The following is a 130263-nucleotide window of genomic DNA, read 5'->3' as shown; positions in this document are numbered from 1 at the left end:
ACACATTTTCAGAGGTAAAATTACACATTTTTTCTGACATAAGAGATGTACCCCTTTCCAGATGAAATATTACCATGATTTTTTTTCTGTGTAAGTTCTTTCATGAATGCTCCTATACAATCGAAAAGTAAAATGCTTTGTTGGAAGAAATTGCTCTCCTAATTGTAATTTAATTACGAGAATTTAATTGCAAACTGGATAAAAACTTTGTCAAAATACTCGCATTTCCCACAATACTGCGGAAAGGATAATTATTTGCAATACTTTGCATACACGACTTAAATTTTATTGAGAAGTATTTTTGACCTCAGTTTAGCAACAATTCAACAACAACAATAGAATTCACCTCATAAGTGACCAGAAGATCAAGTTTAAGGTTTATACTCATGTATTGGGTTTGTGATTGGAGATAAAATATTAAAATTTAACAAGTACACACTTGGAATCAAATTCAACGTTACTTGTCTTGCTTTTTATAACAAACCCTAAGATGTTGCAAAAAGCCTCATAAAAAATCAGGAGCGTATGTCTCTCCCAAAAAATTATAAAAATCATTTATTAAAACTGTTTTTTAAGTGGTCTAGACGTCAAAATTTTCAAAAACCGATAGCGAAATTCATATCTATAGAGTTTTTTTTATTAGGTCCTATAAACATATGAAAGACAATAGTTTATTGGTCCTTTTCAAAAAAAAACTCTTTATATAGACCTTTGTCCTACTTCCAATCCTTGGGGGGAGATGGAATCCTTTGAAATATACAAATTGAAAATCACGAAACAATCTATTTGACACAAGATCGAGTATCGGGGCCGGCATTTACAATGTGGATTCAGTAGCAAATTTTATTCAACAAATTTTATAATATCGTCGTGCTCATGCATTCTTATCGCACGTGCATTTTGGGCCATATAATGTTAAGAACGCCATTTTTGCAGCTCTCAATGCATTACTTTCACAGAACTCTGAAATTCTCCAATCCTAGAATATTAAAAAAAAAACAAATGATTTGCTCTACAGATTCCTACTCGAAACCAGGTGTCCGAAGCCTTGATTGTTGAGGCAATTGCAAACCTCTTTTTACACCTCAGCTTCCATCCACCTCGGGATTCGAACTGACGACCTTTGGATTGTGAGTCCAACTGCCTACCAGCGACTCCACCGAGGACCCTGGGAGATGACTCCTACACCTGGACTGAGCTATCGACCTAATACCTCTAGATTAGACCGGGGCCAACATTTACTTCCCCATCCGAAGGAAGGCGTGATCAGACAAATCTCGTCTCGAAAAATGTCACTGGGACCTTCTGGGATCGAACTCAGGCCAACTAAGTGAGAGGCAATCACGTTTACCCCTACACCACCGGTTCCGGCCCTGTAACATTCAACAAACACAAAAAAAAACTCCGTGCACTGTTGTTATTCTTACCAATTGTGTTGGTCCGAACCGGGATTTGAACCCGATCTACCGCTTACAAGGCGGAGGCCAAGGTACACAAGATCAATCAACATTTATAGTAATATTTTATACACAAGGTGTTTTTTTTTAATAAATGCTTTTGAAAACTCCTGAAATTTTTAAAAATTGATTTCGAGAGTGCAATATTTATTAAACAAAATCATAGGAATAACGCACGTAAAAAGTCACTAATTAAGAAATGCTGCAAATCTACACAAATAATATTTACAATTTTCACATCCTTTCCACTCGATAAATGCTAGATCATTTCCATAAGGAGTCCCCAGTTCAATAATATGACCAGCAATAATATAGATAAACTATGGCCAAGCCAGTAAAACCACAACACAGTGATTTAAAAAAAATCCACTTTCCTTCCCAGTAAGCGCATAAAATCCCAATTGGATTACAGACACACAAAAAATGTATGCGCATTTACAGTATGTAAAAAAAGTATTTACACCCCTTGGGCACTATGCACATTTTGTGATGAAACATGTAAAAAATTTAAAGTTTGACAGGAACCTAGTACTACGTTTTGTTCAAAAACTCATGCCAAACATTTTGCTACAAAAGCTCATGAAAAGATGATTTATAAAAGTTATATAACAAATACTATTACGGAAATAAAAAAGGTGCAAAAAAAGTATGTACACCTTTCGAAAAATTAACATAAATAATGTTATTTGTTGACAAATCACCATAAATCCAGTCTCCCAACTCCAAATAGGCATCCTTGACTGATTAAAAAAAGAATTTGGATTGAATATAAAGTTTACTAACTACTTAGTATAAAAGTTCATATAACTCTGGAAATTCTATATAAAACTTATCTAAACTTAATTTTGCAAACTTTTAATTCAACTAAATGTCAATATATTACCATATAATTGCTAAATAAACATTTTGGAGTGGGTATAACACCGTTTTGGGGGTATTTGTATCGATAGAATAGATTTTTCGTTGGAATTTCGTACCAACCCGGAAATACGTCGTAGGAAAATCCGCCGGCATCCGAACCGGTCCACGATTCACAAGTCTACCTATGTGGAATCGGAAAGGGCATAAAATTTCCGATCTTTTGATACCCAAACATCTAGGTTTTCTTTAAAACCTACGTTTTTAAATACCTGGGCAAAAAGTAAGTTTGATCCACGAGAACAAAAATTACGAAATTCCATACATTTTTGGCAGGTTGCTCAAACAAAACCATAACAACGTTTTTGCTTAGGTATTTAAAAACGTGGGTTTTATAGAAAACCTGGATGTATGGGTATCAAAAGATCGGAAATTTTATGCCCTTTCTGATGCCACATAGGTTGACTTGTGAATTGAGGACCGGTTCAGATGCCGGCGGATTTTCCGACAACGTAATTCCGGGTTGGTACGAAATTCCAACGAAAAATCTATTCTATCGATACAAATACCCCCAAAACGGTGTTATACCCACTCCAAAATGTTTATTTAGCAATTCTATGGTAATATATTGACATTTATTTGAATTAAAAGTTTGCAAAATTAAGTTTAGATAAGTTTTATATAGAATTTCCAGAGTTATATAAACTTTTATACTAAGTAGTTAGTAAACTTTATATTCAATCCAAATTCTTTTTTTAATCAGTCAAGGATGCCTATTTGGAGTTGGGAGACTGGATTTATGGTGATTTGTCAACAAGTAACATTATTTATGTTAATTTTTCGAAAGGTGTACATACTTTTTTTGCACCTTTTTTATTTTTGTAATATTATTTGTTATATAACTTTTTATAGAAATCATCTTTTCATGAGCTTTTTGTAGCAAAATGTTTGGCATGAGTTTCTGAACAAAACGTAGTACTAGGTTCCTGTCAAACTTTAAAATTTTTACATGTTTCATCACAAAATGTGCATAGTGCCCAAGGGGTGTAAATACTTTTTTTACATACTGTATATTGGCAACATTAACTTATCCTCCTGTTTTTTCCTCAGCTTTTTTTTTTTGATTTTCTTTGTTTGCAGTGAATGAATAAACGCCAACCCTCGTTCGAGCAATTTTGTCTCCCTTTGGTTTCGAATTCCCGGCCCATTCCCCAGTCATATTCCATCCCACTGTAGTATTGTTGTTGCTGATCATGTTTTTCTTTTTTGCGTTTCCCACTTTTGTTGTGCTCATCTGTCTGGGATTTCCTCGCTCTGTGTGTGGGAGAACCCCAAACATTCACAAAGAGGGGGGATCCCGTTCTAGAGCTGAAGCTGGGAAAAATAAAACTCAACCCCTCAACCGCATTCGGCAATAACCATTAACAACAACAACAACATCAGCAGATGGGAGTACTTGAGAAGGGGGGAAGCCACCCAACTTGGGTCCACTCCCACGCACAAAATGAACAAAGGAAGAAGGAATGGGATTGAATTCAACATTGTAGGAGTTTTTGATTACCGTTCAGAATGAAAAACAACAAAAATTTCTTAAAAATCTTAAACACAATTATTTAAATTTGACTCATCTTAATATTACCAAAATTGTAACAAATTGACTGAACTAGTATAAAATGTTGAAAGTATTTTTTGTCGAATCGGGCTGTCGACATTTTTACAACATTCTTTGTACATAAAAAAGTCTGACTTGAAAACAAGTTTCAGGAATGAATTCATATAAAAAGAAAATAGATTTGGGTAATTCTCTACCAACTCACACGAAATCGGGAAAAGTTGCCCCGACCCCTATTCGAAAAAAGAGGTGTTTTTTAATAATTTTCAGCCTGAAACGGTGATGAGATAGAAATTTGGTGTCAAAGGGACTCTTATGTAAAATTAGACGCCCGATTTAATGGCGTACTCAGAGTTTCGAAAAAACGTATTTTTCATCGAAAAAAAAAACACTAAAAAAGTTTTGAAAATTCTTCCATTTTCCGTTACCCGACTGTAAATTTTTTTGGAACATGTCATTTTATGGGAAATTTGCTTTTCGAATCTACATTGATCAGAAGGGTCATTTTTTCATTTAGAACAAAATTTTTCATTTTTAATTTTCGTGTTTTTTCTAACTTTGCAGGGTTATTTTTTAAAGTGTATTAATGTTCTACAAAGTTATAGAGCAGACAATTACAAAAATTTTGATATATAAACATAAGAAGTTTGCTTATAAACATCACGAGTTATCGCGATTTTACGAAAAAAAAAGTTTTGACATTTATAATATCTACCTTCTGAGAATAAACTTAAACAAGTCAAAATCGAACCATCCAAGGAACCTTCCACCCCAGTGTTTGAACTGACGACCTTTGGATTGCGAGTCCAACCGCCGCCAGCGATTCCACCGGAGTAGGCTTGGTTTGGTGTGTTGTTTGTACTTATGGCATGGAGACGTCTCCTACAACTGGAATGACTTAACGGCCTAACAACCAAGGCCGGGACCGACATTTTACTTCCTCATCCGATGGAAGGTTGGAGCAGATGGGAATCGAACCCAGAATCATTCGCTTACAAAGCGGACAGCGTAACCATTCGGCCACGCACTGCCACAAGTATAAATATTAATTTCACGTGAACCCGAATGTCTTCATATAGGCTAACCAGATGTTTGATCTTCAAGTCTCATGTATAAATGTATAAAATTTTACTAAATCATATCAATACAAAGAATTGTAAAGTAAAAAATGAATTGCGACTTGCAGAATAACGCTATTCATTGAGTATAAAAAAGCCATTTTGCATCATTGGCTCTCCATTCAAATTTGAAGCGTGCTAGGCAAATATTCGAAAATTGTATCTTGAGAAGGAATTTTATTGATTAATTGATTTTAATGGTGTCATCGACAATGTTTTGGGATATTACAATTCAAAATAATAGGCACACAGGAAAAAAAAAACAGCGCTTTTTAATTAACTTTCAAATACACAAATTCGATTTTGACAAACTTTACCCTTTTCGATTTTTTTCATTTTTAAGTGTTATTTGTAAAAAATGCCATTTTTTGAGCTTTAGGATAAGATGGACATTTTGTTTTTTCAAGTCATGCCTTTTTTTATAAAATAGCATTTTTGAAAAGTATCGAAAACTCCTGCGAAAACTTTGGTATGTAAAATTAATCTTGAAATCAAAAAATGTTTATGATATTTTTGAAAAATGCTTAATTTTCGAGATGAACCCAAAAAACATCTTTTTAAATAATTGAATTGATAACTTGGCGAAAAACGAAACGTCCATCATACCCTATAGCTCAAAAATTGTCACTCTTTGTCCAATGAAAAAAAATCATTGCGTGTAAAAAAATCGAAAGAGGTAAAGTTTGTAAAAAAAAAATATTTGAAAAGTTCATTTAAAAAAAAAGTTCTTTGTGTAACTGTTTTCTTCGAATAGTACTAATCATAACCTACAAGTTCGCCCTCCAAATCCCAACCGCGCATTAAATCGATCAGAAAATCCCTTCTCATGATACAGATTTCAAATATTTGCATTGCACTTTTCTATGGACCGTTCCTAAATTTGTATGGAGAAAACAATGATGCAAAATGGCTTGTTTTGTTTGGCTGACCATTCGGTGCTTTGTCCCGAAGTTTGGTTAAATTTGGTTGCCGAAGTCCTAAGCTATAACTATAAATGTTTACGGTAGTCGGGAATGTACGTGTGTCAAACACGTTCTGACCTGAAATCCCTTCGGGTGTGTCAGGATAGCACGACAAAATTGAAATTTCTTTCATGTAAAGAGTGGTAACAATGCTCGGAGTTTTTATTGAATATCTCAGGATTGAAATCGAAATTTGGGGATCTGTGGAGGTCAAAATGTGTGGCATTATGAGCTGCTCAACATGGCGTTCTTAACTCAATATGGCCACAAAATGCACGTACGACAAGATAGCACGACAACGTCGATTTGTTGATTCGGAAACAAGATTGTTATAATCAATGAGAAATAATAAGCAAAATGTATTGCTTCTTTCAACTTGAAGTGCAGAACTTCAAAGTTTTAGTAGCCTTATGTAAAGAAGTAAAGAAAAATGTTCTACAGTCCAAACTCGATTATCTGAAGGGTTAGGAAAAAAAAAAATACTTCGAATAATCGGAACACATAAAAAACATATTTTTGGCTTATTTTTGATTGTCGAGCTTTTGTATGATCCTTTAACTATTCTAAAGTGATTTAGCATTCTTAAGTCCAAGATGGCGACCCAAAAATGTGATGAAATATTGAAAAAATGCATTTGGCATTTTAAAAGGTAATCAACCATACAAATAAAAGAAACTTCGGATAATCGAGTCTGGACTGTAATGTAAAAAATATAATCAAAGTGTCCACAAACGCATGCTTTGTAATCAACTTTAATAACAAAATCGTTGGTCGCTCAGCAGGGAATGTCCACACCGTCCACACAGTAACAGTGCAGTGTTTTCCCTTCCCCTTTCTCGACGCAATCAAAGCAATATGAGCAACAACAAAAAGCAAAATAACTGACTGACTTCAGTTTCCCAGTCAACTTGGATGCACATGAGGAGCCTGTCCGAGAGTGAGACAGCAATACTCTGTACAGCTGTCTCACTCTTGCTCCTTTAAACTTAGCTCCAGCCGGACTGTTGCTGGCCGAAACGAACAAAGAAAGAACGCTCGGAGGAAACCCGTTTGCAATCAACTTTGCCCACCCACGCAAAAGTGCCCCAGGGAGTGTTGCTACCGTTGTAGTTGTTTCTGTTGCTGGAAGATCTGTTGGATGGGGTGGAAATCCCCGGGAATGGGTCCAGGGTGGGGTTCAGAGAGGAAATCGGACGCCAGGAACAGCGTCGCCAGTTGGGACGAGTTGTGAGGGAAACTGAATTGATTGAAAGATATGGATTTTACAATCTTAAGCGATTTGAGAAGTAATTTAAAATAAATTTACCTTTTTATCCTTATTTTTTCGAAAATTTTAATATTAGGTACTAAGTAAAAAAATGATCAATACTTTTCCAATTTTTTTTACGATTTATCAAAAAGAATGTTTTTTTTTCCAATAGTTAGTTTAGTGACTAAGTAATCAAAAAACAATTAAATAATTTGAAATTAGAAAAAAAAACATTTTTTTCCAATTAAAGTTATTAATTATTTACAAATAGGTACAATAGAGATTAATGAAACCAATAAAACAATATTTTCAAAATAAACCCCCAAAAACTGGCAACCCCAGCGCGGTCATCCCGCGGAGCTCTCAAACCTCCGCTACCAGCACCACCCAACCGGAACCCCATTCCCTCGAAAATTTCTGTTTATGACAAGACTAATGATATTACCTTCCCTTCCGGGCCGGAGTGGCAGGGACCAGAGCCCAGAGGCAGGAGCGTCGTTCGGTCGTTTGTTTTCGCCCCGAAACGACCCCCAACATCCTGGCTGTCAGTTACGAGGGCCCGACACAAATACAGCCATAAAACGCACACCCACTCTGAGAGGAAGTGGAAAATTCTGGGCAAAAGTTTTGCCCTCACCCGGTCCGGGGGAGGAAAATGGAAAATCCCAAGGATTTTCGGTTCGCAAGTTTTTCGCATTCAGCTTCTTTTTTTGCGTTGTTGTTTTTCGACCTGAATATAGGCTTCTCTTTTTCGGGGGGAAACTTGAGATCCCAGGAAGAGTCTGGACGGACGGTTTTGGGGTGATGTAGAGAAGAGAGAGAGGGGAGACGGAAAAATTGAGAGCTTTTCGGGCAGAGCCTTTCCACTTGGGTTGAGATGAAATCCAAACAAAGGGATGGAAAGTTTTCCAAGGGTGAAATATAAATCGGGTGATTATATTTAAATTATTCATTTGTTTGGCGCTAGTTTCCGTACAAATGGGGCAAATATTTTGCCGGTTCGGCATCCATGTGTGTTTTGATTCAATGTTCATTGTATTGAGCGAAACAATCTTTAATTTTGGAGTCATTGGCAAATGGTCGTTCTTTAACATTCCAACGCCCAAGGCTCCAAAAAAGTTGGAACGGTAACTTCAACTCATTGGTTCTCGGGCACAACTCAACCAATCAAGATAATTCTTCTTTCCAGTGATTTGTTAGGATGTCTAGATGATTCTAGAACTTTGCAGAATTTAATTTGATCAAGTCTGTAATTTTTACGATCAAAAACATCGTTCCAACTTTTTTTTTTCGCGTGTAAAAAAAAATTCGCCAAAAATTCCCCGGAGGCAGTCTTTTTGAAAAAGTTGGAACGATGTTTTTGATCGCAAAAATTACAGACTTGATCAAATTAAGTTCTGCAAAGTTCTAGAATCATCTAGACATCCTAACAAATCACTGGAAAGAAGAATTATCTTGATTGGTTGAGTTGTGCCCGAGAACCAATGAGTTGAAGTTACCGTTCCAACTTTTTTGGGAGGCTTGGGCGTCCGTGTAAGTTGGACATGCGTTGGGCGTTCCAGTGTTAATACAGTTTTGAATCTTGGCGTAACCGTGATTTTTTTTTGTTTATATGTGCTTGATTTTATTATTGGACGGGGAAGTAAAAGTTAGCCTCGGTCTAACATAGAAGTTAGGTCGTTTGCTCAGTCCAGGTATACCTAGTCTCCTTGGGTCCGCTGGTAGGCAGTTGGACTAACAATAAAAAGATCGTCAGATCGAATCCCGGGGTCGATGGAAGCTTAGGTTTAAAATAAGGTTTGCAATAGCCTCAACTTGAAAAAAACTATCAAGCCTCCGGACAGCTAGTTTCGAGTAGGAATCTAGCAATCGAGAACGCCAAGGCAATGATGTAGAGCGAATAAGGGTAGTCCAAATCCGACCCCTGAAATTAAAGATTGGTCCATTACTTGGCTGAATTCCAAATCGCTTGAAGTTTGTATGGGAAAAATCGTCAAAATGTATGGAGAAAAGCTACTGTTTTACTTTTTTTTACCAGTGAAGGGCAGAATATTTATCCAATGTTTACCATTTCTCGAATGTAGAAAATCTAGTTAGAGCTATTTTGAAAAAATAAAAACTAAACAACTGTGCTTTTTCACAAATTCGTTACCATATCAGCTTGTTGCTTTTACACATAGGACACTTATGCAAAAATGGGCAGTATAGCTTGCTCAAACCTTAAAATATCTTGATAAAACTTTTAGAATTGATTGAGAGATCAGTTTTGATTCAAGTGAAATAACTTGAATTTTAACTGAACGCATTTTATTTTGTAAATTAAAAGCAAACTATTCATTTTAAAAGCTAGAAAGAAGAACAAAAAAGGCATAAAAACAAAATAGCACACACACACACACACACACACACACACACACACACACACACACGCGCGCACACATAGCCCATATCAAAATTAGGAATCAAATTAGAAAAGACTGTTTGATATTTATTTTTGTATACAAAAGCGTTAAAAAACATTTTTAATTTTTGATTTACAGTTGATCCATGTACTGATCAACGCAAAATAAAGATAATTTTCTCAGCTATTCAAAAATATTTTTTCAAGAGTTAGCACTAATTATAAAAAATGAGTTTTTATCGAACAATGTAGTTGAAAAATTGTTGCGACCAATATCTCGATTTTTTGAAAAAATCTTACCGTGTATCATTTTTTGTCAGTGTAGTCTTTATCCATACCTACAACTTTGCCGAAGACACCAAATCGATCAAAAAATTCCTTCCAAAGATGCAGATTTTCGAATTTTCATAAATCATTTTTGTATGGACAGCTGCCAAATTTGTATGGAAAATTATATGGACAAACTAATGATGCAAAATGGCTTCTTTGGGCAAACCGAAGGCACCAAAAAATTTTCAGCCGGATTAAAAAATACAAAATTAAAAATTTAAGAAAAAATACCGATTTTGTATATAATTGCTCTCCTGGTTTTCAAAATACTGAAGCATAATTGAGAGGCAGTTTTTGTAGATTTTCTTCGGTTTGTTTAGGGTCGTATTGAAGTACCTCGTTGTGGGTGAAACTTTTTGCGTTTGTTTGTATGAACACATGCCAAATTTGAGCCATCTACGGCAAAGGGAAGTGGGGTAAAACGGGCATTGAAGTTTAAGTTTCAAAAAACATTAAACATCTAAAAATTGCTGCCATTTGCGAAAAACTTGATGAAATCCGTTTATCTTGGTTGCATTTGAAAGGTCTTTAAAATTACTTCGAAATGTGATATAAAGATCCAGGATTGGTTTGACTTTTCCTCTTATCGTTTGCAAATTACTGTCAAAATAAATATTTTCAAAACTCCAATATCTTTTTGTAACAGCTTCCTACACCCTTACTTCCTTAGGTCAAAGGTTAGGGATTTTCGTGGCATGTATGTCTACGGTATTTCCTTTTTGTTCAATTGCAGTTTTTATCATAGTTTTACGATTTTGTGTATCTTTCAACGCCTTTAATTTTTAGCCTCTAAGCCACCCCATACGACACTTTGTGGGAAACTCTTCGTAAGTGTAAAGTGTTGGAGTTTTAAATTAGCTCAAATTTAAAGTAAAAGTAAAATTTGACAAGAGTTTTATGTTATTTTACGCTGAAAGTTTCATCCAAATAGAGGCACCTCGTTACGACCCGTGACACACTGTAGAAAAACTCGTATTTTATACAACATAAAATAAAAAAGAAACTAAATAACAATCAATATTTTTTATTCATCCAATTTATAAAAAGTTGGAACGGTAGCTTCAACTCGCTGGTTCTTGGGCATAACACAATGCCGAACTCGATTTGATCAAATCTGTTTGCGCGCGTATAAAAAATCGTCAAAAATTTCGCGGAGGCAGGCAATTAAGTGAAAAATTGAAGTCATTTAATGGTTTCAAATGTTTATGCACTCGTTTGAAGAGTTAGGTAAAGCAATATGTTTTTGAAACTTAGCACAAACTCTCTTATAGGATCGATTTGTGTAGTAAATTTTCCCTTTCTCAACTGTCTGAAGTAAACGCTCTGTTAAAATTTTCTCTTTATGTTTGCTCAAGTGGTTGTGTTGGATGAGTGTGTTATATACAGAGCAAGCACACACATTGAAGCCCACTGTTAGATCGAGCATGGATATGCAATGGAACTGGTGGGCTGAAATTCATATCCATGCAATGTAAACCTTACATGGATTTGATTAAATCAACGCTCTTCACAGTGCGCTGCAATCATCACCATTCCATTCCGTAAACGGCTCCCCTATCAGCATTTTCGTACATAAGAAGACCGTGCTTGAACGACTTTACTTCGCTGCTGCTCGTTGCCGGCCTGTCGATTCGAACGCGCGTAATCATCCTGGGCAAAAGTTTCGCGAGAAATAAATAAATAAAATATTAGCAATTACGCGCGCAGTTTAAAACGCTGCCGTTTGGCTCCTGGGTCCTGGGACTTCAACCCTGGGTGCCTGAGAAGAGAGGTTGAGGTGGAAAAAATAGTTAAGGGAAGTTGCTTCATTTTCGAGTTTTAAAGCCAAACCAGTACGGAGGAATTTGCGTGGAGCTGGCAAGTCGAAACACAGCACACGACCGCCGCTGCTGGAGCACTTGGCACATAAAAATCAAAAAGCACTTCAGGCATGTGTTTATTTTTATTGCATTTTCACAAGCAACATAAAATATAACTCAACACGGCCCCGCGCGGCGAGGCATTACAGCTTCTGCTGTTGGTGGCGGCGCCGCTGCTGGAGCAGTTTGTTTGGCTGAGGGGCCTCATCCACGTGTGAGCGGTGGAGTGGCGCTAAGGCCGAGACCGGGCCAGCAATTTGTAAACAAACTCTTTTTCTACAAGTGGAATACAGGTTTAGTGTTATTATTTTTTAATTCGGCAATCATGTTATATGATTCTGATGATATTTTACAGTATTTTTTCACTTTGTTTAAGTCAAATAAGCGTGGTAGGTTACCTATTAAGGGGTTGCATACATGTGAATCGTCAAAAATGTCAGAGGTTGGTATGAGAACACATTGAAACTTTTTTCAAATCTCTTTGCAGAGCATTAAAATATACATCTTGATCTATTAACAAAATAAATATGAAGACATTTTGGTGAAGACTCGTTAAACCAGTCCTGTGTGCATGACGAAGGCCGATTTTCAAAAAGTTTATTTTTAAAAAAGAAAAAAAATATTTTTATGTTTTTCATATAACAAATCGTCTGTTTTTGATTTTTGTATTTTTTTAATTGGCAAAATTTCAAAATCGGGCTTCGTCATGCACACGGGATATGTCTTGGGAGTCTTCACCTCAAATTTCAGCCAATTTGGTCCATCCCATCTCGAGATATCGTGGCACCCGTAAATCAACTTGGTGTTTAGAGAAAAACGTTCACAAAGTTTGACAGTTCGCTTTGCGTATGGCAATAATGTGGACTTGAATCGTCTCTTACTTAGTTCAGTCACGAAATATCTTCATAAAACTTCCAGGAGTGATTGAAAATCATCTTTTTAGTGAATTAGTGAATTCTTCAGAAATTTGAAATTTTGTGATTTTCTACATGTATGTAACCCTTTAATTACACAGTAAAAAATAATGTAAATTTGGAAGGTATAATCTTGGAAGGTTGAATATTACCTCTTTTATGGTGTAATTTTACCACAATTTAGACTGATAAAGTGACATTACTCCAGAAAAGTGGTAAAATTACACATTTTCAGAGGCAAAATTACCCATTTTTTCTGACATAAAAGATGTACCCCTTCCCAGATGTAATATTACCATGATTTTTTTGCTGTGTACAAAATGCGTTTATTCAATATTGCATCACCGCCTTTTGGCCGCCATCTTGTATTTCAAATTCAAAATCACTTAAAAGTAGTTTAGAGGTCATACTTGAGTTTGAAAATTAGAAACCAAAAAAAAACATTTATTTCTCGATTCGAAGATTCGATTATCCAAAGTGAAATTCTCTCAAGGCCTTCGGAAAATCAAGTCGTTCAAGAATTTGAACGCATTTGGACGAAAAATTTGAGCTGATTTTTTGTGATTTTCAAAGCCCTTCCTATCTCATCGTTGATCGGAAGGCATGGCGTCGGGTGGATTGTGTTTAAATTTTTCGAATAAGGTTTTATTTTTTGCGGTGAAAAAGCCATTTATATATAATGATGGAAAGACGCACTGACAATAGTGGAGCAAAATACCTGTGTGTGAGTGATTTTGTGTGTTAACCAGAAAGACCTTCCCATAGCATCGTTGCTCGGAAGGCTCGCCGACGGGTCTGTTATGAAAGTCCTCCCCATAGCGTCGTAGCTCGGGAGGCATCGAAAAGCCAATACCTTATCCTACTAACCCAAAAAATATTTATCACGTTTTTTAGGCTTAATTATTAATATGTTGCCAATTTTATTAAATAAATATTACAGTTGTATAACATTCACTTTATGAATCTTTTTCCTCACGCTTTTTTACTCGAAAAACTATTTCATGAAATCACAACTTAAAATTTTTCAAAAATGGGACTAATTTGTCAAATGTTATTAAACGAATTCATCGTGTGTTTGATTCGATTAGAACACTATTAAACATATTAATCTTGCACAACCCTCTTCGGTACATAAAATGATACCAATTCAATTTTCATTCAATTTGGTCATGGTAAACAAAAACTTCAAAAAATCTCAATTTGATCTTGGCCGGACATTGTATTTTTTTTGCTCTGAATTTGGTCTAGCCGAAACCACTCAAAAATATCAAAATTAACAGCCTGAACATCGCTAACCAGCTGTCCCAATTCGCCCCATGTGACCCGATTCGCCCCAGATGACTGTATCGATAAGTCAATAATTTTTAAGAATGCTTTCCAATTGGATTTGTTTTTGTAAATCTTAAATTAATTGATTATTGATTCATTCATTAATTGGGACTAAAAACTGTACTGAAATATTTTTTGTTTATTCAAAATTCTTACTGAATGATTTTGCCAGAGTTTTATAAATCTGTCTGTAGTAGTAAATAATCAACATGAACTGGCATCCCGATTCACCTTTTAGTACTTTTGATCAAGAAATTGTCGTTTGTCGCTTTTTGACGTTCCGAAAAAAACGCGTTTAAATGTTTGACCATGAATAAACAAAAAATAGAGCATAAAATGTTTACAATAAAAAAAAACTCTTTTGTTGGGCTGACCATTCTGTGCCTTTTCTCGAAGTTTGTTAGAATTCAGTAGCTGGATTCCCGAGTTACAATTAAAAAAAAGTAAACTGTTAAAAGCATGCCAGTGTGACAAAACTGCCTCCGACTAAATTCCCTCTGGCACGTTGTCGCACTTGCAAGATGGCACGCTTGATTGGAAATACATTTCATATTAAGAGTGACAACATTGCACGTGGTTTTTACGGCTATTGTTGAAAATTTAAGAAATGAACTTTGGGGAACTATGAAGGTCAAAATGTGAGGATTACTAACTGCAATACGGCGTCATTTTGACCCAAAATGCACGTGCGACAAGACAACGCGAGCACGATGAATTATGCATAAAAATCTGCCAATTAATTCATATATTTAATGTTATGATAATATCTGAAAAATATTTACTTATAAAACAGTCTTCAAAATACTCAAACAAAAGTTGTCTACGTAACGACCAAAAATGGCCACACAGTTCAACGTCCCTTATAGTCCAACGCGTCCAAATAGACACCGTCCGTCCGTCCGTCCGTTCAAAACCCCCCACGAGAGAGAGAGAGAGAAAGACACCGAGTCAGAGTGTGAGATAATGTGAAATGAGTACGACAGCGAGCCCGAGCCAGGGAAAGCAGCAAAAGAGGAGCAAAAAAAATCAGCGACTTTGATTTGTGGCCGTCTCGTGTCATGCTCCCCTTCCTCTCTCACCCTCTCTTTCACCCCGCTAACCCTTAGCTCGCTAGTGCCCACGATCACGATCACGAACGGTGGCAGAGTTACGATGTGAATGTGGCGTGGCTGGTTGGTGTAGTGTGGAGACAGCGCCAAATCTCCCCTTGTGGAGAATGAGAGAGGGATGTGTGTGGTGGAATTTTTTGGACCGTCAAGCACTGCACAGAAATTCTCTGAAAGAAATATAAATTTTTTATTCTGTTTTTCGTTCAAAAACATTCAGTATGAACCTTTAATACATAGATATGAGATATTCAATAAAAACCGAAAAAAATCCGTGCATTTTTGTCACTTTGCATATCAAAGTAGTTTCAATCTTATCGTGCTATCTTGGCGAAAGGGATTTCAGGTCAGAACGCGTTTGACACACCTACATGCCCGACTTCTGTAAACAATTGTAGTTATAACTCGGGACACCGGCAACCAAATTCAACCAAACTTCGGGACAATGCATAAAATGGTTAGCCAAACAAAATGTGTTTGTTATTGTTAACATTGCGTGCTCTAATTTCTCAAAAATTGAAACGCGTTTTTCTCGGATCGCCAACAAACGACGTGCGACAAGATAGCACGATAACGTCGATTTGATTTAAAAGACACGAAAAATACGTTTGTTCTGTTGGAATGTAAATTGCTTTTCAAAATTCCAGAGAAATGCTCCACTACAACCAAGCGCAGTGAGAGTAGTGGTGAGTGTAAACGAAAAAAATAAGCGAAAAAAAGACCTTATGTGACTTGAATTTGCACGAATGAAAATTGCACACCGTGCAGGCGTCGAACGAGCGCAAAAGGAGAGAAATCTGGTTTGACTTGACTTTTGGTGCGGGTCGAAAATTAATGACATTCGAAGGTGTTCGGTTATGTGACAGCACTGACCGGCTGGCAGCACAGAGCTTGAAAGGGGTCTTTAAGTTTTACTTATTGTTTGAATTTGAGGAAAAATTGAGCTTTGCGCTATGATTTGTACACAAAATTATCAAAGAAAATTAAAACTGAAAAAAATAAGCAAAACAAATCCAGTTAACTAAAAAACCAAATTCTACTTGCAGTGCTATGTATGAGTTCGTGTCATATTCAATCGTTTTTTTTATCAACCCCTCGCGGCACATACCCCCTTCTGCATACGCTGCTACCATGAATATGTAATGGCGAAGGTTGAAATTAGTATCGATTTTTATGTCCTCGGACCCGATTCAACCTGGACTTCGATAAAGTGGTGGTCGCGTTGCATGATGACGTCGACGGCACAAGGACAAACAGCCGGTAGAGTGAGAAAGGAGTGACAAAAAAATGCTAAGCAACGGAAGTGGATAGTGGCTAGGTGAAAAAGTGTCTTTTTCCTAAAAAAGGAAGAGTGATGGAAGTAGTCTGACGGGACGGTCACTTTTTTCTAGAAAAGACTAGATGATTTCTTCGCCATTGTGCTTACTTCGACGCTGTCGTGCTAACTTGTCGTACGTCGCTTTTTGACGTTTCGAGAAAAAATACATTTCAATGATTGACCTTGAATAAACAAAAACAAGAGCACGCAATGTAAACAATAAAAAACACGTTTTGTTTGGTTGACCATTCTGTGCATTGCCCCGAAGTTTGGATGAAGTTGGTTGCTGGAGTCCCGAGTTATATTTCAAAATGTTTAAGGTAGTCTAACTTGTAGATGCGTCAAACGCGTTCCGACCTGAAATCCCTTTGGCCAATTGTTGCCCTTACATCAATTTTTAGGCTGTGTCAAGATGCACGACAAGATTGAAATTTCTTTCATATGAAAAGTGACAAAAATTCGCGGAGGACCGGCCCGTGGCTTAATGGCTACGGCTTCCGCCTCATAAGCGGAAGGTTTAGGGTTCGATTCCCGACCGGTCTACTTGAAATTTTTCGACTGAAATTGAAATTTGATTATGAACAAAAAACGCATAGAATCAGGTGGGATTCGAACTCACACCTTTGGATTGGAAGTCGGATGCTCTAGCCATTCGGCCACCAAGGGATTATTACTCCTTGAGTGAATTAATCCGTAGTGGTGAAGTAATGTCACAAGGTCATTTACTATATAATACAACAATCCCTTCCCCAGCGATTCCCCTACACACCACACACCATTATAATCTAGAAATAACTCGAACCGGTTGGTACGGTATGTCCCCGGCTTCTTCTTCTTCCCCTGATGGTTCTATGAAATGTGGGATCCGTTCATAGAATTTGTCTCATGCGGTTAATGCAACGCAGTAGGCCGGGCCGCTTTAATGAGTGTAATACACTTCGGAGGTTCTCGAAAGTACTGCAATCATTAATAATGACAAGAAGGAACTTGAGGCGTAATCTAACCATAAGTTCCTCCCGGATGCTTTCTTCGGACTGGCTGCGCTTGTGTTCGATTAGATTAGATTAGATTAGAAAAGTGACAAAAATTCGCGGACCTTTTTTGGTTTTTAATGAATATCTCAGGATTGAAATCGAATTTTGGGGATCAAAAGGTGAGGCATTGTGAGCTGCACAAAATTGCGTTCTTAACTCAATTTGGCCCAAAATACACGTACGACAAGTTAGCACGACGGCGACGACTTGTCATACCGTCAACTGGGATTTTATTTGTCAGTCACAAACACAGAACACCTAAATTAGTACATCGGTTTCCTAATTTCTAGCTTTTAGGTGTTCTAAAAGCTGCTATTCAGCTTGTAGTCCCGATTCGCCCCAGTTGACGGCACTCGAAACGCCGGAAACCAAATTTAATCAAATACCTTTTTTGTTAATTAATGTGAAATTAAAAAATATCCTGTTTTAAGTTATGAGCAATATTTAGGCCAGACCATAAGTCCAATTGGAATGCGGTCAAAGGCAGTGAACAAATATGGAGCATTTATGTGAAATTGTCTGGAGAATCGTTTTCCGTGATCAGAGCCGTACCTTGGGTCCATGGTGCCCTTGGCGAAGCATCAGTTTTGATGTTATGATTGCAATTGGAGGGGTTAATATGGTTAAATTCAGAAATACAGTTATTTTATGTTTGATTTTTCAAATAATATGAGAGAGGTTGAATTAATTTATTGTAGGAATTAAGTTAGCTGAATATTTCTCAGATTTCATAAAATCGATAGTCATAGCAGAGTTTTGTTTTTATTTCAAATTTCTTTTCAGATAAATGCACAGAATTGAATGCTCAATCATGATACATTTTGCAATAACTTGTTAGCAAATTTAATATTTTCTAAGCCTGCATAATTTGAACTGATATAGTATTAATTTGATTGTAAACCCAAAAAACTTTCCCGGATTCGTAAAAAATAGCTGATTTGGCTATTACATCATTTTTTTTCAAAAGGAAAAAAATCCTTCTTCAAAATTTTAAAAATTATAGGTAGATGCTCGTGTGCCCCTTGTTCTATCTAGATAGGAATCCCAGCAAGCTTAGTACAAAAGAGCACACTGGCATCGACGTACAAAATCCCAATGCAATTCATTATAAAACCTTCTTTTAATGATAATAATAAGAGCATTATATTTGGTAAAAAAATATGAATTCCTATTAATTTTTAGTGATTCGCACATACGATGCTTTGTTTTTATCTGAACAAAAAGTTTGAATAGTTTCTCATTACCAAAGATTTTTAGACGATTAAAAAAGTAAACAACACCGGTTAAGCTAAAACTGAAAAAAATATGTTCAGAACATATAATACCTATGTGTCCTAAAACATTTTTTTCTTGAATGTTGGTCTTATTGATGAAAATTTACAGCAGTTTGCCTACTTCAAAACTCTATTATTTTGAAAAAGCGTTGACAAATTTCAATGCACGAAGTAGCTTATAAAAGAGGCAATCGTGCTGAAAAAATTTCAACAGTATTTTTTTTTTAAATCGAGAATGTCAATATTTCACGAGAAAGATAAATGGGTAATTCTCCGCCATCTCACACAGCAGTTGCCCCGACCCCTCTTCGATTTGCGTGAAACTTTGTTCTAAGGGGTATCTTTTGTCCCTGATCACGAATCCGAGGTCCGTTTTTTGATATCTCGTGACGGAGGGGCGGTACGACCCCTTCCATTTTTGAACATGTGAAAAAAGAGGTGTTTTTCAATAATTTGCAGCCTGAAACGGTGATGAGATAGAAATTTGGTGTCAAAGGGACTTTTGTGTAAAATTAGACGCCCGATTTGATGGCGTACTCAGAATTCCGAAAAAACGTATTTTTCATCGAAAAAAACACTAAAAAAGTTTTAAAACTTCTCCCATTTTCCGTTACTCGACTGTAAAAATTTTTGGAACATGCCATTTTATGGGAAATTTAATGTACTTTTCGAATCTACATTGTCCCAGAAGGGTCATTTTTTCATTTAGAACAAAATTTTTCATTTTAAAATATCGTGTTTTTTTAACTTTGCAGGGTTATTTTTAAGAGTGTAACAATGTTCTACAAAGTTGTAGAGCAGACAATTACAAAAATTTTGATATATAGGCATAAGGGGATTGCTTATAAACATCACGAGTTATCGTGATTTTACGAAAAAAAAGTTTTGAAAAAGTTGGTCGTCATCGATCATGGCCGTTCATAGTCACCCGCGACAGACACGGACGACGAAACAAAGAGAAACGCAAAAAGTAACTTTTTCAAAACTTTTTTTCGTAAAATCGCGATAACTCGTGATGTTTATAAGCAAACCCCTTATGTCTATATATCAAAATTTTTGTAATTGTCTGCTCTACAACTTTGTACAACATTGTTACACACTAAAAAATAACCCTGCAAAGTTAGAAAAAACACGAAATTTTAAAATGAAAAATTTTGTTCTAAATGAAAAAATGACCCTTCTGGGACAGTATAGATTCGAAAAGTACATTAAATTTCCCATAAAATGACATGTTCCAAATTTTTTTACAGTCGAGTAACGGAAAATGGGAGAATTTTTAAAAAAAATTTAGTTTTTTTTTTCGATGAAAAATACGTTTTTTCGGAATTCTGAGTACGCCATCAAATCGGGCGTCTAATTTTACACAAAAGTCCCTTTGACACCAAATTTCTATCTCATCACCGTTTCAGGCTGCAAATTATTGAAAAACACCTCTTTTTTCGCATGTTCAAAAATGGAAGGGGTCGTACCGCCCCTCCGTCATGAGATATCAAAAAACGGACCTCGGATTCGTGATCAGGGACAAAAGTTACCCCTTAGGACAAAGTTTCACGCAAATCGAAGAGGGGTCGGGGCAACTTTTCCCGATTTCGTGTGAGTTGGTAGAGAATTACCCAAATGTTTTATTGTTAAAATAATTCCTATTTCAAAGATGCTCAAAATATGACCATAATTTTTTCACAATTTGGCTGATTGTGATTCACAGCCAAATTAACGTGAACATAACATATAGTTGGACAGTTTTTTAGTCTGGAATTTACAACGGTTGAACTTTCTGCCACTTGAGCGCTCTTTCTTTGATAAAAAAAAATAAATTTACCATCAAATATGAATTTTCAAAAACACTTTGGTAGAAATATATTAATTCTATTAAGTTTGGTGCCCCTAAATCCTTTTTTCATATTTTAAAACAAATTATCTAGTTATTTGTAGTTCTACACTAAAACCCCGATGGTTTGACACCAACTGTTGTCAAAGGAACGGGGTCACTTTTTAGTTTGACACCCCTTTTACATGGAGTTCACACACACTACCAAACGTTTGATTTCATAGTGTGCGTGAGTGCCGTGTAAAAAGTGACAGTTCGTCACTTTTTAGTTTGACTTTGACCAACCAACGGGGTACAATCTAAAAAAGTGTCAAACGAAAAAGTGACCAACCACCGGGGGTTGAGTGTAATTTATAAAATGGCGCCATTTTTGCTTGAAACACATAATCTGGATGTTCTAATTAACATGGCCTTGGCAGTCGCCAACTGCGCCAACCCCTAGGTACGGCGCTGTCCGTGGTTTGTTTACTACAATGTTGTCGTTAAAACTACATTTTTAAATTTTGTTTCAATACATGATTTACGTAAAAGAGGTTTTGGGTGACTCACCACACATAACCTTCGGACGCCTAGAAATGAGTAGAAACTTTGCAACAGAGACCAGGGGGTCGTTAAAGTGGATTGCTTTGCTTTTACATGATTTTTATATTTTTAAAGATGAGACATGCAATGCTTAATTTTTGTGCGACTTTATTTTACATTTTATAAACCCTGAGAAAAAAAATCAACGAAAAAATTCGTGCGCTGTTTTTAAATTAAATAAAAAAAATCTCATTAAAACAGCATGTACTTTTAATTAATTGGACAGTTTGGTAAAATTTCTCGCAAATTTTTCTCTTACCATTTTTTATTACAATGCAATGGATCCGAGGTATAACATTATCGAAATAACGAAACACAACAACATTTCAATAACTAACGCCCTTCTAAAATGTCACACTTTAGAGCAACTGGCTCCATATGCACACCATAAAAAAACGTTAAACTTTGAATAGAATCAGTTTCTCCCAGCCTTAACTTATTTATTTAACCATACAGATCAATGCAATAAAGGCTCAGATTCAATGAGTGTGAAAATGAACTCGTGAGAATGCTCACAAAAATGACCAAGTGCTCATAAAGTGAAAAAAAAAATATCTTTTTACGGATTTAATCCAACCTAAAGCTTGATCAGCTTGGGCTAAAAACAACATAAATTTCCAACACTTGTTTAGACTCGAAACTGAACTGTCCTATTTAATTCATAAGAATTTTTTTTGAAAAATGAACTGTCTTTTTTTTACTTTTCATTAGAGGTGGGCAAAAAAAGAGTGAGCCACTCAAAGAGCCGGTTCATTAAAAAGAGCGAACGAACCACGGCTCACAAAAAAAGAACCGCGGTTCTTTTTTAAACTCCGGTCTTTTGAAAGAACCGTTCCGTTTGATTGAATTTTCAACAAATTGTAGTGTTAAATTTGTTTTTGAGTATTGAAAATATAATTTCAACTATTTCAATACTAATAAAAAGTATCGTAAACCGGGGTGACTTTGATAGGATTTCAATTTGTTTTTAGAATATTTTCCAACAAGTAAGGTTATTATCAAGATTATTATTTTTAAAACATGTACTGGGGTAGGCCACACAAAGTCCATGCACTATTTTGAAAAAAAACAAGTTGTTTCAATAGTGTTTAGAAAAATAGTAACGTTAAAAATTCTTAGTTTAAATTCAGGGGTGACTTTGATAGTCATAGTTTTTCTTGTTAAAATCATATTCAAGATGTTAAAACTTTATTTGTACGCTAAATGTACCATCACTAAAGAAGCTGATAAAGTTTTTAAGAAAAAAATCAATGTTTATATTTAGTTGACTAAGTGTATAAGCGAAAACGAAGTTGACTTTATAGCTGTCGGCCACCATTGCTAGTACCAACCACTAGTGTCTTCCTTTTATCTACAAGGACTTCGCCGCCCTGGGCTCCTAAGTGTATGAAAGTATGGCACGGAGCGACGGCGCCGAATACCCATATTTACACAAAGAATTTTAGAGCGCCCGCCGCGGGATTCGAACCGGCGACCTCTGGATTGTGAGTCCAGTGCGCGGTCCGATTGATCCACACGAGCGGGACAACGATGTGTATAAGCTTTTAAGCAAAATACTTATAAATTTTAGGTAAAATTGTTAAAAAGTCGGAATTTTGCCTGAAATTTGTTAAAACTAGTTTTATATTTTATACTGCATTTTATACTGAATTCAAAGCACTAATCACAAGTTTTCACATTTTACATGAAATTTGTTCAACTGAAATTGCCTATAAATTTGGAGATTATTTTTAATTGTGTTTCAAAAACACTTATCATTTATTATTTACAAACTTTTTTAACCTTCTCCTAGTGGAAAATTGTCCAAAGAATCCGAAAATGCATTCCGTTTTCCGATTAAAAATCATGTTCATTGAGAAAATTGTGACACTTTGAGAAGTTTAAAATAATTACTTTCATCAACATTTTCTTAACTATAGTTAACTAACTTTTTAAACTTGTCAACATTTTATGAAAAGTTCTGCTTGAGGTACTTTGAACACTTCTCTACCACAGTCAGTATGTTTCTAAACCATTCCTTTTAATTGTACTCTTCATTTTGCGGAAAAATCGCAAACCTATTAAAGTCACCCCGGCTATCAAAGTCACCCCGTTTTACGGTATCCCAACATTGTTCCTTGGTGTACTTTTTCGAGTACCGTCATCAGGGGTGACATTGGGTCTGGGGGTGCAATTGGGTCATACAAATTTCGACATTTTTGTATAACTCAATCTCACCCCCCAGACCCAATGTCACTCCGGATGACGGTACTTTAGGATAAAAATCGGCAGGTTAAAGAGGGGATATTTCTCGACATTCTCAGAGCTGAATCGTCATATTTCATCATAATTATTTGAACGTTTAGGCTTGAGGCTTGACATGTTGACAATGAGACCGCTAAGACCTATGGTTTTTAAGGGCATCTTCTCGTTTTTAGTTATTATTTTCCCAAATTATTTTTATTATTCCAATGTTAAATAGCTTGAAAATCGCACCATGCTTACAAATTATCATTTTTATCAATATTTTGAAAAAGAGCGAAAGAGCCGTTCAAAAGAGCGGTTCTTTTTAATGAGTGAACGAAAATGAGCGGCTCCTAAAAAAGAGCGGTTTTGCCCACCTCTACTTTTCATGCTATTTTCCAATTCGGGATTTTTTTTTTGTTTAACAGAACATATTTCGAAAGATGTTTTACAAACTAAAAAGGGTGACGAAATTCGCCAACAAACACTTCCTATATTGCGTAAGTTGTTTCTTGCCACTTTCCCTTCCAATAGATTTAGAATTGAAAGACAAACTAAATTAACCCTTCTCCCTCTACACAGAAAAAAAAATCATGGTAATATTACATCTGGGAAGGGGAACATCTTTTATGTCAGAAAAAAGGTGTAATTTTACCTCTGGAAATGTGTAATTTTACCACTTTTCTGATGTAATGTCACTTTTTCAGTCTAAATTGAGGTAAAATTACATCATAAAAGAGGTAATATTCAACCTTCCAAAATAACAGCTTCCAAATTTACATTATTTTTTTCTGTGTAGTATTATCCCCACCCAACTCGATGACCTAACAGTTTGTCAAATCCCAAGATAGTTAATACCAACCGCCAAGAGTAAAATCCCATTCTACATGACGTTACACTAAACACTGCCTCAACAAGGATCGTTTGTAAGCTATGTAAGTCCGATTTGTGTTTTGTTAGTTTAATGTTTACTAATTAAATAAATTATCCCCAGTTCCCCTTAAGAAGATACTAAGCGGTGTTGCTAAGTTGCTCAAACTGACCTCCTGAACAAGGGAAAAATAAAAATTCTTCAATTTTGTAATAAATATTTTAATGTAACAGAGGAGTGCTATCGACTGGTGGATCAATTCTCAAATTTAGTTTTCGGCTTATCAGTCCCAGCCACCCACTACACATGAAGACGAACATGGTGAGCAACTTCATCAGAAGGGTGAGAGAATTCAGCACGAATTTAACGAGAGAAGAGATCGACAAAGTCATCGAGACACACCTTAAGGTCAACCACTATCCAGCTACACTCAGACACCGATACATAAACCAAAGAAACACACCCACCAGGCCACTAACCCACCCAACCACCCCAACTACAACACCTGCCGTGTATAAACCTATGGTATTTGTGGATCAATTAACGTCCCGTTTGAGAAAAACGCTCCGGGATGACTTTCCACAAGTCACGTTGGCCACAAGGAATGAGCGCACGGTCAAGGCCGTCTTCAGTAACACCAAGGATGCCATCCCCAAAGAGATGCGGTCAAGGTCATCTACCGCATTCCCTGCCGGGACTGCAAATCCAGTTATGTAGGACTAACATCGAACTTCCTGAAGACACGGATGAGCGGACACCGCTCGGACGTTACGAAGCTGGACACCTTGACGGACGAAGCTGATCAGCAGGAATTGGCCGTCTACGAATTGGAGCGGCTAAAAGAGAAGACCGCTCTGATCACCCACTGCATGGAACAGCAACACCGCTTCAATCTGGAGGAGGTCAAGATCGTTGATCAACACCGGAGAGTACGTGCGCTGCCGATCTTGGAGGTTTGCCATATTGTCAACACGGAGATGACCGTAAACAAACGTTCTGACACGGACAAACTCAGTTCGATCTATGCAGGGTCTTACACACTTAAAAACTGTAATTTACTACATAACACACAAACACAACAACCCTCCACTAATGTCAATAGTAACCCCCAATAGTTTGTTGCCCAAAATAGTACCCACTGTCCATACCCCATACAGATATCCCAATCCAATGCATAAGATTTGACCGTTGTTCCGCCATAGTTGAACACGAATTCAGCGAAAGTGTTTTTAGAACTTTTTCGGTGCAAAAGTGTTCTATTACAGTTAGTTGTTTGTACTGCAACCGTTTCTCTTGGATAGTATTTAATTTAAATTTGTATTAATTACAGCCGATTGATGCTAGTTGTCCCTCAGGATGTGACTGTTTTTGCTGTATTACTAAAGCCACCTGACAAAAGACGAACCATTTTTTGTAAGATTTTTTTTTTTTTTTTTGTTTGTTCGCTTTATGTAATTCATGTATGTTTTTAATTTAATCATGTATTATGTCTTGTTTGTAGAACCCTTGAAAATGATATTATATATATCGAAACGTCGGGCATAAAAAACAAAATTTCGTTTTACTTGCTACTGGGACTGATAAGCCGAAAACTAAATTTGAGTATTTTAATGTATTTAAATCCCGGGAGTCTCGATAAAATTTCCCCTAAATTTCAAGCTAATTTTGTTTGCAATTTTTGTTGAGGAACTTCCATAGCAAACTCGGAAAACTGACACACAAATTGAAATTATTTCTACAGAATGCAAGCAGCTCAATTCGCAGCATTTCCCGCATGGCTACCGCTACCGGCACATCACAGTAAATTGCGCCCGCTTTTAAGTGTCCATAATATGCTGCTGCACTAATTTGCCATTCCAAAACGATAATGTCGACGACGACGACGACGAGAAAAGCAGAGATAACATACCTCGCTACCTTCACTGGCGAGCTGCACAACGAACCACGACAGCAAGGTAAGGTAACAAGCAGCATATAAAGTGAACGAACGAAACATGTTTTTCCCTCCCAAACGGCAGCAGCAGCATGCGACTACATCAAAGTGCTATTAAAGTTCATCATCATCGTCATATATGAAGAGACGACTCTGGGCTCTTGCTGCGGGAAGGTGTAGCAGTAGCAGTACGATTCGTAAAAGTAGCAGAAGCTTCAGTCAGCAGCAGTAGCAGAAAAAGCGCCAAAGTTCGATATCGGAGCATCCGAGAAAGCATAATAAAAAAAGGCACAAGCCCCACTTCAAGTTATCCCATGGGGACGGTGGTTCAATGGTGGAACTTTTTTGATTATTTTCTAACTGTTGATTTTTCTGTGTATTTTGGAAATTGTAAATACAGTTACAGTTTTTTGTTACGTTTTTCTTCTGAGAGCTTAAAATCTGGAGATTTTTTTAAAGGGTCCAATAAACTTTTTTTATGCTCCGGCCTCAGCAAAGTGTATAAATAACACTTAAGTACTTATAACTATTGATGGAGTTGTCAGATCTTCAATCTTTTGAACGCGTTGGAAAGGTCTTTCAAATACCTTTCTAACAATTTTCTTATAGAAACCACAATTTTAAACAATTTTCCAAAGTTTAGCTGAAATCGTTTTTTTAGCATAACTTTTGAAGTACTTTTCTAAACTTCATAATATTAACTTGGGTCTTATGGGACCCCAAGACGGATCGAATGAGACCAAAATGGTCCAAATCAGTTCAGCCAATCCAGAGATAATCGTGTGCATATTTTTCGGTGCACAGACTCACATCCAGACACACGCGAGTGATTTTATAGCCTTTCCTCATTGAGGTGAGGAAGGCAAAAAGGAAAGTAATTTCGATTGCACTTTAGGCTTCAATTTAGAAACTGATTCATAAAAAAAAAATGTTGGAATGCATTTTCAATACTTTTCAAAATCAAGTTTAACTATTTTTTCGGGTTATCCTCACCATCACCATTATCACACCCATCTAAAAATAATTCTCCAAAACAAAGGTTTAAAAAAAATACATTTCATTTTTGTATAGAGCTGCCAAAATTGTACGGAGATTAATATGGATTAGGCAATCTAAAATGTTTCAGTTTTTGGAAGAATTGTTCAGTTGCAATCGTGTATGTATGTACATCTAACATATTTTTAAAATGATTTTTCAATGCAATGGCTTGGTCATGGTATGGCTAATGCAAAATACATATTATAAATCAAGATGACACATGAGAGATTTATTCATAAACAGTTGTGTTTAACCTTTCTGATTATGAAAATGTTGTTCAAAAGAATATGAAATATTGTATCGATGAAAATTCCGTTTTTGTTTTTAAAAATATGTGTATTTCAATAAGATTAATTCTCTCCGCTTTCGCAAATCGACTGGTCAAGTTTTCATGAAACAAAATTGGACCGAAAATTAGGGGGCAAAAAATATGTTTTTTTTTTAACTTCAAAATTGTACTGTAATATAAGCCTAATTAACTGAAAACAACTATATTTACATTCAGCATGTTAGGGCTCGTTTAGAGATTTTTGTTTTTTTTTCAACTAGAATTCTGAATGAATTTTACGCTTTTTGGGTGGCATTTTATGTCAAACATCCATGTTTTAAAAAGTTTTTTTTTTCAGTGCTAAAAAGGTAGAACTTTACAGCACTGGTATCGAAAGGTATTAATTTTCTCTTCTGTATTTTTTGGTAGAGAAAAGTAGGCCGTTTCGTCACTCGAAAATGACAAGCAAATTTAGTAGTTCCATGACGGAGTTGCATAAAAATATTTTTTGCAATTCCGCTGTAAAACTGTCAACTTTTCCTGTCCTTCTGGAGAAACGAAACGGCCTACTTTTCCCTACAAAAATAACAGAAAGGAAAATTAATACCTTTCAATACCAGTGCTGAAAAGTTCAACTTTTCAGCACAGAAATGGGTGCTGAAAAGTTGAACTTTTCAATACTTTTATCGAAAAGTAACATTTTTAAATATTTTTTTGTTTTGAACGGTGAATTTACTAAACACATGAATGTTTTACATAAAATTCCATTCAAGAAGCGTTTTTCGGAATTGCACAAAATGTTGTAAGCAATTCGTTGCAAAACTTGATTTTTTCAGCACTCATCGTATTTATCCAACTCGGTAAACCTCGTTGGATAAATGTACGACTCGTGCTGAAAAAATCTTCTTTTTGCAACTTGTTGCATAAACTACTATTTTTTAACTCTTTGTTGTCGAATTTGTCAACATTGAAATGTTTCCAAAATCATCAACATTTTTTTCGATTAAATTTTAAATGTTTTCAAAATCGACAACATTGTTCTCAAAAACGAAAAAAAATGTTCACGATTTTGGAAACAATTCTATGTTGACAAGTCGACAACACTAATTACCGGATTTGCTTACAGGATTTTTATCCGTGAGCTCATAAGAGTGTAAATTTTGTGGAAAATTTGTTTTTATCAGTGTCATCTAATGAGCACTCATTTAAAAAAAAATGAAAAATATTTGATTTTCAATGAGAAAAAATAAATTAAATGCAAAACTTTTTGCTCTTTTAAAGAAAAAATATTTTAAAATTTCAGAATCAAAATTGATTTATTTGAAAAAAAATACATTTTAAATCGAACCAATAGAATTCGAGATAACGCGAAATGAAAAATGAAGGCTAATAGATGTCAATGAGAAAAACTAATTGTTTGTAAAATTTAAACACTAAGAAGCATTATCGCAGCAACAAACAGTACAAACAATAATGTCAAAAGTAAAAAACGTAAGAAAAAAATCAGCTTTTCAATAATATTTTTTCGCATCATAAAATATTTTTAAATTGAAAAAAAAAACTATTTTTGAAAAATTTCAGCTTTTGTTAAACTTTACGAACATAGGCCATGGGCAAATTTTATTTTGCATCTGAAATCGATTTTCATATTTTTTAAAACAATTATTTAGATTGTTTTTCAAAAATCACATTTTTTTAAAGATGTGTATTGTTGGAACTAGATTTTACATAATCCTTAAACTCTAGCGCTAAAAAAGGTTCTAAAAAAAAATAAAAAAATATTTTTTTAATTTGTAATTTTTGGAGCGTAAATGCGTTTTTCAAAATTTAGTATTTATTCTGTATTGTCCTTCACATTTCAAAAATCGATAAATGACTGTAAAATTATGAAATTCAGCAAATAGGTAAAATATACTGATTTGAATGGTTTTTAGAAAATTAAACTGCTTTAATTAAACACTGTAAAAGATTATTATTTATTTATTTTCAAATCAAATTTCCCAAAATTCTCCCAATCAAACACCGCTCCGTCATCTCCAACTGCACATCCCCCCTTCCTCCCCCTTCTTTTTCCTCAGAAAAACATGCTGCTGGGTGGTTTTCCAAGTCCAAGTCGTGGAAAAGGGGTAGAAGTGAGCAACGGGGCAGGCAGGCCGGCAAGCACTGCTGGTTCGGAAACGAGCGAGCTCAATCGAATCGCGATGGAATGAGAACATGACCAGCAGCGAGCTCGACGGAGAGCTCGGTGGGTGGGTGGTGGGTAAAGTAGTGAAACCCGCGCCACAAAGCAGAAGAGAGGGAGAACATAAAACTTTTATTACAGCAATTTTATTAATAATGATTCCCGGCCCGATCAATAATGCTCTACCGCGCAGTGCGCAGAGCCACCAGAGTCTTTTGGACTGTTTTTTTTTTTTTTTGGGGTTTGTTGAGTCTGGCAGCTTTTTTCGAGTTACCTTTTTTTGTGTGTTGAAGCTGAGCTTTTTATGTTGGTGGCGCCGCTTAGGGAGCGTGGAATTGTTATGCTGCAAAAGCTTTTTCAGCCGCCCTCCGCCACATAGCACTAACACCAACGAACTGAAAATGCCAAAGAAGCAGCATAAAACGAGGAAATCGTACTCCTGTTTGGTTGTATGTGTGACTGTATGTATGTGCTACAGACAGACTTGCACTGTATTTGTACTGTTGATGGTGTTAGTGTGTTGGCTTGTAGGATGGAGCTGCCAGCATAAAAAGGGAGCTCGAAAAATCGATATTTTGTGCTACGTGTGCGTTAACGTAACGACGACGACGACGACGACTGACGAAGGGGAGCGTCGGAAGGGATGATGCTCTAGCCTGCTGGGAAGTGGAAAACTTTGGGGAATTTTCTGGAACAAGCATCTCTTCCACGGGGTCTGGCTTGAATTGACGGGCGGAGGCTTTGGATGGGGTTGAATTACTTTGAGGGAGCGTAGTTACGCTGTGGAATTGAAAAGTGTATTGAATATGTCAATACAATTTGAAGTGGATTTTCTAAAACTACTTTTCAGCAATACGGTGTATTCTGCATGTTAAGTCGCTTACCAATAAATAAAAACCAAAAAATCATTAATTGCTACTAAGCTCAACATGAAAAGATCACTACGAACCACTACGTGGTTATCGTGGCCGCATTTTATTCACCAAACCTCTTTTTCGACCCTTTTCACTTGATCATGATTGGGTTGTTGTTTTATTTTGGATGGCTTTAACTACAAGAAATAACCTGCATCCTCCAAAACGCAGAGAGAAATCCCCTCTTCTGCCCACAACTTTTCTCCTTAGAAAATCTTCACGGCGGCGTCGCTTGGGTTTCAACCTTGGTCTGCCGGTGTGATGAGCAATAACGATTTACACGTCACTTCCGACTCCACTACATTCATTCGAAGATTTTAACAGCATTTTGGCCTTCAAAGCAGCTTTTTGTTGTTATTATTAATCAAAATTTGCATCAGTTAAATAATATTTAAAAACTAAACTTTTTTTTTGCAATTCCGTTGTGAAACTGTCAACTTTTCCTGTCCTTCTGGAGAAACGAAACGGCCTACTTTTCCCTACCAAAATAACAGAAAAAACGAAGTTGACTTTATAGCTGTCGGCCACCATTGCTAGTACCAACCACTAGTGTCTTCCTTTTTATCTACAAGGACTTCGCCGCCCTGGGCTCCTAAGTGTATGAAAGTATGGCACAGAGCAACGGCGCCGAATACCCATATTTACACAAAGAATTTTAGAGCGCCCGCCGCGGGATTCGAACCGGCGACCTCTGGATTGTGGGTCTAGTGCACGGTCCGATTGATCCACACGGGCGGGACAAATAACAGAATGGAAAATTAATACCTTTCAATACCAGTGCTGAAAAGTTCAACTTTTCAGCACTGAACTGGGTGCTGAAAAGTTGAACTTTTCATACTTGTATCGAAAAGTAAAATTTTTCAATATTTTTTTTTGTTTTGAACGGAGGATCTACGTAACACATGGATGATAGACATAAAATTCCATTCTAAAAAGCGTTATTCGGAATTGCAAAGATGTTGTAAGCAACTTGTTGCAAAATATGTTTTTTTCAGCACCCGTCGTATTTATGCACGACTCGTGCTGAAAAAATCTACTATTTGCCACTTGTTGCAGAAACTACTATTTCAATTAGTTACAAATGAATCGATGCGAAATTTACTACCAAACCCGTTTTTTTCAGCAAAAAATAATTTGTGTATGGAAGGAGAAGAAGAAGGCAAAAGAAACACTCGCCGTAAGACCGTAATTTTAACATTCTAGTATGAGGAATTTTTGCCAACAAAAAAAGTTACTGATTCTAACTCAAAATAGCCACCAAAATGACGTAAACGCCTCCAGATGCTGGTTTAAATGGTGTTTGTTCAAAACCTTCGTTTTTCTAATAAGGTTTGAAAAGCACAAAATAAGGCATAAAGTTTATTTTTCTAATCATTTTATCAAAAAAAAAATCTTAGATGTGAAAAACATGAACAGTTGAATACTTAGTAATCGATAAGAGAATCTATTCAGACTGTAGTCCCGATTATCCCCAGGCGGTAGTGACTTTTAAATTATTTTTTTTTTGTAAAACGTGAAATTCTAAAATTTTACTTTAACAGGTGTAGTTTTATTTTGACGATCCTTATTTCGTCACTTGTGTGCTATCTTGTGACACGTCCTATCTTTTTACAGCAGACGTGTCACAAGATACCACACAAGCGACGATTTTTTTGGAACAGATTAAAAGAAATTTTGTAAGCTTTTCTAGTCATGGCATATAAAAAAACGAAAGAAATATATTTATAAGTGCCTTATTTAATTTGCATCACATTGGATAAAAAATGTGTGGCTCATGTAAATTTAGCAACACAACGAAAAACAAAAAAACGTTATTAAATTATTTTAAGCTTTCTAAAAACTACTGTTCTTGGTTAGATTAAAGTGTAGACTATCACCAATTAATAGTACTAAGCTAATTCTATGATTTGAAACTTAAAAAACACATCAAATATAATGAACACATTGATTTTATGACTGTTTAAGAAAAACGGGAATTCCCAGGAATCTAAAAATATTTTCCCCGTTTCCCGGGAAATTCATAACACGTGAAAATTGGACGCGCTAGTTTATTCCAATGCACTCATTTTTGTTGGAATTCTACTGAGCTCGAATGTACTGCCGATGTACTACAATGTGACGTAAGTGCCAAATTGAGGTAAAACCATAATTGAGTATTGCTGAATACGGGAAAATTCCAATCCAGACAATGATTAATTTCATTGTTATTTTAAGCGCGAACAGCTGAAAACAATTTAAAGTGCCTTCCTCTGCGTTGATAATCATTTTTAACATGTTTGAGTCAATTCAAAAATATGTTGAGATTTTGCGAATTTTCGTTGAACTATATCGCAAAATATTTTCTTTAAAACATAGAATTTTGCTGCATAATGCGTTTTCTATGACATATGCATTGAAATGTTGAATTCTGGCATGCTCGACCTCGACCTCGGCCAGAGCCGGGGTATAATAACTTTGAAAAATATTTGCATCGGCCTTTTCCACCTTATCCCATACTATCCAATTATAATCTAATTGTTTGCTCTACAGCATTGCCTTGGCGTTGCGAGATTCCTACTAGAAACTAGGTGTCTGAAAGTTTGAAACGGTGCGACAACCCAAACCTCTTTTACACCTAAGCTCCCTTCCAAGCGGGATTAGAACTGAAGACCTTTGGATTGTGAGTCCAACTACCGACCAGCGACTCTAACGAGGTAGGACCCCATACTTAGTTTGTCATGAAATTCGTTGATTCATCAAAGGATTCCATCTCATCAAAAAAATAAACTGACCGATTTTATCAGATTGATACCCAATTTCTAATACGGATTCGTAATAAACGCCTGTGTTAAATTTCCTAAGAGTCGCGTGCCCTTATGCACGTTTATCGACAAAAATTATTAGGTTTAAGTGAAGTTTTGACAAACAGATTGTTTGTCCTTTTTCCCTTTGAAGCGCAAATAACTTATTTTATTTGTGAAACTTATTATTTGGAACTAGGGTATATGACCCTATTTTGAACCTAGTACCCACTTTGAAAAACTCGAGCCGAGCCAGGCTTCCCGTTTTACCTTAATACCACGAAAAACAGTACCCGCTCTGAACATAGTTTTTTTTTCTGATCCACGACTTCTATTACGCTGTATGAACTTTGCGGGACTCACAGCCGATGGTGTTTCGTTCGAGCATCGCGTAACAAATTCTAGCTAACTTTTACAAGACTGTGTATGAAAACAAAACTTGCTAGCAACACAGATAGTGAGTTTATTTTATTGCACATTGTAGATGTTTGGCTTTTTCATAAAATGGCTACAATTTTAAACTTCGCAGTACACTGCCGAGCGCGTAGAAACTAACTTTGCGGTACTCGTTTGTTTTCCCTAGACGCGGATGCGACGTGTCATTTAGAGTATTTTCGACTTTTTTTGTGATGTTATTCAAATCATTTTAAACATTTTTACTTGTACCTTGTCAATTAATTGCATTAAACAATTAGATAAATTCGAGTAGTTTAAAAATATCGATTTAAAAGGCCGAGGCGTTAAACTCGACGTTAAAAGAATTTTTGGAGGATTTTTTTTGCTTCATATCTTCAAATTTTCAGAAATATTAGATAAAGTTTAAACCACAGTTCAATAAACTTTTTATCGCTCTTCTAGCTTAGCATATCGATGCCTCTTTGCTCTCTTATGCTAACTAGATAGGAAAACCAGCAAGCTTAGTACAAGAAAGCATAGAGGCATCAATATGTTCTTAATTTTTTCAGTGAAAGATATTTAATTGTTTTCTTAATAATTTGCCATATAGAAAATCATTTTTTTTCCAAAGTGCGAATGATCCACCTGAGTCCTTTCGGGTGTAATAGATATGAAGAAAATTGGTTCATTTTACGCAAACAAAACTGAACAAAAGATTTTAGAGGGTAACTGTTGAAAACGCTTTATGGAATTAAAGTTTCATCATAAAACCATACTTGTTTAGTCAAATTAATAGAATATATTTAAAACTAAATTTGAAATGTTCAGTATATTGAAGTTTAAACATAGCTATTTGATACAGGACAGTCTTAAACTATACTTCACGCATAATTTTATGTTGTAATTCGAATCCCAAACAAAAAACTGTTTAAAAAATATCGTTTCAAGCTCAAAAATATGCCTCAACCGACATCATATCCCGTCCTCCATTTTCCAAAACCATGCCACGCGGCGTTTGTTCGTCGCCTTCAGCATACGACGCGTTACTGAAACGTGGTGCGGAGGGAAAAAAGTACAGCACCGTCAGACAGCAGAAGCTACGGCGTCGTAGATCTGGCGCGCATGCGTTCGAGGCCAGCCGCCGAGAGACCAACGAAGTCGATTCGACGACGACTTTTTCGTCGAATTCGTCGTCGGCGATGACGAGCGACATTGCCTATTCACGAACGGAGAGCAGCGTTCACACGGACGGACACAAATACAGCCGCGGCAGAAATTACGTCGTAAATTTAGCTTAGCGTGACTTGGAGACTACGCGTTGGACTTGGACCTGGGTGGAGTAGATCTGACCAAGGTGAACCCTGAAAGCTGGACCTGACCAAAAGTCACAAGTTCAGGTTTTTAGCAGCGAATCTCGCCACAGATCTACGCCAGTGATCAACGCGTAACAACTTTACGGAAAAGGAAAACCAGCAACAGCAGCACGAACACTGAAGCAAACTCTGATTTATGTGGCACTCTCACAAACACTTCCGGTTTGTGTCTCTTCACCACGTTGCGTTTGGGGGGCCGACCGCGGCACGAAGAGAGAAACGTGGAAACGCGCCAATATTGATTTATCGATTCTGGCGGAAGTCGACATCGTCGTCGGCGACCTCTGGCTGTCCTTGGTGGTTGTGGTTCGCGTGAGGAGGATCGGGTTTATGGTGAGCGTTGGTAGTTTCAACGGTTAGCTACAGACTGGGGCACAATGACCCAGATTGACCTGGTTGAGCAGAGAAAAATATCAAAAATCAGGAAACTGATTGTCATGTCTTGGCCACTCTGCGTACCTGGATTGGAGCCACCTTACCGTGTGCGCTGACAGCTGGACTCCCGTGCATACCAACAACATCTATTATTCCGATTATTCCACTATCAACGTGATTAGTGTTCGTGCTACAAAAAATCCTGGAATTAAAGTTTACGTTAGTTACTTGCTACCCCAGACAGAAACGGGGGGCGCCTGGCGGGCGTTTTGTCTTGGGCACTGCGCTTAGCTGCGCAAGACGTCTGGCAGATTTTTCCCCCGACTGGCCCAAGATTGTTGCCAGAATTCTGGCGAATATGCAACAAACCGGTCGTGCACGGTTCAACCGATTGAACCGGTTGGTTTTTGTGCCAGACAGCTGTGAGTTATCCCGCCAGATTTTCGCCAGATTCGTCGGGCGTCACGCAAAACCTGGCTAAAACTTAAAAAAATAGCTACGACCATTTTTATTAATAGCAATCAACAAAACAACAGCAATTTTAAACAATAGCAATTTTGACCAAACAAACCAAAATAAAAATAGATCAAAAAACACATTTTTTAAAGTTATCTTTGTTTTTCTTTCTTAGAATCCAGATTAATGAGTATTATTAGCAACACTTGTATTTTTACTTGTTCGTTATAGAATGATCTGATAAAATTAATGTTATGATTTTTTTGCATTTTTAACTTTTATTAAACATAAGTTCCGGCCCGCCACTGCTTCAGAAAAATCAGATCTGGCCTGCAGGCACCCATGATGTATGTACTCAGAATGTAGAAAAATAATCGCAATTTTTGGCAGAAATAAACGTTATATTGAGAATTATTTTCTCTAAAATCCTAGATTTAAGCTTGGGTGTCATTCAATTAATCGAACGTTTAGAAAATGTGCACGCATTTTCTCGTTTTATTTTTTTAAATAATTAAATATACGTCCAATAAAAAAATGGCATTTTTCGAGACGAGATTTGTCTGATCACGCCTTCCGTCGGACGGGAAGTAAATGTTGGCCCCGGACTAACCTAAAAAGGTCAGGTCGTTAGCTCACTCCAGGTGTAGGAGTCATCTCCCTGGGTCCTGCCTCGGTGGAGTCGCTGGTAGGCAATTGGACTAATAATCCAAAGGTCGTCAGTTCGAATCCCGGGGTGGATGGAAGCTAAGGTGTAAAAAGAGGCTTGCAATTGCCTCAACAATCAAGCCTTCGGACACTTAGTTTCGAGTAGGAATCTCGTAATCGAGAACGCCAAGGCAATGCTGTAGAGCGAATAATTTGATTTGGTTTTGAAAAAAATAAAAAAGAACTTAAAAAATTACACAATTCTTCAAAATAGCTTTTTTATCAAAATTTTGAAAAACAGCGAAAGAGTCATTCAAAAAAGCCGCTCTATTTAATGAGCGAAATAAAATGAGCGGCTCCTAAATAAGAGCTGTTTTGCCCACCTCTCTCATCGTATGTATTCAATTCAGTACAACTCGTGCTGAAATAATCATCATTTTACAACTAGTTGCAAAATCTTCTTATTTGGGACGTCAGGGCAGGATTTGGCCTGTGAGAACGTGATATTTTTAGCAAAGCTAATACAAAATGCCTCCAAGAATTCTTTTTAATTACCGTCAGTGGGGGTGACTATGGGTCAAAAAACGATACACCTCTCGTATTTTCTTAATAACAAAAACAATTTAAATAACATCGAAAATCTTTCAACGTAGATTTGTTCTTAGATAGTTTACTAACATTTACCCAAAATATGGTGGATTTTGATGAACACTACCTTAAATGCCTATTGTTTGAAAATTGACCCAATCTCACCCCTCAGAGGGGGTGACATTGGGTCAAATGAAACTAAAATGATGTTCAAATACAACGATATGGTAAAAACAAGTCATCCAACAGTGTTTCTTGTTCGAGGGAATCGTATTGACACGCTACAGTGTTTGAAGTGGATATTTTCAAAAATTTGGGTAGTTTTCGAGCAATTCTAACAAAAATATTAGAAAAATGATTTTTCGAGAGGTCGTTTTTGGCCAAAAACGTACCCCAACTTTAGACAGCTGCCAAAATAACAGGATTTGTTCTAGGAACGAGATTTTTTCAGCGAAGTCATCTTAAGATGTCCCCTACACAACCCTTTCAACAGAATTCATTTTCATTGAGAAGAACCTGAGAAATGGTAAAATCCGTCAAAAATCACTTTGACCCAATCTCACCCCCCAGACCCAATGTCACCCCCACTGACGGTATCGAAATTCTGAGATATTATGCAAGCCGCGAGTTATCACTTTAACTCAATGTCACCATTACTGACGGTATGGGCTGTAAAATCGACAAGCGTTTTGAGTTGGTTTTTTCTCTCTTTTCTTCAGATCGTTTGCGGACCAGACTCCAACACCGGCTAAGAAACTCTACACAAAACACATCAACAAAGAGCAAATGGCATATTCTGTGTTAACTCTGCACGAAATCCTCGCTCTGTTGATAGAAACTTTTGTTTTGTTTTAAAGTCATTTTTGTCTCTTCGTTTCTCAAATAGCAGCGAATTTTTAATCATGTCGTCCACAGTAATTGCACAACCCCCACCGCTGTACAACACGTGAGTATCGTAAATTATAGCTCATTTCCTTAACAAAATATCATAAACGTGTCTCTTCCACCACCTCCAGGTGTTTTAATTTCGTGACCCAACACTTGAAACAATACACCCACATTGACTGCACCGGGCTGAAGATGCCTTCGTTGATTAAAAATTCCATCATAGATTATGTGGTGAAAGTGCAGGGCGGCTTCGACGATGACGGACAGCTGGCAGTGCTGCTCAATCCAACGCTGAGCCAGCTTAACCTGACCGGTACAACCATCACGGATCGGCTCCTGCTGGTGGTGGTCGAGAAGTGTCCCAATCTGAAAAGGTTAACGTTGACGAAAGGCAACTACCGGTTTAGTCGGAAGGGATTGAAGGCACTCTTTGGAAGACTGCACCATTTGGAGGAAATTTCGGCGAAAAATTGCGCTCTGATCGATGACAGCTTGGTGGCGAAACTTGCGCTGAACTGTCCCAATTTGCACCTGTTGGACTTGGAGGCATGTGTCAACGTTTCGAACTGTTCGGCGGAATTCCTGAAACATCGCAGGATAACGCATCTTAATTTATCGCACACGAGCATCTCGGATAAGTTTTTCAAAGTGTTGGCTGATTCTCCGTGCGGCACGTCGCTGATTGACTTAAATGTAAGCTACTGCAACATAACATCAGCTGGACTGGAAGTTCTGCATTGGCAATCTTTGAAGTATTTGGGAATTGATGGGTGCGATCTAGACGGTGAGTTCAATAAACATTGGTGGAATTTTTGCGGTTTTAGTAACTTTTTGTGTTATTTCTAACAGATTTTGACTGTATTGATGTGGCCAATAATCTCGCGTTCGTTCATTGGACCATATAATGTGAATTAGTTGAAATGTTGTGTTAAGCTTTTGTCAATTTACTCTTAAAAAGGAAGAAAATAAATAAATTGTATGAAATTTTGTAGTGAGTTGAATGGTTTTCTTAAAGTTCCAATTTTATTTTGGTTTGAACTGGGATTTTTCATACATGGCATCGATTTAAATTCCAAAACAAAATCTCTGACTTTTCGCTAACTTCTCCAAACGACTAAAAAAATAATATCATGAAATACCACAACATTTTAATATTTTGACGAAGAACGTCTTAGGGCTCTATACGTGGTTGTAAACCCTAAATCTCGCGAGGCGAATTCTAACGCCTGAAGATGAAACACCCTTTCCCTTTTCGGGACCTGCTGTTCAAGTATTTAAAGTTCTTCGTCATGATATGCATCATAGCACATTTTTTGTTTCTGCAGATCAACAACAACGTTTTTTTCGGTTTAAAATAAGCTAGTGAAATCAAAAACAGTAACTTTAAATGACAAAAAGGACATTTTAAGAAAAAACGCAATTATAGCTTAAAAAACAGTACTTTTAGGGGTACAACAACAGTTCAGATGTGTTTTTTTGAGAAATAGCCAGAAATCTAATTAATACATATGGAAGTTTGGAAAATTCACTTTCATTTGCGGGGTGAACGAAAATCGTTCGTCGGAAAAATTTAAAGTTTTCCTCCCCAAATGTATTCGATTCAATGCAAAAATGTAAAACAATTTGAAATAAATAAATGAATGTGAACAGTTAATAAGAAAACGAAAAATATAACAAAGATGAAGAGCATGTAGCCATACCACTTAGAATGTAAATGAAATGTTATTATTATAAGAAAATTCAATAAAGACATATTTAATTTCAAAGAAAAAAAAAAGTTTTCCTCGTTTGAAGCTTTTGAACATTTTGAATTTTTTAATTTCAATTTGTATTGTTATAAGTCAATTTGGGCATGGATTATGGTTCAGATCATTGAATTTCTTGTGGAAACATTTTTCCTGAAGTGATTGGAAATAAGTGAAAAAGGTCTACGGTTTAATTGGAAATTTAGGAAATTTCTTGATATTGAAATCATTGTTTTGATGAATTCTCTTTGGAGACATGTTTCTGGGCAAATAGAGTGAATAAATTACTACAGGAAAGTGTAATTGGCTGGGTTTATACTCAACTGTAGGGGAGTTTGGGGTAATATGGACAGTGGGGGTAATTTGGACACCCCTTTAAAAATCACGTTTTCTTCGGATATAAAGTGAAAACGGCAATTTAAGTGATAAGGCTAGTGCTAGTAATGGCCTAGGAGTATGGACAAACCAAAAAAGTTGGAATAGGTTAAGTAGTTTTGGTATAATATGTAAAAGTTTCCAAAGGCCGGTTGGCACTGCCTTAAATTGTAATATTTGAAGGTTAGGAAATAAGGTTTTGCAGGGGTTATATGGCAAAAAAGTGGACATTTTTTGTTTAAGGGGGTTGCTTGGACGATGTCTGAGATATGTACGTATAAAAATTGTGCATTTTATCCATTTTTATCATCAAAAATCGCAATTTATGATAGAATATGCTATGGGGGTAATTTGGACATGGCTTGTGGGGTAATTTGGACATACCTGAAAGTCTACCTGTCAGGCAACAAAAAATTAACTTTCATGGTTGGATGAGTTTTTAAAGGGATTTAGATAAATTTAGAGGGATTTAATATGTCAAAACAATCAAAAATGAATGTGAGCAATGAGAACTTTTACAAAACCCCTATTTTTTAATTTAGATAAATTTATTCCAATATCGAATTGATTAAAATCTGATTACTGTACATTTGACGTTCAACAAGACTCTAATGTTGATTGCTTTTAATTAATTTCTTTGACATTTCTAATTTCTATGCTGGTTTACAATAATATTTAAATTTGAAGGGCTACAGACTGTAAAATTGAAAAAAATTGTATTTTCAGGCTAATAAATTCTATATAAAGATTGATTTATATAAACATAAACGATACCTTAATCACTAAAAACAAGTATAGTGTTCCTGATCCAGAATCAATGTTTAAATCATTTCAGTATTAATGATTAAATTATGTATACTACACTGAACTATTTGTTATCTTCCTATTGAATTATAGTTCTATCACAAAATCATTATTTAAACCTTTGATGAAATATTGTGAGCGAAAAAACACTTAAAAATATAAAGCTATTACAAAACCAGGTTGAAGGATAAAAAACATGCTCAAAAAATCAAATGTTAAACTAATTCTTCAACATGTGTCCAAATTACCCCACAAAAGGTGTTCATATTACCCCACAAGGTATGTCCATATTACCCCACAAGGCATGTCCAAATTACCCCACAAGGCATGTCCAAATTACCCCATAGGGGTGTTCATATTACCCCCACACAAAAATATGGGGGTAATTTGGACACCTTTTAATTTTTGCGATAAAAATGGGTTTTTCATCAAAATGTATCGAAATGAATGACATTTTTCCATCAAATATGGTCTCTATTATCCTCTGGTGTCATCCACATTCCTTTAAAATATCCATACAGCCCGTAACAGAGCAATTTCCTTAGGGTGTCCAAATTACCCCACACTCCCCTAAGTCACTTTTTTATTTGGATATGACCTGAATTAATAATTTTGTGTATGTTTTGGTTATAAAATGCTTCATTTTCATTATATTTTCACACATTTTTTGTGAGTACATAGTCCATATAATATTTTTTATTTGATTGAGATCTGTAGTTTAAATACCGTAAAACGGGGTGACTTTGATAGGTTTGAGATTTTTTCGCAAAATGAATAGTACAAATGAAATACGTATGGTAAACATCAAATTACCTTAGTGACGGAAAAATATGTTTTGAACATCTTTAGCCTGATTTTAACAACAAAAACTATGACTATCAAAGTCATCCCGGAATTTAAAATAAGAATTTTCAACGCAACTATTTTTTTAAACACTATTGAAAAAACCTTTTTTCAAAAATAGTACATGAACCTTGTGTGGCCACCCATGTTTAAAAAAATAGTTTTGAGAAAACCCTAACCAGTTGAAAAAAAAAAAACAAAAAAAAATAAAATCCTATCAATGTCACCCCGGTTTACGGTACACAGGGTTTCTATTTCAATGTGATTTGCAAATTTGTATGTCCATTTTGGTCCAAAATTGAAATTAATTAAACATTTATAACAGTTTTCCCTTATTTCCAATCTCTTTGCTAGCTTCAGAAAAAAATGATTCCTGCTTCATTTTCCTTAAGAAACGATAAGAACTGAACCATGGAGCAATTCCATCTCAAATCAGGGATTTTCTGGTACTTTTGTACCCGACCCTCTCCGATTTCAATGAAACTTTATAGACATGTTATCCTAGGCCTATATAAGCCATTTTTGTGTAGGGTAGAGTAGTCATCAATGAGACACGGGGAACAATGATAAAATGGCTCTCACAAGTCGTAGTTTCAACCAATCAGGCTCATATTTGGGGGAAAGGTGTGTCTACAGGATACACATCTGCCATAATAGTGGCTTTGGTTATGGACGCTCCCTTGAAAAGTTATTCATAAATGTTTGATTCTGGGGTGTAAAAGTAAATTATGGACAAACAATATTTTTTCGCTCGTAGGCTGCCATTTACACCAAAAGTAATATTTCTTCAAATTTCTTTCGACGTTCCATAGGGATTGAGTTGGGCTACAATGTCCTTTCATTAGGTTTGGCCAAAATTTAGAGTATACCCAGAATCCAGGGCTGTCTCATTGTTCCCCACTCATTTCAGCCCATGGGTAACAATGAGACACTTTGATTTTTCTTCATTAAACTTTTCAAAATCTATGGAATTCTTTCAAAACATGAATTAAAAGTGGTTTTTGGCATATTTGTAGAGTTTTAACTTCATTCAACCAAAAATACAAAGTTAGTTGGTAAAAATATATGGATTTTACAAAATTTAAATACTTATGAGTATAACTTTTGTTAATTAAAGTTTCAAGTTGGCAAAATTGCTCTAAAATATTCAAGGCAAGTCACCTGCAATGGAACAATACAAAAACATGATGTTTTACTCGAAAAATGTTGATTTTCGTAGAGTGTCTCATTGTTCCCCAGCTGTCTCATTGTTCCTGCCAAGTGCGTCTACAATGAGACAGTTGAATAACTCTGGCTGTAGATGTCGGATGGATCTCATATTTTGGTCAATGTTAGAACACATTAAAAGAAAGTAAATGCAACAAAAAGCTCATTGAAACATGCTGATGAAAAAATTAGAAAAAATCGTTGAAAGTTGAAAACCAAAAGTGTCTCATTGATGACTATCCTACCCTATGTGGAGCCAATTGTACTCGAAAATGACATTTGAGAAGGGCGTAAGTTATTTAGATATTGTTGTATTTTGTAAATTTAAAAATGACTGTATCTCGAAGGCGTTGCATCGTACCAAAAAGTGGTTAAAGACAAACTTGTAGGAAATTGGACGGGCTTACTGAAAAAAAAAATACATAACACTTCTATGGAATTTTTAATTTTTTATGTTCAAAATTTAAATTTTAAGGTGAAGCCACGATTTTTTTTCGCTCAAAATTTTTGAGGAAATAGCCTAAAATGTGACAAAAAGACTCACAAAAAATGCAGGATGGTATGTCTCTCCTAAAAAAATACAAATATCATTTACTAAAACTGTTTTTTTTTTTTGAAAAGTGGTCTAAACGTCAAAATTTTCTAAAACCTATAGTAACAATCGATTTTCCAGACAATTTTACATAAAAGTCTCCATATTGACCATTGTCGCAAGTCCAATCCTTGCGAAGTTACAGCGATTTTTAACAATAAAAATGTTGAAAAAACGGCTTTTTTGGTGGTTTTTGTCATTTTCTATATGACAGACTTGATTTTTCAGTCTCGAAAATATTTTTAGCTTGTCCCATTTCCCATAAGTTTGCTTTTGACAGCTTTTCAATTGGATGCATGGGCTTACAGATATAAGCTTAATTACATTGCTCATAACTGAAAACAGAATATTTTTTTCAGTGTGGTAGAAATCTGGATACTAAATCATCTTACGTAAATATTAAAACGAGTCAAATTGAAATGCTGTCAAAGGCAAACTTATGGGAAATTGGACGAGCTTTCCGGTAAAAATATTTTCGAGACTGAAAAATCAAGTCTGTCATATAGAAAATGACAAAAACCACCAAAAAAGCTGTTTTTCAACATTTTTATTTTTAAAACCACAACTTCGCAAGGATTTGACTTGAGACAATGGTCAATATGGAGACTTTTATGTGAAATTGTCTGGAAAATCAATTGTCACTATCGGTTTTTGAAAATTTTGACGTTTAGACCACTTTTCAAAAAAACAGTTTTAGAAAATGATTTTTGTATATTTTAAGGAGAGACATACCATCCTGCATTTTTCGTGAGTCTTTTTGTCACATTTTAGGCTATTTCCTCAAAAATTTTGAACGAAGAAAAATCGTGACTTCACCTTAAAATTTAACTTTTAAACATAAAAATTTAAAAATTCCATAGAAGTGGCGTGTATTTTTCTTTCAGTGTATTTTTTTCAGAAAGCCCGTCCAATTTCCTACAAGTTTGTCTTTGGACACTTTTTGGTACGATGCAACACCTTCGAGATACAGTCATTTTTAATTTACAAAATACAAAAATATCTAAATAATTTACGCCCTTCTCACATGTCATTTTCGAGTACAATTGGTTTCATATACACAAAAATGGCTTATATAGGCCTAGGATAACATGTCTACAAAGTTTCATTGAAATCACAGAGGGTCGGGTACAAAAGTACCAGAAAAATTCCTGATTTGATATGGAAATGCTCTTATAACAATAAAAAATTGATATAGGTGAATTTTCGTCCCATATGAAAAATGTTCAAAAGCTGCAAACGATGATAATTTTAATTTTTCCAAACTTTCATATCGACGTCGTCGTGCTATCATGTCGCACGCGCCATTTTGACGTTCCGAGAAAAACGCGTTTTAATGTTTGACCTTGAATAAACATAAACGAAAGCATGCAATGTAAACAATAACAAACACGTTTTGTTTGGTTGACCATTCTGTGCATTGTCCCGAAGTTTGATTGAAGTTGGTTGCTGGAGTCCTGAGTTATAATTACAAATATTTACGGTAGTCTAGTTTTTACGTGCGTCAAACGCATCCTGACATGAAATCCCTTTGGCCATTTGTCGCACTTACATCAATTTTCATGGAGTGACAAGATAGCACGACAAGATTGAAACTACTTTCATATGAAAAGTGACAAAAATTTTCGGAACTTTTTTGGTTTTCATTGAATATCTTAGGATTGAAATCGAATTTTGGGGATCTGTGAAGGTCAAAAGATGTGGGATTGTTAGCTGCACAAAATGGCGTACTTAACTCAATTTGGCCCAAAATGCACGTACGACAAGTTAGCACGACGGCGACGATATGTTGTTGTTGTTAATTCATTTATTTCTGGCAGCTTTAATCTTCTTGGTCATTCGCTACCCTAAACTTTCATTTGTATTACATAGTTTTCATGCTATTTCTAAAATTCTAAAATAATTACAAAACATATTTATCCAATTAAAGATATGCAGATTTTCTATAGCATGTGAAAACTTGTAAAAATTTAATTTAGCAAATGTTTTCGAAGACATACTCAGACCGATATTATTGGTAAATACTAATTTGACATTTCGTAAACTTTTAAACGTTTAACAAAAAAAGTGGAAAACCATAAAGATTTAATTAAGCAAATCTTGGTTTATTTTGTGAATGTTTTTAAACGTGCGAAAGTGAAATGTGTAAGCTGTAAATGCGTACTGTTATGCCATAGGGTCAGGAGCAGGGATGTCAAAATAGTAAGTAGTAAAAAGTAAAAGGTATTCGTTCTAAAATACGTCCCACGTTAGGATGATTGCTGCCAATACATTCCATATTCATGAGCTTCATCTGCTACGAGATTCTGCAAACCATCTCTGTTCTGCCCCAGCATCAGTGTATCGTCTAACCACCCTACCTCCCACTTCTAGATTTTACGCTGCTCATCCCAGCCAGCTAGTTTAAATTCCACGATAGAACGGCAAAGGCAAAGTTATTCACATTTCTGTGACACGGCATTACTTCATCGTGTTCATATAGCTTGTTTATATTACATTTTATTTTCATTTTTCATTCATTCTCCTTCTCTCCTTCAGCACTGCTGACTGGGGCTTCACCGGCCAGACTCGTCGACCAGACCACCGGCAGCTGCCGTCGTTGCGTTGTTCCTTCGACTGCCGCCTTTGGCTGTTTTGCCTTGGCCCGTTCTGTCTGCCTGTCTGTCATGAACAACGCGGAGAGGTAGGGCGGAGCTATAACGAACGGCTTGCCTGCCCAGGAACTGCAGCCAATATACGGAGTGAGGGCCCCTGAGCCCTGCTGCTGCTGCCTGGGTCCACATCCCCCGCCTTCCACGCGCTTGATTCACAGCCGTCAACCTCCACTTTGTTTTGCCGTGTGGTCAGGGGATAAAAAGGGATTATAAAGTGCGTTGTGGGATTGGAATGCGTCTTTTGAGGGATTTTGGGAAACGGGTTTTGATAATTTGGAACGAAATTTTGCAATTCTATGGACGAATAAAAACGAAATATTTCATTAAACTAACGATTTATTTTAAAAGTACAAATTGATAACCTAACTTAACGAGCATTACGAGCCTTATACAGAAAGTGGAGTTTATATTTCTTCTTCAAATACTTTTAGTTTCATTATTAGTGGATCTTTCAGCCGTTGTGGTCTCTCTGTTTCTCACTGGGGGTTGTTATCCCTTCTCAAGCGAATAGTTTCACCACGATGGCCAACAGGACGGTGGCCGCGGACAGGACAACGCTCGAGGCACCCCCGCACACGTCCGTGATGCAGGACGCGAACGTAATGGCGTGGGCGACAAAGTTCTGCTCGTACGCCCCGGACAGCATGAACGCCCACGGTCCACTCGCGTACACCATTGCGTCCTCACCCCCGTTGACTCCCGCCGTCATCGGGACCGAGGCCGAGCAGGTTCGTTCCTTGGCAGGGGTGGCCGCATTCTGCAGCACCGTCACCGGATCCAACCGACCCTCGGGGAGCTTGTAGTACGAGTCGAATCCCGGGCCGGTGGCATACGACACGCTGAGGTACGGCTTGGAGTCCTGGTCGCTAGTGCCGGCGGACACCAGAGCGTCGGTGTCACGTGCCTGAGCAAGACAATTTTTTCGAAAGGGGAAAAGAACAAAGCAAATTTGGCTGGATTAGAGATTGGGGTTGTGGTTTGGTATGAATTCTTTAACGAGAACAAAGCAAGGTGTCATGAAACTGTTTCAGGAAGAAAATAATCTCATGTAATCCAATTATATAATACAAGCTTAAAGTAAAACTCACCGGATATCCGGGCAGCGACAGTGTACTTCCAACGTCGTTCAACGAAACAACCAGCGAGTTTGTCTCCGAAACCATCATGTGGCCCATGTCAAAGGCCATCGAGTAGTGCGCCACCTGCTGGAACGCCTTGTTGGGTTTGTTTTCCTGGTGTGCCCTCAGAATGTTACCGTCCTCGACGAACAGCAGAAACCCGTTCGAATGTTCCTTCTTCTGGAGCATCTCCAGCGAGTAGTGCACCATGCGGACCAGTGGCGGGGTGTCCGGGTTCTGGCCGTTACCCACGTCGGCGGCGTACGGTAGCTGGTCGTAGTCGAACAGCCCCAGGAGGTGGTCAATTTTGGATGTGTCCAGCGCCGCAAGTTCTGCCTGAAAAATAAAAGAAAACAATAAATCTCCACCAACTCACATGAAATCAGAAAAAAATGCCCCGACTCCTCTTCGATTTGAGTGAAACTTTTTCCTCAGGAGTTACTTTTGTCCCTGATCATGAATCCGAGCTCCATTTTTCGATATCTCGTGACGGAGGGGCGGTACGACCCCTCCCATTTTTGACCATTCGAAAAATACGTGTTTTTCAATCATTTGCACCCTGAAATAGTGATGGTTTGGATTTTTTTTTTTTTTTTTTTGTATGAAACTCGTTGCAAAACTTATTTTTTTCAGCACTCTTCATATTTAAGAAACTCGGTGAACCTCTTGGATAAATGTACGACTCGTGCTGAAAAAATTGTCTTTTTGCAACTGGTTGTATAAACTACTATTTTAAAACATTTTTTGTAGAATCTCAGTAGGGGAAATATACTCATTTAAATCTATATTTCCCCTACCTAACTCGTGATGTTTACATGCAAACCCCTTGTGTTTAAGTCGATTGGGGAAGTGAAGGCACGCGGATGTGTGCAGGATTTTTCTTGATTTTAGCGTCATTTTTTTAGTGATTGGCCAAAACGGGTCGAAACGTCGGATGAAGAGAACATACAAGTGTTTTGATTCCCCAAACAGACCGAAAGCCAAACCTAACCAACTTGTTTAGTATAATCAAAGAAGTCCTTCCTATATCATCGTTGATCGAGAGGAACGACGTCGTGTGAATTATTGTATTAAAATATGAAATGATGTTTAAGTGTTTAAAGTAAAATAACTGTAAAAAAAAAAGTCCTTTCTATATCATCGTTGATCGAAGGGCACGCTGACGGTTTGAGTCCTCTGGATAATCGTGGTGCAAAATTACAACTATTTAGTACATAAATAACATTTCGTGAGTGTTTCGATGTGTAAATAAGAAAGACCTTCCCATAGCATCGTTTTTCGGAATGCACGTCGGCAGGACGATTATGAAAGTTCTCCCCATAGCATCGTCTTTCGTGAGGCATCGAAAGCCAATTCCATATCATACTAACCCAAACGGTCTCATGAGCTGCCAACAGGTATATAGCGAAAAGCTGTGTGCTCGATGAGTCGCCAACTTCAACTATCGAACTAACATTCCTCCCTTTTGTTGAACTGCAGGCTTCTTGGGAAAGGTATTGACTAATGAAGAAGGGATCTTCAGAGGTTAAACAGTGAACGATGATTGACTCCCACTGATCAATTTCGATTCATTGTTTAACTACAGCTGATCTGTCAATAACGGAGTAGCAGCTCATTGGCAGTCAACCATGCTCATGCTCATTAGGGTGCCCAGAATATGGGACTTTTTCTCAAAACCTCGTTCCACAAGCTGAATATTGTTCCTTGACCTATTTTAGGACTCTGGGCCAAATATGAGCAAAATCGGTCAACATTTACCCATTGATACTCGAAGGTGAAGTTTGTATGGAAAAAATCGAAAAAATTAAAACCCAATTTTCTCACGGTTTAGTATGCACTGTTCGCTACTTCCATCCAAATATTCCCAAAAGTGAGATTTTTATTGAAAATTTAAAGCTCTACAACTTTGTAGAACATACAAAAGCTGTAAAACTTGTTCCTGAAAAGTTATTAGCGATTTAAAAAAGCAAATTGTATGAAAAACATTTTTTTTCACCAACTTTAGGCTCGGGTATCAATGGGTTAATCTCAACAAATTTCGCTCAAAATAACTCAAAAAACCGATTTCCACTTGTGGAGCAGGGGGTCATTTTTTCTAGGCACCCTAATGATCATGCTCATGGTTACAAGCACTAGCGTGCCCAGCTCTTTGAGGAAGGTGGGGCAATAATTTGGACGTTTAGAAAAATACGTCATTTGTGGACACCCCCTGACCAAATTTAGAACAAATTTCTGTGGATGGTGGGGCAGTTGCCCCATGTTGCCCCACCCTGTGCACGCTAGTGGTTACAAGCAACCCCCCAGCACAATAAGGTCGAAATATTCTTACAGTGCCATCCGGTTGTTGGCATTATGAGGTGATTTTTTTATTGCCAAATTTATTGTTTGAGGACTAATCATAAATCACAAAATGTATGAAATTCAAGGAGCAAATATAAAACATTTCATAAGGGCACTAAACCAAAACGTAAACATTCGGGATTATCCCATCATTCCATTCAATAGTACAGTTCCTACATGCCCTCCAAGAATCAGATTTATAGCAAACAATTTCCTATCCAGATTTTCAAGCGAAGATGGCGTTCGAATGGTGAACGCCCGAAATGTCAAAATCACGCAGTGGTACCAACATTACGAAAAAGGTGTGCCATGGCATGACAGCCATACTTTTTTTCTAATGTTGGTGCTACTGCGTGATTTTGACAATTCAGGCGTTCGCCATTCGAACGCCATCTTCGCTTAAAAACCTGGATTGAAAAATAAAAAACACAAAAGGGCGCATAACAATGTTCACTCCAAGCCAACAAAAAATGATCAAATGTGCCCTTTTCTTTTTCGTTTTTTTTTTTATAGCTGAGAAACTTTTTGTGTTATAAAGTGAACTTTTCATGCATTCTTCACATTTATTCACTTCAAAGCAAAGTTTGGTTTACTTTTCACCAAAAAAATCTGCCGAAAAAACTTCGTCGAAATACAATATTTAAAACGGTCCCGTGGCTGCTGTTCAGTATGAAGATTGTTTTATGTTTCACATACCTTATCTACACCATTTAATCACAAAACTTCAGCAATCATCAAAATTTCCACTAAATTCATCATTATTTCTAACTAAACAAACGGGCCCATAAACATCATTCAGAACAGCAATCAGTGCGCTTTAGTGCCCTTTTAGCTCTTTTCGAAATTGCTTTTAGAAAGGGCCCATTATGAACAACAGTTGGAAAGTTAGGCCTAATAACGAGATTTTTTTAAATTATGAGTTTTATTGCGAAAATCAACATTAATCAAGAAGCATAAAGAAGCATAAAGGAGCAAGAAGAGGATAATGATGTGTTTTATCGTATCATCAGTATAAATACCATCAGTCAAGCTTCTTTTTTTAAATAGAAATTGAAACAAGTTGTCCACTTTTTGTAAGCAAATTTCTCAAATAGCAATATTTTTATAAAATTGTTACGCAATTATTGAATGGCCCAAAGATACTTTTTCATTCCAATTCATTATGTTTTGATTAAATTTAAATCAATCTATCCTCTGCAAGCCCTAGGAGACCAAGAATATCGAATTGATTTGGTTGTTTCCTAAATCGGGAAGAAAATGTTGCCAAAAACGGCAGACAAAATTGAGCACTGTAGTGAAATTATCAATCTTGATTGATTGCCCTTTGGAAGAAAGCACTAAGAATCGAACCTATAACTACTACGGTTCATTTGCATTGAATTTCAAAACCGACCTTCTTTGATGAAGTTCATTTTTGTTCGAGCTTTTGATATATTATAGATATTTATTTAAAGAAGTTTAGTTCATGCTTGACTTCTGAGAACACTGTATATTGTTATTACTTTTAAGTAAATCTCGACAAAAAAGACTTCCGGATATCTTTTCAATACACTGTAAGATATGAAGTTTTATTACTTTTCCGAAGAATAATAAAATATCATAGTCTGTTTACACGATAATTGGATATTTTAAGTGATAAGTAAATGTAAAGAAGACCCTCTCAAGGAGATGAATTCATTTTTTTTCTTCATTTACTAACGTTATTATTTTACGTTAAATTTAATGGGTTTCATCCATTATCACCCCTACTGACGGAAACTAATATCGTCGTTGTCGCGCTAACTTGTCGCACGTGTATTTTGTGCCAAATTGAGTTAAGAACGCCATTTTGTGCAGCTCACAATGCTTCACCTTTTGACCTTCACAGATCCCCAATATTCGATTTCAATCCTGAGATATTCCACAAAAACTGAAAAAAATCCATGCCAGCCTGAAAATTGAAGTAAATGCGACAAAGGACAAAGGGATTTCAGGTCAGAACGCGTTTGACACAAGTTCGAGCTCGACTACCGTAAACATTTGTAATTATAACTCGGGACTCCACCAGCAAACTTCAACCAAACTTCAGGACAGTGCACAGAATGGTCAACCAAACAAAGCGTGTTTGTTATTGTTTACAATGCGTGCTCTAGTTTTTGTTTATTGAAGGTCAAACATTAAAATGCGTTTTTTTCGGAACGCCAAAAAGCGACAAGATAACACGACAGCGTCGATTTGTAGAAATAATATATATTTGATAACAACTAAAAAATTTGATTAAAAAAACTGACAAAAATCCTTTCGCTGACCACACTGTACTAATCCATCCCGCCGGAACACCAACCGGAAGGATGTCCGTAATGCGGAAACGTACCACAAAAGAAGACGAGACCAAGAAGAAGAAGAAGCAGACCACTCGAGAACGACGACGAGGCAACAGACTAAGTAATAACAACATCCTCATTATCTTTCCGCATCAGTCATTTCCATGCCTACGAGCGACGGTCGACCAACTAAAGTTGTTCAGAGGGGTTCTGGTGAAGCCCAACTTCAGCAAACAGAAAACTCCCGAAAAGGAGGGTTCTCGCTTCGAGTCGAGTTTGTTCTGCCTCGTACATTTTTTAAAGTTGTGCGCCCGTTGAACCTTCCTACCCGACCGAACACTTTAAAGAGTTCGTTGGATTATGCTTGCCTGGGCGCTGGCAGCACTGGCACGGGTAATGAGTTGTGCAAAAGGGGGAAGTCTGGCAACGACGGCGATTCGCTTGCACGAGGGGACTGAAATGAAATGGAATGAAAATCAAATTACGAAGAGCGGTACGAGGGTTATACGAGGGTTGGTGTGGAAGTTGGGAGTTTGGAGGGAGCTGTGTGTGTTGTGTTTTATATTTTATATCATACATTTATGCTCGCCGTCAAATACGAGCGGGTTTTATCGCTGGTAAGCGTGAATATCTTCTTTTTTTATATTTTATGATTGCGCGTTCATGTTTGTGTGTTGGGCAGGCTGAATGAATTGATGTGTCGGATTAATTATAAATAACTTCAAAGATGGTGTGAGAAGGGTTGTGTGTGAACTGGAATTCAGAGTAATTATAAGGCGTATAACGCGCGTAATGTTGAATAATTTGCTGTAGGAAATTGTTATTGGAAGAATAGAATTTCAAACACATTCATAATGGATTTAGTTTTTGTTCAATCAAAATTAAAGTTTTAAAAGTTTAACTGATTTGGTATGATATGTTATAAAGTGCAATACTTCATTTTCACGACCCTGATTCAATGGCAGTTTCTGATAGTTCTTGGCAAAGGCAACATTTTAAAACACAGAAAAATAATGATGGTAATATTCATCAGGAAATGATGACCTCTGAAAATAATGAATTTTCATCAGTTTTTGACACATTTTTAAAGTAATATTACACAAAAAAAGAGGTAATATTTAACCAACCAAATTTTTAACCTTCCAAAATTAAAAAAAAACATTTTTTTTCTATGAACGTAATTTCGTCATTTTGAAATTTTGCTATTATTGTCTCAAAACAAACGAAAATTTTTTGGTATCAATACGTAGCTTTTATGAATTTGATTTTGAGCCACATATTCTCGTTTTTGTTGGAATGTTTAAAACTATGCACGGATGATGAAACTTGACAAATGGAAAATAAACATTCTTATAATATTTTTGAAGAGAATTGAGAGAAAGGTGAGTCAAAATGATACTTTTTCACCAAGTTCTCTTTAGGGACCCTTTTAACTTAAAAAAAATACATTATCTCGTGTTGTTTTAAAATTTATGAGTCACAGAAAATAAAGCAGAAACGAGTTGTTGCCTAGGGTTTTTTTTTAAGTGACAATTCAAATTATATACTTTTACAATGTTTGTTAATGGTTAACATATTTTGTTTAATGGACATTGTAGTGCTTGTAGTACTCATCCGTGAGGAAAATGATCCTGGAAAGGATATCGTGAGACAAGTTAGAAAACTATTTTATCCTCGAAATATTACAAAACATAAAAAAATACTCGTCGAAAAATTTCTACTTTAAACTTTTCAAACAGAACCTCGCTTTAAGATTCTTCAAGCCAAAAAAAAATAACACCAACATGCCAAACAAAACAAAGCCTACACCCGAGAGGTTGTGTGCCTTGACTACCAAGAAGGGCTTCTCGCAAAAACCAACATCGTTGGCACACGAAACGAAGCAAAGGTCTCTCCAAAGCAGAGTATTTTCGCACAACGTAAGGAGCGAATGAAGCGAAACAGCAACAACAAAAAAAAGCATCGCCGTCGTCGTCCTACAGAAGAATGCAATTGACGTGAATGATTTATATCAGCCATTTTACATCGGGGCTCTGCACGATAAATCAAACTCAAATCGGTCGAATCGTGCACGGCCTGGATCTTCAACGAGACCGTTCGTTCGTTCAGGAGACCCATTTGTGTATCGGAGTTTGCCGCCGGCCCGGCTGGCTCGTCGTCGTTGCGAAAAAGGTCTAGTGTCACTCCAGGGCTAGAACAATGGGCGAGCAGCTTTTTTTTTTTTTTTTTAAATTTATGTTTATTCAGATATTTTTCTTCCATGTACATTCATTCAGTTAAAATATTATTGAGTGTCCAATCACAATCGATGACTTTTCACCTCAATTTTAAATACTAGCAACTTTTATTTATTCATGAAATATTGTAGCTTTCGCTATTCAGTGATTTCAAATGTAGGAGGTTCTACATGTACAAAAGGGAAAAGGGATACCTTTAAACTAACTTATAAACTATATAAAGAGCGGATCAATGCAGCTGAAGACTGCAATGATTTTTGTCGAAATGCATCAATTATCTTATTGGACATAACATCCAAAGTGTCAACTTCGGCTAATTGATGAAGTTCACTGGTGCTGAACCAGGGAGGAAGTTTCAGAATCATTTTCAGAATTTTGTTCAGAATCCTCTGAAGTTTTTTCTTCCTGGTTAAGCAACAGCTTGTCCAGATCGGCACAGCATAAAGCATGGCAGGTCTGAAAATTTGTTTATAAATTAACAGTTTATTCTTGAGACAAAGTCTAGAATTCCTGTTTATAAGTGGATACAAACATTTAATATATTTGTTACATTTAACCTGGATACTTTCAATGTGATCCTTGTAAGCAGAGCCGTACCTTGGGTCCACGGCGCCCTTGGCGAAGCATCAATTTGGCGCCCCTTAAAATTTTTCATCGTTTTGATATGTTTACTTAAATTTTCAGCGATTGCTTCAAAGAGTTTTAATAATATAGTGGTAATTGATGAAATAAATATAACAGCTAAAAAATTCAACCACAGTTTAATTCTTTAAAGAATATTCAAATTAATGTTTTATTATTTTTAAACCATTTCAATCGATTAAAAGATATACTATTGGTTTCCAATACAGATAGGTTGTAACGAAAAGTTGCTTTAGGATTAATGTTGACTGAAAATAGCAGAGTGTTGTTTTATCTTCTTAAGCAGAATTTGATCTGACCAAGCTTAAATTTCATGTTATCAATAAAATTATATGATGTACGATATAAAATTTCTAAAATTACTTTTTACCTTTTCAACACATTAAATTTTATTTGTGTTTATTTTTCGACATCTAAAGTTTCTTAAAATTTTGTATAAAAACCATTACACTCAAATAGAGGGTGACGAGCGGGAATTCCCGGGAAATCGTCCATTTTTGGACCTCTCGATTCCCGGGAAATTTGGTCGAAGCAAAATTATATAAACTAATCAGAAAAACATTTGAAAATTCGAAATTGTTTAGAACATTGGATGTTCAATGTATGATTTTCAAGTTCGAATTAACCAATGCTTCTCTTATCTTCTAATTCAGAAAGTGTAAATTTTAACTTTCCAATAACTATAATTGGGAGAACTTATAATAATGTGGACCCCAAAATTTACCTTAAAGCATACTTAGCAGTTAGCCACAAGAAGAAAGTCTATTTTTTTTATATTTTTGTTTATTATTTCTAAGAGGGAAAATCCTTTTCAAGATTAGTATAATATCCATATCCTCTTTCAAGCATAGCAATCCTTATAATCTGTTTTTTTTTTAAATTCTTATTAATTTAATTTCGCTGTATCAAGGTAATTTCCTTTTTTGATGTCATGGAGTAATTTTGTGTTTCGCTTAAACCTCAATATTAAATTATATTTTAGAAGAAAAAAACCCTGGAAATCATTGTAAAGTCCACCAAATGTGAACACTCGGGTTTTCCTGATTACTATTTCTTCAATTAATATTTACAATGGACCTTAAAAAACATCTTCAAATTGTTGTTTTGAATCGCTATTTATCATATTGTAAAAATCCCGATACTGGGAAATTATATATTAGCTAATTTTTTATTTCACAAAAATCTAATAACAAGTTCATACAACAAGTTGTATTGCAGATTCAGAAAAAAAATCAAGAGGTAGATCATAGTTCCCAAAAATAATGAGGCTACTAATTAACGTTTCATTGAATAAGTATGAATAAATCGTAACTGAATTCATTGAAAAGAAACACATTTATAACTTTTCTTTATACATTACTGGCACTATTGGCATAGTTACACTACCGGGTCCAGGAATTCCTGAAATATCCAAATTCAACTCTCGATTCCCGGGAAATTGAAAGTCTCGAGAATAGTCACCCTCTACACTCAAAGCTTTTAGAACCGTTTGTGTAAATGTGAAAATTTAGGTGAACTGGATAGCCCAGCACATGGAATCCATGAAATAAATAAAAAATGTATGTGAAAGATAAGCAACTTTATCCATTCCATTAAAACTTAACATAACAAAAATTTTCAAGGAAAATGTTACAAACATTCTTCAAATTATTGTCCCTAGTAGCAAAATTAAGTGGAACTTTGTGTTTTTCCAAAAAATATTGCTGTTTTTGGAGTTGGAATTTTGCTTTGGTTTGAATTCTAATGGGTCCGCGATAATGGTGTTTCTGCAAATCAAAATTTTCAAGAAATTGTATAATATTTTACTTTTACGACTAAAAAGTTGGTGGGCATGCCAATCCATGCAACTTTGTCGAAGACACCCAAATTTTACTTTTTCCCGAGCAGACGGAAATAACATGGGAATAACATTTTTTGATATTTGAAAATACTAGGCCAATAACATTTAATGTTATTTATAACAGGATTTGTTATTCGTCGTTATGATTTTTTTGTTATTGGAACCCGGGCAGAAAGTTGCATCTTGGAAAAATCTACCCATGTTCGTAAAAACACGAACAAGTCAAGTTCACCCCAGGGTATGGTTAAGAGATAACCGAACATGGCCACGAACATAAATTGTTCGAGGCGTATCTGCGAAAAATCTTGTTGAGTTTATTTGACCAACAATGCCACATCAAGTTGAGTTTATAGTAGCAAACAACTGAAATCTTCCAAAAATCATATCAAGTTCATAAAGTAGATTTTGATCCCAAAAATAATTTTATTGGTTTTTAATGCACCCCGCCACAATTCAGACCCCCCCCCCCCCCCCCTCTTCCTCTTCACAAGTATGAGTAATATTGCAGGAATATACGCACTCACATCAAAACAAGATTTTTCAAAGTTGAAAAATTATTTTACTTTAAAAACTCATTAAAAAATTGTGGAGAAAGCGTTGAATTGCCAAAATGTCACAATAATTTTCCAAATCACGAAAAATCCAAAGTCTCTATATTCCATTTTTTTTAATTAAAAATTAAAGTCTTTGAAAATATTCCTAAAATTTCATAAGTCTAAAAATCCGCACTAAAATTTCAAAAAGCCTGGTAATGTTTCTTATCAAAATAATTTTTCAAAATGTTCAAAAATATTCAACTGGCTGAGAGCAAAAATTTCGCAAAGTCCTGAAAATCTAATAAATTCTACCAAAAATCTTGTCGTGATACGGATCCCGTAAATTTTCTAAGTGCCGGAACGATTTTTGTAGGGGGTATATCAATAATTATTAAAAACCAACTTTCGAATTTCAAAATTTCAATGAAGACGTTTTGTTAGGGACATTATTTTAGGAACAAACTGAAGTTTTTGTAAAAATCGGACGAAAATTTCCTGTAATTTCGACGATTTTTCCGAAATTTTGGTTCAAAGCAAAAATAAACATCAAAATAATTTATCATGTTTCCAAACTCCCAAAAATTTTCTAAGTCCCAACAAAATGCTTTTTCTGTAAAAGTAAAGAATTGAAAAATATACGCAAAAATTTCAAAGTCCAGCATAAATAAAATCAAACTTTAAAATATCAGCTCATGAAAATTATTCTAAGTGTCGGAAATTGAAAATTATGTCAGTGACTGCTAATTTTTCTAAGTCCAGCATAAATTTGAAATAAAGTCAAAATAATCATTTCATGATGTTCGGGTAGATTTTTGGAAAAAATAAAATTTTCGAAATTTTTGCTAAGTCCAAAAAAACTACCAATAACACCTCAATATCAACTGTAGATAATGCAGTATGATCATGGAATATACTTTCCATGATACGCAGTCGGTTTCAAAAGTCGTCATAACTCGAGGAGTTTACAGCAAGATGCGAATAAACAAGCCAAGATAGTTCGAAGTTATATCCACCAACTCACTTTCCGCCCGGGTTTTCCCGAGCAGACGGAAATAACATGGGAATAACATTTTTTGATATTTGAAAATACTAGGCCAATAACATTTAATGTTATTTATAACAGGATTTGTTATTCGTCGTTATGATTTTTTTGTTATTGGAATGTTATTGTAATAACAGACTAATAACATTTTAAGTTATTCTTCGAACAAATCTTTGTTATTATTTTTTGTTATTTTAACAACTAATCCGATCATCCCAATAACAACTGGAGTTATTCTTCCATAACAAAAAGTGTTATTCCCAAGTTGTTTTGGCTTTCAACCAATATCAAACCAATAACAAATTTTGTTATGATAACATAAACTGTTATTAAACTCTTATGCGAAAATTGATTTTTCAAGATGATTCCATAACATTTTCTGTTATTTTAACAGTTTTTGTTATTGAAATGGCATGAATTTTGTTATTACCGTCTGCCCGGGTTCACTCATGCTTCAAGCAATTGAATACAAAGAGCATAGCAAACCAGTTTTTTTTAATATATCAATTCAGGAATATAATATATTGAGAGCAATTTATGCGCTCTTAAAAAACCAACATTTTTATGTTGGAAAAACAAAATATTTTGCTAAAAATTTTACAAAAGTCAAAGCATTTTTTGTGTTAGAAATATTCAATTTAAACAGTTCAGTATTTCGAAAACGTAGGCCAATCTCAACGCACAAGTTTGCATTTATAACGATAAAAATATCTCAAATGTCATTTTCTTTAAACTTGAAATATCTTATTTTTTTTTATTACAGATTTTCAATAGAAATGTGTAAATTTCAATTGAAGAGCTGATTATATATAAAAAAAACAACTTCAAAACATAAAAAAGCATGATGATTCCTGATGCTGGAAAAAATTGTGAAATTTAAATTGAATTTTATATACTGTAGTTGTAATATAAAATCTCTAGCTATTTCAAAGAATTGTTATAAAACTCCTGAACTTTTTGCCACTTGGGCGCCCCCTTTGATAAATGAATTTAGTGAATTTAATTTTAAATTTAATTCTGGTAGAATTATTGAAATAGTTGATTTTGGCGCCCCAAGTGTTTAACATAAAATAATATTTGTAATATTCCGATTCAGATTATCGAGTTATTTTGTAGTCCTACTTTAAAATTTGGCGCCCCTTTTGTTCTGAATGCCTTTCCACGATTTTATAATAACATAACAAATTTGTTCAATCATCGTTTTTGGCGCCCCCCAAGGGCTGGCGCCCTTGGCAGTCGCCAACTGCGCCAACCCCTAGGTACGGCGCTGCTTGTAAGTAAGGTTTTTGTCAAAAGCAAGTCCAAGATATTTCACTTTATCCTCCCACTTTAAATTTACCTCATTCATCTTTATAATGTGATGACTTTTTGGTTTAAGAAAATCAGCCCTTGGTTTGTGAGGGAAAATAATAAGGTGAGTTTTTGCAGCATTTGGAGTAATTTTCCATTCTTTCAAATAAGAATTGAAAATATCCAAGCTTTTTTGTAATCTTCTTGTGATGACACGAAGGCTTCTACCTTTGGCGGAGATGCTTGTATCATCAGCAAAAAGTGATTTCTGACATCCTGGGGGCAAATCAGGCAAGTCAGAAGTAAAAATATTGTATAAAATTGGACCCAAAATGCTTCCTTGAGGGACGCCGGCACATACAGGTAGTTGATCAGATTTGCTGTTCTGATAACATACCTGCAGAGTACGATCCGTCAAATAATTTTGAATAATTTTCACGATATAAATCGGAAAATTAAACCTTTTCAATTTCGCAATCAAACCTTTATGCCAAACACTGTCAAATGCTTTTTCTATGTCTAGAAGAGCAGCGCCAGTAGAATAGCCCTCAGATTTGTTGCTTCGAATTAAATTTGAAACTCTCAACAACTGATGAGTAGTTGAATGCCCAAGGCGAAATCCAAACTGCTCATCAGCGAAAATTGAATTTTCATTAATGTGCGTCATCATTCTATTAAGAATTATTCTTTCGAATAATTTACTAATAGATGAAAGCAAACTAATGGGCCGATAGCTTGAGGCTTCAGCAGGATTTTTATCCGGTTTCAAAATCGGAACTACTTTGGCATTTTTCCAACTACTGGGAAAATATGCCAAATCAAAACATTTGTTGCAAATTTTGACCAAGCTACTTAAAGTTGCTTCAGGTAATTTTTTAATTAAAATGTAAAAAATGCCATCCTCACCAGGGGCTTTCATATTTTTAAATTTTTTGATAATAGATTTAATTTAATTCAGATCCGTATTAAAAACATCATCTGATGAAAATTCTTGTTCAACAATATTCTGAAATTCTATTGATATTTGATCTTCAATAGGACTCAAAACATTTAAGTTGAAATTATGAGCACTTTCAAACTGCTGAGCAAGTTTTTGAGCTTTCTCCCCATTTGTTAATAAAACATTATCACCATCTCTTAAAGAAGGGATTGGTTTTTGAGGTTTCTTAAGAACCTTTGAAAGTTTCCAAAAAGGTTTGGAATAAGGTTTAATTTGTTCGACATCTCTTGCGAACTTTTCATTTCGCAGGAGAGTGAATCTGTGGTCAATAACCTTTTGCAAATCTTTTTGAATTCGCTTCAGTGCAGGATCACGAGAACGTTGATACTGTCTTCGGCGAACATTTTCAGACGAATCAGAAGCTGAAGATCGTCATCAATAATGGGAGAATCAAATTTGACTTGGACTTTAGGAATAGCAATATTCCTAGCATCCAAAATTGCATTAGTTAAAGATTCCAAGGCTGAATCGATATCAGCTTTGGTTTCTAAAACAAAATCATGATTTAAATTATTCTCAATATGATGCTGATACCTGTCCCAATTAGCTTTGTGATAATTAAACACAGAACTATTGGGTCTGGTAACTGCTTCATGAGAAAGTGAAAAAGTTACTGGAAGATGATCAGAATCAAAATCAGCATGAGTCACTAAAGGACCACAATACTGACTTTGATTTGTCAAAACCAAATCAATTGTTGATGGATTTCTAACAGAAGAAAAGCAAGTTGGCCCATTCGGGTATAAAACCGAATAAAGACCAGAAGTGCAATCTCTGAATAGAATTTTACCATTGGAATTTACTTTTGAATTATTCCAGGATTGGTGTTTGGCATTGAAATCACCGATGATCAAAAATCGAGATCTATGCCGAGTAAGTTTATTCAAATCCCCTTTGAAATAATTTTTATTTTCCCCAGTGCATTGGAAAGGCAAGTATGCAGCTGCAATCATAATTTTCCCAAAAGAAGTTTCAAGTTCAATGCCCAAACTTTCAATAACTTTTAACTTAAAGTCACGTAAAGTGCTATAAATCATACTACGGTGGATAACTATTGCAACTCCACCGCCATTTCGATTCATTCTGTTATTGGTTATAACTTTATAATCTGGATCACTTTTCAAATAAGTGCCAGTTTTTAAAAATGTTTCGGTTATAACAGCAACATGCACGTTATGAACTCGTAAAAAGTTGAAAAATTCATTTTCTTTCGCTTTTAAAGAGCGAGCATTAAAATTCATAATATTGATGGAATTACTTAGATCCATGATTAAACTTCAGGGTAAGAACAACATCATTTGCAAATTTTAATCCAATCTGGATAGCTTCCATCATGGATGTAGCATTACTCATTGTTTGAATCAAACCAAACAGTGAGTTTTGCAAAAAAGTCATTTTTTCAAACGTAACATCGCCGAGATCAGAAGATCCCAAAGCGTTGCCAGCAGAAAAATTTTCAAATGAACTTTGAGGTACCTGCCCAATTTGAAAATTGGTAGAGGATTTAAAATTCGTGGATGAACCCGAACCCGAAACGACGTTGGCATAAGAAATGCCATTGCTGTTACCTAACTTTTCCACGGTAGGGGTATTGTTCGAGTGAGACAGCACGAACGTTTGATTTAAAGATGCAGGTACAACCTGACTTTGAGAAAATTTCGGTTTGGATTTCGGCTGATGCTTAGCACGAGAATCCAAAACCTTTTTTCTGATGGGGCAATCCCAGAAATTTGATTTGTGATTTCCACCACAATTTGCACATTTAAATTGGGTGACTTCTTTCACGGGACAATTGTCCTTGTCGTGAGAAGAATCCCCGCAAACCATGCATTTTGGAATCATGGCGCAATGATCAGTACCGTGACCGAATGCCTGGCAACGCCGGCACTGGGTCAGATTCTGGCCATTACCGCCATGTTTCTTAAAATGCTCCCACTTTACCCGTACATGGAACAAAAACTGAACTTTGTCCAAAAGTTTCAAATTGTTGATTTCATTTCTGTTGAAATGAATCAGATAAAATTGTGAAGTCAAACCAAAGCGAGAAATATTCCCGTTTGATTTTTCTTCATTTGTATTACTTGGGATGGGGCAAAGCCAAGCAACACCTTAAGTTCGTTTTTGATCTCATCCACCGACAAGTCGTTGGAGAGACCTTTCAGGACCGCCTTGAATGGACGAGCATTCTTGGTCTCATACGTGTAGAAATTGTGTTTGTGGTTTTTCAAATAACCAACAAAAGTTTGGTGATCTTGTAAAGATTCCGTCAACAAGCGACATTCTCCTCTTCGACCAAGCTGGAACGAAACCTTCAAATTGCAAGTATCCTTGCAATTCTTCAGTTGCGTTCGAAAGCTGGCCAAATCGGAGACGGAAGTCACTACAATTGGCGGAGCCTTTACTCGTTTCTCGACGGCAGTAGGCTCAGTACGAGGAGAAGGATCCTTGTCAACAGTTTCGGATAAAACACCGAAACTGTTTGCCAATGGAATTGGAGGATTGACCTCACTTTCAGAATCAGAATCAGACCTCGGATGAGGCTGTTTTCTTTTTCTGTTTCCGTTAGCCGGCTTAGCGTTCAAACGCTTCACCGACGTAACGACCAAATCTTCAGAAGATTTGCGTTTACCTTTGTTTTGACGCATTTTGCAATCAAAGTTCTCTTAAAAAGATGGCTTCGTTTGTAAAATACAACAAAATTTCAGGTGGGGTTAGTCTTGAAAAGACTGTTTAGAATTTGGGAAAATAACTCAGGTAGTCTTTAAAAAGACTGAGAATTTTTTTTGAAATAACTCTGAGCTTAGGTAGTAAAAAATACCGCAGCTCTAGTGTCCGTTCACCTCGAAGGTTCGCAAGACACTGATGGGCGAGCAGCTTTTTGCTACAGCTGAGGCTGTAGTTGGTATAAATCAGACCATTGTAGTATATTTTTAATAAAAAAAAAAATAAGTTATAGTTAAGCTTTATTTGGAAGCTCAGGCAAATCATTAAATGGCAATTGTTAAGAAAACGTATAGGTTTTTTCTTAAATATGTACGGCATTTAACCGTTTACTTTCCAAATTATAGTATTTTAAGAAGCATTCCTCTTGTCTAATTTTCTTTTATTTGTAGTTTTAGCCCTTATCACAAACTCTAATTGTAATCTTTTACCTTTTAGCTGTTTTTCATTATTTTTCAATCTAAAATGATTTTTTTTTTTTATTTTATCATAAACATTTTATCAATATTGTGGCATTCATGTCATGGAAAAATGGTTCAAATTTTGTTGAACAAACTGGTTTCTTTCAGGAAATTTATCACTAAGATTTCACTAAAAATGGTATAAAGTGATCCACTATTGCCTTTCTCGTTGTTTCGACTGTTAAAACTTTTTTTTTTTATTTAAAACTAAACCGTTAGCTTTTAAGGGTACACAGCAACGAAGGAAGTTGTTATCTTCTTATTCAAAAATTGTCAAACTTATGGACCCAATCCTGCAACAACGGGAATGTGAAATTAGTCAAACTTTGTTGTAAATTACTTTGTGGACAGTACATTAGGCGATGAATAAAAACATTTTTCGATAGTATTCGTAGTTTTGAAGATACTAAAATGTCTGTAACAAAAATCTGGGTGCAAAGTTCTGGTTGATGTGCACCGTTAATTCAAAACAAACTGTGTTAACTGTAATAAAAAGAAGGAGATACTAGTTTAAAATACGGCCATAAAATGACCCATATTTTCATTCTTCCTAATATCTTTCTAATATTTGGCATGAAACAAGTAAAAATCCGAGTTCTTCTCTGGAACACTTTTAAAAGCTTCAAATCGATTTAAAAATTGCATATTTGATGAATGTTTGGTTGGGTCTTAATCCTCTACTGCCCAATTTTTTCATTTTTTTTTATTTTTTCCCGTGTTCAGTAGGTCATTTCGAGCAACTTTTGTTCTACGAAAAACTTTACTACTCTTGTTTTATGTTTTTCTTGTTTCATATTTAGTATTTTAATTTGCATTTATCTTGTTCAGTTTCAGTGTTTGTTTCGGTAGTATTTGGCCTATTCTACCACCTCCTATCATTACATTTTGCCTATCTTTTCTCATGTTTTTACAGAATTTTTTCAATTTTTTGCTTGTTTTTCACATTTTCTGCTATAAAATGGCACCATTATCATTTAAATTGTAAAAAAATGCGTAGAAGCATACACAGCAAAAAATCCGATGGTAAAATCGCATGCAAAAGCATGCACATCACCTTCGTCAAAATAAACACTTAATATTACACACTGCATGTACATTTTTTGCAAACACAAAAAAAAGTTGCAACCGACAGGATTCAAACTCAGCACCAACAGTACGGACTGGCGCCTTATCCCGCTCGGCCATCAGACCGATGAAAAATGGAAAGGATAAACGCATATATGAGCTTGACATTTCGGTCAAGTAGGTTTCCCATACTGATGGGCAACATATTTCAGGGTGTAATATTACATTGAATTACATAAAATAATGCAGAATTTATTTTACACCCAGGCCTTTTACACGCAGCTGGATTACTACTTTTTTAGCTGTGTAGTTCAGACAATGGAAAAATTACTGCATAATTATTTTTACTTAAAATATAGGAAATGTTAGTAAAAAACACAGCCAAAGTTGACCACTAAAAAATGCCATTTTTGAAAACATTGGCAAAGTCACATAAAACAAGTAAAACTTCCAACTCATAAATTTTCTAAAATTCAAGAGTTTTTCTTTCCAATGCTTTTAAAGATCAAAAATTGGTTGAAAAATTGATTTTGGGCAATTTTTTAAATCGAAGCCCGTCTAAAGGCGGGGTTGGGTTGTAGAGGGTAAAAGGTAAAAATTAAAATTTTCGTAAATACTAAACCTATGTCAAAAATGAGTAAAACCAATGCATATGCTAAAAAAGTTCTTGTTTTCACTCAACCAGCGATGGAATAATTATCATCAAAAGAAAATCTTTGGATGCTCATCAAGAAACAAAAACCGAAGGGAGCTTGGCTCTCCTCTCTCGCGCACGAAAGTGTAACGTCGAAAAACGAAGTTGACTTTATAGCTGTCGGCCACCATTGCTAGTACCAACCACTAGTGTCTTCCTTTTTATCTACAAGGACTTCGCCGCCCTGGGCTCCTAAGTGTATGAAAGTATGGCACGGAGCGACGGCGCCGAATACCCATATTTACACAAAGAATTTTTGAGCGCCCGCCGCGGGATTCGAACCGGCGACCTCTGGATTATGAGTCCAGTGCGCGGTCCGATTGATCCACACGGGCGGGACTAGTGTAACGTCACACGTCGAAAAATGACCTGTCACATTTTGTAGATGGGCAATGTGTGTAAACAAAGTGAAATAAATATTGTGAAGTGGTGCTTACAAGAAAATTCACAAAAAATCATCAGCAGATTGATTTTCTTGCAGAATTTCAGGTGCGATTTCCTTTTGCGTGATTCGCCTCCTCTCTCTTTTGCGGGTGAAGAAAGTTCGCAAGCGAAAATGATTTTTTTGCGATCACGTTAATCAAAGAGACTTTAAGGCTTAAATATTGTGAAAAAATAATTGACTAGATTTATTACATGATTGCAAATCGAATTTCAATATTCTCCAGTGAATATAATTCGTAGTAATTTAATTTCTAAAATCTCTTAAAATTTCTAAGAAAAAATAACGTAAATTTTAACTGTATTCACAAATACAAAATTTCTATTATTTCTCGAAAAACATAATTGCACTTTGCATCATTAAACACATTGTTGAATTAATGTAATGTAATCTTTAATATTTTTCAAAAATAAATTTATTAGAAGAGAACTCTCAATTATTTTTATACAATATCGCGGATCGCAGTAATTTTTTTTCAAACGTTTATACGAAAAATCAATTTCAAAAATGTTTTCATTTTGTTTAAGAGAAAAATGCAATTTACGTGCTGAAGGTCGTGATGGCTGAGAGAAATTGAGAAACATAATTGACTTAGCAAGAAATAAAATAAAATAAATAAAATTATCATAAACAGAAACATTTAAATTCAAACAATCTGAATCGACATTTTGTATATTCTGATTGAATAAAAAAAATCAAGCAAAGTTTGCATGGTTTGACAATAGTTATAAATATCAAACCTGCTTTGAAACAATTTTTTTCATCAACTAGTTGCATAAACTACTATTATCGTACAGTCATCCCACATACTCGGAACACCCACAAATTCGGAACACTTTTGTTATAATTTGTCAATATCATGTGCATGCCAAATGCAGCTTTTCTGTCGACCCTTCTATTCTTTATTTGGACATTCTGTTGCTATTTCACTAGTAAAAGTAGCACTTTTTGAACAAAAAAAAAATTATTTCAAGACTATTTCATCCAGAGCCGCAAAACACTGTCTCCAAATTTCCTGTTCCACGATTGTGGGATATTATTTTGCCTCCCACAATTGTGAAACACCTGAGTTTAACTGATATTTTCACAAAAACATCATTATAACATCACTAAGCTTGAGTTTCGTTGGTTTAAGTGCGTGAAGTCATTATTTTGTAGAAAAATATGTACTAATGGAGAGATCCAAAATTTGTTTAAATCCGTATGAAAAAATTGTTCCAAATTTGTGGATTTTGTGGGTCAATGTTTTTCTTTAAAAAATGATATAAAACGTAAAAAAATACCGTCGGTCAATACGTCATTCGAAAGATCATAAGAAAAGCTTTCACATGAAGACATGAAGGTAAAAGCAAATCATAATGTTCAACTATCGATCGGTAAACCGTTCCGCATATGTAGGATGACTGTATCTTGTGATAACAAGTTTTAAAAATACCATTCTTTTACATCAACTTAAGCAAGTCCAACTCCCTTACTCCTTCAATCACTTCTTCTCGAGCTCATCGAACCATAAAGCTCAATTGCCCGGACAGTCAGACAGACAATTCAATGCAGCCCCAGCATAAATTCCCCAAGCAGTGCAGTGCAGTGCCCAGTGTCGTCTTCTCGTTCCGACCGATTTTCTTGATTGATTGATTGAAAGTAATTTCGTGCCATTGAAAAAGTTTCGCTTCACAATGCTCTCTCTCTCTCTCTCATTCTCATACTGATTGAACTGCAAATCGTCGTGGTGCAATCGCATGTTACTCCGAATTGGCCACAGGCGCACACCGCCGTCGGTGCCTCAAAAACGGTTATTTGCAATCTGGCTTGTACTCCCTATAGCCAGCCAGAGTGGCTTAAAATGTCACAACAACGATAATCGCTGTGATTTAGTACGTTGCCGCCGGCGGCGACGGTAATTCCGAGCTGGTTGACGGTTTGAGTACCGTACTCTACTCTAGGCACTCTAGCAGAACAAGCATGCTGATATGCAGCTAATGGTGACCGCATTAGGGTAAGACCGGCAATATTGGCCCGATTTTGAAGTTTTTTTTCTGCATTTCAATTCCGATCTTGACAACTTTAATTCCAATTTAGATTTCTATAAATTACGATTTTGAAAATTAACCTAAAAATTCAAGTCAAAATTTGTTCCCTTTACCCTATCAGCCCAAGTCAGCGGAGCGAGAAATTCGTATAAAGTTCGCTCTAATCGCCCAATTAGATTCACTTACCCCGGTGGTAATGTAGACCGCATTTCCGGTCGTCTTGGACTGCTTCCACTCCTCGATGAGATTCTTGCCGTCGGCACGGAGACCGCGCGCCCCGGACGCGTCCGTCGCCGTGCTCGGGATGAAGTTCTTTCTTCCACCGCCGAAGATAACCTGCAATGAAGAAATAAAGTTGGTGATAATTTACTTAAAACATTTGAAAAACATTTAAAAAAGATCAACTCACCGTAAACCGCTTGCCAACCTCGCCGTGGATCAGCTGGTACGCGATGTCACGCACCTCCGCCGGGTTACATCCGGCCGCCGTCACGTCCGCGTCGTTCTCCCAGCGGGCGTCCGCCGAGTGGCCGTACAGGGCGGCGCTGGAACTAGCGGTAACGCGAGATGTCGTGGCGAAACCTGGTTGCGAAGAAGGGACGGACGGGAAACCAGTTAGCGAGCGTCAGCAGAGTGAAATAAAGTGGTGTCGTGCTATCGGAGTGATACCGGTAATTGGAATCGTTTGGAGCTGATTTGAAAATTAGGTAAAAACTTTAATTCTATTGGCTTCATATTTTTGAAGTTTTCTCAGTTATTTTTTTTCTTCGATTTATTTAATAACAGTTTCAACTAAAATCAAATTCATGATTTTGTTTATTAGAAATATTTCGCTGAGAAAATGAATATAAAATGATTCTCAAAAATTAAATTAGGTAACTAAAAAACTAGTACTGGAAACCGGGATGACATTGATAGGATTTGAATTGATTTTTCAAATATTATTCTACCGGTAAGACTTTTCTCATGATTTCTGGGCTGGGTAACGCAATGACCATGTACGTTATTCCAAACAAGTTGTTTACCTAGGTGCTTTAAAAATAGGTTCATTAAAAATTTATATGTAAAAATCCGGGATGATTTTTTCCTACATAAAATTATTTTTATTAGGTCATTTTTGGTGCTGGGACCTAGTTAGAACCGAGTCGACTTGTGTAATTACATTTGACTTAAAGCTAAGAGTAATTACAGAGGATCTTGTGCAGGGATGACTTTGATAGCCACAGCGTTTTTTGTAAATTTTAGCCTAAAAGTGAACAAATTGTATAAATTACGTCAAATTGATAATTAGTAGGTAAGGTTAGTGAATTTTCAAGATTTCGCGGACTGCGTGAAATTCGTGAAATTCCACAGTTTCCGCAAAATCCCGTGAAATTCCAGATTTTTTTGAAATCAATCAATCGAATTTGATGAGTTTCCAATTGAAAGCTTTGTATATAAATTTAAGTAACCTTCATTTTCATACTCCATAAGGAAAATGATATGCATCGGCGGTCTTCTGGTAATTTTTCGTTTCGCCCAGTTAGCGAGCAGCATTCGGTGACTGAGCTACGTTCTACGTACTGTAAATACATAATATGTAAGTGAAAAAAATATTCAAATTTAAAAACATATTTTATTTTCGCGAACATCAGGCTTAGGCAAATTTTGTTTTATGTTTTTGTCTCCCCACTTCAAATTTGCCCCGAAAAAGGGAGGGATATTTATACTATTTTTTTTTGTATTTAGGGGTTTTAAATCAAATTTGGTTCATTACACAGATTGGAAATACTCATAGCACTTTTCGTATTTTTAACTCAATTAAAAATAACACTGCACTTCCCTGCTTTTATTTTTATTTTTATTTTAGCACGATTACTGAAATTTTCATGTACAACTCAGCAAAGTTTTCTTTGCCATTTTCCGAGAATGCTTTGTTTTGAAAACTAATTAAAATGTATAATGTGCTAGGTGAATTCCGCGACAATTTGACTACCATACCATTTCAGTGTCGGGTCCGGTGGTTTAGTGGTTAGCGTGGTAGCCTCTCACCCCAGTATGGCCTGGGTTCAATCCCAGACGGACCCGGTGGCATTTTTCGAGACGAGATTTGCCTGACCACGCCTTCTATCGGATGGGGAAGTAAAACGTCGGTCCATTTGCGTAAAAGAGGTTTTGAGTGACTCACCACACATAACCTTCGGACGCCTAGAAATGAGCAGAAACTTGCAACAGAGACCACAAAAGACCCGGGGGTCGTTAAAGTGGATTGCTTTGCTTTTTTTTACCATTTCAGTAGCATTCCAAAAGAAAATTTAAGTTTCAAACTTTGTTTATTCATAAATCTCGATTAAATTTTCAAGAGGCCCTATCTGCATAGGAAACCCATGAGGGATAGGTTGTTTTGAAAATTTAATCTAGAAATCTTGATTTAATCAGCTCTCCCTCTCCAGACCCAATACACTCAACCCCCGGTGGTTGGTCACTTTTTCGTTTGACACTTTTTTAGTTTGTACCCCGTTGGTTGGTCAAAGTCAAACTAAAAAGTGACGAACTGTCACTTTTTACACGGCGCTCACGAACACTATCAAAACAAACGTTTGGTAGTGTGTGTCAACTCCGTGTAAAAGGGGTGTCAAACTAAAAAGTGACCCCGTTCGTTTGACAACAGTTGGTGTCAAACCATCGGGGTTTGAGTGTATCACCCCTGATGATGGTAAATCAAAAGTTTCATGTTTCACAGCAAAAAAACCGATGGTAAAATCGCATGCAAAAGCATGCACATCACCTTTGTGAAAAAAATCACTTAAAATTACATCTATGAATGTACTCTTAAAAACGTGTAATTTTACACAAAACCCATTTTTACCCCAGGGGTAGATATCGAGTTGGTTCCTTCAAATTAGAAATGTCAATTTAAACGTAAACAGAATGATTTTTCTCAAATTTTTGTTTATTGCGCAGAAAATTTCCGAGATTTCTTCGATAAGGCCGTCGAGACAATCGTCGAGCAGCATCCGGTGGATGCTCGGGTGTGAACGAGATGATCGCGAACTGCCCGGGTGTGGACGAGGTGGCATCCTCTTCGCGAACAACATTTCTTCCGTGGCCGAAACGCGCATGATCGCAAACGACCCGGGTGTGGTTTCTCCTTGCGGCCAATCTTCCCATCGATCGATCGTTTCCTGGCCTAAATACCGCAGCCAACTTGGACACACGACGTTAATCCGGGAACTTCGCCCCAGATCTGTGGAAGAAAAATAAAAAAATAATTAAAATTGCACATGCCGTTAGTGTTGTTGGAAAAGTTGATTTTTATTGAAAAAGTGACTAACTTGAAGGCAGAACTGCTATTCTGTTCCTGTTCCTATTCACGGCCAACCTTCCTCCCGTGGCCGAACTGCGAATGAGAACGGCCCGAGTGTGGACTTGATGCGTTTCCTCTTCGCGGCCAAATTCTTTCGGAATCGGTTTTACCGCGGCCATGGAATGTTCAGATTTGAACTCCATTGCAAGTTCGAACACCCGGCTTTGTCTCATGATGATCGCACAAGATCTGTAAAGGAAAATGAAAAGGATATTTAGATGTCCAGCTGCGGATGATCGTCACCGGTCCGGATATTACGAAGTGCGTTTCCTCCTCGAGGTCAACTTACCCCTCGAATCAATTGGTCTGCGGCCGAGGTGTGGATGACCTTCACCGGCCGGAGAGTGGAAACGATGCGTTTCCTTTTCGAGGCCAACTTCACTGTCGAATCGATGTTCTGCGGCCGAGGTGTGGATGACCGTAACCGGCTTGGGTGTGGAAAAGGTGCGATTCCTCTTCATGGCCACCTCTCGTTCAGAATCGGCACGCGTTGTTCCACGCCCCAGGAATCTCGGCATGATTACCGCAGCTAGCTCGAATGCCCGGCGTTGATTCGTGAAGATTGCACCTGATCTGTTAAGAGAAAATAAAAAAAAAATGTATAATTTTGTACGAAATCAAACGTGTTGTTGAAAAAAATAATTTAATTGAAAAATTGACTAACTTTAAGCCAGAACTGGTGTTATACGGCTAGTGAGTGGACAACATTCCTTCCGAATCGGTTGTTCTGTGGTCGATGTGCGGATGATCGCGAACGGCCCAGGTGTTGACGAGGTGCGTTTCCTTTTCGCGGCCAACCTTCCATGTGTGGCCGAGATGACGATGATCGCAAACGACCCGGGTGTGGTTCCTCCTAAAGGGTTGAAGAATGGGACTTCGTATAAAAAGTTGTACGAATTGCAGAGCATTCGCACGACGTTCGTGTGGGTTAGAGATGTATGTCTCGTTGACCGATTTCTGAAGCGGATTCAGGCCTTTCGGGGTTTCGTCACTACCCGGCGAGAGGGGAGCACCATAACGTTCGAAGCATCACGCAATGGCAACGTCAGCGGAGGCAAATCCAGCCAGCTCGGTTCAAGAATCGTGCCCAGAGCAAAACACTGTTCGAACAGATTCCGGCGCGAATCAGCGATATTTTTGACGGTGAAGTCATGAACGAGCAAGTATCGGTGGGAAACACGGGGAAACACGCTGTCCTGCTCCTGTCTGCCGGTGTTCAAATTGAACAAGCAATTACAACTTCACTCACCAGCGCCAGTGCCACCCTCTTCGAGTTACCTCCGGAGCCGGCGGAGGTCAGCGACGGAAACTTGACTGGCTGCGTATTCTCCGTCTACCTTGACACGAGCCCGTTCGGGACAATTTTCGGCTTCTATGGTTTTGCAGCTTCAGTGGCAGCGTTGATTCCGGAAGTTTTCGAGAACCAGATATCGTCCAGAGGGTTCCTGGTGCAGTGGCAAACGATGCCAATCGTGGCAACTGCTGCTGGTCGCAACACCGAACCGGCTTCTTAAACAGTGAATTGTGGCGCCAGCTGGTTGGCCGGACACTTGCAGTAGGATCGGTTTTGGACCGTCGCTTCCGGGAAATTTCAAACCTAAAAAAAATCCTGGGAATAGTGTTTTTATGTCAACGGAAGTAGGTAAACACTTACCTTTGTATATTTTCATGATTTTCAGCCTTGAAGATGGTTTTAATCCTCAAACGAATCAAAATATTCACTCTTGCTGATTTTCCGAACTGTTTTGATTCACGCGAGTTGAGTTTAGTTTGGATATTTTGACAGCTGGATAGCAAACAACACGCAAATGCAATATTAACGAAAAATGTGTATAATTTTACACATTTTAGGTGTAAATGGTGTTAGAAAAAATTGTGAAGCGGAGTACTACTAAATTGTGTAATATCACACAAAAATAACTACACAACCCATTTTTACATGCAGGCGTTTTACTACTTTTTTTGCTGTGTTGATTCTAATTCATTGGAAATTGTTTTTCGAATAAAACATATATTTTTTGTTGCCACCAATTGGAACTCATTTTCAATGAGAACCTTTGGTCATATTATGGGTATCTGAATAAAATTGTCACATAAACCCATAGCAATCGAGCTGGACAATTTTGAAATTTCGTTAGGGTGGTTCCATACAATTTTCGTTGAAAATCAGACATTTTCAAACTGAGTTTGTAGTATTAGTAGTATTATTATTTCAAATGCAACCTGGCGCTAAAAATTTGGCCTGTGGCTATAACTTTTGATCCTGAAGTTAAAAATGACTTTTCAAAAACGAAAATGTTTGTTTTTTAGAGTCTCTAAAGTAACTTTTTCTCAAACTTAACCCTGACGTTCAATAAACATAAAAAAAAACTTCAAAAACTTTTGGAGGATGCAAAATTGAGGCATCTTCATTCATTTTAAGTAAAAGGCAACAGGTAAAAACTTTGACAAATAAATTGTATGGTTCTTATATGGTTACATTCATGTAGAAAATCACAAAACTTCTTAATACAGAAAATTTAATAAATCCACTTAAAAGATGATTTTCAATCACTCCTGAAAGTTTCATAAAGATATTTCATTATTAAACTGAGTAAGAGACGATTTAAGCTAAAAAATGCGCAAAGCTAATGGACCAAATTGGCTGAAATTTGAGGTGAAGACTCGCAAGACATATTCCGTGTGCATGACGAAGCCCGATTTTGAAATTTTGCTTTAAAGCACACGGGACCGGTCTAACGAGACTTCACCAAAATTTGGCCGATAAAAATATTTTCAGATTTTTAAAATCTGAACTAATATTTGAAAACGGCCAAAAATGCTTTTGTAGCGGAATTGGGGTTAAATGGACCCTAGATGATTTTTGCGGGAAGTGATTATTTTTACTGGATTCCTGGGACATTTTCACATAAGTTAAGTGCATTTTGGATGGTCGCATAAAGTTTCCGCTCTTAATATAGAGCAATTTTCAAAAATTGTAGAAAAATGTGAAATTGGGGCAAAATGGACCCTTTGCCGTTCCGCGCGGTGGATGAAACCATCATCAATCGATTCCCCTGATTTTTTGGCATAAGAGACACTAGTTTTCATACCGGGGAACCAGCCGCGTTCAATCCGATTTTGGGTTCCATTTCACCCACTGTGCGTTGAGATATCGTGGCATCCGTTTTTTAACTTCTAACTTGAAATAGCTATATCTCGGCAATGTTTCAACCAAATGTCTTCAAATTTGTTTTGTTAATAGTTGGAAATGTTCAGATTTGAAAAATGTTTAAGTGTGTGCTCAAACTAAACTCTGACATTTTTGCTGATTTACATGTATGAATCCCCTTAATCCATTCTAAATTCAATCAATGAAATTCAGTACCGTTAAAAAATCAACTATCTCATGTAACACATTTCGTCCAGTTCATTTCAATTTCCTCCGAATTTTTATTTAACATATCTATTAAAGATTCTGTATTGGTAGGGCTGTAGAATTATCAAACTTTCAATTTTCAGCGACTACAATTATCATGCCCGAAATCTACTCTCCCAGTTTTTACTACCATTCTTTCCGTCGTGAAATTCTAAACAAAAAGAATTGTCTGTCTCTACCTCGTGTTTACACAATCCCGGGTGAGGTTTTCTCTCTCATTTCCGAATTTAAATTCATCCCCCCACAACAGAACTTAGCCATAGAATCTTCAGCTAGCCTGCAAGAACGAAATAAAGAGAGGCAGTGCACTGCACTGCAGTGATAGCAACAGAATGCTCCCACTGGCAATTACGAGTTAAACGAAGAGAATTCAGAAGTAGTGACGGGCCCTCTGATAATTTGGTGCAGGAATCATCAAATAATGTTCTATGTTTTTCTATCATTCATTTAAATCACTGTCTATTGGTTATGTTTTTTTAATTCTTTTTCAAACTCAGCTTCTTGAAGTTAAACTCCAGGAATAATGTTTATTTTTGCAAATCATATTAAAACCCTTCAAACGCTCTCTGAACCATGTTTACATTGTGTAACATTGTTACATTGCTACCTTATGAAATTTGCCCTCATGTAATTCCTCGCTTGCCCCTTACTCTTTACAGCCTAAACACTTGTAAAAACAACACAATAAACACGAAAGCAACAAAAAAACAACAGCACCTCTTTGCTCAACATCAACTTACCAACCACCTTGCCGGCGTCGAGTGCCCACTTGGCGATGGACTCGAGCTGTTTCACCTTATCGCTAGTGGCGACACAATCACCACGTTTCACGGTCGGATGCATGGCCACCGTGCCCAGGTTGCTCTTGACACCGGTCAAAAAAGCCGTCCCGGCACAGGCACTGTCCGGCACCCGGCTGTCCACGCAATAGGTCTGAAAAAAAAAACAATAATTTTCGCTAAAAATATGTTCTCTATCCTTGACCTCACATCTCCCACATCCGGCACGTCCCCAATATTTCATTCCAACCTTTCACCGAAAATGTGTTCCCAATCAATAAAAACTGACAAATCATAAAACATTTTGCACCACCAACCCTCCCAATTGATGAAGGTAAAAAAAACCCCATATCCAATATCCACCGTCCATCGTTATGTTCGCCCGACCGACCGACCGACCGGCTTCTCTTTTTTATTTATTCTGCTTCCACCCACCCAACTCACACCACATCAGTCATCCCACCCACTTATGCTGTGTCAGTGTCGACACGGTGCCGCAATGTTGGCTGTCTGCTTCTGCGAGGGCCGGCCACTCAAAATCCCCAATTTAATTCAATCGATCAACTCAACTGGCAACGGAGTGAAGGGAAAGTGTTGGCAGGATTACGATTTTTGCATGCACTTCAGAGATTTAGATGATATGCTTCACAATATATTTGGTTTTTGATGGAAACTTTCTGTTATAACCTTAATTTCATATGGATTTATAACATTTTATAAGCAATTGTTTTATGAACTTGAAGAAACAAATAAATATTCGCATTTTTGCAACCTTCTCCCCTGTAGTAGCATTAAATCGTAATAATATTGAAATATAATATATTTCAATATATTTATCGTTTTTCGATAAGTAAATTAACATTTCGGCAGTCGCGTTAGTGTACTTTGTGTACCATTTGAAAAGATGATTGCAAGGGAGGCCAAAAATGCAATTAATTTAGAAAATTTCATTAAACTGACTCGATTATCCGAAGTCCAACAAAAAAATTCACTTGGAATAACCAAATCCTCGGGTAATTAAACTACATTTTTTTCGTCATCTTGTTGAGCTCAAATATTATCCAAAAATGCTCTAAAATGATTTAGACATTTCCAAAATGACAGCCATAATAATTTTGAAATGATGGTGAAAATATTTAATATTCAGAAAATTGAAAATGTCACTTAAATTTGACTTAAATGAGGTCACAGAACTAGAGTTTAATCATAAAAGTGAAGAAAAACATGTTTTTTCGAACATCCTAATGCGACCATCCATAAACCACGTGGACACTTTTTTTTAAATACCGCCTCACAAAAACAAATTTTCTATCAATTTTGTATCTTGTACCTATTTTATATAATCTTAAAAGCATTAGAAATAAGAACATTTAAAATTTAAGAAAATTTCCTGGATTGGAAATTTAACCTGTTTAATGTGACTTTCCAAATGTTTTTTTTTTGTCATTTTTGCAGGGGTCAGCTTTAGCAGTGTTTTTACAAAGTTAAGTAAAAATAAGTCTGCAATATTTTTTTGTAAAATCTCAAAATATGCATTTAGGGGCTAGAGTAACATGCTTAGGAAATGCTATATAAAACCTATTAAAAACGCAAAAAATCTGTCGGATTCTTTGATAATCATCTTATTCTAGGTCAAACTAAGACTTTGAAAGAATAAGTTTCTAAAAAATCCTATTTTGAACCATAAAAAAATGATTTTAAAATTATTGATTTTCAGTACGTTCTACTCAACTAGTGAGGCAAGACTAACAACACATTGGGGCAAGAGAAACAATGCATAAAACAGCATGTTTATTTACTAGCAATTGAAATGTTATTACTTAGATACATCAGATTAGAATGTATTTGAAACGTTTCTTTAATTTTTAGATGAAATAATGATATTTTACTAATCATTTGAATGGTTTTCGGAAAAAAAATATTTAGAAACCTAATGGTAATTTTTTTTATATTGTGCATGAAAAAAAGTAGATTTTTCGCACTTTTCACAATCGATTTAAGAAGATTGTTGAATTAAATTTAGCTTTCAGCAATCATTTTTTTGCCCTCTAATTTTTTTTGAAAGATTTGCTAGTCCTAGTAGAATATAGGGGAAATATACCCATTTTAATCACCCTATGCCGTTCGACCAATTCTCATCTTTTTTGCCGTTTTCCGCTATTAAATTAACATTTTCAGATGTATCAACAATGGAGAGTTGCTTTCTTACTTTAATTTGAGGTATTTATCACTTTGGAACAGTCTAAAACATTTTATGAAAGCTGTAATTCACGATCAAAGTGCTGATAGGACGATAATAGAAATAGGCTGAATATACCCTACCATCTCTCGGTCCATTTCTATTATCGGCTTATCAGCGCTTTGATCAAAGAAATTCCTAGGCAATGAATAAAAAGAGCAAGCAACTTCCCATTATTGCTGTATCTGAAATTTTTGTTTAAATAGCGAAAAACAGCAAAAGTGATGAAAATAGGTCGATGGTCTAAGTGTGATAAATATGGGTAGATTTCCCCTAAAAGCTTAAGGAAATTAAAATAGTGTCACTTTAAAAAAAATCAACAGGTTTATGCAGGCAGTTTAAAAAGTCATGCATTTCCTCGCCGTCATGCTAACTTGTCGCACGTGCATTTTGGGCTGAATAGAGTTAAGAACGCCATTTTGTGCAGCTCACAATGCCTAACCTTTTGACCTTCACATGTCCCCAGAATTCGATTTCAATCCTGAGATATTCAATAAAAACCGGAAAACTCCGTGCATTTTTTGTCACTTTTCATATTAAAGAAGTTTCAATCTTGTCGTGCTATGTTGGCACAGCCTGAAAATTTTAATGTAATTGCGACAACTGGCCAAAGAGAGTTCAAGTCAAAACGCATTTGACACACGTACATGCCGTGACAATTTTTAATTATAACTCGGAACTCTGGGAATCAAATTCAACCAAACTTCAGCACAACGCATAGCAAAACGTGTTATTGCTTACATTACGTGCTCTTTTTTTGTTTTTTATTCAAAGTCAAACATTTGAACGCGTTTTACTCGGAACGTCTAAAAGTGACGTACGACAAGTTAGCACGACAGCGTCGATTTGCTGTATTGTGACTTACAAACTCAAACTCACAAATAGCATTTTTTTAAAGAGTAATCATATGAAGCAAATCAGAACATGGATTAAGGATTAAACAGAAAAAAAAATCCACTGAGTCAAATTTCTTGATCTCAGAGTCAAGAAATATACATCTGTATTGCATTAATAATGAAATGTTGAACTTTTTGACCTGAACATGAATACAGTGTTGATTTGTAAACCATAGGATGTATTTATTGTTTTTATTTGCAAGAAATTAATGAATTCCCAAATTCCCCAAATATTCGTTTCAATAAACAAAATCTCCAAACACTTCCTCCACCCTCCCCAACCCACTTAAATTTTCCAGTCCGTAAAACGCAGAGCAAATTTTCCACTCCTTTTCCATGCTAACAAACACCCCATCATGTTTCACTAAAACACACAACGCTGCAACACGGTACCTTCCTTCCACGTGGCATTGCACGTTATCCACTTTTCTGGATGAGTTGAAAAATCACTCCCAACTAGAGCGGAGGAAAGGAAACCGAACAACGACGATGACGACGACGACGACGGGGGAAACGATTTGTGTCAATAACCACATAAAATACCCCCTCCCACTCACACTCTTTCTCTTTTTCACTCCGTGTTCGATTTCATCCCTATGTTAACCCCCTGCTGCTCACTATTGCCCGGTCAGAAACGTCCGGACACCGTGAAAATGGGCATTTCCAACTAAAAGGCCATCAACCCACACAGAAGGACGTGCTGGATTAGGGTAGGGTGATCCTTTGTTTGCTTTTGAAGAAATTTGTTCAAAGTCATATTTCAATTGGAATTTCAACAGGGGATTGAAATAATTTGTTTTGGAAATAAATGTAACATTTAAGATCGCCCTAACGCCACCCTTCAGAATCCACAATATTTACCCCATCAAACGTGATGATAGAGGAAAATCCCCCCACTGTCAAAAGCGCCCAACTTACCCGAGCATTACCGCTCCATTTCATCTTTTCGAAGGCAAACGTTTCGTTTTCGGCACCGGCGAAGGTCCGAGCCGCCGTAACGGTCGCCGGGGACATTCCGGCCCCGACGAAAACCATAATATTTTTAGCAATGTTCTGAAATTGAAGGGAAAGAAAGGACAGGAAGTTAGAAATTTACGAATTACTTCAATTTGCAAAAAAAAGGCTGGTTAGATAAAAAGAATCACTGTCTCTTTTGCACTTTTCGGAAATTTTTTGACGATTTATCGTGCAAACTGAGCCATACATTAATTCGGTCATATAACATATCTAATCTCAATATATGACCAAAATCATATATGGCAAAGTCATACAAGACATCAAATTTACTTTGCAATCAACGATAGTAAACGAAATGTTTGCACTTCTTACTTGCACTATTACACACTGTCATATAGCTATGTAAATTTGCCTTCAATTCCAAAGGACAAGTAGTATTAAGTCAATAGCGGCTTTTTATTCAATATTTAAATTTGTTGATTTTTTTACATGACTTGGATTGAATTCACTATTGAAAATCATTCATTTCAAAATAAGAGGTTACAAAATCCCTCAAAACGACAGTCTTTATTCAGAACGTAGTCTCGATTTACCTCAGATAAGGTGAAACGGGAAGGCAGCGCCATATTGATACCACGATTCAAGTTTTTGGAAGCGCCGTATCTTAAACAAATTCTGTCTGTTGCAGAAGTTAAATATAAAGATAGCAAGAAATCTGTTGAGTTCAAAAATTAATTTTAGTTGGAAAGAAGTTGTTCAATAACTGGTGTCCTGTTTCACCTTAAACGATACCGTCGTTAGTGGAGCTTATTAACCGTAGAATGGTGCACTGAGATTATGAGCGACGATAATTCGATGTCAAAAAGTGAAAGTTTCCGAACAGTTGTTCAGTTTCACTTTTTCACTCAAAAAATCGATGTTTTGTGTTAATTTAGAGAAAACCTCATATTCCTTTTTTGCATTTCTTTAAGAGATTCTCAGCAACCGTTGGTCCAATCTAAAATGTCTTAGAAGCAAATTTATAGGATTCTTTTTTAATCTTTTAATCTTTTGATTTAAAATTTTATTTTAAATCGAAAAAATAAATCAAAAAAGGTTATTTTTCTACTGTTTTTCAAAGCTATGAACTTTTTCAAAAAATGACGAGACTGTCAAATGAATTTTGACTGATTTGTGCCATATCTCAAAAGGTGATATTTTTGTCATCTTAAACATATCCAAAAATGAGTTTTTTTTCAAGTCGAATTAAAAAATATGTAATTTTTTTCGAGTGCAGTTTTAAGCAGTACCTACAACTTTGCCGAAGACACTAAATCGATCAGAAAATTTATTCTCAAGATACATATTTTTGAATATTATTTTTATGTGAACAGATGATAAAAGCAAGATTATCCGAAGTCCAATACAAACCTTTGGACAATCGAGGCTTCGGATAATCAAGTGTGGACTACACAGAAAAAGATGTGAATTTACTCGACACGGAAAAATTGAATCACTTATAAACTCAGTTGATGTAAACTTGAGATTTGGCGTAAACGGTTGAATCACACGTAAAATCATGTTTTTACGTATAATTTGTTGCAAATTTACATCAAATTGCATTTAAATTTTAATGTTTAAAGACGTGCAATAGTATTACATCATAAATGATGTAACATTCGGAAATATTTTTTTGTGTGTATAGCAGTCAAAAAAGAAACGTTATTTAAGGTCAAATAAATTGACTATTTACCGAATTTTAGGTCAAATAAATTGACTTTCAGTGATGGATCCATAGCCAAAAAATGTCTCAAAGTAAATTCGGTAAAAAAACTAATGTATAAATAATTGGAACGAATATATCTAGATCCCACGAATACATTATTAGACATTGGTAAATGTGTCAATTTAAAATAATCTAAAATATTCAGATGAAAATTGATGGCATGAATATGAATACCATTAATTAAGTAAAGATCGTAAAGTCATCTACGTTCAAAGCATGGCCCATTTAACAAACAAACACAGAACTAAGTTTCAAAAACTTGTTGAAATTTCACAAAAAATAACTAATTTTGTAATCCAAATATGGTTGTCAATTTGTATGCAAACATTCCTAAAGAATGTTTGGCTGAAGCTTATTTTTTGAAACCAAAATTAATGGCTAATTAAAATATGTCAATTCTTCAGAATCACATGCATCTTCGTGTATCTGAGTTTTGTTGTTTTCTTAATTTTTCACCAATAAAATAATTCTGAAACTGTGAGACAATATACTGCCCCTGTTCGCTTATATGCCCTGCGAGGGAATTTCTCAGATTATAATGAACAAAGTACTTATTTTTTTAGCTTTTCTGAAAGAGCACATGGTTTTGAACCAACCTACATAATTAACTCTAACGTGATGAAAATGCATATGAGACATTTATGTGAACTGGGCAGTAATGGAAATTAAGAAAAATCCAGTCACGAAAAGATCAAAGTATCAAAGCAAAAATTAATACTTTTACGAAATAATGATGGAGTTGGAATCAGAAGCTAAATTTGACATCTTAATTTGAGAACACAGCTCAAGTAAAAAAAATAAAATACAGGAAATTAAAAGTCATTTATAACTGAAAAAATTCCCTAAGCCGGTCATAATCCAATGCATTAGCTGCACATCAGCCAAATTCATCACCAAAATCCACTAAGCCACGTGTTCCGGTGCTATTCGATTTCTGCCGAGTCATGCTTACTATGTTTAATCTAATTCTGTGAAAATTTTCCACTTATTTTCGACCGTTCAACCATATCATTCGATAAGAGTTTCTTAATCCCCTACTGCACTACACGTCATATCACAGCACTGATTATTATGCTTGCAACATATTTTCAGCACCATTCATGTATTTGTTCCAAGCCATTCACACTCATAATTGCATAATTCCGGCACTCTTTCGCCCCCTTATCACAACACTTTTTCAGCACAGCTTATCACCACTTGAATGAACCGCATTGCTTCGTTATTTATGAAAGCTTTCCCACTGCGACTTTCCACATGACCCTCGACATAAAAAAAAGCAAACTCAAAATTACAATTTTCTGCATGGTGTAGTCCTTCTTCTCGAACAGCAGCTCGTGGGCCTGGTGGTTCCAGTAGTTGGGATCGTGCTCCTCGTGGCCACCGGTTAATCCAGCGGCGCACAACAGAACCAAGCTGATGGCCAGGGTTGGCCCAAAACGGCGTCCGAGGGCCATTCTTGAGCACTAGGGAGAACTTCTTGAACACTACGCGAGACCACAAACGAAGACTGATTGAGCTCGGATGGTTTGGGTTCGTCGAATTTATAGACGATTGATAAGAAAGTCGACCGGTGGGCGCTGCTGATAACCAAGATATCATATGGTTTGGACTGCCGGAGAGGAAAGTAGCAAAACGGTTTGTAAAACAACCGAAAACATTAGTTTTTTTTGGAGGTACTCCCACTCAGAGGATTAAAGAAGCGACATGATTCTGAAAAGTTGGCAGGACTTGAGTTGATGGGAGATGAAGACAATCTTCTTCGAAAGTGTGATCAAGAAAGAGATGCGAACCAGAGATAACGAGCATCGGAGAACGAATAAAAAGTTGAGGAATCCACTCGGCGGATGCTGCAGCGAAGAGAAAAGAGAGAATTGTTAATGAGACAAGAACCGGTCCTCACGATTTCCTTGCTCTTGGTCAGCTTCGAACCTGGCTTGAGACCTCGATGTTCCTCCGATCAAACCGACCAAAAGCCGACGAAATTAAGATGCTTATCTTGATAAATTGATTCGTTCGCTGGAAGGATTAATTGACCAAAAGTTGAGAAGATTTTAACTCTTCCCAACCTCCAAACACCTCTCCAAGAACGTCGTTAGCCGGGACACAAACCCTCTGATAACAGAATGAACACCTTTATGGCAAAAAGCCGATTCGAAATCGAACACAGTGGGGCCGTGTGCAGATAAGAGGTTTTTGCACACGGCACCACAATTCCTCAAAGTACATCGCGCAGGCCCGGCAGGGACGGTCACTTGGGTGGAGACTTTGGATTGGTTCAGGTGGTGAACCACTTGTTGCCACCGAGAGGGTGATTTCGCCGTACAAAGAAAGGCAAACAGCAATCAGTCTGATGGATATCGCGAACTCAAAACAATACGCGCGTCCCATGGTTACCCGGTCGGAAATGGCGGGCACAATTCTGGCGTTCGTCTGGGGGCTTGCGCCAGCCATCTGGCAGAATTTCCCCCAGATTTACCCCAGATTTCTGCCATGATTTCTGGCGAATATGACACAAACCGGTCGTGCACGGTTCAACCGATTGAACCGGTTGATTTTTGTGCCAGACAGTTGGCAGAACTTTCGCCCGATTTTCGCCAGATTCATCTGGCGTTACGCAAAACTTGTCTAGGATAAGTGTACCAAGTGTGTCTGAACTGCACGACAAACGTCCGCCAGCGCCAGACACTCAAATTTACCAGATTATTTTCCGAGTGGGTAGCGGAGATAAGACAGCGCCGTGGATAGAGTACTTAAGAATGGTTAGGCGCGATGAGTCAGCAGATTTGCAGAACACCTCGGATTTCTTTGTTGGGTAAATCCGATCCGTTAACTTTGGGAAATTCCTGTGTTTTTGAGGAACTTTAATTAGGGTTTTTTTATTATAATTTCGATCAAGGGTTATCAATCATAAAAGGAAAAAAAAAAACAAAATTGATGCAATGATATTTCAGATTGCTTTCCAATATGGGACAAATGTGGTTTGATTGTTTCTTAGCCAAATAAATAACTGCATCCGTATATGTTGTTGTTGTTGCTTGTTTTTTTTTTTGTTTTGCTTTGTTTTTTTTTTTTATTTTTTTCTTTATATGCTTAGAAAAAAATAAATTTCCGTAATCGTGAATTGTGTTCATGAATGTGAGAACCACGAAGGAATTCATGAGTATGGTGCATTTGCGCTGAATATTAGGACGGCTCGAGATGGTCGATTTTTCAGAAAATGTTTTTTCGGTTGTTTTTAAGGCCCCTAAACAACTTCCCAAAATTTGGAAGGGATTGGTGGCTTCCACACTATGCGCATTGAATTTTAATTTTGTATGGGAGTTAGTATGGAAAATCCTTCTTTTTACATTTTGATTTTTATCATTTTTATTTTCCGCCGAATTTTTTGAACCAACACAATAGCGTTAAAATTGCGAAAATTCTCTAAAACTTTCCCGAAGAAAGTATTGTGCTATCTTGCTCCTGTCAAAAGATACAGCGTGCTCCAAACTTGTCTAAAACGTGATTGCCGAGCAACTACTCACAATGTCTGTGATTAACTTTAGAATTACAGCCATTTCATGACTTAAACAATAGGGGATGAAAAACGCCTCGTGAATCATATCTATCACTTGAATAGAGACAGTACATACGATGTACGACGTCATTTTGCACCTTTATTTTTTTCATACAGGGCCTCATATAATGTTGTGGATTGTTCATACAAAATGGACACGTGAATATTGAAACTCGACTTGGAGCACTTAAAAGCTTTAAATTAAAAAGTTGATGTTTACCGTATACAGTCCAGACTAGATTATCCGAAGGACTTCAAGTAATCGAATCAAGGACATTTTTTTGCACCTTTCTATTTTCTAACTTTTTATATAAAATTCGAAGTCTGCGACCCTATTTTAGTCAAAATTTAATAGTTGATTACCAATATAATTACAAAATGCCTTTTTTAATATTTCGTCACCACCATTTTGGCCACCATCTTTGGTTTAAAAATTCTAATTCACTTTAGCTGAGCTAAACAATAAAAAATAAAAATAATACAAAGAAAAAAAATGTTGAAAAGAAATTTTAGCAACGCCTTCGGAAAATCGAGTCTGAAACTGCTTTAAAAATGGTTGCGTTGAAATTCGTTTCATTAAAAATCCTGTTCGTTTTCACAGTTACTGTGTTTCTGAATAATCTCGCAATTCTCTCTAAAATCTCGCAATGCAAAAAATCGTCAGTACTGAAATTTGTTTTAAACTAATAATTGCAAAACAACAAACCGGGTGTAAAATGCTTTCTTTCGATTCAATTCAATTTATTTTATGAGTAAATAAGGCAGCTGCAAATATTTTTTGAAGTTTATGTCCCTCGCCGCAAATTCAAAATATTTTTAATCCTGCCCAAACATGCTAAATATGATTATCAATGCATAAAAATGCATTTTAGATCAGTTGATTTAACTTCTATTTTCATTAATACCGTCAGTGGGGGTGACTATGGGTCAAAAAACGATACACCTCTCGTAATTTCTTAATAACAAAAACAATTTGAATAACATCGAAAATCTTTTATCGTAGAATTGTTCTTAGATAGTTTACTAACATTTTCCCAAAATATGGTGTAATTTCATGGACTCTATCTTAAATGGCAATCGTTTGAAAATTGACCCAATCTCACCCCTTTGAGGGGGTACAAAGATATAGTAAAAACAAGTCATCCAACAGTGTTTCTTGTTCGAGGGAATCGTATTGATATGCTAAAATATTTGAAGTAGAGATTTTCAAACGTTTGGGTACTTTTTGATCAATTCCAACAAAAAATTTAAAAAGTTGATTTTTCGAGAGGTCATTTTTGGCCAAAAACGTACCTCAACTTTAGACAGCTGCTAAAATGACAGGATTTGTTCTAGGAACGAGATTTTTTCAGGAAAGTCATCTTAAGATGTCCCTTGCACAACCCTTTTAACAGAATTTAGTTTCATTGAGAAGTACCTGTGAAATTTTAAAATCCGCAAAAAAATACTTTGACCCAATCTCACCCCCCAGACCCAATGTCACCCCCACTGACGGTATCTTAAAGTTTAAAAAAAAATGTTTTTTTTGCCCCTCGATTTTTCGGACAATTTTTTTTGTGAATAAATTCATAATATCAAAATTCTAATAACCTAATAGAGTTTGGAGTTCTGTTCATCCTGGGTGATGAATTGAGAAAACGTAACGTGATTTTCGAATGATCCCACTTTGTTTACATCTACAAAGTAGGAGGCTGTTCAAGCACAAGCATGACTTTTTTCTTACTGATAAATGAGCTGAGCTTTCAACTATGATTTGTAATATTTTGGTGTAATTGGATATTCTTCGAAATTTGGTTAGGAAAACAATAGAAAAAGAAAGCTTAAAACTAGATCACAGTTTGTTTTGTCCTTTGACGTCGAAAAATGCATTTTCAAACACTTGTTTCATTCTAATGTTGAACCCATGGCTCGTAATTACAATTTTAGCAACTCCCATACAAAATTGTTTAAAAATAAGCCAATTCAGACTCCGACTTCTCAGAATATGCTGACTTTGATTGCGACTCAGACTCTGGGTCCTCAAAAAGAACAGACTCGATCGAATCCAGCTTCCACTTTGACTCCAACCCCATGAACTAAGACATGGCGCGAATCAGCAGTCTGAATAGGGACAGCAGTTTTTAGAGCACTTATAAGCTTGATTTTTTTTTTGATGATCTATGTCTGTTCTATGATCTATCTGAAACTAATTAAAAATATGCGAAATTGTGCAGCATTTCGTCCCATGTTTCCCAGATAAATAGGTTCCTTATGCCTTATGTTAATTTTATGTACAACGTAAAAAAAAACACACTGAAAAACCATTCTGATCATTAAATTTTTTAATGCAAACAAAATGTCTCCTTGAAAAAAGCTGTCAAGTAGAGCCATATCTTAAAAAGGGCCGAGAAGATAATTTTTCGAAATTGATTTAAACCCTTTGTAGTCGTACTTCCAATTTTAACATATTCGGAGCCCTCGAGGAATTCCACGTAAGTTTGTTGCAAATTTGAAATAAATTATTTTTGAAAAAAAGTTAAATCTTGTTTACCTAGTGATCAATGCGTCAAATGCTGTATCAAGTAGGCGAATACCCGTTTCATTCCTAATCCGTCAAATTGTTAAAAAATAACTTAATTCATTCTAAAAGGCTCTTTTTAAAATCAAATTAACAACTCAAATACTTCAAACTTACGTGATTTCGAATATGCCAAAATTTAGACTAACAAATGCCTTTTTGTTGACCTACAGAGCAAAAGTGACCGGTGTAATACAAAATTCTATGAAATTCTCTAACTTTTGACTTAAGGGAGTATGGTTGTTGGGGGCTATTGCAAAAATTTATTGGGTTTTAAAAATATCAATTTTTAACAGTGATTTGCAAAAGCTAATTACCAATCTCCAATATTATAGTACGTTATTTTAACAAAATGTTTATTATTTTATTTTAATATATTTTATCGAGGTTTTTAAGCGAAGATGGCGTTCGAATGGTGAACGCCCGAAATGTCAAAATCACGCAGTGGTACCAACATTACGGAACAAGTATGCCATGGCATGACAGCCACATTTTTTTTCTAATGTTGGTGCTACTGCGCGATTGTGACATTTCGGGCGTTCACCATTCGAACGCCATCTTCGCTTAAAAACCTGGATAGTCTGTGCACCTAAAAAAAATCTGGCGTAGCTGGAACACAGACAAATCTGTGCATCTGGCATCCATGCATCAAATTCGAGTTCTGCGGCCCCATTTTTGTCAACCTATTGAATTGACAATAAAAAAATAAACCATCCGCAATAACAACCCACAGGTCATGCGATATCTATTACAAGTTTCTGCACGAAGTTAGGAGTCCAAGGGCTTGAATGGGGAGAGCACCCAAATCTCTTTTACTTCAAGGAACCTTGCACCCCGAGATACGAACTGACGACTTTTGGATTGTGGGTCGAACCACCCACCAACGACTCCAACGAGCAGGCTTGGTTTGGTGTGTTTTTGTACCTATTAACAGAAAGAAGATGCTTACATCTGGAATGACCAACCGATTCACGACCATTTTGATCGCCATCTCGGATTTTAAACGCTTAAGGTGAAACGAGAAGGCAGCACCATATTGACACCATGATTCGTGTATTTGGAAGCAAATTTAGGAAAAATGCCGTAACTAACGCTAAATAGGTTGACAGCAAGAAATCTGTCGAGTGCAGAAAATGATTTGTTCAAGAAATGGCGTCCCGTTTTACCTAATATCATTTTTGAGTAGCTACTTATGGGTATTTTAGGGGGAGGGGAGTAGTATTTTTTTTTGTGTTTGGATTGTATAAAAAATAGTTCAAAAATCAAGTAATTTTGAGTTTTTCACGAATCAACCGATCCATTTGATCGAACCCCCTTCTAAAGCTCTACTCTGATAAAGGCTTCCAAAATAAAAACCCCACAAAATGAGAGTGCTTTCCAAGGCAAAAACGGGCTTCCTCCGACTACGTCGACAAAACTGCAGTCTCCACTCCCGTCGCATCAGGTCGCATAGACGGCAAAAGGAAACAGCAGAGTCCAACCCAAACCAAACCAAAGCCAACGAGCCGAGCTCATCATTTATTCATCGACTCACAGGCACAAGCTGACACGAATTCGATCGATAATCCAACCAAACTCTAGCAGCTAGAGAAGCAGAAGTTGGAAGGAAAGGAAAGGAAGTTGGAGTTGAAGTTGAAGAAAAACCTCTTTCCCTCTCTTCACGACTCACCCTAAGCAATTTAGCGGGGAGAGATTGTGTTTTTCTTCTTTTTGATTTTTGTTGCCTTCTTCTCTATTGTGTTGAGTTTTATTTCTGCTAGTCAGCGCGTTTATTTTTGTACTGCGCAAGTCAGCAGTGTCTTTAAATTTAGACCGCCACCAGCACAAAACACGAAATAAGGGAGCGATTTCTTCGTCCAAGCGGCGCCTTAATTCCTAGCCTGGTGAGAAAAATGGCATTGTTCCTAGAGAAATACGGCCGAAGAAATAATGAAAACTGCCAAATCATCCAAATTAACGATTCTGAATGAAAGACGAGCTCGAAACACTCGTAAACGATCGGTGTGAAAATTGAATGTGCTTTGGATGCCTCAAGAAACTAAATTTCATTAAAGTCATGCGAAACGGCGAGCGCGGTGAGCGAGAATCGATACAGCAGGCGACATCTGGGAGAATTGGTAGGCGATTTCTCTTTGGAGCGCTGCGCGCTGCTTGTGAGAAAAGTGTTGAAATAAAGAAATGAAAGCTCACTCTGTGGAGCGCTTTTTAGACGAATGTCGATTATTTAGCTCAACGAGCGTATTCGGACTTTTCGTTTAATAATTAATATGAATTAATATTTAAAAAAATGCATTTTTAGCATGCCAGCAAATTTCAAAGTTTTGGAAAAATTTGAATTGCGATTAGATCATTGCTTATTTTACAAAAAATATGTAAAGAAAATCGGATACCATCAACAGTGGCAAATCGGGACTACAGTCTTAATAGGAACAACAGTTTTAGCAAAGTTACGATTATCCGAAGTTTGATTGTCCGATGGTTTGTATACGACTTCGTATGATCGAATCACGAACAAAAAAAATATATATATATTTTTAACAATAAATTCGAGTTCTGTTACCCCATTTCAGTAAAATTTGAGTTGTTGATTGCCTTTCAGCATAACTAATACATTTTTTTCAATATTTGAACTCCGCCATTTTGGCCGCCAACTTGGATTTAAACATTTTAAATCATTTTAGAATATGTTTGTGGTCATATTCAAGCTGTACAATTGAAAATAAATAAATAATTTTCGTGATTCGATTATCCGAAGTGAAATTTTTCTTAGGCCTTCAGATAATCGAGTCTGGACTGTATCATGCTATTTTTTCATGACAAATTGTACAAAGAAAATATTTCTATTCGGATGTCTTGGATATTCAAACTTTGATTTTGGGGTAATTTCAACGAAAGCTAAAAATTGGGTAAATTTGAATCGGAAACTATTTTCATTGGCGGTCAAATGTATGTAAGTTAGAGTCTCCCAAGGCAGAATCAAAAGAAAATTTGATAAAATGACACATGAATCCATAGATTTAAGAGACATTTCTTATGAAATATCGTATAAAATCCAAAAAAAAAATCATGCAAAGACAGTTGCTCTAAACCCCGACGAGATATTTTGACGCATCCGCAAATTTTCGGGAAAAAGCTATGTTTTATGGTGCCAAATATCAGATCCGACGAAATTTTTATTGCCATTAAAGAGAAAAATGTCTCAAGCCAACCTTTGATTTCTTAGCAGAGTGCGTACAAAATACAAATTAATTTACTTAGTTATAAAACTGACAATCAGACCATTCCAAATCGTAGTACTCTTACTAATCCAATCTAATTTTATCGAACCTTTCAAATAATTATTATAGCATCGGAACTGAATTACATATAAAACGCAGAAAAATAAAATCAAAAAACAATAAATAATTTATCGGTTTAGGGCAAAAACAAAAACCTACAGTTTCATCATTCATCATTTCATCATCAAAATCATCGGGAAATATGAATTCCAAGATAGCGGCCAACATGTCAACAATCTTCGGATAATCAAACTATGAAAAATATCGCTCATATTTTTTTATTGTCGAGCCTCTCGGATGTGATTTAGAATGTTTAAACCTAAGATGGCAACCAATATGGCGGCTATGAAATATTGAGATAATGCTTTTGGTTATTTGATAAGGAATCTAGCCCTAAAATTTAAAACGCATATCTTGAATTCGATGTTAAAAGTAATAGAATTAAAAAAGGGAAAACAAATTGTTCATGATTCGGTTACACGAAGTCCCACACAAATCTTCGAATTATCGATCTTCGACTTATGGAAAATTTTGCATAATCGAGTCTGGACTGTACTAGAAAAAAAAAAAGATAAACAACCACTCTAATTAAACTAACTTGTAGTCGCAGAACTTGTATTTGTGGTTGAAAGATGGAATGCAAAAATTAAATATCTAAATACAAATACAAAACGACGTTAACAAATTTCAAATTGCAAAATCTAATCCAAGCAGACGAAGCTCGTTCGATTAAAAAATGCACAACAAAATGTAAGGGTAAGAAATTTTCTTTATTTTTTCTTTTTTATTGTACATCGAGAACACTCAAAATATTTTTCAAAAATAAAGGCATTCAGGTCTACTGCGTTATGTTTTCTGGAGAGAGTTCAGTCATAGGTTTTAAACAAAAATCATAAATCGAATTTATTTAAACATGAATGCAAAAAAAATCTTATATTTCTTTGTAAATTTAATGTTTTCAAATAAATTTCAACGTCATTCAAAATATTTTGGTTAATTTTTACAGTTGCCAACAAGTTTTAGATGAGTTTACGGCATTTTTCCCAGATTGATAAATAATTTATAACATGGTTTCATACATGAGTGGTTCTTGACATATTAAAACATAGGGTATTTGTCCCTATTTTGGGCCTAGTACGTATTTTGGGTCTACCAAACTTAATTCAACGAAATTGAGCATTTCACCAAATCTGGCAGGGATCTGCCACTTGAGAATGATACATGTAGTCATTATCTTCATTTTGGTGGGCAAGGATCATTCACTTTTTCCTCCTAAATTTGAAATAAAGCAAAAAAATATATCACTCTTCACATTTTTCTTGGCAAATCGCTAGGTGCCCATTAGGTCCAAAATATTCACCACTTTTGCTCACCGCTTGTTGACACTCAGCGTCACGGTTTTCATCGCTCAGCACATGAATGAGAGCCGTCCCCCGAATCTCCAACCACCGGCAATGTGTTTTTATTGGTGGGTTGCACAATCCCATTGCAAAAACAATCAGTAAACTGCAACCTAATCAATAAAATAACGGATTAAAGTTGCTTCGTCCATATCGGAGAGAAATGGATATATTTTCGGTACATTTGACAATTCTACAAACTGTGCCAGTGTGTGTGCGCTTCTCGAATTTTACAGTCTTTCTTGCAAGCTTCCCTGCACCGTGCGGTACACGCGGTTCGCTTGTACCTCGGGTTTGCTTTGCGCCTGCTTTGTTCGGTTTACACCCGTACCCGACTCACACGAACCGAGGGTATTTTGGTTCATCGTACCAGCGCACCACGACACTCTCAGTTCGCCGCGTCGGTTTTGTGTCTGGCACTCACCCATGGCATGAACCCGGTATATGAGCCAAGGTGCTTCACTCGTTACGAGCCGAGGTACGTGTCGCGGTACGCGCTGGCGGTACAAAACGGGTTCAATACCACGACACGTACCACGGCACGCTGGGTTCATGCCATGGGTGAGTGCCAGACACAAAACCGATGGGGCGAGCCGAGAGTGTCGTGGTGCGCTGGTACGATGTACCAAGATACCAATACATAAATGGGTTCAGGCACGTACCGAAGCTAGAAAACCAAACCCGCGGTGTGCGTTGGCACTGGCGCATGGGAAGCTTGCTTTCTTGCATATTACGAGCTTATTGTTTGGCTACGCAACAACAAGCTCGTATACTTCGTAAAGAATGATATAAATCATGTCCAAGCTAATTATGCACGTAATGCAGGTGAAATCAATCATTCTAATGTTAACTTGTGCCTTAAAACATCACAATGATTGAGCATGTTTGTCGATCAAATTTGTGCGGCTGTACTGTACGAGCTGGGGCTGAACCGTACGTCAAAAAAGTTCGCCACGTGCTTCGAGATTTCAACCAATCAGAAGGTAGGCCGAAAATATGCACAAAGAAGGTCGTATGCTAGGAGCAATATCCCCAAAATAGGAGCAAAAAGTGTTTTAGTTTTTCGTGCTTTTACAGCGATATAAGGTATTTTTATCAAAATGTTGATAATGTAAGAGCTTAAGCATTAAAAAACCAACTTATTCATGTATAACAAGCTAGGCTGCCAATAGCAGCCTTTGAAAATACATCAAATTAAAAGTGCGCTCTGCTTAGTAGGCCCAAAATAGGGACAAATACCCTATTTGCTTTAAATATTTCTTGATTTTTTTAATTTCAGAAAGAACACCAAATGTTATTTGGATTTTTGAAAAACATTATTTAAAAGAAATTGATTTTGCTTGTTATGTTATTGAGCATTGAGAATTTTTGTAAGGTTTTGCTGGATACTGTATTGAATATCAATTGTTAAAAGAAATACTTATTTCAGCATTCTTTCAACTTGAGTGTTTTTGAGCAATTCTCTAAGCCTTCGGTCATTCGATTTTTTGTATTTTTTTAATCCGGCTGAAACTTTTTTTGGCGCCTTCAGTATGCCCAAAGAAGCTATTTTGCATCATTAGTTTGTCCATATAGTTTTCCATACAAATTTGGAAGCTGTCCATACAAAAATGATTTTTGAAAATTAAAAAATCTGTATCTTTTGAAGGAATTTTTTGATCGATTTAGTGCCAAAGTTGTAGGTATGGATAAGGAATGCACTGAAAAAAAAATGGTAAAACAATTTTTTGCTAGTTTTTAATTTCACTTTTTGTCACTTAAAATTGGTTTGCAAAAAAATACTATTTATATTTTTTTATTTTCTGATGTATTAGGGGACATCAAAGCCAAATTTTCATAAATTTCCAGAACGGGCAAAAAATCTTTGACCGAGAATTTCTGAATCAATACTGATTTTAAAAAAAAAAAAAACAACTTCATTTTTATTTGCAATCAACAAGTACTTTAGTCAAATGTTGATAAAGTGCACCGTTTTCAAGTTATAGCCACTTTAGATATTTTTTTTATATATTCGTGTCTGCATAAGAACCACCCCATCACCGCCGCGCTAATTTAGTCCCTATCATAGCAAGGATCAATTTACAAAGTACATACTCCACTCTCACGGCGTGGTGGTGGCAGTTAGGACCTGTTGTTGACAAACATTTACTTTTAGTCCTTCGAGCGTGACACACCACCTTCGATACCGCTATGCTTTTCGCTACAAAATCCGCAGAGTCCATGAAAAAGGGCCCCATTTTGGTAGTTCAAGAAGCGCAGGAAGAAACCCCGCGGAAATCCATCCCGAATGATTGTACCGCCCATGTGGCCCTGGCACCGATTATCCTGTTTGGGCAGCTGTTTTCGCTGATGCCTGTGAGTGGGTATTTTCACCGCACTCCGGACAAGTTGGCGTTTAGGGTTAGAAGTTTGCGCTTTCTGTACTCCTGTGTGACGCTGTTTGCGATAGTATCGATTGTCGTGCTGTTCTTGATGTACTCCATCCGGCGTGGAGTACTCGGGTTGAGCAGTGCTGGTAAGAGTTCGTATTGTAACAAGAGATTCTCGATTAATGTTTTTTTTTTGTTTGAAGCAACTTTCATCTACTACACGGTGATTACGCTAGCACTGATAGAGTTCATCAACTTGGGTAGAAATTGGCACTGGATTGTCGCCTACTGGACGGAGCAGGAAAAGCCCTTCCTGTACTACCCATACAGTACCCGGAAGGGACTTCAGCTGGACAAGCTGGTCAAATGCGTGGCCTCCGCGGTTATATTCTTCGCCTTTGTCGAGGACATTATGAACTTCATATCGGCGTACAAGCTCAACGAACTCCACATGAAGTACTGTTCCCACAGGGACGACTTCTGGCGGAACTTTTTCCACCGGGAGCATGCCCACATCGTGAAGGTCATTCCGTATCACACGGTCGTCGGAGTGGGCATCGAGCTGATGATGAGGGTAGCCAAGTTCACCTGGCACTACATCGATGTGTTTATCATTTGCGTGTGTCTATCGTTGGAGAAGCGCTTTGGGCAGTTTAATAGTAGGATTGAGCGGTTCAAGGGAGTGGACCAGCCGCCGGAAGTGTGGCGCGAAATAAGGTTGGATTACTTGCGGTTGAGTGAGCTGGTCAATTTTATGGACGATCGGCTGTCGCGGATCATCCTGATGTCCTGCGCGAACAACATGTTCTTCATTTCGGTGCAGTTGTATAATATTTTTGAGTGAGTATTAATCCTGGAAATGTTTTTTTTTCTGTTCTTGTTTGTGTTGTCTTTGATGTGTTTATTGTATTTGTTGTCGTTGTTGAGCATTTCTCTGAGATTTCGGCCATTCGATTTTTTTTGTATTTTTTAATCTGACTGAAACTTTTTTGGTGCCTTCGGTATGCCCAAAGAAGCCATTTAGTTTGTCATCAGTTTGTCCCCCATACAAATTTTGCAGCTGTCCATACAAAAATGATGTATGAAAATTCAAAAATCTGTATCATTTAAATAAATTTTTGATTGATTTGGTGTCTTCGGCAAAGTTGTAAGTGTAAAAAATCTTCGACCGAGTTATGATTTTTTGAAGAAATACTGTTTTTTTTTTCAAAAAAATGTAAATATTGGTCGCAATTTTCAACTTCATTTTTCGATGTACAATAGGGTGCCCAGAAAAAATGACCCCCTGCTCCACAAGCGAAAAACAGTTTTTTGGGTTATTTTAAGCATCTGTGCAAATTTTGAGCGAAATTGGTTGAGATTAACCCATTGATACCCGAGCCTAAAGTTGGTGAAAAAAATGTTTTTCATACAAAAATGACTTTTTTAAATCGCTAATAACTTTTCAGGATCGAATTTTACAGCTTTCGTATGTTCTACAAAGTTGTAAAGCATTAAATTTTCAATAAGAATCTCACTTTTGGGAATATTTGGATGGAAGTAGCGCACCGTGCAGACCGAGTTGTAAGAAAATTGTGTTTTCAATACATTTTTTCGATTTTTCCCATACAAACTTCACCTCCGAGTATCAATGGGTAAATGTTGACCGATTTTGCTCATATTTGACTCAGAGTCCTAAAATAGCCCAAGGAACAATATTCAGCTTGTGGAGCGAGGTTTTGAGGAAAAGTCCCATATTCTGGGCACCCTAATATACAATCAAATTTGCATTCAAAAAGTACTTAAGTGAAATTTTGATAAAGTGCACTGTTTTCAAGTTAAAGCCATTTTAAGGTAACTGTTTGGACCTTGGCCGACGGAACGCGAAAGATCCCGGAGGGAAGAAAAGACGACCGCGTTTAAACTACACAGTAAAAAAAAACATGGTAAAATTACATCTAAAAAGGAGTACATCTTTTATGTCAGAAAAAAGCTTTAATTTTACCTCTTATAATGTGTAAATTTACATCTGGCAGACGCTAGGCAAAAATATCTGTAATCCTAAAAAATATCAAACCGGCAATAATTATATCTAGCTTACTTAGTCCGCGCCTCAACCCGCACGGCTAACTCGCCGCTATGAAAACTGTACGATCAAAGCCAATATAGCTCTATGTGCTCCGTACATTGTATACTGTATTTACTGCATATACGGTACATAGAGGTACATTGGCTTTGATCATCCAGTGTTCACAGCGGCGATTTAGCCGTGCGGGTTGGGGCGCGGACTTAGTAAGCTAGATATAACTATCGCCGGTTTGATATTTTTTTAAGATTACAGATATTTTTTCCTAGCGTCTGCCAGATGTGAATTTACACATTATTAGAGGTAAAATTAAAGCTTTTTTCTGTCATAAAAGATGTACTCCTTTTTAGATGCAATTTTACCATGTTTTTTTTTACTGTGTAAACTAAAACTAATGTTTATTTCGTCCGTTCCGTTTGAGCATAACGTCATGATTCGAATTCCCGGACGCTTCGAAACCCGGACACTTCAACTTGTTTTATCAATTATTTAGATATAAGTTCGCATTATGAATGTCAAAACAGTGTTATTTGATGAATTCTAACATCAACTTTTATTTGAAGTTAGTTTGAACGCTGCAGTTAATGCCAAAACAATAAAATATAATAAAATAATAAGTTTACCAAAAATGCGAAACATTTCAACTGAAATATTTCAAAGGCGTCCGAAGCACCGGAAAGGCAAAGCAGAAATTTATGTTTTTGATTTCCTTAAATTCTAGCAAATTTGTATATAAACTATCGATTGTTTTGATGTTAACAGTTTATTAGAGACCTAAAGAATGCCATTCACTATCATTCCAGTACAAATTGGTGCGATTCATAAGCAAAATCGAGTGTCCGGATTTCGAATCAGCTTTTAACAGTGTCCGGGATTCGAAGCAGAACAAGTGATTTTAATTTTCAAATTCTGATGAAAAATTGTTAGAAAAGACATATTTTGCATGCATTCTCTTAAAACTGACTGTTTATACTAAATCCTGATGATATTTCTACATTTCCAACTTATTACATGATTTTTTGCCAACTATAACAAAAATAATATACTACTAAGTGTCCGGATTTCGAATCATGACGTTAGATGATTTGAGTGATGAATAAAAATGAGCGTAGTTTGCCTCTTGCGCGCTAACTGTCAAATGTGCAGGGTTGCCAAATCGCCAGATGGGAGAGTTGCTCTAAAGCACTTGAACCAGCAACTTTTTTGAAAAAAAAAAGTAGTTTTTAATTTTTTGAAATTAATGCACATGTTTGCCCACTTTTGAAAAAAATATTTTAGAAAAGCTAAGAAAAGAGAACTGCGACTATTTTCAAAAAAATTACCCAAAAATAGCATTAAGTTTTAAACGGTGCATTTTATCAAAATTTCACTAAAGTACGTTTTGATTGCATATTTGATTTTACATCAAAAAATGAAGTTGAAAAATTTTTGCGACCAATATTTCGATTCTTTGAAAAAATCTGTATTGATTCAAAAATTCATAGCTCGGTCGAAGATTTTTTGCACAACCTGAAAATTTCTGAAAAGTTGGCATTTTATGTCCCCTAAAACATATAAAAAAATTAAAAATATTGTTTTTTTGCAAATCAAGTCTTAGTGACAAAAAGTTAAATTGAAAATCACCCATTGTTTTTACCGCTTATAATTTTTTTTCAGTGTAGTCCATATCCATACCTACAACTTTGCCGAAGACACCAAATCAATCAAAAAATTCCTTCAAAAGATACAGATTTTTGAATTTTCATACATCATTTTTGTATGGACAGCTGCCAAATTTGTATGGAAAATTATATGGACAAACCAATGATGCAAAATGGCTTCTTTGGGCATACCAAAGGCTCCAAAAAAGGTTCAGCCGGATTAAAAAATACAAAAAAAAAATTAAAAAAAAGACCGATTTCCTAGAGAATTTCTCTGTTGCCTAATGTTGTCTTTGTAGTCTTTGTTGTCTATGTTTTCCTTGCTGTTTATGTTGTATTTTTTGTATTTGTTGTATTTGTTGTATTTGTTGTATTTGTTGTATTTGTTGTATTTGTTGTATTTGTTGTATTTGTTGTATTTGTTGTATTTGTTGTATTTGTTGTATTTGTTGTATTTGTTGTATTTGTTGTATTTGTTGTATTTGTTGTATTTGTTGTATTTGTTGTATTTGTTGTATTTGTTGTATTTGTTGTATTTGTTGTATTTGTTGTATTTGTTGTATTTGTTGTATTTGTTGTATTTGTTGTATTTGTTGTATTTGTTGTATTTGTTGTATTTATTGTATTTGTTGTATTTGTTGTATTTCAAGTATTTCAAGTATTTGTTGTACAGTCCAGAATCGATTATCCGAAGGCCTTGTCAATATTTCTCTTCGGATAATCGAATCACGAAAAAAAAATCGTTTTCTTTATTTTGATTGTTGAGCTTAAGTATGATACCTAAACTACTCTAAAGTAATTAAGAATTTTGATATCCAAGATGTGTGTGTGTGTGTGTGTGTGTGTGTGTGTGTGTGTGTGTGTGTGTGTGTGTGTGTGTGTGTGTGTGTGTGTGTGTGTGTGTGTGTGTGTGTGTGTGTGTGTGTGTGTGTGTGTGTGTGTGTGGTCCAATCCAATACCCGCTAACCGGTAGCGATATTATGGGAAAGTATAGTTTGAATCAGACTTTGTATATGCCGAATGCTGATACAACTTATCTCAGTCCCGGGTATTAGGTGGTGATAGCCCTCGCGCTGCTTCCAACGACCCATTTCAGAATGACAGAGCTCCTTGCGGTCCAATTCCGAGGTCGTTGGGCATTATTCGGCCCCGCCTAAACATAGAAGCAAGCATCTGAAGGAAACTCGATCTATATTTAGACTTCCAATCCCCTCAGGCAAATCAGGGATCAGCGCGTATTTAATATGAGAAGATAACATGTTTCAACACTACGGATCATTTCACTGCTAGAATGTAAACTTCTGATGGCCGACTGCTTAGCGTCCCAGACCACCAATCCAAAGGCGTGAGTTCGAATCCCACCTGATTCATTTTCGTTTTTGTTCATATTCAAGTTCAAATTTCTTATTCCAAATTTCAAAGGTACCGACCGGGATTTGATCCCTGAACCTTCTGCTTGTGAGGCAGAAGCCGTAACCATTAAGCCACGAAGCCGGTAAGAATTTTGATATCCAAGATGGCAGCCAAAATGGCGGTGATGAAATATTCAAAAAATGCATTTTTCAATTTTATACACAATCAACCATTCAAATTCGACTTAAATGGGATATGCTATGATTATCCGAAGTCTCATACAAACCTTCGGATAATCAAATTTCGGATAATCGAACTTCGGATAATCGAAACTTTGGATAATCGAGGCTTCGGATAAGTCTGGACAGTATTTCTTGTATTTATTGCATAATCCAGACTCGATTATCCGAAGCTTCGTTTATCCGAAGTTTCGATTATCCGAAGGTTTGTATGGGACTTCGGATAATCGAATCATGAAAAAATGCCTAATGTTGTCTTTGTAGTCTTTGTTGTCTATGTTTTCCTTGCTGTTTATGTTGTATTTTTTGTATTTGTTGTATTTGTTGTATTTGTTGTATTTGTTGTATTTGTTGTATTTGTTGTATTTGTTGTATTTGTTGTATTTGTTGTATTTGTTGTATTTGTTGTATTTGTTGTATTTGTTGTATTTGTTGTATTTGTTGCATTTGTTGTATTTGTTGTATTTGTTGTATTTGTTGTATTTGTTGTATTTGTTGTATTTGTTGTATTTGTTGTATTTGTTGTATTTGTTGTATTTGTTGTATTTGTTGTATTTGTTGTATTTGTTGTATTTGTTGTATTTGTTGTATTTGTTGTATTTGTTGTATTTGTTGTATTTGTTGTATTTGTTGTATTTGTTGTATTTGTTGTATTTGTTGTATTTCAAGTATTTCAAGTATTTGTTGTACAGTCCAGAATCGATTATCCGAAGGCCTTGTCAATATTTCTCTTCGGATAATCGAATCACGAAAAAAAAATCGTTTTCTTTATTTTGATTGTTGAGCTTAAGTATGATACCTAAACTACTCTAAAGTAATTAAGAATTTTGATATCCAAGATGGCAGCCAAAATGGCGGTGATGAAATATTCAAAAAATGCATTTTTCAATTTTATACACAATCAACCATTCAAATTCGACTTAAATGGGATATGCTATGATTATCCGAAGTCTCATACAAACCTTCGGATAATCAAATTTCGGATAATCGAACTTCGGATAATCGAAACTTTGGATAATCGAGGCTTCGGATAAGTCTGGACAGTATTTCTTGTATTTATTGCATAATCCAGACTCGATTATCCGAAGCTTCGTTTATCCGAAGTTTCGATTATCCGAAGGTTTGTATGGGACTTCGGATAATCGAATCATGAAAAAAAATGTATTTTTTTATTTTCTTACTTTTTACATAAAACTCGAGTGCAGAACTCAAACCTCATTTTAGTCAAATTTGAATGGTTGATTGCCTATAACATTAAAAAATGTGTTTTTTTATATTTCATCACCGCCATTTTGGCCGACATCTTGGATTTAAAATTCGAAATCACTTTAGAGAAGTTTAGGGGTCAAACTTAAGCTCAACAATCAAAAATAAGACAACGAAAAAAAAATGTGATTCGATTTTCCGAAGTGAAATTTTGACAAGTAAACAAAAAGTAAATCTTTCCCAGTTCCTGTGGGGAACACCCTTGAAGAGTATCGGGGCCGGCATTTACAAAGCGGATTCAGTGGCAATTTCATTCTCAACTTAATGTTAACATGTTAAGGTTAACGTTAACATTCCATAGGTCGCCTCCCTAAGGTGTCGTGATAAGGTTCAGTTTGTGACGATATACTACCTTCCCTTTACTAAGCAATCGAATCCAGAAGAAAAACGATCACCAGTTGTGTTGGCTCGAGCCGGGATTTGAACACAACTGGCGGGAGCGTTACAACTAGGCTACGTGGCTCGGTCAAATTTTGACATGGCCTTCGGATAATCGAGCCGAGGACTGTATTTATTTGATGTATTTGTTATATTTACTCATATAATACACATCGAGCGATGATGTACAAATCAATTAATTGGAATAAAGAATACAGCAGAAACTAATCCGGCCACCTTCCATTACAGACTCAAACCCACCCCGATGACATCGGTCTATTTCTGGTACTCGCTGCTCTTCCTGATGAGCCGCTGCTTCGTCACCCTCTACATATCGGCCTCCATCTACGAAGCCTCGCTGAAACCCCTCGAACTGCTGCGGGACTTTTCCACCCTGAACTGGAACCTGGACCTGCAACGTCTGCTGGACCACATCTCGCTCAAGAACATCGCCTTCTCCGGGAAGCGCTTCTTCTACATCACCCGGCCGCTGATTTTGGCTGTGAGTATCGGGCTTGGGAGTTTCAAGAAAGGGGTTTGGACTGATATAATTTTGTTTGTAGATGGCCGGCACGATCGTGACGTACGAGTTGGTTCTGCTGGACCAGGTCTCCAATGATCAAGATACTACCAAGGATTGTAACTTTTAAGCTCTTTTATTGAAGTCTAAATGTGTGTTTTGGTGTGATTTGGTTTTGACAAAAGGTTTCAACAAAAATACACTCAGTTTTCGACCAGCACCTCGTAGTTCTTCATCGCGACCTCACTGCCCCCGTACGGGATGTACAGCGTCTGGTGGCTCGGGTGAACCTTGCCCGGCGTCAAGCTGCCCATGTAGTGCGCCCGACCAACGTACAGCACCTCCCCGCTGGAGGTACGACCCCCGAGCACGGCGTTCGGCGGAACGGTCCCAAAGCCGGACGGAACCCAGCTGACGTTTCCGTTGCACAGCACCTCGTACGAGTACTTGGGAATTTCCTGCCCGTTGAAGCACACGTACGCGACCTGTTTGCTCGGGATCACCTTGGCCGGCAGCTGGTCACCCTCGTGGTAGCAGCGGCCCACGTAGATCGGCGCACTGTCCGCATCGTGGCCGGCCAGGATGGCGCCCGGCGGCAGGGGAGCACCGGCCGAGCAGTGTGACCAGTTGGCTGGAAGGGGGGTGGAGGAATCGCTACTTATTAAAACTTTTGACAATCAATTTGATGATATTTTGGCCTTAATTCGTTGTCCATTGGTCGGAGTTGAAGCAGAAGTCGATGGAATCGGGTATTTTCTAGTACCTGGAGTCGAAGGCGGAGTTGAAGTCGGCAAATTCTAAGAACCCAGATTCGGAGTCAGAGTCGCTCAATTTTCAGAAGCCGGAGTCGAAGTCAACAAACTTTGAACAATCTTGTATGGAAGCTGTTGATAGAGTTCGAGTCGAAGTTGGTGGAGTCGGGTCTTTTTGCAGAGCTGGAGTCGGATCCAGAGTCGCTAAATTCTCAAAAGCCGGAGTCAGAGTTGGAGTCCCTTCGAAAGCTGTTTAACTCTACAGTTCTGTCCTGTGTAAATCTGTTCTGAAACATAAACTTACATCGCTGCTGTCCCACCAGCACCTCGTAGTGCAGAATGCTCTGCTCGGCCCCTCCAAATGGAATGTACAGACATCCGTGGCTGCGGTGGATCTTCCCAGGCGTCAAACTACCCTCGTGATGGGCACGCCCAATGTACAGCGGCTCCCCGGTGGTCGTATTACCGCACAGCACCGCCCCAGCCGGGACGTGTCCGTTGCTGCTGTGCACCCAGGTGAATCCCGTACCACTTAATACCTGTACCGCAGCAAGATAAGAAATAAAAGGTGCAAATCAATATAATCGACCACGCTAGCGAAAATAAACACACTTTAGGCCCCCGGGGAAAGATAACGCCGCAAAGCCCGGGGACTTTTCACCCTTATCAGTTTCAAGAATTGTTCAAAGATTGATAAAAAGCTGTCAGCTCACCTCAAAGTGTGACTTGAAAATTTCGCATCCGTTGTGGGACACGTAAGCCGCCTGCTTGCTCGGGAGGACCTTGGCCGGAAGTTGGTCACCCTCGTGGAAGGCACGACCCACGAAGATCGGCGAACCGTCCTGGTCGTTGCCGGCGTACACTCCGGCCGGAGGGTTTCCCTGGTGCGCCGACCATGGCATCCAGTTGTATCCTAGGGTGGGACGGAATATTGTTATCAAATTGTTACATATTTTCAGTATCGATGAGTTCAGAAGTTGTGCAAGGTCTCGTTTTTATCAAAAAAAATTGTAATCGTTTGATAAGGAAAATGTTATTTGGCTGATATTTCATCAATCGCTAACCTAAATTAAAAGTTAAAAAACGTTACTTAATTTATCTGTAGTCAGTTGCTAGCTTCGTCACATTTTAATTAACTTTAATTTGAAAAAATGCCGATATCGCTTGACAGTGTTCCTAAATTGCCAAAACTTTTTTTCTAATCCATCTAGTTACATGACATTTTATTAAAAAAAATGAAGCAGTTATGTTTCATGACAGAGTTTCCAGATCTCAAAAAAATCACAAAAATTCAAATCAAATTCAAATTCCAATCAATTTTCCTGATTAATTTCTTAATTAATTGATGTATGATGTACAAAAGTACTCCAAACTGTGAATAGAATTCCCAGATCCCCAAATCTTTTCCTCTTCTAATAAATGATCATTACTCATTACAAAACATTTCAAACAATCCACAGCATTTCCGTTGTTATCATCTAAACTAGGTTTGCTGCAATAGCAAATATCCTCCTCCCTCATTATTCATCACAAAAAGAACAAAACACTTGTTTAAACTCTTCACAAAACACCCCGCACTTGGTACTGATAGACAGCAGTGACTCACCTGCGTTCATTTTTTTGGACTAGAAAGCTAATAACTTGGAAAACTCAGCAAAAGCCGTGCTGTTTGTGCGTACTTTAGATCGTTACTTGACGCCGGTTTCAGCGGTACTGCCAGTTGGCCCGTAAATAAGGCCGCATTTTGTTATCAATTTTGTTGGTTACTACTGCTAAGTACTAGGCAGTGTTAGTGGGCCTGGAACTGATAAACGGCTTGGTTATGTTTTGATAATTACTTATAGACGAATTTCATGTAGATATTTTTTTGTATTTTGTTTTCTAATTTACATACATTTAACAAAAATTTTTATACATTAAGATTTTTATCTACTAAACAATAAAAATCGATCACAATTTCAATACAATTACTCATTTTCAAACTGGCATTCAAATATTTAAAAGAAAGTTTAGCTATTATCATCACCTGTCTAACATGGGCAAATCGTCTTTCTTATCGTCCCGCACCACATAACGTGTATGATTCACTTCTTTCAAAATTGATACAAATACTAAAATCCTGCCAACAAATGGAAGATAAGTAATTAGTACTGTCACCAACACATTCCATTGAAATGTGATTTCCAAAAGGGCCTGAACGAATCATTGAATATGAATTTCAGTTTGAAACAATTTAGTCATCAAACATTTCCAATAGAAAAACCACTGTACAGTGTTCAATAAAACTGCATTACCTCATAAAAAATAAGGAAGTCTACATTGGAAATTTCAGATTCCAACAAACTCACTTATTGTTCTCGAGAAACGGTTTCAATGTGTCAAACATTCATATCATCAGCACATTTGACATTAATATTACATTACAAATAGTTTTTAATTGTTACCTATATCAATTATGTTTATAAAATCTTCCATTTCTGGCCCAGAATCATAAATCTTGGCATAAATCCAACTATATCTTGATTTTTTTTATTTTTTCCGTGTTTTGAGAAACTGTCGTTCTACGAAAAAAAAACTCAATATTTATCTATTCATTTATTAATTATTTATATATTTGTTATTGTTCTAGACTCATTCTACAAACTATTTTGCCTAAATGGTATGTTTTATAATGATCCAATCACATTGCAATGAGGTCAAAACACGATCTGCGACATTAAGAAAAAATACAGTATACTTATTTTGACATAAAAAGTAGGGAGTATTAGTTAGAAACTAACTAAATCCACTTATGTGCTTAGTGCCATCCTCACTTTTTTCAAAAATGGATCACATAAAGTTCCGGAAATAATTGATATCTGCCATTACATTTGTTTTTTGGAGGAGAAACACAAACTCTAAAAAAATCTTTAAAAATATATAAATATCATTTAAGGGTGCACAGCAACGAAGGAAGTTGTTGTCTTCTTATTCCAAAATTGTCAAACTTACGGACCCAATCCTGCAACAACGGGATTGTAAAATTAGTGAAACTTTGTTGTAAATTACTTTGTGGACAGTATTTTAGGGGATGAATCAAAAAATATTCCGATAGTACCAGTAGTTTTGAAGATACTAAAATGTCTGTAACAAAAATCTGGGTGCAAAAGTTCTGGTTGCTGTGCACCGTTAAGTGGTCATAGGACAGGGTTCCCAGATCCTCAAACTTTTAGACTTGTTTGAAATGTTTTACAATTACCTATTAAACGATAGGTCGAATGATCGACCAGGACGTAATTTTCATACAGATACATAACAGTGCACATCAACCAGAACTTTCGCACCAAGATTTTTGTCATAGATATTTTACTATCTTCAAAACTACGGGAACTATTAATATAATTTTTTATTCATCCCCTAATGTACTGTCTACAACACAATTTACAACAACATTTGACTATTTTTACAATCAAATTGATGCAGGATTGGGTCCATAAATTTGACAATTTTGAAATAAGAAGACAACAACTTCTTTGGTTGATGTGCACCCTTAAATTACAACTTTAAAAAAGTACACAAACATCACCTAAGTGAACATAACTTGAAACAGGATTGCCAGATCTTCAAACTTTGAGACTTATTTAAAAGGTTTTTCGATTACCAATTCAACAAAAGCACGACTGATTGTTTCGGACATAGTTTTCATACAAATATGTGTGATCTGTCTCAGAAAAGTACATAAATATCAGTTAAGTGGTCGTAACTTAAGACATTGTTGCCCGATCTTTAACATTTTGGATTCGTTTGAAATGAATTACGTTTGGTCACACACATACACACCTACACACCTACATTCCTGCACACATCCACACAGACGGGCAGACATTTGTTAAGTTTTCGATTCTGAATAGATAGGTATACATGAAGGTGGACCTACGAGCTTTTTGTGTAAAGTTAATTTTTAGAGCAGTGGAAGGCAAAAAATAAAGTTCTTCTTTGTAAATAATACTTTGTAATAAAATTCAAGTCCGATTTTCTAATTTTGCGACGAAGAGTATTTAATAAAAGGCTTTATACATAATTACTAGAGTGTAACAAAAATTACTTTTTGGCGGGCTTTCAGGGGTTTGTTCCGGTGCAAGGTTACTTCTTACAGTAACCTTGGTTCCGGTGGGCATACTAAGCCAAAATCCCAAATATGAGCTTGATTGGATGTAACGCCATACATTTGAATTTTAAATGGGATATGACCCGTAAAAAACATTTTTTTCAAAAATGTCAATAAACATTAACATTGACCAAAATATGAGAGCGATCCAACATCTACAGCCAAAGTTATTCTTCTCATTGTAGACGCACCTGGCAGGAACAATGGGACAGCTGGGGAACAATGAGACACTCTACGAAAATCAACATTTTTCTAGTAAAACATCATGTCAAAAGTTTTACTAAAAAGTATTTAAATTTTGTAAAATCCATATATTTACACCAAATAACTTTGTATTTTTGGTTAAATGAAGTTAAAACTTTATAAACATACCAAAAATCACTTTTAATTCTTGTTTTGAAAGATTTCCATAGATTTTGAAAAGATTAATTAAGAAAAATTAAAGTGTTTCATTGTTACCCATGGGCTAAAATGTGTAGGGAACAATGAGACAGCCCTGGATTCTGGGTATATTCTAAATTTTGCCTAAACCTAATGAAAGGACATTGTAGCCCAACGCCGAACGTCGAAAGAAATTTGAAGAAATATTAGTGTTGGCGTAAATGGCAGCCTACGCATAGCATAGCATAGCATTGGTGTCTACCCGTAGCTGCTACTTCGTTAATGACCAGGACCCCCAAACATTGCTCCGTGGACCACAGATGAAAAGTAGGAACCAAACATCACCCCTTCGCAATTTTCAAAGGTCCCTATCATGCTGATCAATACCGACACGGGGAAGTGGATGGGAATGTTAGCCGATACTTGAGTGATGGGACCGCTAAATCGGCTGCGTCTCCGACAAAGTATCACATGAGTTTTGAGGGGTTAGTAAGATGGGTATGAGGTCAGGATTCACTGTGGTAGGTGATGCGACCATAAGCAATTTGTTTATCGGTTGAAATTTTAAAAATCCGGCTGCGGAAAGATAGCTATCTAGGGATTTAAATATAGTATTAATACGACCGCGATTCTCCAGAAATTCTACGTCGGCGTGCCTTCCGATCAACGGTGATGTAGGAAGGGCTTCATTTATTGAAATGATTATTGAAATGATATAGAAAGGGCTTAATCCAGCAATACGACCTGCTAGTCTCAAAAAAATAGGTACGTTTTTATAGAAAACTATAAATAGAGAACAACACAAAAAAACTCATCGGCCAACGAACGCGAGTGGAAAAAAAACAATGAAAAAAAAGAAGGTAAAAAACAGAACTGCGCGTCCCGAAAAGCACCACACTACTGAAATCTAAGCTAAACAATCCTTATTTATTCAAAACGTTCAGCATAAAACTGAGGTATCATATAAACGGAGTACTTTGTTAAATATTCTGCAATTATGTTTTTTAGTTTCATTTATTCAAATAATGTTATTTGTTTCTATACTTAATCAATATGTAGATATAATTTATTATAATGGATTTGAAGAGTTGTGAGTAAATAATACAATTTTATTTTTATGGTCTTTCAACGACACTTAATCGTTAAAAAATGCTTTATAAAAGTACAATACAGGTTTTTAAATATTAGTATTCTGTGTGTATTAATGAACTTTATGTAAAATCGGGAAATCGTCGATTTTGAGTAAAATCTCTTACTTTAAAAACATACTAAAAACAATGACTAATTCCCACAACTATAAACAAGAATCTCAAACTCCGCTTCCACTTTCATCTCCGGCCCCTCGACAAACCGCAACTTCTTCTCCGCCTCCAGTACCGTCCCCGGAATAATCTCCGCCCGACAGTGGCACCTTCCGACGAAAACCTTCCCGCCGTGCCGATCCCGGCCACACTCTACGGCTTCCGTTGGAATCGATCCCTCAAACTTCACCCACCCGACCTGCGCATCGCACAGTGCCTCGTACGATAGTTTGGGAATTACGTTGCCCGCTTCATCGGTCGTATCGCAGATCTGTCTGCTGGGAATGACTTTGCCCACAAAGCGATTGCCATCGTGCTGGACACGTCCAACGTAGATTGGACACCCGTTAAAGTCCTGCCCGGCAAGGATGGCTCCCTTCGGGGCTGGTTGTTCTCGTTTTGTGTGGATCCAATTTACTGCAAGTAAGTAACATTTCAATATTCGTGTTGTATTTCAGAGGGATTTTTATAAACTTACGATTCTTGTTCAAAACTTTAAAGTCATTATCAATCAATATCTCGAAATCGGTGATGCAAATTTCCTTCCAACCAAACGGTATGTACAGAACCTTCTCGCCGGACAGTACCCGTCCCGGCGTCAAACTGCCCAAGTGGCTACCTCTGCCTATGTGAACAACTTCACCGGAAATCAACCGCCCACACACCACGGCATTCGCTGGAATGGTTCCTCGGAATCTTACCCACTCAACATTCCCGTGGCAAAGGGCCTCGTACGAAATCATTTCGATCTCTTCGCCATTGTACTGGCTGTGGCAGAGCTGCTTGCGGGGTATCACCTTGGCCGGAAGTTGGTTCCCTTCGTACATCACCCGTCCCACGTAGATCGGCGACCGGTCACTGTCGTACCCGGCCAGAACGGCTCCTTCTGGTGGGTCTTGATAGTTTTTACGCGGTAGCCAGGTTACTGGAAGAGAATTGGTGTTTTATAAGTACATATTTTAAATTATAATTTTGATTTACTTACATTTTTTAACAGATAACTCTTCATTGAGCTGATCATTCCCTTTGTTACGATTGTAGATTAAAATTTCAAACTCGTCAATTTCCACCTCATTCCATCCGAAAGGGATGTGCAGAATCTTCGAAGACTGTAAAACTTTCCCTGGCGTCAAACTTCCCATAAAGCTTCCTCTACCGATGAATACCTGCTCTCCATTCTTCAACCGTCCACAGCTTACAGCTTCTTTTGGAATTCTTCCCAGAAACGGAACCCACGATACTTGAGCACTGCACAACGCTTCATAGTGTGACTTGCCAATTTCCTGCCCATTGTGCTGTGTATGAGCCATTTTCTTTTCCGGAATAATTTTCGCCGGAATCGTGTTCCCCTCGTGATTCACGCGTCCCACGTAAATCTCCGTTCCGTCACTATCATGACCGGCTCGGACAGCACCGGCAGGAACAGGTCCGTAACAAGCTGCCTGTACCCACTGACCTCGATCATCAATTCGTTGCGAACCAACTATTGACTGATGATCATGAACTAAAACATCGTACGAAATGTAGCTCATCTCTCCTTCTTCAGTAGAGATAAACAAACATCCTACAGCTGTATCAATCCTGCCCGGAATCAGTCCTTCCCCATGATGTGCACGGCCAACATACAGCGCGGTCTCCTCCGATGACTTCTGACACGATACAGCATTGCTAGGAATGTGACCTTTGGCGCTTCGAATCCATCGAAAACCAGAACCACACAAAATCTGTCAGAAAATGAACTCTTTTTTTTTTTTGCTCTCATTCCTTTAACATGAAAAAAACAAACCTCAAAATCACGCACGAAAATATTCACTCCATCGACCGTCATATGGGCGGATTGTTTTTCCGGTACAATCTTCACCGGGAACGTGCACCCGTTGTAGTCCGCACGACCAACGTAAATTGGCGTTCCTTCGGGTTCACGACCCACCGACAAGGCCATCGGAGGAAGTCCACCGGACACCGTGCCGGGAATCCACTCGAATTCTAGAATTCAAAGTATCAAAACCTGGACTCGAATCTGAAACAACTAACCTTGTGGAATGGTCATGGCGCGGTCAACCTGTGCACATCTTCCGATGCGATTCGTGTGCTCGATACACTCCATTTTTTCAAGTTCTATAATGTTAGATTTGCTTATCAATCAGCTATTAGGCCAGCACTTGAGTTGTTCCTTCACAGGTTCTCAATACAACACTGCTGGACTTGCTGAAAGCACTTCACTTATATATAGAAGTCGGCGTATGTATGTCTTCTCAGCTTTTTGTCCAACTAACAATTAGGGTAAATGGTCCATATTTCAAACTTATTTAGAAATTTCTGATTCCACGTCATTTATTCGGTCAAGCTATTAAATACTTAACTATGCTCCTCAAGTAAAAATGCTCTGGTAATATTAATTTCTGAAGCATTTGGCAATAGATTTAGCGGCATGAAAATAAACTATCACAATTTAGGTAATCTAATCTAGTCTAATCTAACACAAACGCAGCCAGTCTGATGAAAGCATGCTGGAAAATCTTGTGATTAGATTACGCCCCATTCACTTTTCTTGTCATTATTCATAATTGCAGTACATCCGAGAACAATTAAAGCGGCCAGCCCTACTACGTTGTGTTTACCGCAGAGAGGATTCTGGTTGTCAATATCCAAGGGACCGTCGAGGAAGAGAAGCATCAGTTTACAGAACGATGCACAATGAAGACTCGATTGAAATTTGTTTTTTCTTGCTAACCATGCAGCTATGCGAGAGAATCATGGCAACGTTCAGCAAACAAAAACAAAGAAATGTCAATCGCCTATCAAAGTTTCGTTTCTCAAAGAAAAATGTCTATGCAAGCCATGAGAAAGTGAAATTCTTGACAACCGGAATAGATGTTTAAAGCAAAAAGAATCCAAGGGACCGTCGAGAAAGAGAAAATATCGAGGAATAAAGAAAAGCGAAATATGCAGTTTGAAGGGACTGAAGAATTCATCGGTACACGGCCAGAGAGTCAACTGTATTTCTTTTTTTTATAAACTCCTTCCCGCCAAGCAAAATTGAGACTTTTTTACGTTTTTGTTAACTATGATTAAATGAGACGCAAATTGAATTGATATCATTTAATATTTCAAATAGGTTGGAGCAAGAAAAATTTCTTCAATTCATTTTGTACCTAGTATTCACGAAATTAAAATTTTAAATAAAATAATTATGGAGCACTGATGCAACTATAGGTGTTAGAAAGTTAAATATGAAAAAAAAGTAAGGCTGCACAGAAAAAAAAATCATGGTAATATTGCATCTGGAAAGGGATATATCTTTTATGTCACAAAAAATGTGTGATTTTACCTCTAAAAATGTGTAATTTTACCACTATTCTGGTGTAATGCCGCATTTTCAGTCTAAATTGAGGTAAAATTACATCATAAAAGAGGTAATATTCAACCTTCTAAAATTACACCTTCCAAATTTACATTTTTTTGCTGTGTGATTGTGGAATGGTGTTAATTTAAATAATGGTTTTATGCATAAAAAATTAACATAAATAAAGTTATTTATTGACAAATCACCATAAATCCAGTCTCCCAACTCCAAATTGGCATTCTTGACTGATTTAAAAAATAATTTGGATTGAAAATAAAGTTTACTAACTACTTAGTATAAAAGTTTATATAACTCTGGAAATTCTATATAAAACTTATCTAAACTTAATTTTGCAAACTTTTAATTTAACTATATGTGAATATATTAACATAGGATTGCTAAATAAACATTTTGGAGTGGGTATAACACCGTTTTGGGGGTCTTTGTATCGATAGAATAGATTTTTCATTGGAATTTCGTACCAACCCGGAATAACGTCGTCGGAAAATCCGCCGGCATCCGAACCGGTCCACGATTTACAAGTCCACCTATGTGGCATCGGAAAGGGCACAAAATTTCCGATCTTTTGATACCCATCTAGGTTTTCATCTAGGTTCAACATCTAGGTTTTCTATAAAACCCACATTTTTAAATACCTAGGTAAAAACGTTGTTATGGTTTCGTTTGAGCAACCTGCCAAAAATGTATGGACTTCGGTAATTTTTGTTCTCGTGGATCAAACTTACTTTTTGCTCAGGTATTTAAAAACGTGGGTTTTATAGAAAACCTAGATGTTTGGGTATCAAAAGATCGGAAATTTTATGCCCTTTCCGATGCAACATAGGTTGACTTGTGAATTGTAGACCGGTTTGGATTTTGGCGGATTTTCCGACGACGTAATTCCGGGTTGGTACGAAATTTCAACGAAAATTCTATTTTAGACCCCCAAAACGGTGTTATACTCACTCCAAAATGTTTATTTAGCAATTCTATGGTAATATATTGGACACATTCTCCGGCAATGTACACCTTAGGATGAAATTTTGAAAAGCGTGTATGAGCTATTTGGATATTTTTCCTCGATTCTAGACTACTTGAAGCTTCAAAAATCATGGTTTTCATTAATTTATCACTTGAATATCATTTTGTACAAGTTGGTTAAGTTATGCATCAATTCGTGATAAAATCATCGTTTGAAAACATTTTTCTAAAAACTCCTGGTTTTCAGCGAAATAAAATCCAAAAATTATTCTTTTGATTGCATTTTGTAGGTTTATAGATGTACTAAAAGGAAATGTCATGGATTTGCAGTTTATCTTAAGTTAAGTATTTTTTCAAACTAGTGTAAGTTTACCATTTTATTGCGTTGCAACGTCACGAAAAAGGGACAGTTGCTTATGCCAACAGAAAACTAAACATTCAATCATTTTGATATTTCGGATGCTCTTTGTACTTGGAAAGAGCTTTCAAATGCAACCTAGAGCGTTGTCTAGATTTTTGGTCTAGAATTGGTTGTCTAGATCCAAAGTTACAACAGGTTTAAGTTTGCGTTGCAACGTCACGAAATTTTTAATCATATTGGTCACATGGCATAAAAGGTGTATGCGTAGTTGTTTGTTGAAGATAAAAGGATACTAAATATTATATATTTTTCATATAATGTTTCTGAGCATATTTACAGAAGAATTGTACATGGGTCATTCACAAATTCCGTCACTTAAGTTTGTATGCAACTCGAAAAAAAGAAGGTATTTTATGAAACTTGTTGAACAAATCAAAATAGACCGATGTTCACAAGGGGAAAAATTCTAAAACTTTCAAAAAATTAATCACGTGGTTACTGGATGGCCCCTTTATGATAAACTGATTTACGTGAGGGTTCATTCTAATACATCGCAACGATTTTTTTTTATCCCAAACCCTTATGTAGGCCAAATTACAGTGAAATTCACTAAACAATAAAAATCACGTGATTCGATTGTTTTTTTTTTACAAATTTTTGTCACTTTGTTGTTGGACGATCCCTTGCATAAATAAGTTGTATGCAAAGTTTAGTTTTTGGAAATTAAAAATGTTATGTTGCGCTGATAAACACTGTTACTATTTCCTCAAATTTTATTTAAAAAGCATAAAAGTCTACAAAATAAGTTACGTTGTTTGCAGATCACCCCTTAGGGGCCATCAACAAACGATATGGGCACTTTATTTATAAATATCAGTCCTCCTGAAAACTTTAAGCTCCTTACATCCCTTCTAAAACTTCCACGTGTTTTGTAAATTGCCCAAAACCATTAAAATATTAAGGGAGCGTTCTTGCATTACGTAACATTTTTACATTTACATTTTTTACATTTTTTTTGTTTAAATACATTTTTTTTTGTTTAAATCCTCGAATCCCCCCTCCTCCCCTCTGATATAACGCCGTTACGTAATGCATGGACGTCCCATTACATGGATAGAGGAGGGGGGAGGGGAGGGAGGGGTGTCCTTCATGATAATGAAATAATACAAATATTTATTTTTACTTTGAAAGCGCTTTGAAAAACATCGTAAATCGTACTACTTCTGTGCGGTATAGAGAGGGGGGGGGGGGGGGGGCTAACATGGGCGGGCCAATCAATTCACATGTCCTTGTACTGTCTATCAATGGCTTATACTAAAATTTTAATCTACAGTTGTTAAAACTAACAAAAACTATGATTTATTTTGAAACTAGAATTTCGTGACGTTGCAACGCAACGAAAAATCCTGATTTCAAAAAGAGAGCGTTGCAACGTCACGAAATGTATGTGGTCTTTAAAAATCGGGGTTTGATTTTTTCGAAAAACTAATCATTGCATTCGATTTGTTAGCCAATTTTAAATTAAAAATGGAAGAAGAACTCAAAATTTGCCGTTTAACAGAGCAGAGTTAATGGCGAAACATGAATTGGGTCAGGATTGAGAAAAAGTCACGCGTTGCAACGTCACGCTACATATTCCCCTCTCAAAAATATAATATTTGCTTAAAATAATGTTTCAATACTGTTTCTTATAGGAAATTTAATGCCCTTTCCGAATCTGTAATAACATATATACCTTTTTCATGTATTTTTTGAGTTACAGCCGAAATACTGAAAAAAGAAAAGTCAAAGCGTTACAACGTCACGGCGGAATGTGTCATTGACATTTAGTCGAATTAAAAGTTTGCAAAATTAAGTTAAGATAAGTTTTATATAGCATTTCCAGAGTTATATAAACTTTTGTACTAAGTAGTTAGTAAACTTTATATTCAATCTAAATTATTTTTTAAATCAGTCAAGGATGCCTATTTGGAGTTCGTAGACTGGATTAATGGTGATTTGTCAACAAATAACTTTATTTATGTTCATTTTTCGAAAGGTGTCGAACTTTTTTTGCACCTTTTTTTAATTTTTGTAATAGTATTTGTTATATAACTTTTTATTGAAATCGTCTTTTCATGAGCTTTTTGTAAAAAATGTTCGGCATGAGTTTCTAAACAAAACGTAATACTAAGTTTCTGTCAACATTAAATTGTTTACATGTTTCATCACAAAATCTGCATGGTGCCCAAGGGGTGTAAATACTTTTTTTACATACTGTAAGTCAATTAAATACCTGAAAACTGAGAGGTGCCAAAAACTGCGAACATATTTTCAAAACTAACTCCAAATATTTGAAAAAAATGGAGTTGTTTGAAGTAAAACCAACTCGAAAAGTCAGATTTTTAAGGTAAAACTATTAAGCTTCACTATTTTGTTTTAGTGCTTGAACAAAATAGTATGATTTATTTTAGAAAAGTTATTTGTCATGAAAAACATAATTTGTGCTTGTTTTTTTTTTCATTTCAACTTAACTACTTTGACTGGTTTTTTACAGGCAGTCAAGCTATTAATCGTCACACTTATTTTAATCATTAAAGTCGCTGTTTTATACAGTTTTGTTGCAAAATATTAATAAGAGCCAAGATCAGAACAATTTTCAATTAATTTCAAATTTCCCGGGAAATTGTGTAAAAATTTCCCGTTTCCCGTAAAATTGGTTGCCCCGAGAAATTGGACGCTCTACGTGGATGGCTTGATTTGATTTTTTTTAATATTCATTTCTTCTCAAATTTGTCGAAGGGTGCAAAACGATCCGAGTCTTCTCGTTTTTTTCTAATAGATGTCTATACACAGTAAATAAAATCATGGTAATATTACATCTGGGATTGGGTACGTATTTTATGACAGAAAAAATGTGTAATTTTACCTCTTAAAATGTGTAATTTTACCACTTTTCTGGTGTAATGTCATTTTTTTAGTCAAAATTGAGGTAAAATTACATCATGAAAGAGGTAATATTCAACCTTCCAAAATTACTCTTTCCAAATTTACACAATTTTTTACTGTGTAGTAAAGATAAACAAAGGTACTGTATCGGTAGAGTCACTGGTCGTCAATTAAAATCGTAATCCAAAGGTCCCAGGGAATCTCGGGGTGGATGGAAATTTGAGGTAAAAAAGATGTGAGTACTCTCCCCAATCAAGCCTTCGGACGCTTAAATCTGAGTAGAAATCTTGCAAAATAGTACGCTCAGTTTTGTCTGTGTGTTGTAAAGCGTATGATTTTGTATTTATTTGGGTTTGATTTGAAAATAAAAAATGTATATTTAGGGTTGAAAATAACAATTTTATGAAGTTAACCAATAGAGACGAGAACACCAAGAAAGTATGTAGAAAAACAGAAAATGCAAAGAGGGTCAAAAATGACAATTTTATGATCCAGTTTTTTGTGCACATTTCCTAACAATAAGATTTGAATACGTATTACAATGCACTCTTGCATTCATCCTAAAATCCAAAATCACCTGCATCAACCGTGATTAGCTAAGGCATCACCCCCTCTCGAACAACCAAAACAAAACCCGTTGGCGTTCTCTAGAGTACTTTGACCACCATCATCATCATATGCGCCAATATTAATAGAACCCATTTGAGTTCCTTAACGTCGTCTCTTTTTTTTTTCCTCACAATTTCAATATTTGTTTTGCCGTTGTTTCGCGAAGAACAAGCGGAAATTCGGATAACCGCGCTCTTGACGAAAATTTATTTTCGTACCATAACTGACGGGACACGGGAAACACTACGCTCTTTTTCAGTCGATTTTCCCGCGATATCGAAGCAAGACGCTTTTTTTTGTTGGTTAAGTTAGAGTGATAAATTCAAAACATTAATATGTCCTGGTACGAAGTGACACGGTACGGGCTAAGGGAACGCTTTGCCTCAAAAGTTGAGGATGACGTTAACATGCCAGGTGAGAAAAAGTGAAAATTGGATTGAATAATTTTGTAAGTGCAACAGTAACCTTCAAGTGCAGATCCTTTTTGTCGGAGATAATACGTAACCCTTTTTTTGTACAAAAAAAAAAGATGAAAAAGAATATTAAATGTGACAAAAAAATCAAAAACAGGAAAAATACAGAACATTACCAAGAAAAAACTATTGCCCTTGCCCTAAATTTCGTTAACCTTGCATTTTCCCTTAGTTTGATCCCAGAGAGTGTGAAAATTTCACGACCAACACTAGTTATCTCAGCTGTGCCGCTCGTGCCACGGTTGTTCTCAGCTCAGCTCGGAGCTATTTTACGCGATTTTGGCGTGCGTTTCATACTGACGGATGCTACTTGAGATTTATTGCGCCGGCTCTCGATTGAGAAATCTCGAAGCAAGCTTGACATTAATCGGGTACAATTTCGCGGAAATGTGACTCTTGAACTCAAATTCAGCCATTGCACAGCGTTTTATTAACCTAACATTTTTTAATTATAATTTTTTATTTCTTTGCTAGATATGTTTAGACAAAAAAAAAGTATTATTTACTCTAAAACTTCAAAAAACATTCCCAAGTAACATTTTTTTCCAGGAGTTCTACAAGAGCTCTTCAAGATAGCTACAGCATATCAGTTTGGACCGCGGTAGGATAAAACTCTCTTCAAGTACTCTTTGAAACTCCTGAAGAAGTTTTGAAGAAAATTTTATCCTACCGCGGTCCAAACTGATATGCTGTACTATCTTGAAGAGCGCTTGTAGAACTCCTGGAAAAAAATGTTACTTGGGTTGTTCCGGATGGTGCAAGTTGTTTTATTTTTTTCTAAAAAAAGTTATTTTTTTAAATATTGAAATAATGATTCAACAATATTTAAGTTCAATTTAAGATTTAAGTTCAGATTTGCATTCTAAAATAAAATACATTTTTCAATTTGTTTCGTTTTTATAGTTTTATTTGAAAAGGTCTTATAAACGCAGGAAATCTCTTAGCTCTGTAGGGCTCATTTAAAATAACTGTAGAATTGTCGATACAAAGAATTTCATTTAAAATAGTCTAGAAAATTGATAACCACAATTGATTCATGGGAAATATATCCTGTTACGGTCCATTTCAATTACCGGCATTCTAGAACTTGGTTCATGAATTACAGCTTTCATAAAGTGTTTCGACTGTTTCACAGTAATAAATAACTCAAATAAAAAGAGCAAATAACTCTTGATTGTTGATGTATCTGAAAAATAATGGTCGAATAGCAGCAAACTGCAAAAGTAATGAGAATAAGTCAAAATGTGACAAAAATGGGTATATTTAATCAGATTTGTTCATTGAACGTTATAAAAAAAAACACTATAAACATTATTATCAACATGCAAAGTTCAAACTTTGTTAAAAATGATTTTTTGCGGTGTTAACTAATTAATCCTTATTACTCAACTCGCGATACCTCGGATAGTATTGGTTTGATTTTTAATGTTTAAATCTAAACTTTTGTGAAATTTTCTGCTATAGAAAATGAAAAAAAAATCCAAGCTTGTCCAAAATAAGTGTTTTTGCTCTTTCAAAAGATAACTCTTTATTATAAAGTTTCGGAATAAATTTGATGTAAAAAAAATTTAAATGCAAAAAAAAACGTTTTTGGAGAAAAAAGATTGAAAATGGTGCCCTTTATTTAAACAAAAAAAGTTTAATTGTATTTTTTTTATTTCAAACATGATTTTGTGTTTCAATATAATTTTTGAAATTTTATTTGACTATTTTTTTATATTGCTGTGCTTTTGGAATTCAACTCTTGGTTCTAAAAATCTAATAAAAACATTTTTTTCCCTTATCCCATTATTTTCTGAAAAGTTCTAATCATGGCCTACAACTTTACCAGAAAATCCCATCTCATGGTGCATTTTTTTATATTTTCAAATGGCCAATTTGTATGGAAACACTAATGATGCAAAATGACATCATTTGAATGCATAGAAAAAGTTAAATTTGTTTTAAAGATTTTTTTTAAATTTAGTTCATTAATAGAAAATAATTATTTTCAAAATATTTTTTTATTGGAAAAAATTCACTAGAAAACTAAATTTTCCATTTCGTACAAATGTGAATTACATGAAAAAAAAAACTAGGTTTTTAGCTTCAAATGAAGCTTCAAATTGTAGTTTTTTTTTTCAGGAATGTGTAAACAAGGTTGTCATAAATATATTTTGAAAAAAAAGATCGATGCAAATATTAATATTGCAAATGTCTAAAAAAAATCAAGGAGCAAAAATATACGCGATTACCAAAGAAGTTTTATTATTAATAATATTAGAAAATTTCATTGCAATTGACAAAACGATTTTATACAATTCAAAATTAAAATAAATTAAACTACGAAATTTCTTTCTAAGAATATAAATATTAGGATGTAACAAAAATGACTTTTTGGCGGGCATTCAAGGGTTTGTTCCGGTGGGCATCGGTACAGGCCTTCAAAGTTTGGAATTTTTTCGAAAAATCGGTCCCGGCAAAAAAGATATGCGTCGCGCCTCGCGACGCCCTAGACGCCATTTGATTTTGCCGGGGCCGATTTTTCCAAAAAATGCCAAACTTTGAAGGCCTGTACCGAGCTCCAGGGTGCTCCAAATGTCAATGTCATATATACCAAAAGATGCGCAAGGATCTGGCCTACACGCCAGTGATGTTTTTGGTAAACACATTGGTGGCCAAAATGCCTCAAAAAGTGACATTTTTGAAAAAATCTTTTTTTACGGGTTATTAAAAATTGAAGGGCGGAGCGCCAGCTCCTGTTACGTCCAATCAAGCTCATTAGGGCCGCCAATGCACTGCTTCTGAAAATCAGGATAACATGTCTACGAAGTTTTCTTGGTATCGGAGAAGATCGAGTAAAAAAATACCTAATTAATTCCTGTTTTGAGTACCTAGACATTTTTGCCCCTAAATTTTATCGAAGCCTTCAACATGGTCCGCGTTGATTCAGAAATGTTATTAGCAATTCGAATTTTTACATCTTTTTGGCTCATATTAGGCACAGGCATAAGTTTTAACCAAAACATCGAATAAAAGTGTAATTTTTTGTTGTATACAATTTAAAAGATTTCAACCAGATTATTAATTGATTGAATTCCACCTTCCAGTCTACAACTGGGTTCCCTGGTCAGCCGACGCCGGCGTCCACCCGGCGAATGCCGTCCGCGCCGGAACCGACACCGACGGTTCGGAGATCTACGTGGGCCGTGCGGAGCACTACGGCGAGATGCTGCCGGTCAAGTTCCTGCCCAAGCGTCGGGTGGCCTACGTGTCCCAGGGTGGGATCGAGTTCTTCAAGGCGCACTTTGAAGTGCTCACCGGGCTCAGCTTCACCTGGGTTCCTGCCGTGAACGGAGAAATTCCAAAGGGTGCCGTCTTCGTCGGCAAAACCACCCACGGTGAACCCATGTACATCGGACGGGGCCACCTGGACGGAAGCGTGACGCCGGGAAAGGTGCTCAAAAGCCAGGGCTGTCTGTATGTTCCGTTTGGTGGATTTGAACAAGCGACCTCCAAGTACGAGGTGCTAGTCGATGGAGGAAAGTGTGAGTTGTGTTATTCTGTACTATTCTGAACGTGAAGTTGACCTAAGTTTCAAATTTTCAGCCCAAAAGCAAAGCGTCGGAGGCAACTGGGTGCGGGCATCGAGCAAGGGTCCGGTTCCACCAGGTGCCCTCCAGGCCGGTTACGACAGTGACGGTTCTCCAATCTACCTGGGTCGTGTATTCCGCTACGGTCAAGTTCTGCCGGCGAAGGTCATGCCACGCAAGCAGATGTGCCACACCGGTGACCAGGGGCTCGAGTTCGAGATGACCGAGTACGACGCGCTGTGCTGCGCCAACGTGTCCTGGGTGCCCTTCCGCGGGGTGTTCCCCCTGAACGCGATCGAATGTGGCCGCGATCAGTACGGCGAGAAGCTGTACTTTGGTCGGGGACAGTTCAGCGGCAGCTTGACCCCGGGAAAAATCCTTGAAAATAGCAAAGTCTGCAAGATTCCGTACAACTTCAAGGAGTACACGCTGAGGGAGTTTGACATTCTGGTGGACAATAGCAATCCAACGACTCGCTGCGCTCAATCTTGTAAGTATTGTCCAACTGTCTAGAAACTAAACCATCCTAACAGGAATCAATCCGCAGTGGACTGGCAGCCGAGCACCAACGCGTCCCCACTCCCCAAAGGCGCAATCCTCGGAGGATACGACAAGGACGGTGCCCCGATCTACGTGGGCCGCGTCACGTACGAAGGAAACCAACTGCCGGCGAAGATCATTCCGCGTAGACGGATGTGTCGCACCTCGTACAAGGGCAAGGAAATCGAAATGAGCTCGTACGAGGCGCTGTGCAACACCCGGGCGTCCTGGGTGCCGTTCAGCGGAAGGATTCCCGCGAAGGCGATCGTCTGTGGCCGCACCATGTGGGGTGAGACGGTCTACATTGGGCGCGGTTACCACAAGGGCGCCATGATCCCTGGCAGGGTTATGGAGAACCAACGCGTGCTGATGGTGCCCTTCGAGTGGAACGAAATTTCGCTAACAGAATTTGAAATTCTGGTCGAAAACTGAAAACGATTTATTACGATATCCTGTGCTTATGTTTAATTAACAGCTGATTTGCTGGAAATAAAATAATTATTGAAAATGTAATCACAATCCCACAGTCGCTTACTCATTCTTGGGAAATCATACTGGTGTACAACAAACCATAAGTTGAGTAAAGGAGTCATTCGCACCGTGTTCATTAGGTCGTTCCAATTCCGTATTCACTCGGCTTTTGCATTCTTCCCGTCCAATTCAAAATGGAACGAGCTATTTTGTTCGCAGCCGAGAAGCGACGACTAGAATTTATTTGTTTACACTGTTTTTGGTCCTGAGATCAATCCTTTGATTAAATGCTGAAATCATATGAAAAATATTATTTTAAGCTTTGAATATATGCTCAAATATCTGTAACAGGGTTGTAAATCGATATAATTATCGTCGATAATACTAGCGTCTAACGATAGCCAAAGTGGTTATCGTTATCGTTATCCCGCGGATAGAAATCCTGTAAGCAAATCCGGTAACTCTGTGTTGTTGAATTCGACAACATGGAAATGTTTCCAAAATCGTCAACATTTTTCCAGGAGGGTGCTGTGTCCTTTGACTGTCAGACCAAAGAGTAAAAAGTAAACAATCTTAGTCTTTGACGTAGGTGCCCACATATCAAGAAAAGAAAATTGGAACAAGAATTTTATTTGCTCAATTCAAGAACTGGTTTTGGGCTGCAAAATTAAATGTCCTACGCCAGAAAATGATTAAACAGTGTGGCGTCTTGTACACCGACGATTAAATAAGCAGTTAAGAGCATTTTTCGTCCACTTTAAATTTGCATTTTTCTCGATTTCGCTGCAAATGTTTTCAAAATCGATAACATTGTTGTTCAAAATCGAAAAAAATGTTGACGATGTTGTCGAATTCAACAACACATAGTTACCGGATTTGCTTACAGGATTTCTATCCGTGCGTTATCGTTCTTTCGATAATTGTATCAATTCTATCGACGAAAACTGATTTTCTAAATCTTTCTAAAAATTACTTCAACAATCAATGTCATGTTAAATTTCCAATGCTTTCACTAATAATGCATTTTTGTAAGTTTCAAAGCAAAAATACAAAAAAAAATAACATAATTCCATGTTTTTCGAAAAAACTCAAAAATTCATTATTTGCTATGAGGGCAATTTGCAATATCAAACAATTTGAAATTTCACATGCATTTTCACTATTTTTGAGTTACTAGAATGAATACTATTTGTTTGCAAAATACTGTATTTAAAAAAAACTAAAATTTGTATAAGGCCGTTGCAAATATTTTTCAAATTTTATGACGATTATGAAGCTTATGACTTTGGCCAGAGTCGAGGGACATCAACTTCAAAAAATATTTGTAACGGGCTCATTATATTTATGGAAAATACCCAATTTTTCACAAAATACCGCATTTTTCCGAAAATACTTAAATTTCCTTATTTGCAATACGGGTATCAGACGATTCGAAATATTGCATGGATTTTGAGTATTTTAGAGTTTTTGGAATTAAATATCCAAAGTTACCGTATTTTTTCAAAACACTCAAATTTCCATATAAATATGGGTATCAGACGACTCCAAATTTTGCATTTTCACCATTTTTTAGTTTTTGGAAGTACTCAAATTTTAATAATTTGCAATATGGGACGAGAATCGAATTTTGTATGCTTTTTCACTTTTTATAGAGTTTTTTTTTGTAAAATATTCACATTTTCACAAAATACCGTATTTTTTTGACAATACTCAAATTTCCATAATTCGCGATGCAGAGTATTTTGTAAAAAATAATTTTAAAACTATGTCGTCAACATTTAATTGAATTTTCAAACGTATAATTGGTCAAGCACGAGTTCAATCGGCTGGCATTGGTTGAAGAAGGATAAGCAGTTTTCTAGAGGTTTTTTAAAAAGGTCCTATAAGCTATTGTGTTTCAAATGTTTATAGAAACTTTTAAAAAAACTCTTGATTAAATGTAACTTGTTTACACTTAGAACTAAAATTTTCAGTAATAAAGGAATTTAGCTTTTAGCAATATGAACATCAAATAAACGGTGTTTTTGCTCATCGAAACTTCAATATCCACTCCAACAATACCCAAAAGAAAGAAAACCAATGCCAAGTAGCTTGAGTCTATTACGCAATGTGAAAAATAGTTTTTTCTCGGAATAATTAATTTAGAATAATTAGTATAATGTCCATATGGATATTCATGTTACGTAATGTTAAACATAGTTTTATTCGAATTAAAAATTTAGATTTATTAGTACAATGTTCATATGGAGTAAAAAAACATAATGATTTGATTTAAGACCCGAATTTCCGAGCTGTTTAACTGTATGATGCTTCTCTTAAACTTCTTTGAACTTTAAATATTTAGATAAATCACGTGGTCTCTGTGGAATTCTGTTTTAGCGAATGACGATGGTCCAAACAAGAAAAAAAACAACAAAAAGGACTTTCAAATTCAAATCTGCTTTGTGGTTTTTGCTGTTGAAACTTACAAATTAGCTCCGAGAATATTTTTCGAATATTTTTTTTTTTAACCAATCTACTTTTTTTAATATTGAAAAGAATGGTGATTTTTTGTAAGCAAAAGGATATTAAGCAAAAAAATATATTTAAAAACCGAATTTTATAAAGATCCACCATACCCGCTTCCACCCTAAATAGCTGTGCCACACGTGCACACGGATCAGATTAAACTTTTTCTGCGAAGTATTGCTCTCAACGCGTTGGCAAGACGCAACTTAGTCACTTCATTCTAAACTAAACACGTGCTTAGGTGTGCCTGTTGAAACGATTAATAGCCACCAGTCGTTAAGGTAAGCTTGGTTGAAGGTCAAGCTTCCCATGCGCCAGTGCCAACGCACACCGCGGGTTTGGTTTTCTAGCTTCGGTACGTGCCTGAACCCATTTATGTATTGGTATCTTGGTACATCGTACCAGCGCACCACGACACTCTCGGCTCGCCCCATCGGTTTTGTGTCTGGCACTCACCCATGGCATGAATCCAGCGTGCCGTGGTACGTGTCGTGGTATTGAACCCGTTTTGTACCACCAGCGCGTACCACGACACGTACCTCGGCTCGGAACGAGTGAAGCACCTTGGCTCATATACCGAGTTCATGCCATGGGTGAGTGCCAGACACAAAACCGACGCGGCAAACCGAGAGTGTCGTGGTGCGCTGGTACGATGAACCAAAATAGGCAAGAAAACCGTGACGTAGCAAATGAACTCAAAGAACTCAGTATTCATTTTGTGAGTGCCAATTGAGTGGTTTGACAGGTGTCAAATCGGGACTTAGCAGTTTTTGAATTTGAATTTGCTTTCGATTGCGAGAAACGTCATAACCCGAGTTTTTTCCGTATTAGTGCCCGTGTGCTTGTCCGTGCTTCTGGCCGTGTTCGTGTACGTGCCCCTTGACCACGTAGTTGTTCCTGATCGTTCCCGTGGCCGTGCTCTAGGCCGTTTCCTTGTCCGGACTCCTGCCCGTGTTTGTGCCCGTGCTTCTGACCATTTTCATGTCCCTGGCCGCGTAGGTGCCTGTTCCTGGACATTCCCGTGGCCGTGTCCTTGTCGTGCTCCTAACCGTGTTAGTGTCCATGCAAAACGGAACAGCCGGAACAAAATTTTAATTTTTAATGCAAAGTCCCGGCACTGACACCTGTCAAAAAAGTTCATTTGGTTATTTACCTTTGAGGTTAAGTTCCGAGCTTTTCTCCTTTATACCCTCGGTTCGTGTGAGTCGGGTACGGGTGTAAACCGAACAAAGCAGGCGCAAAGCAAACCCGAGGTGCAAGCGAACCGCGTGTACCGCACGGTGCAGGGAAGCTTGTTGAAGGTGTTTTATAAGGTGGCACTTTGATTGTCCCAGAATTGTTATTATTTTGTATGTTAATTATCTAAAAATGTATTGAATCGTTTCAGATAACTGAAAATGATTCAATTTGTAATTTTATTCATATTAAATCTGCTGATTCACTGTGACGGCCAAGCTCACATAACTCCACTGGACGCGAGACCGTTTATTTCTCAGTTTCGTAATTTTAGAGACTTGGCCCTTAACTTGCTTGGCGATGTTGGAGATAATGGGTATAAGATTAAAGTGAATCACAACAATAGTGTAAGTATTACAAATCAATCACACCAAAAAACCGTTAAATATAAATGGATCAATTTCACAGCGGTTACAACCCCAATTTCCGGAAGACCATCAATTTTTCTGTAACACTACCGGCATGCGAAGCTCGGAGGTGCCTTCGTCGGTGGACAAGCTTCGGCCGGGAGACATTGACATAGTGGGAGCCATAGGTGATTCCCTAACGGCTGGAAATGGAGCCATGGCCACAAACCTGCTGGAGGTGATTGTCGAAAGCAAGGGACTTTCCTGGTGCGTCGGAGGGCAAGGCACGTGGAGGAAGTTTCTCACATTGCCCAACATCTTGAAGGAGTTTAATCCGGATCTATATGGTTTCCCGGAGAGGGATAGCGTCGCAACAGAGAAATCTTCTCGCTTTAATATTGCTGAAACCGGAGCAATGTCACAGGATATTCCAAATATGGCGAAGAATCTGGTGAAACGGATGCTCTCCGATCCTAAAGCTGATGTTGAAAATCACTGGAAGTTGATAACAATTATGATAGGATCGAATGATTTTTGTTCCAACATCTGCTACCTCGATCCTCCGGAGAAAGCTTTAGAGTATCATGAACAAAATTTACTGGAAGTGTTGCGATTATTCCGAGATCGCTTACCACGTACCCTCGTGAATCTTGTAGCCACTCCTAGTAAGTTATAATCGTCACGTTCTCTTTACATTCAATTCCAAATCCCAAATTTACCTTCCCACAGACGTCAACATCCTCACCCAACTCAAGGGAAAACCACGTCGTTGTGAGGTGCTACACTTGCTGGAATGTCCCTGCTTCCTCGGAGCTCGTTTCGCCGGACAAAGACAACGCTTCGTTCAAATCATCGAGCGCTGGAATGCCCTGCAAGCCAACATTGCCAATCGGGAAGAATTCCACACCAAGTCCGATTTTGGCGTCGTTTGGCAACCCTGCCTCGCCAATATCAGCTTTCCATCGAATCAAAATGGTGATTCCGATTTCAGCTACATGTCCTACGACTGCTTCCACTTGAGTCAGAAGGGATATGCCCGGGCGGCGAATGCCCTGTGGAACAATATGATGGAACCGGTGGGACAGAAGGCTCACGATTGGGTGGATGAGTTTTCTTTTTTTAAGTGTCCCACGCCGGAAATGCCCTTCATTCGTACGAGGGGTAATAGTAATATCAAATAAAATACTGAGATTTTTCATCAATGCTTTCAAAATGGTATCGAGAAATAAAAAGTGAGAGTGTGTGCAACATGGAGTTAAACTTTCTGTGAAGATTAACATGACACTTTGGAAAGTTTAACTCCATGTTGCACGCACACACTCTCAATTTTAATTTCTCGATTTTAGTCATTCTTAAAATGGCTCGTAAATTTTTAAGGCGAGTCCACGAGCAAAGCATACCCATCTCGCATCGACTTCACCAATCTGCCTGAAATTTTCAGGGGTTGTTTGTACATATAAGACTAGCATCTGGCCAAAATATGAGCACTCTAGGTCAACGGGAAGTGGGGCAAATTGGGACACAAAGTTTAAACGTTAAAAAACGTCAAAAATCTTAAAAAGGCTGTACCTTGCGCAAAACTCAATTTATTTTCAAAACTCAAAATGCATCTGAAAGGGCTTAAAAATGCAACAAAATGCAAGGTAGAGCATTCCAATTGGTTAAATCTAAAGGGAGTTTTGGCATTTTAGTGAAAAATAGCATAATTTTCAAACTCAAATAAAGTGTTAGAATGGATGAAAAAAAACATTTTTATTCATGTTTCTATTGTGAAATTGTCTCAGGAACACGAAAATGATGAAATTATCACCGGAAATTTGATCTAAGGGGTCCCCGAGCAAAAATTTACAACCATAAAAAATCACTAAAAGAAAAAGTTTCTATTTAATATGTTAAACTGCCTTACCCAAAGCGTTCTCAGTCTCAGATGGTAGCCCCGGATGTCTCCTACAAGCTGCAGGTCGAACCGAGTTGATATCTGGATGGAACACTTTTTTATTTAAGTTTGAAAATTATGCTATGTTTTCACTAAAATGCCAATAGCTCCCTTTAGATTTAACCAATTGGAATGCTCTACCTTGCATTTTGTTGCATTTTTTAAGCCCTTTCAGATGCATTTTGAAATTTAGTTAAGGTTTGCCCAAGTTACAGCCTTTTTAAAAAAAATTACGTTGTTAAACCATAAAACTTTGTGTCCCCGTTTGCCCCACTTCCCGTTGGCCTAGAGTGCTCATATTTTGGCCAGATGCTAGTTTATATGTACAATCAACCTCTGAAAATTTTAGGCAAATTGGTGAGGTTCAAACGACGTCCCATACAAAGGGGTATGCCCTGTTCGTAGACTCGCTCAACAAGTGTCTTGGTATCTCATTCCCATATAACCCATATAACATATAACAAAAAGCTTAAATCGATCAAAAATGACATGGGACAATTATGCGTAGAACGGCAGTTTAGCTTTCGTTTCCGGGGAAGGCGTAGCTGACGCGTTGTCCACCCGGGATGGTGACGACCATCAATCCTGGCGATACACCGCTTGCGGGAAAGCTTGCGCTCGTTTCCCTCTGCACCGTGATGTTCCCAGCGCTTGTTCCCCTGCACACCACGATTCTACCGTTACGGATGGCGTTGATGCCGGAGAATTTGATGGGTGGTTTTTTCGATGATCCGTCTGCATAACAAAGAAAGGATAGTTATCAACATTATGTTATTTTGCATTAATTATAATTTATAAACTTTTACTCACGATGATTAGCGCTTATCGGTAGATCGGCAATCGATCCCCCGCTCGTAATGACGTTACTTGTGTAAAGGCCGGCGCTCGTTCCCCCGCGCAACATAATGTTGTTGGCCAGAATGCCACTTGTGGGATAGCTAACTCCCCCGGGCACGAAGACGTTGCCTGCCATAATGCTACTTGAGGAATGTCCGGCGCTCGTTCTTTATACAGTGAAAGCAAAAGGCAAAGGTGTTTTGCGTTAGGATAAAAATAATAAAAAATAAACTCACCCCTTAGTCTTAAGCTCCACCTCCACGATCCAGCTCCGTGAACTTAATCCGGACGGTGCACTCCGGCCGACAGAACGCCTGAAACGCCGCTCACATTTTCACACACACCCCCCCTCTCACACACCCTCCCACTACACGAAATACGGTGTTAACCGGAGAGCGGAGCAGGAAACAAAACCCCGTCCTCACCACACAAATGACGTCCACGTATCGAAGGCCTCCTGCTGCCGATTCACAAAAGAACAATCTGCGCCGGTTGGCCTAAAATTGAAGGAAACACACACACTACGAGTCACGACACGGTACGGTGACTACGAAGCGACGATCGACCACTCAAAGTGGTCCACACCACGCCGGAACAAAAGCCCGCTTGTAGTTTTGTTCCGGGGCACAAGATCCGCAATCCAAGAAAAACCGAAAGATTTGGCACACGACACGAAAAAACGGAAAAATATATTCGACGGCGACCGTTCGGTTCCGAACACGCGGGACAAAGTTTGACAGATCAAAACTGACGCGCGTTACGTAAAAATGTTGGTGTGCGTGATCGGCGTGAACGAATGATGTTGGTGTGCGTGTGCAAAACAAACATCGACATTTTTATGGGGGTAATTCTCCACCAACTCACACGAAATCGGAAAAAGTTGCCCTGACCTCTCTTCGATTTTCGTTAAACTTTGCTCTAAGGGGAAACTTTGGTTCCTGATCACGAATCCATTTTTCGATATCTCGTGACGGTGGGGCGGTACGACCCCTTTCATTTTTCTGGTTTTTTACTAAGACCAGGGTTGCCACGAATACAGATTTATCTGTATTTCACAGATTTTTGAGGTGATTAGGTCATACAGAATCTGTATATAAAGAAATACAGATTTTAAGAAAAACATACAGATTTTCCCGAATTTTTATTAAAATTAAATAATTTTAATTCTTTAAATTTTTTTTTAATTGCTGAATTAGCCCAAACATTAAATTTTAGATTGTATGCCGAGCCGAGCTTCCGTGGCCGTGAGGTTACGGGTTTCGCCTTGTAAGCGGAAGGTGATAGGTTCGATTCCTGTCTGGCTCGGCAAAGTCAGATCCCTTAAAAGAGTAAATATGCTCACTGGGAATACTGACCGGTAGGGGATGGGTTTCGACTT

At 36.8% G+C, this 130263-nt stretch overlaps 7 protein-coding genes and 1 long non-coding RNA gene across 10 annotated transcripts; 4 read left to right on the top strand and 4 right to left on the bottom strand.

Annotated features, from left to right (window-relative positions):
• Positions 1-38109: 38109 nt before the first annotated feature.
• LOC6048526 (dynein regulatory complex subunit 6) lies at positions 38110-39079 on the top strand. Its single transcript, XM_038264542.1, has 3 exons — positions 38110-38219; positions 38290-38945; positions 39011-39079. The coding sequence occupies exons 1-3, from the start codon at positions 38176-38178 to the stop codon at positions 39064-39066; spliced, it is 756 nt and encodes a 251-aa protein (XP_038120470.1). The 5' UTR covers positions 38110-38175; the 3' UTR covers positions 39067-39079.
• A 7662-nt stretch (positions 39080-46741) lies between these two features.
• LOC6048527 (membrane-bound alkaline phosphatase) lies at positions 46742-83025 on the bottom strand. Its single transcript, XM_038264983.1, has 7 exons — positions 82831-83025; positions 79735-79869; positions 75643-75835; positions 68548-68720; positions 68325-68474; positions 47466-47831; positions 46742-47281 (listed from the first exon to the last, which is right to left on the bottom strand). Exons 1-7 carry the CDS (start codon positions 82990-82992, stop codon positions 46877-46879), a joined length of 1584 nt encoding a protein of 527 aa, XP_038120911.1. The 5' UTR covers positions 82993-83025; the 3' UTR covers positions 46742-46876.
• On the bottom strand, positions 71058-73441 carry LOC119770321. 3 transcript variants are annotated; one of them, XR_005278778.1, is made up of 6 exons: positions 73139-73441; positions 72734-73081; positions 72149-72337; positions 71774-72057; positions 71453-71673; positions 71058-71364 (listed from the first exon to the last, which is right to left on the bottom strand). It is a non-coding gene; the product is annotated as an uncharacterized LOC119770321 (long non-coding RNA). The 3 variants fall into 3 exon arrangements; XR_005278777.1 differs by having other exon boundaries at positions 72149-73093; XR_005278776.1 differs by having other exon boundaries at positions 72149-73081.
• Positions 83026-94511: 11486 nt separating the features above from the next.
• LOC6050368 (gustatory receptor for sugar taste 64a) lies at positions 94512-102377 on the top strand. Its single transcript, XM_001866935.2, has 4 exons — positions 94512-94844; positions 94902-95538; positions 101889-102141; positions 102203-102377. Exons 1-4 carry the CDS (start codon positions 94520-94522, stop codon positions 102287-102289), a joined length of 1302 nt encoding a protein of 433 aa, XP_001866970.2. The 5' UTR covers positions 94512-94519; the 3' UTR covers positions 102290-102377.
• On the bottom strand, positions 102280-104656 carry LOC6050355. Its single transcript, XM_001866936.2, has 4 exons — positions 104518-104656; positions 103625-103824; positions 103216-103450; positions 102280-102790 (listed from the first exon to the last, which is right to left on the bottom strand). The coding sequence occupies exons 1-4, from the start codon at positions 104525-104527 to the stop codon at positions 102363-102365; spliced, it is 873 nt and encodes a 290-aa protein (XP_001866971.1). The 5' UTR covers positions 104528-104656; the 3' UTR covers positions 102280-102362.
• A 4064-nt stretch (positions 104657-108720) lies between these two features.
• Positions 108721-110722, bottom strand: LOC6050351. Its single transcript, XM_038261218.1, has 4 exons — positions 110527-110722; positions 109726-110464; positions 109219-109665; positions 108721-109157 (listed from the first exon to the last, which is right to left on the bottom strand). Exons 1-4 carry the CDS (start codon positions 110680-110682, stop codon positions 108721-108723), a joined length of 1779 nt encoding a protein of 592 aa, XP_038117146.1. The 5' UTR covers positions 110683-110722.
• Positions 110723-117136: 6414 nt separating this feature from the next.
• LOC119770624 lies at positions 117137-122023 on the top strand. The gene is made up of 4 exons (XM_038265857.1): positions 117137-117379; positions 120528-120965; positions 121027-121500; positions 121558-122023. Exons 1-4 carry the CDS (start codon positions 117301-117303, stop codon positions 121980-121982), a joined length of 1416 nt encoding a protein of 471 aa, XP_038121785.1. The 5' UTR covers positions 117137-117300; the 3' UTR covers positions 121983-122023.
• Positions 122024-125926: 3903 nt separating this feature from the next.
• LOC6050354 (phospholipase B1, membrane-associated) lies at positions 125927-127293 on the top strand. The gene is made up of 3 exons (XM_038261217.1): positions 125927-126112; positions 126174-126777; positions 126842-127293. The coding sequence occupies exons 1-3, from the start codon at positions 125927-125929 to the stop codon at positions 127291-127293; spliced, it is 1242 nt and encodes a 413-aa protein (XP_038117145.1).
• The last annotated feature ends 2970 nt before the right edge of the window (positions 127294-130263 follow it).

Source organism: Culex quinquefasciatus, chromosome 3 (assembly GCF_015732765.1).
Source record: "Culex quinquefasciatus strain JHB chromosome 3, VPISU_Cqui_1.0_pri_paternal, whole genome shotgun sequence".
Lineage (NCBI taxonomy): Eukaryota > Metazoa > Arthropoda > Insecta > Diptera > Culicidae > Culex > Culex quinquefasciatus.
Note: the sequence above shows the minus strand (reverse complement) of the source record. Positions and strands in the feature narration are given on the sequence as shown.

Coding starts and splice junctions, on each gene's coding strand:
- LOC6048526 (XM_038264542.1), top strand. CDS start 38,176: ATGTCGTCCACAGTAATTGCACAACCCCCACCGCTGTACAACAC. Junction 38,220..38,289: donor CCCCCACCGCTGTACAACAC/GTGAGTATCGTA, acceptor CACCACCTCCAG/GTGTTTTAATTTCGTGACCC. Junction 38,946..39,010: donor TGATGGGTGCGATCTAGACG/GTGAGTTCAATA, acceptor TATTTCTAACAG/ATTTTGACTGTATTGATGTG.
- LOC6050354 (XM_038261217.1), top strand. CDS start 125,927: ATGATTCAATTTGTAATTTTATTCATATTAAATCTGCTGATTCACTGT. Junction 126,113..126,173: donor AAGTGAATCACAACAATAGT/GTAAGTATTACA, acceptor TCAATTTCACAG/CGGTTACAACCCCAATTTCC. Junction 126,778..126,841: donor GAATCTTGTAGCCACTCCTA/GTAAGTTATAAT, acceptor ACCTTCCCACAG/ACGTCAACATCCTCACCCAA.
- LOC119770624 (XM_038265857.1), top strand. CDS start 117,301: ATGTCCTGGTACGAAGTGACACGGTACGGGCTAAGGGAACGCTTTGCC. Junction 120,966..121,026: donor GCTAGTCGATGGAGGAAAGT/GTGAGTTGTGTT, acceptor TCAAATTTTCAG/CCCAAAAGCAAAGCGTCGGA. Junction 121,501..121,557: donor GACTCGCTGCGCTCAATCTT/GTAAGTATTGTC, acceptor ATCAATCCGCAG/TGGACTGGCAGCCGAGCACC.
- LOC6050368 (XM_001866935.2), top strand. CDS start 94,520: ATGCTTTTCGCTACAAAATCCGCAGAGTCCATGAAAAAGGGCCCCATT. Junction 94,845..94,901: donor ACTCGGGTTGAGCAGTGCTG/GTAAGAGTTCGT, acceptor TTTTGTTTGAAG/CAACTTTCATCTACTACACG. Junction 102,142..102,202: donor CCCGGCCGCTGATTTTGGCT/GTGAGTATCGGG, acceptor TTTTGTTTGTAG/ATGGCCGGCACGATCGTGAC.
- LOC6050351 (XM_038261218.1), bottom strand. CDS start 110,682: ATGGCCTTGTCGGTGGGTCGTGAACCCGAAGGAACGCCAATTTACGTT. Junction 110,465..110,526: donor TTTTCGTGCGTGATTTTGAG/GTTTGTTTTTTT, acceptor ATTTTCTGACAG/ATTTTGTGTGGTTCTGGTTT. Junction 109,666..109,725: donor AGAGTTATCTGTTAAAAAAT/GTAAGTAAATCA, acceptor ATTCTCTTCCAG/TAACCTGGCTACCGCGTAAA.
- LOC6048527 (XM_038264983.1), bottom strand. CDS start 82,992: ATGGCCCTCGGACGCCGTTTTGGGCCAACCCTGGCCATCAGCTTGGTT. Junction 79,870..82,830: donor ACTACACCATGCAGAAAATT/GTAATTTTGAGT, acceptor CTTCAATTTCAG/AACATTGCTAAAAATATTAT. Junction 68,475..68,547: donor AGGTTGGCAAGCGGTTTACG/GTGAGTTGATCT, acceptor TCTTCATTGCAG/GTTATCTTCGGCGGTGGAAG.
- LOC6050355 (XM_001866936.2), bottom strand. Junction 103,451..103,624: donor TTTTCAAGTCACACTTTGAG/GTGAGCTGACAG, acceptor GCTGCGGTACAG/GTATTAAGTGGTACGGGATT. Junction 102,791..103,215: donor GCTGGTGGGACAGCAGCGAT/GTAAGTTTATGT, acceptor CCCCCCTTCCAG/CCAACTGGTCACACTGCTCG.